Raw genomic sequence first — 139,408 nt, 5'->3', positions numbered from 1 at the left:
GAGAGGAGAGCACACGGCGCATTCGGCAAGTGGGCCTGGGCCTGGCCCTTGGGAAACTGCGATAAAGACAGGTGTGCGACGCAAACCCCGACGGGAAGCGGCCAGGACTCCCCGTGCTCCTGGACACCAAGGGAGGGACAACGTTGGAGGCCACGGCCACCTGTCCACACCTGGCGCTGTCTCCCGATGGCTAAGCTTTGTCCTCACAGGCCTCTGTTGAAGTGCCGTCAGTCCCCATCCCCGGCTGGACGACCTGAGGCAAGTCGCTCACCTGCTCTGGGCCACAGCCGCTTCTTTATTGAAAAGGATGGTGGGCATCGCCCTCATTCCGGTGCTGGAAGGGTTAAACTGGGGAGCGGATGTGAAGCTCCTGGGCCCCCTAGCTCAGCACACAGGACCGTGTGGTAAGTGTTAGCTCCGTGTTAGCTCCGAGGAAGGAGGGGAGGGGAAGGATGTGGAGGGGGGGGAGGGGTCAGCTGGTCCCAGCAGATGGGGGAACGTGAGCTGGGGAGTGCAAGTGGAGGGCAGAGGGGGGAGGGGAGAGGCGCGGAGGCAGAAAGAACAGCAGAGGTTTGCAGAGAGGCCTCAGCCCCCTGGGGGGGGGGGGGTGGCCTGGCGTTTCCATTGTCGTGTTTAGCCACATCCCATAGTCTTTATGGGGCCCTGACCCAGGCCCTGGTGCCATGCCCCGGGCTGGGACACAGCTCCCGTGGGCTGGAAAGCTGGTGTTTTACAGAGGGAGGCAGCGGGGGCTCGGTGCCCCCCTGCACCCGGGTGCACACTCTGTCCATGACACCTGGTGGCCTCCGCCTGAGGTCTCACACTTGTCTGCTGGGCCCCTTGCCCTCCTTCCCACCTCTTGGCTTTGCTCCTGTTTGTGTGGCCATGGGGCAGAGGTGGCCTGGAGTGGGTGTGCCCATGGAGTGGGTGTGGCCAGGAGAAGCTTTACAGGTCGCAGGGGCTTTGCAGGGGGACACCAGCAGGCCCTTCTTCTACACGCCCCACATCCTGGACTCGTGCCCTGACCGGGAATCGAACCCATGACCTTTCGGTTCACAGGGTGACGCTCCAGCCACCCGAGCCCACACCAGCAAGGGCTGGGCTCACTTTCCCATGCTTCCTTCTGGTACTTGGTCTCTTGCACGGAGGACTTCTTCCCTGGTATCACGGTGTAGGTGCAACTGTGTATTTGGTTTTTTCCACTTAAGTGTGATTTTATAAACAGCAAATACACAGGCAGGCTATGGAGGATACATTCTTTTTCAACTATTTAAATTGGAGTAAGTAGTAGATCATCGCAGGTCAAAGTTCCCATAGCACCAATTAGAAAAATCTGGATAAAATGCAAAAGAAAAAAAAAACACATTTTTTCAGGCCTCAGAGAGCTATGGAAGCAATGAGGCGTAGATTGGCTTGAACTCGAGCATTGGGAGACCTTGAGGTGACCCGATACCCTCCAGCCGTTGCTCGTTGCTCGTTCTCAGGAGTGGGGACCGTGCTGCCGCTGGCCGTGAGCCTCCGTGAGGGAAGAGAGGGGGCAGGGGCTTGCCCGGTCCCTTGGAGGTGTGGCAAGGAGGCCTGCCGGCGTTTGGAAACAGAGCCCACCTCTCCTGGCAGCACATGTGCCGGTTCCAGCACTGTGCAGGCACCCGGGGAGGGTGTCTGAAAGGCAGAGAGGGGCTTAGGGCCCAGAAGACCCGCCCGGGAGGCGACCTGCCTCCAATACGGGGACCGTCTCCTCCGGCCACACATTCACCAGATGTTGAAGCTGCCTGGACAGGTGGTGGGGGAGCCGGGTTGGGACCCCCAGCAGGCAGAGCTGGCTCCCCTGTGGTCTTTCAGGCCTGAGGAGACCAAGTCCCCCCAAGTCCTCCATAAAGAGTTCAGGGGGCACTACCTGGGAGCTGGGACACCCGAAACAGACAAGTGTGCCTGGAGCTACACCCCAGGCCCTTCCCGCTCAGTCTCTGGCTGGACGGGAGTAGAAGCCCCTCACACTGTTTACTCAGTGGGGACAGTTTTGTGTCTCGTTTTTTCACCCAATCAGGCATGGCTTCACGGGGCGGGGGGGTGGGGGGGGCGGAGAGTGACCGACAGAGGAGAAGGAAGCTGCCCAGAGCCTCCTTGCTCTCCACACGCCGTGTCCAGCATTCAGTGAAAATCACGAGGCAGAGAGTGAGGAGAAAGGCAGGCGGGATGCGTGAGCACAGCCGGCCCGGGCACTGGAGTCGGCTAAGACTCCAAAGTGATCGCGGCTCAGATGTCAAAGAAAATAAAGGAAAGCATAAGTGAAGGAATGAAAGGTAGATTTTCAATAGAAAATCGGAATCTTTAGAGAGAGAAAAACCAATACGCAAATCAACATTCTGGAATTGAAAAATGTAGAACTCATCCGAAAGGCTTAACAACAGACGAAGACCCAGCAGAACACAAGAAAAATGAACTCAAAGAGAAGCCAATGAAAAAGATGTACATTGAAACATAGAAAAAAACAAAAACTGGATTTAAGAAGAGAGGATAAAAGACCTGCAGGGCGTAATCAGAAGGTCTAACTAACACACATGCCATGGTAGCCTCGGGAGAAAAGGTGGGGGAGCAGAAAGCAAGGCTCAGATTACCGCCAAGAATTTCCCCCAAACAACTTGGGAGAGGCCAACCCACAGATGCAAGAAGCGCAACTGACCCCAAACAGGATAAACACAAAGAAAACCACGCTTCCAGCGTAACAGACTAACCGACTGTTGAAAAACAAACACGAAGAAAAGTCTTCAAAGCCGCTGAGGGCGGCCCTGGGAGCAGGGAGAATGCATGATCTCCGAGAGAGCCGTGACAAATTGGGGTGCGCAGAGGGAGGAGTGTGGGGGTGGGGACGCAGGAGCACCCCGCGCTGTCACAGAGACACGAAGATGCGTCGGACGCGGTCCCTCCCAGCGGAGCTCACGGGAGGGGAACGAAACCGGATTGCAGCTCTGCGTCATTCGTTTACGCCGGACAGACACGGTGGGGGGGGGGGGCGTGGGGACCCAGAGGAGAGGGGACAGGTCCCCCCGACGGGGGTGCAGGGTGGTCCTCCCAGAGGGAGCCCCTCGGGGGTCCTGGGGAACAGGCGAGAACCGCCTGGAGGGGTGAGAGAGGGATGTTCCGGATGGACACGACCTCTGGCCTCCAGGAGCCTGGGGCCCCCAGCAGTGGGAGGCCTCTTTCCTTAAGGGTTCCCCAGAACTTTTCCTGGGAATCCATCCCCCCACAAAAAAGTTCTGGGGGGAATGGCGCAGGCCCAGGCCCCACCCGGGAGGCCGCATCCCCGGAGCTCTCTGTCCCCCACGCTGGGCTCTCTCCCCAAGCAAGGCAGCTGCTGGGATTTCAAGGTGCGGGCCCTGCTCAGAGGTCCAGACACTGGTTGTTCCGGAAGTGAGGGCGGTGTAGCGCCCCTTGCCTCCGGGCGTGGGTCCCCCTCCTGGGGGTGCGCCCACGGAGCACCACTCAGTGGCAAACGTTTCCCAAGAACCCACTCGGCTGGGATCCGTGAGCATCGAATGCCGCTGTCAGACACGAGCGGGGGCTGAGAATGAAGGAACGAACGGGTCCCAGGCCACCCAAGGGGCAGCTCCCTCGTGGGAAACCTGTGGGGCCAGCCTCGGGGTAAACGCTTTAGGGGTGCTCCTCCCTCGCCCCCTCCCCCGCGGTGGGCTTGAGAAGGCGTTTGTCCCGTGACCTTCCCCACCCGCCCTGCTCCCAGCCCGTGTCTGTCACCGGCGTGAACGGACACGGGAACCGAGACCCCCCAAAGCGCACGACACGAAATCAGGGGCGCAGCAGCGTCTCGGCACTTTGTGCCCCGTCTCAAGGGGTGCCGGCTGTTCCTGGGCGAAGTCTCGGCAACTCGGAGTCGCGGCTGGGGGTGCAGGCCACACCAGCAAAAAAAAACAAGCCCACACCAAAAAGGAAAGAAGTGTGTGTGTGCAGGGCTGTCGTCACGTGGGCAGAGCCGCCTCCGAAATCGAGGCCGCGGCCCCCCCCCCCAGGAGAGTGCGTGCACCTCTGACCGCGGGCTGCGTGCGGGCCCGGCCTGCCCCGCGCGTGGAAGTCGCTTTGAGAAAACTCCCCCACACGCCCGTGTTCCAGCCGGAGAGCAGCATCTGTTGGCAATTCTGAGGTCTTATGACTTCACTCTGAAGCCAGGGAAAAGTCAAGATACATTTTTTAAACTTTCATGGAAAAATGAAACAGCCCATAAAGATAATGAGATCTACTCGAGAGAGACAAGTGAGAGTTTGTTCATGGTTATACAAACTCCGTGAGGCTTTAGAACCGGTCCAAGGAAAACTCGTATAAACACTGAGGTCACCACCGAGCCCGAGCGCGAGGGGCCAGGCTGCCCGCAGGACCCCCCGAGCTGTCGGCGAGCCGGGCGACGCCCCTCGGAGAGCGGCACACACAGAGCAGCCGTGTTTGGAAACGACCCAGTTCAGCGCGATTCGTTTCCCCGGTCCTGAGCCTTCTCCCCGCAGGCCACAGGCCTTGGTTCTCTTACGCTGACGACTTGGAGTGGAAAGACTTCCAAAGCGCAGAAGGCATTCCCGTGCCTTTAGAAAGAGCGTGAGCTCGCGTCGTCACGCTTCCCTCTGACGGTTTCCGGTGGCCGCGTGGACGGTGCGCTGCGCCCGGGGCCGTACACGGCTCCTCCCGGGGCACGCGGCGTCCAGCCCAGCTCAGGGCGGACGTGCAGAGGAGGCTGGCTGGTTGACTCTGTCCACGGGGGAGACTCAGAAGACGAAGCCACAGGGAGAGGGGCTCCAGCAGTCCAGCATGGACGAGGACAAGTACTGAGACCTCTTCTCTTTAAAAAAAAAACCATTCATTCCATTTTATTTATTTTCAGAGACAGGGGGAAGGGAGGGAGAAAGATAGGAAGAGAGACATCGATTGGTTGCCTGTGGTGCATGCCCTGACCAGGGACCAAACCCACGACCCAGGTACCTGCCCCGACCGGGAGTCGAGCCAGTGACCTTGCACTTTGCGGGATGACGCCCAGCCCACTGAGCCACACGGGTCGAGGCTGTGGCCTCATCTCAATGAGTCTGCTCCCCAGGCCCCGGGGGTACAGGCGGGGGCATCAAGACAGCCCGGAGAGAGAACCCCTGCTTGTGCACCCGGTGGCTGGTCCCCCGCACCGCCGGCAAGCACCCTGACTGGCACAGACGGGCCGGTGACGGTGACACCAGGCATTACCACTACCCACCTGCCTGTACCTTTGGATGAGTTACCCGCCTCTCGGCCGGGCGAGGGCTGCCCATGCCATCACACTGCCCTCTTTTTTTTTTTAACGTGCTGATGTGTTCCGGAAGCTTGTGGTGTTGGGTGCTAAGAGTGAGAGAAAAAGCGAGACCCGGGAGGGGCTGACTCAGGGCAAAGAGAGCATCAGACAGAGCCACACGCATACGCCTGTCCTCTCTGAACACCCCAGGGTCCGCGAGGCGTCCTCTGTGCTCGTCCCCCGAGTCCTGAGCACACGGGGGATTAGACTGGCTCCCGGGGCTTGCGAACCACAGGGCTGCGAATAACACCCGCCCCCAGTTGTTGAAAGTTTGGGATTGACTTTCGTCAAGGACTTTTTCTGCATCAGTTGACACGACTCCGTGATTTTTCTTCTGCAGCCCCTCAGTAGGTAGATTGACTGATTTTCAAGTACGGAACCAGATTTTCACCCCTAGAATAAATTCCACGTGATCATAGTGTGTAATTGTTTTCATAAGTGGCTCAATTTTATACTAGTATTTTGTTAAGGATTTTTGCATCTACCATCATGAGGGATATTGGTCTGCAGTTTTCTCGTTTCATTTTTGTAAAAAAAATCATTTTACTATCTTTATTTAATGTTGATATCAGGATAATAGTAGCTTCGTAAAAAGAATTGGAAACTGTTCCATCTTCCCTTTTCCAGAAGAGAATGTGTAATATTATTAACGTTCATTCTTCTTTAAACCGTTGATAGGACTTTTTCAGTAAAACCATCTGGGTCTAAAAGCGTCCTTTGGGGGAGTTTCACGTTTTTGAATTCAATATTCTAAGTGGCCACAGGGCTGTTCCCGAGGCCTGTTCCGCGCCGGCGAGCCGAGACGCCACGTGGGGAATTCTAAGGGGACGGCCCGTCTCCTCCAGCACATGAGCTGACCTGTGTCAAGCTGCTCCCAGGACCCCGGGACCCTCTGCCAGACTCGCACCGGGTCTGCAGTGGTATCTGTCTCGGTCCAGATTTGGTCATTTGTGTATTTTCTCCCTGTTTTAAAAACGGCGTCCGTCTCGCTGCAGGGACGTCCGTTTCCCGGGTCCTGCCCGTCTCCAGCCTCACCGAGCCGTCCGCTCCTCATCCCTTCCCCCGCTGGGCCGGCGCTGGGTTCAGCCTGCCCTTCCGTTCCCGGATTCTCTGAGGGGAAGCTTCGCTTTTGTGATCTGAGGCCTTTCCTCCTTCCAAACATGTGCGCTCGGGGCCGTAAATTCCCCTGTCAGAACGGCTTTAGCAGCGTTTCACAGATTGCGCTGTACTGTGTTTTCATCTGAACTCAGGCCGCCGTGTGCTTTCTGTGTTATTTCCCTCGAGACCCCTTCCCGGACTCGCCGGCGGCTGAGCCGAGCGCGGGTGCGCGTCCAAGTGTCTGGACACTTTCCTGTTGTCTCCGTGCTGCGAGCGTCTCTTGGCTTCCGCCGCGCGATGCGGGTGACCTCACGCACCCTCCGTGCGATCCCACTCCCTTGAACATGCCTGAGGTCTGTGTCGGGGCCCAGCGTGGGGCCTGTCTCGGGGTGCGTCCCCTGGCAGTTGACAGAACGTGGGCTCTGCTGTTGCCAGGTGGGGCGCCCGGGAATATTCTTTAGGCTCTGTTGGTGGACGGTGGCGTCGGGGTCTCCTAGTCTTTGTGGCTATTCCGTCCGGTCTCTCGGTCACGTGTTGAGATCTGCTGCACGGTGAAGTCTCCACAGACGACTGTGGGTTTATCTATTTCTCCTTTCAATCCCGCCTCACCCCTTTCGCAGCTCTCTGCTGTCTGTCCACACGGGTGAGACGGGTGTATCTTTTTGGAGGGCTTGCCCTTGGATTGCTAGATAATCTCTCTCCATCTCAGGTCGTTTGCTTCGCTGGGACGTCTACCGCATCTGATACTAAAAAAGCCACCTGCTGTCCTTTTAAAATACTTGCACAGTGTATCTTTCCTACCGTCTTGATTTTAACTGCCTTCTGTCATTGTGCATTTCCTGTAGGCCGCAGAGTTGGGTCATGTTTCAAATTCATCCTGCTAATTTCTGTCTTTTAATAGTGTGTGCAAGGTAAATGACCACTTACCTTTAAGGTAATTATTCATATGTTTGGGCTTAAGTCTGCCTTGCTGTTTTTTTTTAATTTGTTCTGTTTTCTTGTTTCTCTATTTTCTTTTTCCTGTCATCTTTGGGCTACTTGAGCATTTTTTAGAATTCCTGTTTTCAGTTGTACAGTGTTTTGAATATATTGCTTTGTACAAGGACTTCAGTGGTTGACCTAGGTATGTTAAAGGCACATTACTTACCACACTCTATTGGTGTCTCCTCACACGCTAGAGTGAAGTAGAGAAATCTCGCTTCTCTTTAGGTCTTCACTGTCCCCTGTTTGTAACGGTCTCAAATATTTCCTCTGCACACACTTAAAACCATATCGGACCGTGCTATAAATTTTTGCTTCAGTGTCGAACATAATTTAGAAAACTCAGGAAGAAAAACATATTTTTCCCTCATATTTTTGCTTACTTCCCTGATATACAAGATTTCTTATTTTATTGTTTCCTTTTTGTTTAGAAAACCTTCCTTTCGTGATGTTTAAGGCTAGGTCGACTGACAAACACATCCCGTAGTTTTGCTTAATGTGATGATGGTTTTCCTTTCATTCTCTGAGCGTAGAATTCTGAGTGCCCCCCAGCCCCTGTTAAATGCGACCCCTTCTCTCTGGCCTCCAAGCTTTCTGACGGGAAATCTGCTCTAATTTGGATTATTTCCCCCAGGGCTAAGGTGTTATTTCTATTTCTCTCTTGCTGCTTTCAATATTTTTTTTGTCTTTCGTTTTCAGAACTCTGACTGCGCTCTGCCTCGGTGTGGGTTTCTCTGGGTTTATTACACGTGGGGTTGGCTCGGCTTCTGCACTCCATAGGTTTATGTATGCCTTTTGCCAAACTTGGCAAGTTTTCGGTTATTATTTCAGCCCCACCCTCGTCCCCTTCCCCTCCCAGAGCCGGACGGAATAACAAACATCGGGTCTTTTGTGGGAGCCCCCGGGTCCCCCAGGCTCTGTTCATTTTCCCCAGGCTGTTGTGTCTTTGGTGTGTTCACATTCAGTGGTTCCTATTGTTCTGGCTTCCAGGGTACACAGTCTTTCTTTCCTTCACGTCTCTCCTGCTTCTGCGCTGGGACGGCCTGTGGTTTCCCTGTGTTCTGAGCGTGTTCCTGAGAGCCGTGGAAGCATCCCGATCGCGGGCGCCTTGAAACCCTCGTCACACAGATCGTTTAACTTCCCCGTCATCTCGGGGCCGATACCCAGGAACTGTCGTATTTCATTCAGTTTGAGATCTTCCCGCTTCCCGCTACACGATGAGTGATTTCCAACCGAAACCAGGACGTTCTCGTATTACAGGCGAGATTCCGGGCCTTATTCAAACCTTCTGTTTCCGCTGGCGTCGTCCCCCGCGGCTCTGGCAGGGGACGCGGGCTGCCTCCCCACTGCCGGAGGGGTGGGGGTGGGGGCAGGCGTCCCGGCTCCCTGCTCAGCCTCCGCCGACACCCAGAAAGGGGTGCTCCTCACTCCGCCCCAGCAGGGGTGGCATCCGGGCTCCCCACAAGGCCTCCACTGAGACCTCCCCAGCCGGGGAGACAGAAGTGCTTTGTAACTTCTCCTCATCCAGAGCCCCAAGGCCAGGGATGGGTGACCTTGTTTCAGCTGGGCCGTGGTCAAGGTCCCAGCTCTACTGGGCCTGCTCTGAAAGACCCCCCCCCCCACTGGGGCAGGAGGGACACCTTGAGATAGGCGAGCTGGGACAGGAGTCTTGACTTCCCACGTGGCTCTGCCGACCCAGGGGAGGGGGCCTCGTGCCCGGCTCTGCTCCCGGCCTTCTCCGATGGCAGGCCAGTGGGGGCGCTGGGCACCCCGTCACACAGCCTGGTGCGGGTGCGGGCGGGCCGCCCTCCCTCCTGCGTGTGCTGAGCTGAAGTAGGGCAGCAATTGTGCAAAAGCTGTCCGGCTTGCTGGCTGCCCCTGCCCAGTCCTTGGCCGGAGAGAGCAGGCTTTTGTGGGGGCTTTGTTCAGTGGTGGCCACTGGCATTCCCAGAAGTCAGCTGCTTCGGCTCCAAGCCTGGGAGGCAGGAGGCCGAAACAAACCCCAGGAACTCCCCACGGTTGGCTCTGGGGGGCCCCAGGCCCCAAGTCAGCCCGCCTGCCTCTCTCGACCTTTAGGAATCTGCTTACATTTGTTTCATGTAAAGTGTTCAGAGTTTCCAGTTGTACTCAGTGGGAGGAAGAGGGAAAAGCCTATGCGCCCCATCTTCTCAGAAGCAGAACAGTGTCTCTGCGCTATTTTTGTGACTTCCTGCAAACCTGGAATTATTTGGAAAGTTAACGTTATAAAGAAGTTCTGACATAGGTGTTTCACCAGTTTGTTCGAGTAGCGGAATCCAGGAAAGATCCGTCCTCTGAGCGAAGAAACCTGCCCACTGACTCCGGACAGTGTGTGATGGATCCCCAGGGCCGGCCGCTCAGGGGCAGGCAGGCGTGGGCAGGGCTGGGGGCCTGGCACGGCCAGGAGGGGGTTCATCCAGGCCAGGGGCCCAGTCCTGGGAAACACCCCGAAGTGCCCAGAGAGACCAGAGACACGGGGCTGGGCCAGCAGGCTGGGACAGATGTCTCTCCTCAAGATCATCAAGCACTTCTCAAACGCAAGCCCCCATTACTGTCACCCCGTGGGGGTCCTCCAATGCCTGACTTTGATTCTGGAGCCTCGCAAACCCGGGAGGCACACTGCACCCCACCCCCACCCCGTGCAGTGTGAGAGCCGGAGGGGCCCACGGGGGCCGTCTGCCCGGCCGCCCTCTGCGGCAGGAGGCGAGGCCACAGCACGCAGCTGCAGCGAGGCGCCTGGAGGCCGGGCCGAGCAAAGCTGCCTGGCCGCGCCGAGGCCGGGCCGAGGGAGAGGCCCACCGCGGGGCCCCGCGCGCCAGCTGGACTCCAGGCTGCAGGAGCGGGAGCATCTGGAAAGCATCAGGCGCTCCACCAATCAGTGTGCGAGGGCCAAACAAAGCCCGGTGAGCCCGGCCAGGCTGGGTTTTTTTTTCCCCCTTTCCAAGTAGAAAGCACGCCTGGCTGTCTCCCTGCCGCTCGCAGCCGCACGGGGCCGCGGGACGGCCGTAGGGAGAGCACCGGCCTCTCCCGTCCAAGGTCACCGCTACCTGGCTTTAGCTCCCAGGAAGTGCGCCGACTCACACCTGGCTGAGAAAAACCGGAAATGAGTATTTCTGTCTTTCAGTTTTTATTCCGTGCCCGAGCCAGGCCCAGGGGTGAGCGCTGAGGGCTGGTACAAAAACACAGCTGAGCCTGTATGCACCCAGGCACCCGCCAGCGTGGTGAACGGGGATGAGCGCCCGGAGATACAGGGCACCGCCCCCTCCGGAGGCCGCCGCACCCAGCGCCCACGCCCTCCGCCTGGAAGCCTTCCCTTCCTTGGGTCCCTTCCGTGCCTCTGCCCTTCCTGGGTCCCCTCCTGTCCCAGAGGCCCCAGCTCCCGCCTGCCCTCCCCACGCCGGGCCCCTGGGTGCTGGGTCCCGGGTGTCCGCTCTCCCCCGCCCCCCACCCCCTCTCCTGGGCCGATTCCTCCTCACCTGCGGGCCCGCTTACCCTCTCTCGGCCGCCCGCGCCCAGATCCCCAGCTCCGGCCGAGCCCTTCCCTGGGCCCAGGCGTGCACTGCCAGCGTCACCCCTGGATGTCCCCAGAGCTCCCGGGACTCCACCGGAGCAGACCGCGTGCAGGCCCTTAGGGGCGGCACTGCGCCCCTCCCCCAAAGCCGTGTGCTGACGTTTTAACCCCAGGACCTCAGCGGGCAACCGTATTTGGGTCTCTCAGGAGGTGGGTAAGTTAAAGGGAGGTCACTGGGATGCACCCTAATAAAATCTGGCTGGGGTCCCTATAAGAAGAGATTAGGACACGCAGAGGGACCACCTGGGAAGACAGCCCCAGGAGAGAGGCCTCAGAAGGAACCAGCCCCGCCCACACCTTGACCTTGGACTTCCGGACTCCAGCCCTGGGGGACAATAGAAGTCTGTGGGGTCAGGCCCGCGGGCTGCGGTCCTGGGCGGTGACAGCCCTTTGTTCGCAGGCCGCACACGAACGCACTTGGCTGGCTTCCCGTGCGTCCCACTGCTGGGAGAGAGGCCACCACAGCCCACCGCCCAGCCGGCAGGGAGCGTGAGGGTCCTTCCGCCTCCCCCATCTCACCGCCCACAGCCGGCCCATCAGCCAGGGGCATGTCTGCGCACTTGGGCCTCATCGGTAGCACTTAAATCGGCTCACTTCTCTCCATTTCCACAGCCTCCACCCTGACCCCAAGGCTGGGTGACCCCAAACAGGCAAATCCAGTGCTTCCCGGGACCCGAAACCTCAGTGAGCACAAGCACATGTGGCCACAGACGGGTCACCATTTCGTGGCTGCGGGGGTGCCACCCAGGCATTGCTGCTGGGACCCACGACCGAGTCCCGAGATGTCACAGGGCTGCAGTTCTGAGAAGCTGCACCAGGGGCTCCGGCATTAGAGCCAGTTGGTACTTTGTGCAGACGCACGAGGCAGTGACGCTGCAAGCTCGGAGGGAAGTGTGTGGGAGTGTGTGCAGTCCCCCCCGTGGCTCCTCCCCACGCAGGGAGAGCCCGCCCTGCACTGACACGGTGCTCACGGTGCTGTCCCCGGGGACCCGCACACGGCTCCCGTGGGGCAGTGGGGACTGAGGATGCTGTTGACCAGGCGCCCCCACCCACCACCGGGCGTCTCCTCGGTGGCTTTCCCCAGAGCATGGCCTCTGGTTTGCTCTGTTTTCGTTTTTGTTTTTGTTTTTTTTAAATGAATGGGGTGTCCACACAGTTTAACTGTCCGCCTGCTTTGTCCCGGGCCTCCGCAGGGTCATTTTGCACGTGCCCAGACGCCAGCACTGCAGGGGCCGCCAACAGGGGTGAGAGAGAGACGGGCGCGGTCACGTCCTCCGGAAGCCTGCAACTGCCACTCCCAGAAAGACGCTGCTTCAGCAGATGTTAGGTTCCTAGCCTCAGTCACCAGTGGGAGCCTCACCTGGAGCCGCGTGGGAACCGGCCGAGGGACCGGAGCCAGGAGGGGGCGCTGGTCGGGCCCGAGGACGAAGGGGGCCAGAGCTCTCCCCAAACGCTCGCTGCCAGGCCCCGCACAGAGAACCGAGGGCACCAGGCTCCCACTGCGGGAGGGGACGGTGGGCGGAGAGAAGATGCAAGATGTTCCACGACAGGCGTACGTGGCAGGAGCCACCGACGGTCAAGGAAGTCTTGAGAGATGAAGAGGAGGTGCTTGCCAGGCAGACCGGTTTGGGAAGGGTGGCCCCGGGGGACGGACAGCCTGTGCAAAGGCCCAGGGGTATGACCAGGTTTCCAGCGTGCAGCTGGAGCAGAGCGGGTGTGGGCCCCTGGGGGACACTGGCCAGAGCGGCAGGCAGGAGCCCGCCCTCGGAGGGCGGTGGGGTCCACACCCGCCTGTTCTGACGTTATATGGAGGGATGTCCCGAAGGCTGAGCAGACTGATGGGTCAGATCTGTGTTTTTAAAGAAGCTTGGGCCCACGATCCCTGTATCCTCAAATGACAGGCTCGGTTTTCCCATCTGTAAGATGGGGATAATAACAGAACCTACCCACAGGGCTATGGGGCAGGTTAAATGAATTAGACCATAGAAGTGCTTACAGTAGTACCCGGCACATAGTAGGTGCTCCATCAACGTGACCTATGTCAGCGTCCTGTCGCTGGTATTACTTGCCGGCCCTGAAGCTACACGGCCGGTTCTAGAAAACATGGCCGGTGCATTCGAGATGGGTGGCCTCCCCGAGGAGGGGGGTCGGGCCACACAGCGTGAAGCCATTTACTGCACACGGGTGCCAGGCTGGGGGTGCAAGGGGAACCTGGTGCCGCCCACCGTGGCCCAGGCCTGTGCCGGGGTGAGGGGCCGTGCCCACCCGGAGAGCAGCAGCTGGTCTCCCTGTGCCAGCCCTGCACTGGGGCCAGGGTGGGGGGGGGGGGCGAGGGGGACTTTCTCAGTTCAAGTCCTGGGGCCCCAGGAGTAAGTAGTGAGGGGGCCTCATTGTCCCCTCCCTTTGGGGACGGGGGCTGGGAGCTAAGCCCACTTTTCTCAGAGTGGCATTGGCTGGGGTGCTGGGGACAAATGGGGAGGGAGGTCCACCCCCCCAGCCCCCTGGTCCAGCTTTCTCAAAGGAGCAGGGAGACGTCAGGCGGACCTCCCCATTCAAGCAAAACTCGCAGAATCCCGGGAGAGGACGACCCACACGTGTGTCCTCCAGCGCTAACGAGCCCGGACTCAGAGCTCAGTGCCCCCGGCGCTTGGCTCTGTCTGTGCTCCTGGCCCGCGTTTTCTCGTCTGGGGCGTGTGGTGATGGTGACAGCACCCACAGCACACGGCAGAAGGAGCCGGGAGGGAACGGCCCGCGGGGGGCGCTAGCGTGGCGCACGCAGACGCCCCAGATGCCAGTCACGCGCTGTCCCTCCAGGGGGGCCGGGGGACACGCACGGTGCTTTCCACGACACCGCAGACACGCTAGGATCACATAACTTGACCAGAGGTGTATTTTAATTAGCGAGCAGCAGGAAAAGTGGATTCAGGAGTGTGAGGGCTTGATGGGTTCCCCAGGTGGTAGGAAAAATATTAAATGACAAAAACAAACCCAGAAACGTTCTGAAGGAAAAAGAGAGAGAGAGAGTCCTGTGAATAGAACTGCCTAAAAATAGCGACGTGTATTTTTGTAGATGGCAAAAATGGTGTCCAAGCCGGGGCAGAAAAGAGCACTTCTTCAAAGTTTCCGTCTACGCTCTTTCTTGAGTCCAGGTGGCCAGCCGCGCCTGGAAGCGGCCAGCTGGCCGAGGGAGGGTCCGCCACACCCGTCCAGGCGCTGGGCACCGTCCGGTGCGGGGGGACAAGGCCTAACAATTTTCCAGCCCACCCCATAAAACCCAGCATAGCGACCCACGGCAGATTTTGCATTTCCTCACCTCCAAGGGACGTTTTTTCAGCCTGCATTTTAAAACATTGTCTTCCTTTCTTTCTTTTTAGGGTGAGGGGAAGGGAGGAAGAAAGAGAGGGAGAGAAACATCGATGGGTCGCCCCTCCGTGCACCGCATCCCAGGACAGAACTGGCAACCAGGGCATGTGCTCTGACGGGGAATCCAATGCGGGGGCGAGGAGGCAGGGGCGCGGGGAGGGGGACCTTTGGCTTTGCAGGAGGACGCTCAGCCCACGGAGCCGAACGGGTCAGGGCTTTAGTCTGTATTTTTAAAGGAAAAGGTGAGAAGGCCTCCACAAAGGAAGAGGCAGAATCTGGTCAAAGCGCTTCGCAAATGAACGGGGCCCTGGGCCCCCGCGAGCCCCTAATTGGGAACAGGTTCGCGGGCGTCCGCGGGGAGCGGGCCGGCCCACCGAATTCTTTCCCCCGGATCCAGACACAGAGCCTCACAGCGCCATGCAGAACCAATTACGCGCGCTCCGCGGAGGAGGCCCAGCTGCAGCTGGGGTGGCGCGCGGGCGCCTCCTCCGCGCGGGGGGCCGCCCCGAGGTCGCCCCTGTGATCCGCCGGTACCCAGGGCCCGCGCCTGCCTTCCCCAAAGAAAACCGCACATCATTTATCATGCGTTCCCCGAAACGTGGCAGCGTTCCGTGGGCGCTCAACAGATGGCTGACCGCGGAGTGGGGGCTGCGGCAGGGTGTCGGCGTTTGGAGAGGGGAGGGCGGGCGGTTCACAGTGAATGAGCGGAGAGTGAGGACTCGCCTTGCCGGATACCAAGGCATAGCTAGCTGCCCAGGGGCCGGCAGTGCCCTGGGGGGCAGGGCAGGGTTCGCTGGGGGCCGCAGCTGTCCGCTGGGGGCGGCTGTCTGGGATCTGAGTGAGCGGTGCGGCCCTGGCTTTCTGCAAACCTCCGCTGCGTGCCCGCGTTGCCCTGACCTTGCCCGGGCTCCGGGAACAGGGTGGCCTCAGTCTCTGTGCCCCAGTTGCTCCCAGGCTGGGCCGGGGCGAGGGGAGGGGCTCAGGTCTGTGCCCTGAAGGACAGGGGAGGAGGCAGCACCAGCCGCCATGGCACTTTCGGCAGCAGGACTGCCTGGCCCCGCCATTGACGAGGCTGAGGAGAGCCTCGATGCCTCATCCGCACGGGGCGCAACACAGTATCCCACAGGGTGTCGGCATGGCGGGGAGTGGTGCACGCGGAGGAGGACATAGCCGGGACTCAGCGAGCTGCTGGCTCAGCACTTTGGGTGCCTCCCGGCAGACTGGTGGGGAGCTGTTTTAGGGAAACGGGGAGTATGCATTTACCCGGCAAATGTTTGTTTCCTGGCTACCTTCTAAGAACAAAGGAAAAAGAAGCAAATGCTCAGCTCTGTGACCCACCAGAGCCCCTCCGGGCGGCTGTGGGCAGGCCCCCCAGCGCCGTGGAGAGACTGGCCAGGGCCCGAGCAGCCACCCAGGATGCCCAAGCACAAAGCCCAAGGGCGAGGCCGCTAAGTTTTGGAAAGGGGGGTCTGGGAGAGCGCGTGGGCTGCCTTCTGGGTCTCACACCGAGCTCTGCCCACCCACCGTCCTGTGGGGCGCCCTGCCCACGTCCCCAGCCTCGGGCTCCGGGCCACCCTTCAGGCTCCTCAGGGCTCAGGGCTCTCCCCAAGCTGCCCCTGCCCCTCTCTGGCCCTTCCTGGTGGACACTGCCCTGTCAGGCATCACTAACTGGCCATCCTCAGAGCCCGTCAGCGGGGCTGCATCCGAGTCACCTCCACGTCCCTGGCCGTGCCTGGCACAGGTGCCAGGACCTGGCCGCCAGGCCGTCAGTTCCTTTGCCAGGACGTGGTGGACGGCAGGGAGGGGCGGAGTCTCACCCAGAGTGTCCCGGCGTCCGGGCAGTTCCCGGGAGACGCCCATTGTACCGAACCCTGGAGAAGAGTTTATATGGTTGTCATTCGTGTTTTTCCAGGAAGGTGGAGTTCGAGGGGAGAAACGGATGGATCTGGGTCCCAGTTCAGCTCCCCCAAAGGGCCACAGCCACGTGGGATCTGGTGTTGTCCAAAGGCCGCCGCGGCTGGAGGGGGAGGGGGACGGGCTGTGGGAGACGGGCGGGAGGAGGCTGACCAGACTCGGAGGAGGGCCCCGAACCGGGACAGCGGTGGGGGGCACAGGGGGGCGGGAACCGAATCAGAGGGAGAAGGGAGTGGGGGGCGGGTGAGGGGGGACCGGGAATGACTCCCGGGGTTCCGGCCCAGGACAGGAGGTGCCTTTCGGCGGGGTGCAATTTGCAGAGAGAAGGGCAGGTTTGGGGGCAACTGTGAGCTCAGCTTGGACACGGTGCATCCGCGATGCCTGAGGGACGGCCAGGTGGAGGCCCCGAGCAGCAGCAGGAAGAGAGGGGGAGCAGAGGAGGGCAGGGGCGGGCAGTGTCGCCAGGCCGTGGGACTCGTGCTACCAGCTGGATGCCTGCCCCCCGACTCTCCACCCCGGGCCTCCCGACGGCCTCGGGAGGAGGAGGAGGAGGAGGAGGCAGGAAGCCCGAGGGTTGCGACATCCCGGGGAGATTTATAGGCAGAATGTCTTGTGTGTTTGTTTCTCAGCCCTGCCTTCCAAGAGGCCATCCAAAACCCCACATTCTCCCCCTGAGTGTAATTTCCAGTCATTTCCACCGGCAACATTTGGTTCTTATTATCGAACGATACTCACCCAGATGCAGCCTTAAAATCTTGGCGTCCTTGCACAAAGAAAACAAGATAATCTGAAGGATTGCAGCAGCCCTCGGACGTTTACGATTCCAAGAAATGGTTGCCGGACCCTCCCCCAGAGATCCGTTTGCCAGGGTGTTTCTGGGTGGAGAGCCAGCCTGGGGCCGATTTCATCCGGGCTTCTCATCAGGACGGTCCCAGGGTCTTCCGATGGTGAACTCCTGGGGGACGAGGGCCTGGGCAGCCCCGCCCCGCCGTGCCCAGACCCCGCACCCCTCCAGGGGCACAGCCGGCACTCGCCAAGGGTCTGGTGACCAAAGAAAACGCAGCTGAGTGTCACGAGGCAGGACAGGCCAAGTTTTCTCACTCGGCCTTTCCTTCCAAGGGTTCCAAGGTTGATTGCAGTGAGAGGGGGCTTCTGAGAGACAGAAACGGAAAAATGTTTACACGGGACGTTTTAACGTTGTGAACCTGAACAGGGAACTTTATCCTTCCCTCGGTCAGATTTTATGTGAGCGGCTTGGAGTCCTTTCAAACCACATCACTGGTGGGGTGCTCCCCACCCGTGAGTCGAGGGCATTCTCAACTGTGTATTTTTTAAATATATTAATAGCCAGCATGTATGAAGATCGTCTCCTATGCCAAGCGCTTTGACAAATTATCTCATTTACTTCTCATAATTCTGGAATGATCACGCACGCGTTACCCCGTTTTATAGGTGTGGAAACACAGCCTTGGGAACCGCCGGCCACTCTCCAAGGGCTCACAGCTGGTGGGAGGCGGCGCAGGGATCTGGGGGTGGGGGGGACGCGGCCCCGCCCACGCAGCCACGGTCCCTGTGTGCTTCTCCGAGCCCTTTTGGTCACCCTGAGAGATAGCTCAGTGTCGTCATCCCATTTTACAGCTGGAGAAACCGAGCTTCACTGGCGCACAGCCGCCTGTCTGAAGCCACGCGGAGAGGCGGAGGCTGAGCCTGGGTCTGAGGTGATGCCAGCGTCCCCCGTCCTCCCACAGGCCCGGACCCCTCGTTCCCCTCTGCAGCCCCCCGCTCCCATCACGTCCCTGACAGTCTGAGCCCCGGGAACCTCCAGGGCCCCCCCCCCGGACGTCGGGGAAAGGGGGGCTGCACCCGGCACGGCTCAGGGACCCTCGAGAGGAGGCAAAAGAGACTGGACCACATGCAGCCAATTCCAGACCCAAACCCCCAAGGCCTTCCTTTCCGCATCTCCCTCCCCACTTGTGGGCACGGTCCCTCCCCACTTGTGGGCACAGTCCCTCCCCACTCGTGGGCACGAGGCCACAAGAAAGGAGTTGAGAGGGACCCAGGTCTGTCCCTCTTCTGGGCCCTCCGGCCTAGTGGGTCTGAGTCGGGGCCAGGGAAGCCTTGGCCGCAGCGAGGGGAGCAGGGATGGGGCTCTCGCCGGTGGACCGCCCGTTTCCGAGAACGACCTGGTCGCATCGGGCTCCCTGGCCGTGGAGTCGGGGCCAGTCGGCAGTGGACCTGGAGCTGAGAGTGCCCATTCGGGGCCACTTACAGGATTGGCAGGACAAGGACAATGTGACTTTGAGGGAGAGACTTAGGGGTGGCCCGCTGGCTCCTGGCCAATCCCAGGAAGGCCCCGGATGGCCGTCGGTCCTGTCCTCAGGCTCTGGGAGGTCCAGCGGCAAAACCTGTCAGCGAAGGTGCCCTTGTTGAGCCCAAGAGCCCCATGGGAACTTGACGGGTGACAGGTTCCATTGGAGGAGACGGCCCCGGCCGATCTTCTCCCATGGGCTTGGGACTATTCGGGCCCCAACCATTGTGCATGACATATTGGGGTCTCTTCTGGCACCGTGAGAGCAAGTGTGGTTGGAAAGCTTTCTAGAAGGTCTGATAACAAGGAAAGACCCACTGAGTCACTGGCATTCCATCTGCCCACATGCAGGCCCATCCGTGTCCACATTCTGGGGCCATGACCAGTGCTGGGGTCATTTGCCAAAAGATAAGGAAGGCAGACCCACAGGACACAAGATGGGCAAGCCTGACTTTGCCAGCTCTGGGCAGAGGGGTGGTGAGGTTCCAAGACAGGGCAGCCGGACCTCGGGGACAGGTGGATAAGCATGGGGGGGGGGCGACACCTGGGCCTTTGCTGGCCGGGGGTAGCACAGGGGAAGTCCCCAGCCTGCAGCTTCCTTCCGGCGGTCCTGTTCCGCCTGGGCCTCCTCCCGCTTCCTTCCATCGTTGTCGTGACACCATGGGACACAGACAGAAGCTCGGGAAGATGCCTTTTCTGGAAAACGCCCTCTGGAGGCTCTGCTCCGTTCTCCCCTCCTCACCCCACATTCCCACCCGTGAGCAGGAGAGCAGTGTGGGGGCCAGCCGCCCTGCTGTGTGAGCACGCGGAGGTGGCTGTCACAGTGGGACGACAGCCTTCACACCAGCCTCCTCTGTCTGCCCAGAGGGACCGGAGGCAGTCGCGTTTACAGGACACCAGGGACTCTGAACTTGCAGAGGCCGATGCGTGTGAAGCAGAAGTGCCACCTGCTGGCGGATGAGGGTACAGGCACGCAGCGACCCAGCAGGGAACAGTCTGGCTGCAAGGGTTCCGGCCTCTCCCTTCCCTGTCTGGACAGAGGTGGGGCGGGGACCTCTCTGGGTTTTTTTCTGCACATTCCTATCAGTCCGTGAGAGTTACCTCATGCTCCCTTGCCGTCAACGCCCACCACCTGGTCCCAGCCAATTCTAAAACTTCACATATGTAGAATCTCATTGTGTACACTGTTGGGTCGGGTACACTGTTTCTTTTCTTTGCTTTTTAGAGATTTCATCCATTTACTTTTAGAGAGAGGGGAAGGGAGGGAGAGGAACATCAATGTGTGAGAGATACAATCGCACATGCCTAACTGGGAACCCGGCCGGCAACCCAGGCTTGTGCCTTGACCAGGGATCAAACCCACAGCCTTTCCGCTTACAGGACGCTGCTCCGGCCAACAGAGCCACGCCCAGCAGAGCGGGTACAATGTTTCTGATTGGTTCCTGCAGTGGAGGCCCTGGCTGGTAGGGAGGGTGGGGGGCTCACTGGAGGGGGCGAGTGTGGCTCTGGGCTCAGGTTATCCGCTTGGAAACCAGTGTCCCTGTCCCCAGCTTCCACAAGCCGGTAACTCCTCCGCTCCGGCCTCCTTGGCTGTGAAACCAGGAGAAACGGCGGCCGCGTTTTTCTGTGCTGCTTGGTTTCAGGAGTCTCGTCCGTAAGCAGCGTGTAACTGGAGCTTTCAAAAGCCAGTCTGTGCAGACGTTGGTAGCGAGGCAAGTGTTAGCCGTAGGATCTAGGTGGCGGGTATATGCACGTAGGCTGTACACTTCCTTCCATTTTTCTGTACGTTTGAAATTTTTGTAATAAAAGGTTGGGGGAGGAAAGGGAAACAAAACAAAACCAACTCCCCTGGGTCATGTGTGCCTGTGTGTAGAATCCATAATGGGCTGCTCAGAGGGGAGTAATGGACAGGGCTCCATGCCTGGGCGCTGGCGCTGCCTCCACGCCAGGGCTCACTCATGAAGCTCGTGCAGCGGTGTGCCCCCCCCGCATTGCTAGAACCTGCCCAGCACTGGGCCCGGGGCGGGTTTCTCCGGGTCATTTTATTCTCTGGGTTTCCTTTCCTGCCAGAGAACCATGGGGAATGTGTTGTGCTGCTGGTCACCAGCAGAGGGCGCACTTATAGCAAGTACGTATGAGCGGTTTTCAAGCGTTCCTTTTGAAATATTTTTGTCCATTTTCTTCCGCCGAGATGGAGGCACAGGTAGACACACTGTGCCTCCTCACAGAACCAAAAGAAGGACATCAACAAATTTAAAAACAAAGTACAACCAGAACTGAGAGAAAATCAAACTGCATGGAAGTCCGACAACCAAGGAGTTGAAGAAGAAACATTCATCCAGACGGGTAGGAGGGGCAGAGACGGGCAGCTGGGCGGATAGGACTCAAGGTGCAGCAGCAGCGGGCAGAGCAGACGGTCCCACATTCTCGCGTGGATAAACCAGGAGGAACAGCTGGGGAGTGAGACAGACCCACAACCCAGGGCTCCAGCAGGGAAATGAAGCCTCAAACCTCTGACTGAAAACACCTGTGGGGGTTGAGGCTGCAGCGGGAGAAACTCCCAGCCTCCCAGGAGAGTTCGTTGGAGAGATCCACAGGGTCCTAGAACATACACAAGCCCACCCACCCGGGAATCAGCACCAGAAGGGGCCATTGTGCTTGTGGGTGGTGGGGAAGTGACTGAAAATGCAGAGAGCCGAGCAAGCTGCCCTGTTCCCTCCCTGGCCCCTCCCCCACGTACAGCGTCACAACTACAGTGATGTGGCTGCCCCACCCTGGTGAGCACCTAAGGCTCCGCCCCTTACTATGTAACAGTGCATCCAGACCAAAAAAAATGGCCCAAATGAAAGAACAGATCAAAACTCCAGAAAAAAATACAACTAAGCAATGAAGAGATAGCCAACCTATCAGATGCACAGTTCAAAACACTGGTGATCAGGATGCTCACAGAATTGGTTGAGTATGGTTGCAAACTAGAGGAAAAAGTGAAGGCTGTGAAAAGTTAAATAAAGGAAAATGTACAGGGAACCAATAGTGACAGGAAGGAAACTGGGACTCAAATCAACAGTCTAGTCCAGAAGGAAGAAAAACATTCAACCAGAACAGAATAAAGAAACAATAATTCAAAAATATGAGGAGAGGCTTAGCAACCTCCAGGACATCTTTAAATGTCCCAACATCTGAATCATAGGGGTGCCAGAAGGAGAAGAGAAATAGCAAGAAATTGAAAACTTATTTGAACAAATAATGAAGGAGAACTTCCCCAATCTGGCAAAGGAAATAGACTCCCAGGAAGTCCAGGAAGCTCAGAGAGTCCCCAAGAAGTTGGACCCAAGGAGGATCACACCAAGGCACATCATAATTACATCACCCAGGATTAAAGACAAGGATAGAATTTTAAAAGCAGCAAAAGAAAAGGAGACAGTTACCTCCAAAGGAGTTCCCATCAGACTATCAGCTGATTTCTCAAAAGAAACCTTGCAGGCAAGAAGGGGCTGGAAAGAAGTATTCCAAGTCATGAAAGGCAAGGACCTACATCCCAGATTGCTCTATCCAGCAAAGCTAGCTCTTAAAATGGGAGGGCAGATAAAGTGCTTCTCAGATAAGGTCAAGTTAAAGCAGTTCATCATCACCCACCCCTTATTATGTGAACTGTTAAAGGGACTTATCTAAGAAAAAGAAGATAAAAAAATTTGAACAGTAAAATGACAACAAACTCACAGTTATTAATAACCAAACCTAAAGCAAAAACAAAAACAAAGCAAACAACTAGAACAGGAAAAGAATCAGGAACAGAAATGGAGATCACGTGGAGGGTTATCAGTGGGGGAGCAGGATGCGGAGAGAGGGGGGAAAAGGCACAGGGAATAAGCAGCATAAACGGTAGGTAGAAAACAGACAGGGGGAGGTTAAGAACAGTATAGGAAATGGAGAAGCCAAAGAACCTACATGTACGACCCATGGACATGAACTAAACGGGCTGGGGGAGGTACGCAGGTGGGAGGGGGTGTGCAGAGCAGAGGGGAATAAAGGGGGGGAAATGGGACAACTGTAATAGCATAATCAATAACATATATTAGAAATATATATATAAGCAATTTTTAACATGTTATGTTTTATTATACAAAACTTAAGAGTTAAAGCAAGCCTCTCCATGTGGGCCCTCCGATTCAGGCTTCTGCACCTGCCTATGTACCCACGTCTCCTGCCAGACGGCGGGAGAGCCTAGCAAAGCACCCGGGGCGGGAGGAGCACCGTGCCCTGGAGGAACCAAGGTGGCCTCCCGCCTCCCACCGCATCGCCCTGCGCCCGCCGACGCCGGAGGGCCAACGATCCGTGGAGGCTGTCGCTGTCCATCACCTGCCCCCCTTTATACGAAGGCGGAATGGGAGCACAGACGCGCACGCAGGGAGACCGCCGTGTGTAACAGGTGGAGGCTGCAAGATCAGGGTGGTGAGTCCGCAAGCCAGGGGGCGCCAGAGGTCCCACAGGCCAGTGCCCAGAGGCTGGGGGGCAGGCCTGGGACCCTTTCCTCCAGCTCTCCGAAGGAGCCAGCCCCGCCCACCGAAATTCAGGCCCCCAGACTGTGAGCAGCTGTAGGTTCTGTCCTTTAAGCCCCGGTGTGTGGCAGTTCACTACAGCAGCCCCAGGGACCTGAGGTGCCCACAACCCGCCTCCTCCAAGGGAGCGTCCCCGCCACCAGCCGTCACTCTAGGAACAGGCGGCCCCTGCTCCGGAAGCAAGGACGTCTGGGAGCCCTCAGCAGCAGTGGCGATGGTGTGATTCGTAGGAGACTATTTGTAATGGGCGGAGGTGGATGTCCCTGCCCTGCAGGCCGGGGAGGTGTCAGAGTGGGTCCGTGGAGCGGTGTGCGTGGCTGCCTAAACGTGGCAGAAACCCACCCAGGGGGCATCTGGGGAACAGCCGGTGTGGTGGGTTAGGGTTAACCCACCCGTGTGTGGGCCACACACGGGCCCAGCGCTGCCCCTGGAAGGAACCTGGGCAGGGCCGCGGCCGCGCTGCCCCGCACCCCCGCACCCAAACTGCTCCGGGGACGCCCTCTGGGCCGCCCCACACAGACACGGACGCTCCTCGTGGAAACACGTGGGAGAGTTTCACGGATGTTTTGTCCAGCGTGGAGAAATGAAGTTAAAGGGCACTTGTCGACCATGTAGTGAAAATACTGTTTTAATAAATGGGCCCTTCAAGGTGACTGCATTGTATACAAAACAATTCAGAGGGACGGGAAGTGTCTCTTTCATCATCGACTTCCTGTGTTAAATTGTGTGAAATAATCTTCAGTGGGCTGGTTTGTATAGACTTCCTTCATGTATTTCTTCCTGCAAATAAAACAAGGAGAAACACAATCAGCAAAAGCCTGGCTTCCTAAGCTGTCTACCTTTTAATTTTTTCATCAGTGTATCCCCAGGATGCGTCGCCCTGCGGACCCCAGTGGACGGGGCGGTTCCTCGGCGAGACCCGGGGTGCTTCAGAATTCTGTGTCCGCAGGTGTGACTGTGAAGACACCTGCTCGTCCCATCCCATCTGACTTCTGTCAGCTCGGGTCTCAGTGCTCCTCCTAGGCGTCCAACAGAAGTGACCAGGTGACAATGGGCCCGCTGGCAAAAGGGCTCGGATATCTGGCGAACACGCGGGGGGTCCCTTCTAAGTTCAAGCCCAGAGCTTGATGGATGGACACACGAGTAAATAACGTGAGTTTCAGTGACATATTCGCCCACTGACCTGCACTCGGCACTGCCTGTAGGGGGCGCTGAGCCGCTCTCGGGCCTGTCTGCATTGAGGAAGGGACTCCGGGCTGCGACAGGCACCGGCCTCCTCTACGCCACCGGCTCCCTGGGGCCTCCCCTGACACCGGGCCCTGCGAGTACTGCGTCACCAGCACCCGAGTCTCAGCTACTGGGGTCCCCGGGGCCCAGGTGAGGACCCCCAGGGAGGGGTGTTCAGGGATGTGGCGTGATGGAATCTCTGTCACCTGGTCTGGGATGGTGGTTTCCAAGCCCTTCATTTCTGGCTTCTCAGCTCTGGGCCCCTCTCCCCTTTCTGTCTGCATCTTCCCCAGGAGGCTGTGCCATGGCCCAAGCCACTGCCACCGTGGGTGTCTCTGGGGGACCCCACACCAAGGGTCCTGGGCCCTTTGGGTGGGAAAGATTGGGGGGGCGGGGAGGTGGGAAAGCACAGAGCCTGCTCCAGGGGCCCTGCTGGCCAGCACCCACCACCCCGCTGGCCCCCTGACCCTAACCTGCTCCCAGCCCCCTCGGCCTGCTCTCCCGGGGCCTGGTCTCCCCGGGCCCGCCCAGCCCTCACCCAGCACTCACTGCGAAAGCTGCTCCTCGGCCAGGCTGAGGTTGCTGCGGTCCAGGGCCCTGCGCAGGTCGCGCTGCTGGCGCCGCTGCTGCCGCTCCAACAGCAGAGCCGTGCGGGCATTCTGAACCCTCTGCCGGTCCCAGCCCCTGTCTCGCTGGTACTCTTCTTCCTGCAGCCGCTGGAGAGAGGAGATGTGACCCATCACCACCTGTCCCTATGGAAGAGCGGGGGTGAGGGGGGGGGGGGAGGTGGCTAGGAGGGCCAGCGGGGGAAACTGAGGCTCTGGTCGGTGCGCAACGCCATGCAGGGACTCAGAGGAGTCCCTGCCACCCCTGGCTGAATGCTGGGGTCTCCTGGTTGCTTCTAGAACAAACCCATGTCACAGCCCCACCCAGGACGACGGGCCCATGATCTCGGGGGTGAATTTCTGCATCCCAGCTCATTCCTTGCTGACTGCCTTCCAGGCCCTTCTATAAAAAACCCCGGCTCCTAGAAGAAACCGGATTAACGCAGACGGGAGAGGCCAAGCCCTCCATGCAGGCAGCTCCATCAGCCGTCCCGAGTTGCTCTGTCGGCTCTGCCATTCCTCACAGCAAAAGGGAGCAAAAGTGGGGGGGGGGGGGGCTGGGCCCATACAGGGACACCCCAAAGCGCCTTCCTTGGGCTGCAGGGCAGGGCTTCCCCCACCAGAGGAGGGGGGTGAGCCAGCTGCCGGGGGCCCAGGCCCTCACCCAGAGACCGAAAGGCGGGCTGGTGCCTGGCTTTGCCACCTACAGGCCAAGTGACATGGCCACTCTGAACCTCAGTTTCCTCACCTCTAAAATGAGGCCACTCACAGGTGCCACCCTGCGTGTGACACAGATGCTTTCATCAAGCATACAGACAGTATGGGGACATTCTGGCCCGGACTGAGCAAAGCCAACCTAACTGTTCTTCACCTGGCCTCGTGGGAGAGGAGGTGTGGGGGGCGCGGGGAGGGGTGCTCTGAGCGGCGAGGCTTAATGCGGGGTTTCTGCCCCTTGTGTTTTCCGTCTTCCCGGTTGCTCGCAAAGACTGAAAATCAGAATTGCTGCTTTCAGGACCCAAGACTCTCTCTTCCTCCCCTTCACCGCAGAGGGGTCCTCTGCTGCGCACCCCCAGTGTCCCCCATCTCAGTCACGGGAAAAGCCAAAGTCCTCAGGGGCCTGCCAGGTCCCGGACCCTCCACCTCCCTGGCCTCCTCGGCCCGCCCCTCACGTGCTCCAGCCCCCAGGCCCCTCGCTCGTCCCCCCTGCCTCCCGGCCCCGGCGGTTCACCCTGCCTGGCCACCGTGTCCCCAGATGTCTGCAGGGCTCACTCTGTCCCCCGCTCTGGTCTTTGTGACAATGTCACCTCCCAGTCCCCTGCTGACCCTCCTCTGGCCATCACCCTCCATGTCCTCTCCCCTGCCTTCTTTCCCTCCCCAGCGCTCAGCACCCAAGCTACACCATACAGGACAGGGATTACTTGGCCTGTGTCCTCTCCCCCACTGGCCCGTGAGCCCCTGGAAGGCAGCTGCTTGGCCAGTGTCACAGCAGCTAGGACTGATGCCCTGGAGGGAGGGAGGGAGGGAGGCGGCAGGAGGAGGGTCCGCGGGCCGTGGGGGTGGGGCGGGCACCAGCTTCTCCTGCACTTGCTGCTTCTGAGTCAGACGGATCTGCTCCAGCTGCTCCCGGCTCATGCCCTTCCAGCGGTCGGGGACCACGCGGTGCGCCCCGAAGGAGCTGGCCGCCTGCTGCGGGTTCTCCGAGAGCAGGTCCCCGTGCAGCAGGTTGGAGATCTCTGCCAGGTTGTCCTCGTGTTCTTGGCTTTTCTCTAGAATTTTCCTTTCTGCTGACTCCGTGGCCTAGGTGGGGCAGACATTAGGGAAGAGGCTCCGAGTGACCCCAGGGAGACGTGGGCAAAGGCCACAAATCTCACTGGGGGCGCTCGAAGGAAGAATGCGCTGAGGGGACCAGGGACCAGGGGTGGGGGGACGCGGTAGGCTCAGCAGTGTGGATGTGGGCTGCCCTGCGCCCCCTGCTGGGCGTGTGGCTGGGCTGTGGGAATCGCCACCTGCTGGTGGTGCGCGGAGTTGCTGCAGGTCTCCGCACCGTTTTGCCCAAGCAGGGAGCTGCGGCCTTGCTCGGCCTCACGCACCCCTCGGCAGGGCCCTGTGTCCTCCCCTGTGGCCCTGGTCACCCTTACATGGATGCAGGCCACACAGAACACTCAAGAGTGATTCACAACACGGGGGACTTAAAGTGTGAAAGCATATTGTCACCTCCGTGCCCCAGGTGCCCACCAGCCACCGGCCCCCATACAGGTAAATTCAAATCCCTGCTCCAGTGAACGAGACGAGGGTGGGCCCGGCCCTGGCTGTGGGGCCTGGAGCAAGCCACCTCCCCCTCCCGGCTGCAGTCATTTGCAGGCCAAGTCAGGAGGTGGCTGAAGAGACACTGGTCAGCATTACTGGTTCTCCCGAGTAACGGGCAGACGGGGCACTTTGCAAGGACCGGGCACACCTCGGGGACCCACGAGGCAGCCAGCCCGATGGCACCACATGAGCACATGCTTTACAGCTGGACAGGCGGGATTCAAACACCGGACTTGCGGCGTTTGGAAGCCCAGCATTTGAATTGGCCAAAGCAAATCAATCAGGCCTTGGGGGTCCCTGCGAAAGTCAGCTCCCTTCTCTGAGCCCGTTTATCAGTTAAATGGGGTCGGTCAGGCCCCTCAGGTGAGGCTGTTGCCCGCAGTGACTGAGAGAGCAGCCGATTGCTGCTAGGGGTAAAAATAACGCCGGTCACCGACGAGTCCTGGTAACGTGCCCTGCGTTGCAGCGTGTGGCATGCGCTACCTGCTTTCACCACACAGCCTCGCCGGCAAATGTGGCCGCGTGGGCCACTAAACACGGCCAGGGCTCTTTCTGGGCTCATGGCACAGTGGCACTGCCTGCCTGCTTAGAGACGGTGTGGCCACGTGGCAGAGGAGACACGGGCATTTCCGGAAGGACGCGGTGGGGATATCAGGCGCATGCCTTCTCTGTTGGGCTGCTACAGTCCCCTAGCTGGTGGCTGCTCTGTCTGGGGCCTGGGCTCCAGAGTGAGGACGAGAGGAGTAGCGCCCCTCGGCCAGCTGAGGGGCACAAGGAGCATGACGAACACCACCTTTGCATTTTAAGCCACTGAGACCTGGGAGGGGGTTCTCCTTCTGGCTGGCATGGGTAGGTGCCTTCACTATCCCCATTCTCCCGGCGCTAAAACTGAGGCGCGTGAGCGGCTTTCCCAATGCTACAGAGAGACGCCTGGCCTTGCGCCTGCACGCGGAACCGGGCGCCACAGCCACACCATCTCTCTCCATAACGGAATGCGCGGAGGCTCGCAAGTGTGTGTCTCCACCTGCTGCGTCTGAATGACCTGCCTGGGATTTTCTTCTGAGGACAGTCACCTAGACCCTGTGTGACTGCCCCAGGGTAGCTAACAACGCCCGTTTACAGTCCGGAACGGCACTGCGGACTCCTCCAGCACAGGGGCGTCGCAGCGCCCACCGCACAGTTGCGGGGCCTCGAAGTCCCGGCATCGCAGGGGCTCACTACAAAGTTTACTGGGTGAATGAGTAAATAAATCGACGAATGCAGCAGCGCATTTTAGCAAAAAGCATGCCGGTGCCGCAGGAAGACCCAGTGAGTGCCTGTTGACAGATAACGAGGGAATAAACGAACGGCTGGATGCCCCGGCAACGACGGACTAAGAATCAGCAGCCCCACTGCGCACTGCACTTACGGGGGATCACTGCGCAAGTCACACACACGTGTAACCGCTGCGCCGTGCGCCTGGAACTAGTATAACGTTGACTGTCGACTATCCTTGAGAACAAATGCTGCAGGTGCCTCCGCAGTGTGCCCTTCGGTCACCCCTCCCCGTTCCTGTCCCTGCTGCTGAAAACACGCGTTCCCTCTGGTCTCTGGTCCCGCCTCTCCAGGATCTTTGGTCACATACCCCCATCAGCAGGACGCACGTGACCTTGTGTCTCCAATACATTTAGTCTACAGTGCGGCGCCATTTGGCCGTAAAGATAGCGCGTGCTTCCTAATAAGCACGCATGTGCGCACAGACACACAGGAAGGGAAATCATGAGGTTAGAAATGTAGATCCGTGCAGCTCCGGCGTCGCCTTCCAGCTCTGCGGCGGACCACGCCGCAGGCTCGGCCTCGCAGACCCCTGTCCTGGTCCACCAGCTGGTCCAATAAGTGAATCCAGGCCAAACTCCCGCCCCACCCAGGGCACATAATTGCACGTGAAAAGAAAACCCGGGGAAGGAGTCTAATTTCCGAAAGGAACAGAGAACTTGAAACACGGCGGCATGGAACGGGCGTGGGGAGAGGAACGTCGGTGAGGGGCTGGGCGGAGCTTCGGGAGGAGGGAGCTGTCAGGAGACCCCCAGAGTTGGCGCAGACCATCATCGCAGTTACCCCAGCACTGGGCACTGTGGGCCGGCTCTTGGCGAGGAGGAACTTCCAGAGGTGGTGGCTGGGGGCGGGGAGAATGGGTGTAAAAAGGACCGAAAACGAGGCCAGGCGTCAGGGCAGTGCTGGCTGGTATCGGGCTGGGGAGTCGTCACCGTCCTCATACCCGAGAACCTGAGGTTCGGAAAGGGGGACTTACCCCCCTCCCCAGCTCGCACAGCCAGTTTTCGGTTTCACGCCCAGATTCGGAGCTCTGGGGCTGGGGCCGGGGCTCATCTGCTTCTGTGCCAGGGGAGCCTGGCTTCCCCTCCCCCCACTGCCACGCAGGGCCCCTTCGGGTGCGGGTCATGATGTGGCCCAATAAATCAGCTGAGCCTGGGGCCTAGGGGCGCCAGGGCACCCAGGGTAAGCGGCTGGGTGCTTGTCCTCCCGTCCTCCCCCCCTCCCCCCCCCCCGCCCCAGCCTGTGCAGTACCTGGTTCTTGTTGAATTCCTTCACAGCCGCACACACCGCCCTCCGGGTGGCGGTCCCCAGGTCCTGCATGTGCTTGGCGGTCTCATCCCACTGCAGCCTGGTCTGCCTGTAGAGGTCCTCTGGAAGGAAGCGACACGCAAGCAAACCTTGGCACCCACCTAGAGCACCCTCCCAAGCATGCAGGGCACCCCGAGAGCGTCCGTTCCCGCCTGTTTCTTATCTGGCTCTCATCTACAGCCTGCAGGTGCCCCAGAGGCGGCTGGGAGACCTCCATGAGCTCATTCAGGTAGAGCTCTGGGATGGGTGATGCCCGCTGGGGTCTCGGCCGGCCGCAGTGTGCTCCTTGCCCTCCCTCCCTGACCTCTCAGGCCTCTGCATCCTCAGCACCAGCCAGGAGGGCACGGTGGGAGCCCAGAAAGGGGGAGCTCTGCCATGGGAACCAGATGGGCTCCCCAGAGGAAGGGGTGCCAGGAACAGACACCCTGGAGAGCAGCGGCACTTTGCCAGGAAGAGGAGGAGAAGGGGTCGGAAGTCCAGCGTCCAAACTGCGTGCGGAACGGAAGGATTTGGAGACACAGAGTCTCTGGGTCCAGCCCAGACGCATCCCAGCCCCGTTCACCCGGCCCGTGCATCACCCGGCCTTTCCGGGCCACCCTCCCCCGTGCGGCAGGACTATGCCCACTTCGCAGGGTTGTGGCAGAAGAAAGAAGTCAGTAATCAGAAGGTCCTTCCTTTGGTGTTTGTGCCCGCGGGTCTGCACTTCGTGTCGCAAAGCAGAGGCCGACACCCAGACGATGTGTTACAGAAGGACTGTGCCCCTGAAACCTGCATAATTGTGTTAACCAAGGTCGCCCCGACACATTCAACTAAAAGAGGCAAGAAAAAAAACCTAACTCTTTGGCAGTGAATTCTGGCCTCTGCTCACCTCGGCTCCCCCCTCACCTTTCATGAGTCTGTCTGTTCGTGTATCAGAGCTATCGAGAACCTTCCATGGGCTGGCCGCACACTCTGCTGGGAGCCCAGGGCGTGGTGGGGCCTCCCTGGGTCTCACCGGCCAGGGGATGAGACAGGTAACAATCCAACGTTTAAAGAGACAGAGTACGACAGACTGCAGCAGCACCACAGAGGGAAAGGATGCTAAGAGGGAAAATTTGGGGGGGGATGCCTGAGTAGGCAGTTGGAGGCTGGGACGGGAGAGGCCCGCCAGGAGGAGGTGACGTTTCAGCTCAGTCCTGAAGGACATAGGAGCTGGGTGGAGAGCAGGTGCGGAGGTTCTCAAGTGGGGAGATTTCATCAGGACCCAGAAGGGAAAGCTGGCCAGAGTGCCCGGGACACGGTGAGTAGGGTGGGGGGTGTGAGGTGCTGTGGGAGGGTGGGGCAGTGGGCCGGCGCACAGGGCCCTGCAGGCCACAGGCAGCCTCTGCACTGCATCCCACGAGGAATGGGGAGCCCCTGGAGGGTGTTAGGCCGGGGTGGAGGGAGTCAGGAGGCATTGTCACCTGGGCATTGTTTAGAAAGCGGCGCTCACACTGCTGTGTTGAGAATGGAAGGAGAGGGATAAGAAAGAAAGCGGAAGACAACAGGAAGGCCCTTGGTGCGGTCCGTGCGGGTGAAAAAGGCGGCGCCGTGGTGGCAGGAGGGATGGGAGTCAGAAGTGTGTTCAGCGATCAGAAGGGACAGGAACTGGGGATGGCCTGGAGAGCGGGTCAGGAGCACCTGCAGCTTTCTGGCCTAAGAGAAGGAGGTGTTAGTAAGGGAGGGGGCTGGGGTGGGCGGGGCCCAGGAGAAGTGCGGGGTTAGTTTCCAGGGTGCTGGGCGATGCCTAAGACGACTTCCAGAGGCAGCTCAGGGACCAAGTCCAAGGCTGAGACGCGGCTCTCAGCCAGAGGCGGGCAAGTGGGGCACCTGGGAGACGGAGGAGATTTCCAAAGCCCCGTGAGGGGTTATTTCAACAAACACTTATCAGCGTGCCAGGGACTCAGGAGAGCGCAGTGAATGAAACAAAGTCTCCCAGCTCCGTGGGGCTTAGGGGACGCTGCCGGGGAGAGGGACGACACACACACACACACACACAACCGTGCAGTGTGCCACGGAGCATCGCTATGGGGGGACATTAAGCAAGGGAAGGGGTAGGGAATGTGGGGCAGGGGAGACCACAACTTGTAGTAGTGGTCAGCGGAGGCCTCACTGGTACGGCGACATTTTAGCAAAGACCCGAAGAAGGGGAGGGGGCGGCCACGCAAAGACCTGGGGGAGTATATTCCTCGGCGGAGGGCACCATAGGTGCAAAGGTCCTGGGGCGGAAGCGAGCCTGACGCAGCCACACTCTAGGAACGGCAAGGACGCCGGGGTGGCGAGGACGGGAAGGACGAAGGGCAGCATCGCGGGAGGTGAGGTCAGGCTGAGGGCTTCGCTGGAATCAATGTGGCTTTTACTGAGTGGGATAGGAAGCTACTGGAAGATTCTGAGCAAAGGAGCTAGCTAGCTTAACCTTTCCCAGCATCGCTCTGGCTGCTGGGCCGAGCAGAGGCGAGGTCAGAGGGGGCAAGGGCAGAAGCAGGGAGACCAGCAGGGGCTACGGCAGCCGTCCTGAGGAGAGACGAGCGTGACTGAGTCCAGGGTGGTGATGGCAGGGGCGGTGCAAGGTGGTTGAGATGTGGGTGACTTCCTGTTGGACTCGATGCAGCGTTTGAGGGAAGCGACAGGGTCACGGTGACTCGGTGCTGGGCACCCGGAAGAAGGGAGTTCCCGTCGACGGAGGTGGGAGGCCAGGTGTGGGGGCGTCTCACCGGACTCCTCCTGACACACGCTGGCCCCAGGTGGCTCCCCGCATCTCTGCAGCAGACCGTAAGCACCCCGGGGGCAGGGCCTGCGTCTGAGGTATGCGGGCCTCCAGCCCCCGCTAGGGCCCAGACGGAGCACAAGCTCAGCAAGTGTCCCTACAGGGCGCGGGACTGGAGACGTTCAGGTGCCGACACAAACACAGGTGCCGATGCCCCCCCTCCACGGCCACAGCAGCACACTAACAGGACTCAGAAAAACAAAACAAAACAAAACGAAAACAGGAGTCCATTTGTTCCGGAAAGCACGGAAACCAACGTGTTTTTGTCTCCTCACCTGCACACTGTTGGCCGGCCTGAGCATCCCTGCGCTCCCGCTGCTGCTGCAAGGCCCACTCCCTGTTCTGCTCCTGTTGGAACCTCCTCCTCTCCCGGGAGTTCAGGTCCTCTCCCATGAACCTCTGCATTCCCGAAATCGTGTTCCGCACATCGTTATCTGACTGCCGGGCGGGCAGGTCTTTCCTGAGGGCTAGGGGGTCGGAGAGGTCAAATTCTCGGCGAGTTTCTGGCGCCTGAAAGCTCTGCTGGAAGTCGTTGATGGCTTTGCAGAGGTTTTTCCTGTCTCTCCTTTGTCGGTCTTCTAGCAGGCATGCGATTTTGTCATTGCGCCTCATTTCAGCAGCTGGAAGGGACAGAGGTTATTCCTAAACTTAAGATGCAGAGGAAAAAATAAATTTGATTTTACTTTAAGAAAATTATTTTCAGCCCTGGCTGGTGTAGCTCAGCGGATTGAGCGTGGGCTGGGAACCAAAGTGTCCCAGGTTTGATTCCCAGCCAGGGTAGATTCCTGGGTTGCAGGCCATAACCCCCAGCAACCGCACATTGATGTTTCTCTCTCTCTCTCCCCCTCCCTCCCTTCCCTCTCTAAAAATAAATAAATAAAATCTTTTAAAAAAATAAAGAAAAGAAAATTATTTTCAGGGATTCTAAAAGTAATACAGCCCTCCAAAAAGGTAACATAACCATTAAAAGATTAGAATTCTGATTGTACAAAGCACACCTATACATCAATGAAGAAAACAAATAATCCAACCAAAAAATGGGCAAAGGATGGATGGGAACAGGCAAACAGAGAAATCTGAATAACTGATATACTTGAGAGAAGATGAGCAACCTTCCGAGATGGTTAGAAACATCCCATAGATTGGCAAGACATTAAAGATGCTAATGATAGCATGTACTCAGGTGTGGGGACACGAGACTCCTCACGCCCTGCTTGTGGGAGTGTAACTGGCACACTCACAGCGTTGGAAAGCAGTCTTCCAACATCCCGTGAAACTGAAAACACACATATCCTCTGACCTAGTAATGTGACCTCTACGCATCCCTCCCTCATGTACACCGGGACATAGTGCAGGCTAGTCATTACAGCACTGTTTGCAATTATTTAAAAAAATGGAAAATCTAAACAAGCCATCCATGGAGGAATGGATAAATAAACTATATTTAGTTCATATAACAAAATATCAGAAAGTAATTAAAATGAATATTCTATGTGCATACCATTGATTAAATTTAAATATACAACAGTGAATTTTTTTAAAACTTACAAAGAATCAATTCACTATTATACCACGTATGTAAAATTTCAAAACACACCACAAAACTGCATGAGATGGTCATGGATACACACATCCATGGTGCGAGCACAGAAACAGGCATGGGAAGGGTGCACGCCTCGGAAGAGGGAGGAAGAGGAAAATGATGAGGTGGGAAATATGTACATATTTTCAAAAAGCATTCTTAAAATATATCTAAAGCCAATTTGGCAAATGTTAACTTCTGATCTAGTGGTGGGTAGGTATATATCTCATATCATTTTTGTAAGTTTTATTTATTTTAAACTAAAAATTAAAAGGGTAAAACATTTAGAAAACACAGAACAGTATAAAGAAGAAAGCAAACATCACTCATAGTTTCATCACGACAGCATTACCACCGCTAAGGATGGGCCATATTTCCTTTCCTCTCCTAAGAGCATCTTTCCTATGTTTTAAAATCTAATTAATAGCCCACTGTGTATAAAATTTTGTACCCTCCCTGGCTGGTGTAGCTCAGTGGACTGAGTACAGGCTGCAAACCAAAGCATCGCAGGTTCGATTCCCAATCAGGGCACATGCCTGGGTTGCAGGCCACGGCCCCCAGCAACCGCACATTGATGTTTTTCTCTCTCTCTCTCTCTCTCTTCCCTCTCTAAAATTAAATAAATAAAATCTTTAAAAAATGTGTTCCCTGCTTTTCTCTATTATTTCTAGACAGAAGAAAATAACCACATTCGTTATGTATGTATATGTGGGGGTCCCGTAAGAATGTGGGGCCCCTGTTCTTTTCCGTTTTAAAAATCCTTCTAGTGCTTTAACAGAATAAGCTGAAATTGTTGCACATGCTGTGGGAAAATGAATCTATACGAAAAGTGTGTCTAAGAGCTGGAACACTATTATCTGAACTGCACCCAGTTCCGAGCCAGCTCCAGGGTGTGAGCTGGGAGTCCGAGTGTGCCATCTGGTGTAGAAGGCTGCCCCAATAGGAGGTCTTAAACTTTTGCACAGAGAATGTGCGTGTGCAAGGTTTTTCATAACCAGGTTTTTTTTTTTCCAAAGACATACATTTATCCTCAAAATATATTTCTTAGAACTCACATAGAAGAGCTGTTTTTCTTTTAACGAAGGAAGGATGAGCACATTAAGTTGGCCAAGCACAAGGAATGGTGAAACTTTAAAAGGAGAAAGAGAGTGAAAATGGCAAGTTTGTACATATGTGAAGAAATCAGGGTGGAAGAAATAAAGGCACACGGCCCCAAACCGCTCGGACAGGCATTCAGGAAAATCGAATGTCACGGATGCACTCAGCTCACCAAATGTTTCATGTTTGGCTTTTTCAGTTGCTTCTTTTATCTTTTGGTCATGAACCTGAAGATCCCAGGCTTCTGCATCTCCCTGGAACAGAAAACAAGGGGAGAGGAGTCAGAGCCAGATGACTGTATTCCATTGTTAACAGTCCTACTTCTCTTTTTATCCTCGCCCCACTGTCAGTGTATTGTCTTAGGTTCACATCCGGTCTGTTCATAACTGAATGCCTTTGCTTATAGTTGGTTCCTCAACCTGTCCTCTTCACAGTCCTCAGAGCCTCCTTCCCCTTTACCTTAGTTACCCATCCTCATAACACTGCTTAGACATCACCACCTCTGGGAAGCCCTCTCTGATTTCCTCTTCTAGCCCCAGTCTGTGCTCCTCCCCTTCCCTGCATTTTAATGTCTGCCTCCTCCAGTGGGCCATAAACCTTGAAGGTCAAGAATTGCCTTATCCCTCATCTCCTGGGCACCAGCTCGGGGGCCCCCACAAACTAGGAATTTTGTCAAATGAATGGATTGGAAGGAACCGCTGGCAATGTAGAAAATCTGGCTCAGAGAGAGAACCCATTCTAGTCTCTCTTGGGCCACAGACTCCAGGACAACTCCCTCCCCGCTGCAGGACTCCATTTGCCCGAGAGGGAGTATAATTCTTCTGTTAAGGCCTCTCTTATGTTCAGTAAAGTCAGTATATCCAGCCAGTTTTCTCCGTAAACGCCTGGTGCCGTCTGCAGCTGAGCCTAGATCAACAGTTTCACTCGAGGAGCCCATCTCCTCTTCTCTCCCGCACCCAGCTGTCGCTCCCCACCTGCCCCTCCACTTCCCCCAGCCCCCCGCCCCCGCGTCCCTTTCCCTGTTAGGCTGAGGGTCTCACCCCGATGATCCTGTTCCTGGCGTCGAAGACCCGTTTCTGCCTGCACAGCTCCGCATGCCTTCTCCTGGCCAAAGCGAAGTCCTGTTGCAGGTCCTTGGGCTGCGCTACCTCCATGGCTGGGAATCCTCAAGGAATTCTAAGAGGTTTTAAAACACACGAGATATCTCCCCCTGGGAGGTAGACGGGTCAGGGACCAGCAGGCTCCCGCTCCTCCGCAGGCTTTCAGCGCAGCCCTCTCCCACCGCGCGGAGCCAGAGGAGATCGGGTTTCCCCGGAGACGTAAACAGCCCGGTTGCCAAGGAACGGTGCGGCGCTCCTCGTGTGGCCCCCCCCTCCTCTCGCGAGACGTCGCGAGGCCCTTCCCGCGCTTTTCCCTCCTGCGCGTGAGGACGCCCCTGAGGCGCGGGGGGCGCAGCCATGGGCCACCTGGAGCTGCTGCTCGTGGAGAACTTCAAGTCGTGGCGGGGCCGCCAGGTCATCGGCCCCTTCAAGAGGTTCACCTGCATCATCGGCCCCAACGGCTCCGGTAACTGGAACCCAGAGCGCCCCAGCGGCCGGGCGTCCTTTTGCCCGAGGGGACGAGAGGGCGGCCGCGGGGCCTGGACTCCGTCCGGCACCTGCCGCCGGGCCCGGGAGCGGACCCTGGCCCTCCGCCCCGGGGTTCCGCCGGGCCTGCCCTTTGACCCTGCCGCCCCCTCCCTTTCTCCCCCCGAGACGGCGTGGGAGCGGGCCGGAGGCAGCCGTGGCGCCTCGCGGGGGCCTGGCGCGAAGGACGCCGTTGGCCGGGCTCCCGGAGTGCCCTCGCCCTCGCCCATGGGTGCTGTCGCCATTTTGTCGCGGAGGTCGGGCCGACCCTCCAGGAGGCCCCAGGGAGCGGCGGACGGCACCCCGGGCCTTCCCGCGCGAGCTCAGGAGCCACGTGGGGGCCGGCCGCTGGCCGCCACCTCGGCGAGGGGACGCGCGGACGGCGGGGACCGGGCCGGCTGCAGGGGACGGCGGTGGGCGTCCCTGCGGGGAACCCTCGTTCCCTCGTTCCTCCTGCACTTCCGGCCCGACAGTGACTGTCACCTTCTGACGGGTGACAGAGGGTGACAGGGTCGCCCGGGCCGCCTCGCTCTGCGCCCCGCCGACCTTTCAGGGTCCGGGGAGAGGCTGCTCCGCCCGTTTTACACCAGCTGCAAAACAGCCTCGTTCTGCTAGTTCGGGAACACGAGTGGCGCCCTCGGGACGTGTCCCTGCGAGGTTATTGTGACCACACCGCCCCGAGTTCCTGCCCGTCCCCTTCCGAGCGCCACGTGCAGCCACCAGCCCGCCGCCGTGCTTCGCCCCCTTTCCCAGAGCCGCGGGCGCGGCCCCGCCCCGCCCCGCCCGGTCCGTGTCTGTCTGGGCGCGGGGCGGCCTCGTGCGCGCGAGGTCGGGGAGATGCTCCCCAAGATCCCTGTCCCTGGGCGCCAGGGAGCGCCGCCCGCCGCCCCCGGGGCTGTTCCCGCGGCCGGTTTCATGTGGGGCTGGGGTCTGGGGCTCCATCTTTGCACGCTTTGCAGCTTCGTGCTCTGGGTGGCCGCGTGCGAGCGACGGGTCAGCCGCGGAGCTGGCGGGTCGCGCGCCCTGGCGTGCAGACGCGGCCGTGTGTGTAGACACGTGCTTCGGCTGCGTTTCGCCTCCACCAGCGTCCCCGGGGTTCCTCTGGCTCCCCGCAAGGCTCGCTTGCTTTTTGTTTGTCATTGAGAATGAATAACTCCTCCCCTCCCCTCCTCTCGTCCCCAGGGAAATCCAATGTAATGGATGCACTTAGTTTCGTAATGGCAGAGAAAATAGCTAACTTAAGAGTGAAGCACATTCAAGAGCTCATTCATGGCGCGCATGTCGGAAAGCCCGTGGCCGCTTCCGCCAGCGTGAAAATCGTGTACGTGGAGGACAGCGGAGAAGAGAAAACGTTCGCGAGGATTATCCGAGGTATGCCTCCGTGGGCGTTTCCAGAGCGGAGTCGGCTTGCCTGCGCCGCTGGCGCAGGGGCTGGCGCCCGGGCTGGCGCCGGGGCTGGCGCGGCTGCCTTTCCTCCGGGAGAGCGGTTCCCGGAAGCCTGTGATAGACGCCCCGCACCCCCGGACCCGCTGTGACCGTCCCCCGGACCCTCCTTGAGGCAGACCCGGTAATCTGTCCGAACTCCTCCGCTGTCGAGCAGCGTCCTTCTGCCCGGTTGCTGAGTGAAGACGGAGCAGGGGGCGCACCCGAAAGACGGGGAAGTCGCGCGGTCCTCCCTGAGGTTCTTCGTGGGTGTTTGCCTGGTCCTGTTAGTGGCGAACTGCTTGTGTGCATAGTTTTGGTTTGTATGGAAGGCTTCTTCTGCCATCAAAAAGCAACTTGAGTGAAGCATTAGAATTTGCATTTTGGGATTTATTCCTGAAATCCCTATTTTCTGAGTAAACAAGATTGGGGGTGTATTTTTTTTCAATATGCTAGGAGTTTACAGAGCCTCATAAAATAGGTGTTTCATTTCTTACAGTATTTTGATTTATGTCACTAACAAGAAATCATAAATATATACTTCTTGTGAGTGAACTATACAGAACAATAATGAATCTTTCCTGATAAATCAGTTAAGATGAATTTTACTTTAATACAGTACTACTCTCAATAATACTAAATATTGCTATGCTTAGTAACATGTACACCCCCAGTCCCTCAGATTTTCATAATTTGTAAACATTAAAGGCTTTTACATTCTTTATTCTTTTTTAATTTTATTTTAATCATTGTTCAAATAAGTTTTAATATTCTAATATATAGATGCTGTTTCATTAATTTCCCCCAAATTCAATCACAGCTATTTTAGAAATACTTATATACTTGTACGTCCATGTCTAGTTTCAGTATTTCACTCCACTGCCTAGATACCTTCACTGGTTTTCTCACTTTCTTCCAGCTCTTACTCAAAAGTCTCCGTCTCACTAAGGATTCCTTAGCCTACTGTATTTATTTAATAAACCATCATAATTTTTCTCTTTATTGTATAATTGACAAAATTTGTACATAGTTAAGGTATTCAACTTAATGTTTTAGCATACATTGTGAAATAAGTGACATAATGAACCTAATTAACACATGTATCATATGTATCACTTTATCCAGTTACCATTTGTGTGTGTGCATGCACGTGTGTGTGCGTGGTGAGAACATGTACCCTCTTAGCAAATCCAGGCTGTACAGTGCGGCACTGTTAACCACGTCACGCTGCCCTGCCTCATCTCCAGAACGTTACACCCCGAGTAACTGAAACTCTGCACCACTGGACCCTGTCCCCATTCCCTCTCCCCCGGCCCCTGGCAGCCACCGTTGCACTAAATGTTCTGTGGGTGTCACCTGCGTTCAGTTCCACACACAAGCGAGGTCATGCAGATCCGTCGTTCTGTGCAGGGCTCATCTCACTTGGCATAGCATCCTCCAGCTTCATCCGTGACATTGCAAATGGCAGGATTTCTTTCCTTTTTAGGTTGAATGACATTCCCATGTTTTCTTTACTTATTTATCCATTGACAGACATTTAGATTATTCCTTAGCTATTGTTAATCATGCTTCAGTGAACGTGGGGAGTACAGATACCTCTTCAAGATAGAGACTGGGTTTCCTTTGAACATGTGCTCATAAGGGATTGCTGGGTAGATCGCAAGGTGGTTCTGTTTTTAATCTTGAAGAGCCTTCATGCTTTCCATAATGCCTGTACCAATTTTATGTTCCAGCCAACAATACACAGGGTTTCCCTTCCCTTCATTCACATCCTTCCCAACATTTGCCTTTCGTCCTTCTGATTCTAACAGATGTGCGGTAACTCCTCACGGTGGTTTTGATATGCATTTCCCTGGCGTTTTCTAATACTGAGCACCTTTTCATATACTTCTTGGCCATTTACATGTTATCTTTTGAGAAATGTCTATTCAGGTTATTTTCCCATATTATGTATTTGGTCTTTTCCTATTGAGTTGTATGAGTTCCTTATATATTTTGGACATTGACCCCTTGTCAGGTACGTGGTTCCATCACCATGACCTAATCACCTCCTAAAGGTCCTGCCTACTAACTCCATCACCTTGGGGAGTTAGGATTTCAGTATGAATTGGGGGGGGACACATCCAGATCACCATCCTATTGAAAACTGCAATGCCTATTCCCGCTCCACAGAAACTTTCATATCCCCTTTCCCCATTCTATTTTGCTTACTCCTTAACACTTAACATTTTCTCACGTGATACTGATTTTACTTACATATGTTGTTTTTCATCTGTCTCCATTACTGGGACATAAACTCCTTGAAATCAGACTTTCGTCTCTTTTGTTTACCGCTGTAGAACACTCCTTGGTGTACAGTGTGTTTGTTGATTGACTACATGCATTTGTTAACATGCATACTATTGCATAACTGGCCATTTCAATAAGAGAAATAATCTTATAAAACTTTTAGTAGTTGTTGAAATATGTCTGGTATTTACACTCCCTATGACAGTCTTCGTTTTATCTTTAGGGGGATGCTCGGAATTCCGTTTTGATGATAGTCCCGTGAGCCGTTCCGCTTATGTAGCAGAGCTGGAAAAGATAGGTATAATAGTCAAAGCCCGGAACTGTCTAGTTTTCCAGGTAAGTAGCTGCGAAGGTTATTTGGTTTATGATTTTGAAAAAGACCACTGTAACTTACATGTTGGTTGCTTCCCTCTTTTTAAAAGGGAACCGTAGAGTCAATTTCTATGAAAAAACCCAGAGAAAGAACCCAGTTTTTTGAGGAAATCAGCTCTTCCAGAGAGCTTATAGGAGAATATGAGGAAAAGAAAAGGAAGTTACAGAGAGCCGAAGAGGACGCCCAGTTCAATTTCAATAAGAAGAGAAACGTGGCCGCGGAGCGCAAGCAGGCCAAGTTAGAGAAGGAGGAGGTAAGGTGTCGCGAAGGCGTAACCAGTCACCCGTTGCATACAAGAGCTGTCAACATTGCTCGATGTTGGCTTGGGGTCACTGATAAGGTTCTTTCAATGATGTAAGACAAATAAAGCCCCAAATTCATTAATGATAAACTTTTTGATATGTTTTTCACCGTTTGGGCTTTTTTTCCCCCCAAATAGGTAGGACAACCTGAACTACAAAAATGATTCTTCTCCCACCTAAAAATAAGCCTAAAGGGTATATGCCTGCCTTATATGGCAGAGGCGCTCAGAATTCTGTTTCTTATCCTCTTATGCTCTTAAAAACTACTGGGGACCACAAACAGTTTTTGTTCATGTGGGTTATGTGTACCAATATTTATTGTATTTGAAATTACAATTTGGAAATTTTTAAAATATATTTTAATGATCAGTGTAAAAATAACAATAATAAACTCATTACATGTTAACATAACATTTTTATGAAAAAACTGAATAATTCTAAATTATTCAGTTTTCTAAACTAAATAAGAAATATAACATTGTTTTACATTTTTGTAATCTTAATATCTAGCTTAATAAAAGACAGATGAATTCTCACATCTGGTTCTGTATTAAATGTTATTTGTGTCAAGGCCCAGCCACTTGCCTCACCGTTGGCCCTTGTACCATCACTGCAGATATCCACACAATGAAAAAACCAAAGTCTTAGTATTATTATGAAAATAGTTCTGACCTCAGGGACTCCCTAATACAGGGTTGGGGACTCCTCAGGAGGCCATGGCCATACTTTGCAAATGCTGTTCTGTGCTAATTTCTTGGTACCTTTCACATTGCCCAACAGAGTGCTGTGTGTAATGGTTGATGAATTATTTGTGTTTAGAGTGATCTCTTTAAAATGCAAATCAGATTCTGTCTTTCTGTTGTCTAAAACCTCTCCCGGTGCAGTGCTTCCCACTGCACCGAGAATCTGCTGTCCTGTCCGGCCTTCTGATTTGGCCCCTGTTCACCCCTCAAGCCTTAACTTCCTCTGCTCTAAGACCGCACCGACCTTGACTATTTACCGAGCACCCCACACTCCATGCTAGCCTGGAGCTTTCGCTGTTTCCTCTGTCTACATAGCTGTACGCCTGATCTTTACGTGGCTAATTCTCTCATTCAGCTTTTCATTAAAAAGCCATTTTCTTGGGCCAGCATTTGCCATCCATGTCTTTAGTCTAAATTAGCACCTTCTCCCTACCCCCTCCCAGGTACTACTGCATTATCCTATTTTGTTTCTTTTGTAGCGCATATTGCTATAGGAGATCTCGTTTATTTGTTCGCTTAATTACCCTCTGAGTTCTCTTCATTCCTCCCCACCCCACTAGAATGACTAGATTATAAGTATACAAGAGTGGAGACTGTTTCTGTCTTGCTCTTCACTGTATTCCCAAGAACGGGGCCTGGCACATAGTAGGCAGTCAAAAAATATTTGAAGAAATAAATGAGAGGTAGATGTGTTCCTGATTTGTGATTTTTTTTTTGTTTCTTCGTGTTTGTACATGTGTGTATATGTCCTCAGTTTTGTCAGTGAGAGTCAGACCATAGCACTTACACTGAAACAGCTCATGGAAATGAAGGATTGTAGAACTTTAAACATTGTAAGAACAATTAGAATAGTCCAGCTCCCTAATTGTTTACAACATCCTGGCAGATGGCCGCTTACCTGCTCTGTGGAATACTCCATTGATGAGGAGCCTTCCTCTCAAGGCAGCCCATCCTTTCATTGATAGTACAGATGCCGTTTCTTCACATGTAGTTTAGACTTGTAATAGTCCTATTAGTTCTCTTAGTAGAAAAATCACACCCTGTAGCATTGAATTTAAAGATGCTGGGGGTCTTACAAGTCACATAACTGCCTTCAGTTTTCAAGTGCAGCTGATGTCAGAAATGGTAATGGACTTGCCACACTCCGAAGTGAGGGCTGAAATGGGACGAGGACACAGGTTTGTGGGCATCACTCCATTGTTCTCACCCCCACACCACTGAGTGAGTGGATCTAAAGATCACTTACTGTTTTACTGGTTGACTGTAAAAGTGTATCCAGAAACCTTCTCCAAATAATGCTACTTTTAGTGAGAATACTGTCTCATAATATTCATTAGAGATCATTTCTTAGCACTATAGTTGAGTTTATGAAAGGTCATTTTAAATATACTTCCATCTAACTATTGTTGACTTGTACTGTTTTATAGGCAGAACGCTATCAGAGTCTCCTTGAAGAACTGAAAATAAACAAGATTCAACTGCAGCTTTTCAAACTGTATCATAATGAGAAAAAGATTCATTCTCTGAACAGCGAGTTAGAACATGCAAATGCAAATCTAAGTGTCACGAAAGAGTCTCTTTCTCGTCATGAAGCCATTGTGAAAGCCAAGAAAAGGGAACACGGAGTGCTAACTAGACAGCTGCAACAGACAGAAAAAGAATTAAAGTGAGTTTTTAAAAATGGTTATTAATAGTTGGATTTTATGTAGATCAACAGAGAAAAAAAAGTGATGTTTTGAAAGTTGATTTTTTAAAATAAACTTTTGCTTTGGAATACTTTTCAATAACAGAAAAATTCTAGGGAACAGAGTTCCCATATTGCCCACACTCAGTTTCTCCTGCTTACAACATCTTACATCATCAGTATGTTACATTTGTCAGAATTAATGACCCAGTGTGGATACATTACTGCTAACTGAAGTCCATAGTTTATTTTTATTTTCTTAGCTTTTACCTATTGTCTTTTGTCGGACCCAGAACACCGTTTTTCTTTTAGTCACCACAGCTCCATAGACTCCTCTTGCTGTGACAGTTTCTCAGGCTTTCCTTGCTTTTGATGGCCTTGACAGTTTCCAGGAGTGCTGGTTAGGTGATTTTATTGAATGTTCCTCCTTTGGGATTTGTTACTTTTCTCATAATTACACAGGGTTTGTGTAGTTGGGAGAGGAAGATCACAGTGGTAGAAAAATGCCATTCTCATCCCACTAGATCAGAGATGTTCACATATCATAGGTGTCATGTGACGTATCTCTCTCTAAGGTATCGTAATATTAGCCTGCCATCACTGTCGGCGTTGACCTACCCTTGCTTACCTACAACCTCCCACTCCAAGAGTAAGAAACCCGCCTTCCACAAAGTGCCATTCATTTGCTTAATTGTTCAGTTCCAGTAATCACGTATGGCAGTATCAGAATTGGTAATCCATACCCTCCTAGGAAGCAGCTTTATCAACTAGCCTATGATGCTCATGTACAATTCCTTCTCCTTTTACTTTTACAGCCTCCACTCATCTCTAAAGTTACCTAGGTTAGCACCTTTATCCACCTCAGGAAGGTAGTTTCATACACATGTAATAGAGTGTTTTGTCACTTCCTATGTTCCATCTAGGATGCCTTGGGCTCCTCTAAGTGATTTTTTTTTTGGATTTGCATACATAAAGTGTACTCTTGGTGCTGTAAAGTTCTGTAGGTTTTGACAAATGTGTGATGTTATATTCTGTCTGCCATTATAGTATCATATGGATTATTTTACCACTCTTAAAAAATCCCCCTGTGTTGCTCGGGTTGGTGTGGCTCAGTGCATTGAGTCCCAGCCTGTGGACCACAGGGTCGCTGGTAGGATTCCCAGTCAGGGCACAGGCCTGGGTTGTGGGCCAGGTCCCCAGTGGGGGGCGTGCTAGAGGCAACCACACAGTGATGTTTCTCTCCCTCTCTTCTTCCCTTGCCCTCTCTCGAAAAATAAATCAATAAAATCTTTAAAAAATTCCCCTGTGCTTCAACTATTCAATCCTCCCCCTCACTTCTGTCAACCACTGATGTGCTTATGGTCTCTGAAAGTCGGTTTTTAGAGTTTATTTTTAAATGTATGATTTGATCAAAAGAACTACACTTTATATATCATAAATTTAATTTCCTTTAAAGCAAACTTTATATTTATTTTTAGATCTCTTGAAGCACTTTTAAATCAGAAGAGGCCTCAATACATTAAAGCCAAAGAAAACACTTCTCACCACCTCAAGAAATTAGAAGTGGCCAAAAAATCAATGAAGGACAGTGAAAAACAATGTTCTAAACAGGAAGATGACATAAAAGCCCTAGAGACAGAGCTGGTTGATTTAGATGTTGCATGGAAAAGCTTTGAAAAGCAGATTGAGGAAGAAGTCCTACGGAAAGTGCGGGACATTGAATTAGAAGCCAGTCAGGTGAAAAAGTCAACATAAGGGGAATCTTTGTTTCTGTGGTTTTCGGCTTCTCCTTTTAATTAGAAAAAATTTGAAGAACGACCTCTCTTTATGATAATTTAAGAGAGTGTCCTCAGAATCTACATTATGGGGATTTAAATTTTTTAACTTGCGTATGAAATCTAAACTTAATATTTAGACTATTTTTTCTTTATAAGGTTAAATGGCATTAACACTTGAATTTATTCAAGTCAGGAAATACTTCAAGAAGATTACGTGATATCTTGTACTAAAAGGAAACTATATTTTATTTTAAAAGTAATACTTGTTTTCTTTCCTGAATATTATAAAAACTTAAAAGCCAGATACGCATGGCTTTGAAAAGCCATGAGCACTTAATTGACAGAAGGGAAATTGATTGCTTAAGGTGATGTAAAATGTTAAGTGATGAATTAATGTCTAATTCAGTATATAAGATTTAATTACAAGTTGATACTTGATACACAAAAATTGGTAATTCACATTTTCTAGACAATCTAAATTGTCTAAAATTACCAATCTAAATTGGTAATTTAGGTTTTCAACTAAATTTTTATCATCTTTCATTAACTTGATAACAATCTTATATTACAATATACATATTAAAATATTTGTGACTACATAGATTTAAAAATACATAATTTTCTCTGAGCTCCTCTTCCTTTGAACTACTAGTTTTAATCTCCTTTGTCTTTTAAGAATTTCTTTGACCTTATAGAGTTGATTTTGAATACCTTATTGTTGTATCTAAACAGTTTTAGGTATAACATTCATTTTTTGTTCACATTATCTTATCTGGAGAAGATGGCCAATTCCAATCTAATTTATATAAAACACACTTCAGGTAAGGTTATCTGTTAGTAAAGAATGTCATATAAAGAATGTCCCCTCCTCCTGGCCAAGTTGCTCAGTTGGTCAGAGTGTCATCCTGTACACTGAAAGGCTGGGCACGTACCTAGGTCTCAGGTTTGATCCCTGGTCAGGCCACGTGCAGGAGGCAACTGGTTGATGCCTCTCTGTCTCTCTCTCTCTCTCTCACTCTCACTCTCTCTCTCACTCTGTCTCCCCCTTCTCTAATATCAATAAGCATATCCTCAGGTGAGGATTTTAAAAGAGGGTTTGAGTTAGCCATTTTTGTTTGCTCCTCATACAGCTGAACCGTTACAAAGAGCTCAAGGAACAAGTAAGAAAGAAGGTGGCCATCATGAACCAGCAGCGCGAAAAGCTGCAGTGGGAGCAGAAGGCCGACACGGAAAGGCTGGCGTTTGAGAGGAGGCGGCACGGGGAAGCTCAGGTACCTGCGCGTGTGCGGCCACTGTTTAGAACTGTTTTCAGGGAACTTTTACTACCTTTTTGTATTAGCTTTTCAGTAGATAAGTGGATTTGCACCAGACATAAGTGATTAATTAAAAAGTTCTGGGTTACCTCTTAATGCTGATCAGTATCGTGTAGATACTCTTATGGTCTGCGATATGGATAGTGCCCTTGTTCGTACAGTCAGCAAGCATTTGCTGTGCGTCTGCATAGTGATAGACGTTAGCTGATGATGCAGCCTCTGTTTTTACATGTAGTATAGGCCAGTGAGGTTAGGAGGAGGATAGATGAAGGAAAAAACAATTAGGTGTCATCATAGAGGTGAATGCAAAGTTATTTGGAAACAGTATGGACGTAGCCCAAGAGGAGCGTAATAGTCTACATGAGAATTAACCATCAAGATAGCATTATAGCCCTGGCTGGTGGGGCTCAGCGGATTCAGTGCCAGCCTGCAAACCAAAAGGTCACTGGTTCGGTCCCCAGTCAGGCAACGTGCCCGTGTTTCAGGTCAGGTCCCCCACTGGAGGCGTGCAGAGGCAACTGATGGATGTATCTCGCACAGTGATGTTTCTCTCCCTCACTTTCTTCCTCCCTCCCCCCCCCTTAGAAATAAATAAGTAAATAATTTTTTTTTAAATGACAGCATTATAATGGTTTGCCTTAAAGTAAGACAGACCTGGCTTCCAGTCAGGCTTGTTCTTTACTGACCTATGTAATCGTGGTAAATAACTGAGTTAACTTCTCCGAACTTTGATTTCTTCATTTGCACAGTGAGGATAAGTGTGTCTACCTCATAGTGATGGGCAGGTTGAATAAGAGGAAAGTGCGTGTGATATTACACCAAGCATCTGGTATTTCCCTCTGATGCCTCATGGTGTATTATAGGATAATCATATGCATAGAAGAAAGGATAGTTTGTGGAGGAAAAAACAAATGTAGTAACATAGCAGACATTCGTTGTAAAACACTTGTGTAATTTGTATTGTATTATAAAATTGCACACTGATTCCTGCAAATTCTCATTGTATAGTTTTGCCTTTGCACATGCTAATTTTGGAAAAACTTACGTATTTGTACATGTTGAACTCCATGGTTACCCACACTACAAAGCCTTACCTAGCTTGCCTTTTCTCCCCACTCCACCCCCCCAAAAGAAATACCTGAAAATAATTTCTTCTGCACATAGTCACTCGTTACCCTTAATCTATCTCTAGGGGATTTTATCACATTGGAAGAAAGTGCAGTTAATTAGTACAGCTCTGCTAGACTGGAAGCTTCTGAAGGCAGGATTCATAGTAATGTCCATTGTCAACCTCGTGCTTAGTAGGTACCAGTAAGTGTTGGTTGGATTGCTGTTGTCCTTTGAATACGGAAACACTGATAGGAGAAGAACTGCACCCAGGCAGAGAGAGATGGAGAAGTCTGTGCCCCCGTTCAGTTTCCCACAGGACTGCTGACTCCGTTTCCGGACAGGAGGGGCTACAGCTGCCCACAGGTGCCGAGATGGCAGTGCTGGGCGATGGCTGGCTTTCCCAGACGATGAGCATCCTCAGCTGGCGCCTCAAATGCCAAGTGCCTGGTACCAAGGCGGTCTGATTTTCCCCCACTATGTGTCCAGTGGAGCGCCCAGTCCCTGGCACACCTCCCCGCAGGCTGGTGCCCCTGGCCTTGCACGTTTCCTCCGGCAGAGCCTGTTCTCCAGCCTGAGCCATGTCTGAAGTGTGTCCCAGGCTCTATGCATAACAGCTGGTTGTCCCTCGGAGACCCACCTGGCATGTGGAGTAGCGAGCACAGAGGAGCCCTGCCGGCATCACACGGGCCTCGGGAGAGGCGGAGGACAGAAGGCAGGCTTTCCACTCGACTAAATTTTGTGTTCTTTATTAACTGACCATGGTTTGTCCCCCTTTGCATGGAATTCTTAAGAGAGAGACTAAAATTTCAATATGAGGGCTCTGATTTCAAAAGTGTGTGAGTTCCTAGAGGAAAGTAACTGCGCCTCGCTCATCTGCAGAGCTCTGCACCTCGCACAGGTGCCTGTTCAGTGAATCTGTGTGGTGCGTGAGCACAGCGAGATGAGTACCTGCGTGGGATAAGGACACTCGGAAACTTCGGTGCTTCAGTTCCTGCCAAGATGGGGGTGTGGGTAGAAACGCTTTGCGTCCTCGCACAACTGAGAGAAGGATAACCACCAATTTAAAAACAATATGCAACCAGAACTGCCAGAAGATCAAACTGTGTGTAACTCTGACAACCAGGGAGTTACACATTCACCCAGACTGGTAGAATGGGTGAAGACGACACGCGGCAAGGTGGCAGACCACACGGGCGAGGCAGGGCTGGCTGACTGGGAAACTTAAGACTTAAAACCTCTAGCTGTAAGACGCTGTGGGGGTTGTGAAGGTCGAACAAACTCCCAGACTCACCAGAGAGTTGGTTGGAAAGTGGGGCTAGGGCCCTGGTGAATACCTAAGGCTCTGCTTCTTGCAACATAAGGGGTGCAGCGAGACAAAGAAATAGGGCCCAAATGAAAGAACAGATCAAAATTCCAGAAAAAGCTAAGTGATGAGAACACAGACAACCTATCTGATGCAGAGTTTGAAACACTGGTAATCAGGATGCTCACAGAATTGATTGAGCTCGGTTGCAAAATGAAGGCTTTACAGAGTGAAATAAAGGAAAATGTACAGGGAACCAACAGTGAAGGAAAGGAAATCAGGACTCAGATCAATGATTTGGAACACAAGGAAGAAATAAACATCCAACCAGGACAGAATGAAGAAATAATTAAAAAAAAAATGAGGAGAGGCTTGGGAACCTCTGGGACAACTTTAAGCACTCCAACATCCAAGACACATGGATGCCAGATGGCGAAGAGGAAGAGCAAGGAATTGAAAAATCATTTGAACAAACACTGAAGGAAAACTTTCCCAATCTGCCAAAGGAGATATACTTCCAGGAAGTTCTGGAAGCCCAGAGAGTCTCAAAGAAATTGGACCCCAGGAGGAACACACCAAGATACATCATAATTAAATTACCCAGGATTAAAAATAAGCAGCAAGAGGAAAGGAGATAGTTACCTGCAAGGGAGTGCCCATAAAACTAGCAACTGATTTCTCAAAAGAAACCTTATGGGCATGAAGGGGCTGGAAAGAAGTATTTGCAGTCATGAAAGGCAAGCACCTACATCCAAGATGATTCTATCCAGCAAAGCTATCATTTAGGATGGAAGGGCAGATAAAGTGCTTCCTAGATAAGGTCAACTTAAAGGAGTTCATCATCACCAAGCCCTTATTACATGAAATGTTAAAGGGACTTATCTAAGAACAGAAGAAGATAAAAAACTAGGAACAGTAAAACAACAAACTCATAACTATCAGCAACTGAACCTAGAAAACAAAAACTAAGTAAACAATTAGAACAGGAACAGAAGCACAGAAATGGAACTCACAAGGAGGGTCATCAGTGGGGAGGGGGAGTATGGGGGGGAATGTACAGGGAATAAGGAGCGTAATTGGTAGGCACAAAATAGACAGGGGGAGGTTAAAAATAGTATAGGAAATAGAGAAGCCACAGAACTCATATGTACAACTCGTGGACATGAACTAAGGCGGGATTCTGGAGGGAGGGAGGTGGAAGACAGAAGGAGGATAAAGGGGAGAAAAAAATCGGAACAACTATAATAGCATAGTCAATAAGATATACTTTAAAAAAAACTTCAGTATTCTGTTTCCTAGTGTGGTATACTGAAAAAGAATTGTATTTTTTACTTTTGTATACTCCTGGTTTTAAATTACTTAGTAACGGAATAAAGCAGATTGATCTCGCTGTGGTGCATAGGATGAATGAGACAGGGGAGAGGTTAAAGGTGCGAATACAAATTGTATTTGGACTCAGTGATCATGTTTAACGGAGCAAGACTTTTGTGAAGTCCTCCTGCCCCCAGCCCATAGTTACCTTGTGTGTCCTGTGTACACTAACCCACTCTACCAGACTTACTTATTTAACTTTCTGTCTCCCACCAGACCTGAGTCCTCGAGAGCAGAGCCACGCTCCTGTTCTTTATTGTATGTCTGGTTCCTGGCACGTGGTAGCCAGGGGATAAACACTCACTGCATGAATTAGTTTGCAGTGTAGGGAATATAGTCGCCAGTACTGGGATGAGTCAGTCTGGGGCCAGGCTGGTACTTGAAGCAGCCAGGAGAACTACTCTGTAGAGTACGTGATTTTCTAACGCCTTTGCTGTACACCTGAAACTAATATGGAATGGTATTGAATGTAAACTGTAATTGAAAAATAAACGCTTAAAAAGATTCATCATATATAAAAAAGCACAGATAGATTTATAATAACACAAAGCAGAAGTCCCAGAGGAAATGATTGATATTCTTATAAAATATGCAGTTTTACTATATCATTTTCAAACCACATCTTTTCATTTATGAACTAATTTTATAATGCAAGATGCTATTTTTCTTAACTGCTATTAGTCAGAAAAGGGAGTCCTTGTTTTTATTTTCTGAGATTTATTTTCTTTTAATTGTTAATTAAAAGGCACATTCAAAGTTAGTTTATATTGTTATTCCATTGTTTTTTATTTCTCTGTGGATGACCTGTTTACTCCATCTCAATTTGGTACAAATTTAAAATTTTTTAATTAAAAAGTTCCAGATATGTGAGAAAAAAGAACTGTGTATAGATATTTGAAAATAATTCTGTTGGTGTTTGAGTTTACCAGAGTAAACTTCGTGATCAGATAATAATAAGTGGTAGAGCTAGGGTTTGAACCCTGATTCCTGTAACCTGAAAGCTCTGTACCATCCTGCCTTTTCAAAATTAAAATTCGCTCTTATGAGTGTTTTTGTGTGGTTAAATTTTATATATTTCCAATTCAGAACAACTAAGGTTATTACAGTAAGTTCTAAGCATATAGTGAAAATTAATTGATTTTATTTATTTGGAGTTGCTGTAATTGATTTTAGGTTTCATTTCTAATTTAGGAAAATCTAAAACAAATAAAAGAACAAATAGAAGATTATAAAAAGCGAATAGAGAAGCTGGAAGAGTACACAAAAACATGCATGTGGGTATTGTTTAAAGAGGAAGTTCCTCGCAGCTGTCTTGCATTTCTAGGGTCTGGTTTATTTGTATTCTGTCAAGTGAATGCTTTCATTGTATCATTGTTTTTGCTCCTCCGTTACTTTTATTTCATCGTGTACAATTAAAAATTACACTTAAGCACATGAATGAAATATTTACATTTTGAAAATATAAATGTTTATCAGTGGTGAAACTTAGAACTCCTTTTTGGTATTGATATTTTATAATAAAAGTTATGTCATGAAAGCTAGCACAACCTAAGTATTCTGCCATTGAGAATTTTTTAAAGTGGTATTTACTTATTATTAAGCTCATGATGACTGCTGCAGTTAAGATGATCCATACTTGCTTTTTCAGTATCCAGAAGTACATTATCTTTTGAATCAATGAAGAATGATCAAAATCTCTTTGTCCAGATTTGGTGCTAGGTTTATTTTATTGCAGCGTTTTCATCCACTAGAACTGTTAGAGCACCCCCATTATTCCATTCCCCTGCAGGGTCAGACGTGAGTATGTCGTACCCTGTCATTCCTAAATTTTAGGTTTTCTTTTTGCTGTATAATTGATTGTTGTTCTTATTATGTAGGGATTGCTTAAAAGAGAAAAAACAGCAAGAGGAAACCCTAGTGGATGAAATTGCAAAAACAAAGTCAAGAATTTCTGAAGTCAATGAAGAGATGAGCCTTGTCAGAAGTGAACTGCAGAATGCGGGGATCGATTACCATGAGGGGAAACGCCAGCAGAAGAGGGCAGAGGTCATGGAGCGCCTGAAAAGGCTTTACCCAGACTCCGTGGTAATTAGAACGAATCGTTCATTTGAACACACAGCCTAAGCTTTCTTAGTTGGGATTTAAAATGTTATCATTATTTGGAGGCAAAATTATTTTAGAAATCGTTTTAAGTTTTGTGCTTGATAGTTTATATTTAAATGTAATAGTAAATAATTGGGATAAAATGTAACTTTTAGCAGGACCTGTAGATAAGTAATTACTGGGAGAAACATCAATGCAAACACATTACCCAGAAAGTCCACGTTATGGCCGGTACCCCCAGAGGACTTGGATACCATGAACTAGTCTCCCCGAAAAAGTCACACAGCCTCAAGCTCACATTTTTCATGCTTTCAGTTTTTTAAATTATATTTGCAGTAGGTATCATTGGAATTCTTTTGTAACAATGAGCTTTTAGTCTCTAAATCTGACCGTGCATCTAGTTTTGCTAGTATAGTTCATGGCCCCAAAACAGCAGTATCTAACCTGTAGCTTATGGCATCAGCTTCAGAAAATTACCTCCTCTGGTGTTGGGGTCTGGCGTCCCACCCTCGTGTCCCGGTGCCAGTGTACACTTCGCAGTCCTTACCTCATGGTGGCCTGTTTCAGCACGTGACCGTGTTAACCACTTCCTGCTTTGAAGCGCCTTGCCATTGGCTCCTGTGGTTCCCCAGCCTCATGGTTCTCCTCCCGTCTCTCTGGCCACCGTGTCTTCTCCTTTGTAGCGTCCTTTTTGACTTTCCGACTCTTAAATGTTGGTCTCGACTTCTAGATAGTGATGGAGGAGGTGTAAGTCTTGGTCACAAAATCCCTCCCCCAGTACCAAACAAAATGACTAAAACTAGTTTTAAAAAAAGTAATTCACTCTGGCTGGTGTGGCTCAGTGGATTGAGCACCGGCCTGTGAACCAAATGGTCACTAGTTCGATTCCCAGTCAGGGCACGTGCCTGGGTTGCAGGGCAGGTCCCCAGTTGGGAGTGTGTGAGAGGCAACCAATCAATGTTTCTCTCCCTCTCTCCTGCCCTTCCCCTCTCTCTAAAAATAAATAAATAAAATCTTTTAAAAATTAGTTCAACAATCAAACAAGGAAAGGGACCCACACATCTAATGCCATAAACTTCAGAAAATGGTAATAGTCCAGGATTTAAAAGATTGAAGGTTAGCATTTTAAACCATTTATTTTTAATTGAAATTATTGGGGTTACATTGGTAAATAAAATTATGTAGGTTTCACGTGTACAGTTCCACAACCCTTGTCTGCACAATGCGCTGTGCGCTCACCATCCAAAGTCTAGTCTTCTTCCATCGCCCTTTACCCCCTTACACTTTCTCCCACCCGCCCCCGCCCCCTTTCCCTCTTGCTGTCAAATCACCATGCTGTTGTCTGTGTCTGGGAGTTTTTTTTTCTCTTTTTGCTTAATCCTTTCGCCTCTCTCACCCAGCCCCGAGCCTCCCCCCTCTGACAGCTGTCCATCTGCTCTCTGTGTCGTGGGGTCTGTTTCTGTTTTGTTTGGTTATTTTGTTCATTAGATTCCACATACAAGTGAAAGCATATGGTATTTGTCTTTCTTTGGCTTATCTCACTTAGTATAATACCCTCTAGGGCCATCCATGCTGTCACAAAAGCTAAAGTTCCCTTCTTTTTAATTGCCGAGTAGTAGTTCATTCTGGAAATGTACCACAGCTTTTTTTACCCACTTGGCTGCTGGTGGACACTTGGGCTGCTTCCAGATCTTGGCCACTGTAAATAGTGCTTCAGTGAACGTGGGGCTGCATGTGTTCTTTGGAATCAGTGTTTTGGGTGTGTTTAGATATATTTCCAAAAGTGGAATTGCTGGGTCATAAGGGAATTCCATTTTCTACTTTTTGAGGAAACTCTATACTCTTTTCCACAATGACTGTGCCGATCTGTGTTCCCACCAGCAGTGCTCCAAGGTTCCCCTTTCTCCACATCCTTGCCAGCACTTATTTGTGGGTTTATCAATGATAGCCATTTAAAGCATTTATAAGCTTATTTTTATCTCTGCAAAAAGCAAACTGATAAATTTATTAATTCCTGAGAAATCCCACCTAGTATGCCTTAATGTAGCAAGAAGGAATTTCATATGTATTGTTGCATTGCTTAAAAAACGATTGAGTCAGGTAATGTGAACCCCCGATGATCTTAGATAGAAGGGATGGCTCTAGGACTCCTCATTAAGGTGAGAGGCCAGTTCAAAGCCTTCCCCCCAAACGGGACTTGTCCTCTTCCCCAGGGTAGAGGAACCTCAGTATGGAACACTGATTAAAACTCAGAGGAAAGAGCCGAACTCCAGAATTCGAGCAAAGCGTGTGCACAGCCCAGGCGCAGCTCTCACTTGCCCCTGCCCTCCGAGCCCGTAGGTGACAAATAGGTCAGCAAATACTTAGAGGATAAACAGGAAGTACTTAGTTCACCAGCTGTTGTTCAGAGGAAATAACCATCTCAGTTCTAGGCGAGGCAATCAAAATGTGTCCGTCACAGCAAATAAAAGGTCTGAACAGAGATGCCCACATTAAATGTAAGCATGGTGAAAAGCACAGATATGGCAGCTGTAGGTACATATAATAATAAAGAAAAAGAATGATTTTTTTAAAAGATTTTATTTATTTTTAGAGAGAGGGAAAGGGAAGGAGAAAGAGAGGGAGAGAAACATCTATGTGTGGTTGCCTCTTGCACGCCCCCTACTGGGGACCTGGCCTGCAACCTAGGCATGTGCCCTGACTAGGAATCGAACCAGTGACCCTTTCGTTCAGAAGCCAGCGCACAATCCACTGAGCTATACCAGCCAGCACAAGAAAGAATGATTTTTAAAAACCCACATTCCAAGATAAGTTTATTAATTTTAGAGAGAGAGAACCATCGAAGCTGCATCCCATACGGGGGATGGAACCCACAACCTTTTGGTGTACTGGACAACACTCCAACCAACTGATGCACCCTGCCAGGGCATGAGAGAGAATGATTTTAAAAGCATTAAAAGTCAAAGAGCCTCATCTGGAAGGTTACAGAACAAAATCCCCCATAAAAGCAAAATGTAGAGCCAAGAAAACACATCAGGGTAAACACTGCTGAACTGATAAATTGCAAGTAGCAAGAGCGGGGCACCACAGCCCCAAATCGAAGGGCTGACCTGGCGGTGAGACTGGAGTTACGGCGGCGCCCCTTGTCCGCGGGGTCCGTTCCCGTGTGCCGGCGGGCGGCTGGGACTGCAGACGGTGCTGAGCCCTGTGCGTGTGCAGGGGCATGCGTGCGTATGTATGTATATATGTATGGGACGTGTTTTTTCAGTTCGTGTATTTCATTTTCAAGTTGGGTGCCTTTTCCTTCTTTATCAAGTCCTTGTGCACTGTGGCTGGAACTTGGGTGGTGTGGCAGTAACACTAGCATGATTGTATTTTCTCCTGCACAGTTTCACCTGGAGGAGATTTGTTCTTACTCTGGATCTTAGCAGTTTCGGCATGCGGTTTTCGCCTTTCCTTATTGAGTCCGGACTTCTTGCCTTTTCACCTAAAGGAGCACTGTCCAGCTTCTCGGGCACATCTGAGCTGCCAGCGCCACTGCTCTTGTGCTGGGGGGGCTGTTGTTAAGCGAAATAAGGGTGACCCGAAGACAAGCACGACACCCCGCCACCGTCCCTCCGAAAGCCACGGTGGCTGTTGGGTGACTAATGGGGAGCATGTGCAGTGCGAGGCCGCGGGACAAAGGGGCGGTTCGTGTCCCCGAAGGGATGGAATGAAGTTCGTCACCACACTCAGGGCACAATGTGAAACTTGGGACTTGTCTGTTGAGTCATTTATTTCTGGAACTTTCCATTTAATATTTTTAGACCATGGTTGACCACAGTGACTGACACCACGGAAAGCCACACCACAGATAATGGGGGCCCCTACAATTGCAGGTGAACGGAGAAGAAAAGACAAAGCAGGATAATAAATATTAACAAAAATGATCGATCACTTTAAAAATGGTATTCCCGAAGTAGAACAGAGCAAATGAAAAAAAGTCTGAAATGTAAAGCTGAATCTTCAGACCGCCTAGGGAGCATTGATGCGGGACTGTGGACATTCTGACACTTTTAAGGAAACTTCTTGAATTTCCGTCTGATGAACTCGAGACGGTTCGTCAGACCTCAGATAGCACGTGTTTGTGGGAGGCCCTCCCTGACGTCTCAGCTCGTCCTGGTCCCGCACGCACGCTTGCAGAGCTCGCTGCTCCCCAGCACTGTCCGGGGTCCTTCAGTTTCGCACGTGTGTGTGTGTGTGTGTGTGTGTGTGTGATCAGCTGACTGTCCCTCCCTAGACTGACAGCTCCGTGAGACGAGAACGCATCTGTGACGCTCACCCAGTGTCTAGCTCAGGGTCCGCATGCGGTGGTGGAACGGGGTCCTCATGGATTCTCACTTAGTAATTAAGGGAATGGATGAATTTAGTGATTGTAGCTTTGTAAAAATATTTTAATACCTTGGCAAGGCTAATCCCCCCCATTACTCTTTTCTTAAACGAAGTGTGACCACCTGAATGGACATTTCATAGTAAAACCTATATCCAATCGAGTGAGACTGTTACATTCTGATGTTTATAATTTTATAAAAGTAGTTTATAGTTTGTGCTGTTTTGTTATACTAGAGGACAATGAACGAACTGTATGTTCTTCACGAATGTGTTTGCTGTTCTCTCCTTTCCTGAAACCTGCCAAGTTTGGAAGACTGCTTGACCTGTGTCACCCTATTCATAAGAAGTACCAGCTGGCTGTCACGAAGCTCTTTGGCCAGTACATGGTCGCCATCGTTGTAACCTCTGAGAAGGTGGCAAGAGATTGTATCCGATTTCTGAAGGAGGAAAGAGCTGAACCTGAGACATTCCTTGCTCTAGATTACCTTGATGTAAGGAACTTATGTTTAGTACTTAGTGATAAAATCTTGTCTTTTAAAGGATGTCTTTATTGCCTAAAACTGTGGTTCAGGGGTTGAGAAGTACCGCAGCGCGGATGCCGGTCTGTCTGTCCGTCATGCAGATGGCCGGTGTTAATGTGCCGGCAGGCTGGGAATAGTACCGAGCGTGCGCCATCTTTTTTGTCTTCGTATCATTTCTCCCATGTCTGCTTTTGCCGTAATCCTCCCTTAATGACGTTGAGGGCGTTGCTCTAGCCTACTGGCCAGCCATACTCTCATCCAGTAGCAAAGTGTGGAGATGGTCCGTTGGTGAAACGCCAACCCAGAGTCTCACTTGTAACTGTGTGATCCAGCAACTGCTCTTGGCGGAGCAGGCTGCTGCGGAGCCCCGGAGTGTGCATTGAGAGGCCTCCGGATCCTAAATTCCCAAGGCAGGAACCGGATCGGTATCGAGATTGCTGTCCCTCAGCGATTTTTTTCTTGGCTACTGAAGAAATTGTTCTGCTGGCCCTGCCCTCGGGCCCTGCCCTGAAGGCCATGTGCATAGCGGTCAAGGGCACGTGCCCTGGACTCGGCCCGACCCGAGTACGAATCTCAGCCCTGCTTCTAGTGCGTTCTCCCTAATTCGTCTTAATTTTTCTTGAGCTGCACGTTCTGCATCTGTGGAGGAAGCAGCCCGTGCCCTGCCTGTACGATTATCGCAGGGAGCCACTACACGGAGAGCGCCTAGCGCAGTGCCGGCACGGGGGCGCGCTCAGCCGACGCTAGCTGGGCACCGGCGGTCCGGACTGACCTTTGTGCTTCCGCATCATTGCCTATACGCCCTGCCGCTGAAACTGCTTGACCTAATTCATCTGCCTGTCAAAATCCTGCTTTACGTATTTCATGCTTAAGATGTTTTTCAAGGCGCCCTCATTTTCTAGACATCTGATACAGAAAGTTATAAAACGTAAAGGAACTGTCCCCATCCCTTCTCAATGCCCAATTCCTTAGTTGTAACATACAAATTTATAAATATATATTCCCAGGTGTATTGTATATGTACACATTTGGGGTGTATACAAGGGGCAGCCCCCCACAAAAATGGAATTATCTTTTGGAGGGCAGGCCCCTTGTAGTACAGGCCTCCCCACTGGGGGAGGGTTCTGGGAACCCGTCTGTATCGGTGCACCAAGTGGCATTGTGAGAGGCTGCGTTCGGCTTCAGTGATTTTTTTTTAAGACTTTTTCGGTACATTTGCCCATTTCATGATGGGGGGTTTGCCAGCGCACCTGCCCACACCCTGCTGAGTGTTCAGCAGTTTTTGACCAGAAATGGCATGACCTCTATGCCCTACTGTCCCAGTCTTGCCATGAGCAACTTTTTTTTTTGTTTCCCTGGATGGAAAAAGTCCTGAAAGGGAAATGTTTTGCTGATGTGGAAGAGGTGAAACAAAAAGTGGCAGAAGCACTAAAAGGCATCAAAATCGATGAGTTAAAAAAAACGTTCTGAGCAGAGGAAAATGTCTCCATAGGCGTACTACACCAAATATAGAGTACTTGGAAGGTCACTGAAGTTGAAACATGTAAGAATAAACACAATTTTTTATAAAGAAATTCCAGTTTTTTGGGTCCCCCCTCGTATAGGGTTTCTGCTTTGTTTTGTTTTACAAAAAGGAGATCATACTTACTGGTTTTTGGTAATGCATTGGTGATACTTTTTTGATCTAGTTATGGATACAACTTGAAAGTCCCGGCAAAGGAGACGTGAAGGCTTTCCTTGTCAGTCAAGCCCGCAGCAAGCTTCCGAGCGCCCAGGGCTGTGCCCCTCCCCTGGCGCGTGGAAACGGCATCCCCTCTGACTAGACTATGGCTTGGAGAGTGCGGGGCACTTCTTGTGCATCGCTTTGTCCCGGGTAGTTAGTGACGGAGTCGAATCTGGAAATGCGGTCTTCTGGCTTTTGGTGAAATGTATTTTTAAAGAACAGTACACAAGCCAGTGGTGGGATATGGTTCATCAGGTTCTTGTCACACCTTTATTGTATATAAGTGTATGCTATTAATTAGTCTCTTGCTGTCATGTTTATGTGTATTTTTTGAGAAAGAATGTACTATTTGGTTTTTTATTTCAGTGTATCTAATATATTAAGTATTTTTTAAACCTTTAGGTCAAGCCAATTAATGAAAGGTTACGGGAGATTAAAGGCTGTAAAATGGTGATTGACGTCATAAAGACTCAGTTTCCTCAGCTGAAGAAAGTGATCCAGTTTGTGTGTGGCAACGGCCTTGTCTGCGAGACCGTGGAGGAGGCGCGGCATATTGCGTTCGGCGGGCCCGAGAGACGGAAGGTGAGACGCTGGGGTGGTGCTCTTGGATAATCTGAAGCAGTCTGTGTAAGACTAACATATTATACATGCAGACATTTATACAAGAGGTTATATGACTCTCTTTAGTAAGGAAAACTCATATACAACCTAAGATGGCTATGGTTTCAGTACTTTTTATAATATTCAGTTGGGTTTTTAAAAAATTAACTCCTGTAGTATTTTCTAATATCGTACATTATATTTTGAAAATTAGATTTATTGTAATGATACCCTCAAAGCAGTTAACTTATTTTTTATTTACATGCATGAAACGTTCTTCTGAATCTCAATATGCCCTGCATTTAAATATATAGTACATATGTTTTCTGAATATCAGGAAAGATTTTAGGTGCTTACTTTACGTTCTGGGTTAATTCTTCCATGGCTTCATAGAGATCCCACCTCTCCTTCTACACATTCACGGTTTTAACACATTTGAAGTGACAGAAATGGCATAATTGAAAGTGAGGTTACTAACTATTAATCTCTCAAGAAAATTACTGCACCTGTGATGAAGTTCAGATAGCGCCCAGGGCATAAGCTGTGACGTAAGGTCAGTGATGCTACTTAGTAAGTTTCTAAGCCTCTAATTTTACTTTTTCCTCCAAAATTTGGAGAAATAGTAGTGCCTATTCATAGAATTGTACAGGCTAAATTAAATAATAACATTCAGAATACTATTCCAGTGCCTCGCAAAAAAACTCAAAAAGTGGTGGTCGGTTTTTTATTTATTAGTGAATTAAAATATTTGATCTGGAATGTACAGAATTGCAAGTTAACACAAAACAGGCTATTAGTATGAAAGATAGTAGTTTTTAGTTTTAAATGTATTGACTGTCTAACATGATTAACTTCTCACATATTTTAGTACTTCAGTCAGAAATGACCTTAATGACAGTGTGATCACAGTCTTAGTAATCACTGTCATTGATTTCTACAGATGAACTTTAAGCAGGTATAATAAGTGAGCTACTAACATATCTTATTTTGCTACCTAATTAACTATTTTAAAATTTATTTATGTATATTTGTAAAATTGATTTTTGAAGATTTGTGGGATCATTTTTAAAAAGCCACATAAAGATAAAATGGTACTTAATCCTTGCTTCATTCAACAAAAATTAATGGTTTATAGCTGCTCATGGTAAGAAGTCTTACCCCCGTAGGCCATATCTTGTTCTTATCATCACTTCAGAATTTTAATCAGCTTTGTCATTTGTGTCTGAAGTATATGACAGGAACTTTATCTTCCTCCCATTACTGCTGTGCCACTGCAGGGGTTTTCTGTGCCCTGGGGCGCATACAGCGGTGGGATAGACGCCACAGTTCCACAGGTGCCTGTCTTCAGTTCGTGCTTTTGGTTTTTCACGGACTTCCTATCTTTTCCTAGACCTGATGTCCCATGTTAGAATTTTCTCTACTCACACACTGCAGGTCACATCACAAAATGATATTTTGGCCAGTTCAGACCTGGGGAGCGAACTCACTGCCGAGCTGACACCTGGGAGGGGAGGGCGCTCCCACGGCCTCACATAAAACAAAACGCCTGCCTCCCTTGAGGAGACGCCCGCATGCTAAGGCCCTTAGACCTGTGCTACACGAGTCTGCGTTACCTGGGGAGCCCGTGCAGACCCCGGAACCTTCCTTCTGAAATCACACGAGAGGAGTAAACCGAGCTTTCTGTTGAATGTCACTGGTTCAGTTCCAGTAGGACACGACGCAAGCCTGCCCTCCCCAGGGAGCCCTCTGTGGCGCTCCGGGCTGCGTTAGACCCTCCCCAGCCTGCGCTCTCCTGGGCGTACTTCTGTCTGCTCGTCACTCACACCGTCACGATATGTTCACGAGTCTCTTTTTCCTGCCGGCACAGGTCCCTGGGGGCCAGTGCCGTGTTTCACTCTCTGTCACTGCAGTGAAGAATGTCTCAGTCGTGGCAGTCACACAGGGGATGTTGGTCTGAATGAAGGAATCGAGGATTCAATGAGACTCCTATTTGTTGGCTTTTTAAAAAATGAGCTCATATTACATGGTTCTGGTTCTCCAAAAGTGGTGTCCATCTGCTTTAACTAGAAGCATTTGCAAAACATTGAGAATTGCTTTTATTTATTCCATAAAGTATATGTTACTTAGGACTATAACTTCAAACTATTTTTTAAATATATCTCATTTTTATTATTTAAGATAACATACTTATTACACATTCTTTTTATTTTATACCTTTGACTCCATTTAAATTTTTGTCCTTGGTCCCAGTTCATGTCCACCTTGGAGAACATGATGTTTTGGGTATCCTGGAGTTGCTAGGGCTGTTTTCATAGTAGGTCATAGACATGGGGTATCAAATTCTTCAAAATATAAGATTATATAATGCAAAGTATTTCATGTTAAATACAACGATTCTCAGTTTTTTCTTCTCAATATTGAATATGTGTGGAACTAATACACAATTTATTTTGAGCCTTTTTAATTTCTAAGTTGGTGCCTAGGATTGCTTTGGGCCTTAGCAAAACAGGGTTTGTGTTTGTGGTTTATTGGTTTGTGTCTTTTCATATGCTAGACATTTTATTAAATATGGTGTGGTGTTTCTCATCTACAAATTCTCAGCTGTAAAACTGCCTTATTATGTTCTAGTTTATCTTCTTTGTGTACATTTCCCCAAGGTAAAATACTTTTGATTTTCCAGACAGTAGCTCTTGATGGAACATTATTTTTAAAATCGGGGGTGATTTCTGGAGGTTCAAGTGACTTAAAATACAAGGCTCGATGCTGGGATGAGAAAGAGTTAAAGAATTTGAGAGAGAGAAGAACCCGACTAATGCAAGAATTAAAGGTAAATCCATGTTGTAAAAGTTGTAGAATAATTGTTTTTTAAACTAATTTTTTGTGATGTACCATGCCTATAGTTTTTTAAGAACTTAAATAATGCAAAGTGGAATAAAGTAAAAAATAAAAATACCTTACCCATGCTACATCTCAGCGATATTTACTAAGCAATCTGATGCTTAACCTTTGGAAGTTTTCTCTGTACATGCAACTATATGTGTTACGTTACCTGTTTGCTTTATAAAAGACTTTTGACATAGTGTCTGCAACAAGCTTTTTCACTGGTGTCATAATATGGACATGTTTTTATGTTGCCATACAGAAAAGCACTTTATTTGTAATGAATCCTGCCTGGTATTTCATTGTGTAGATTTTTAAAATTTAATTAATCTTCAATAATTTTGTCATTTCAGTTTTTGCTACTACAAATGATGCAACATTAAACATTATTTAGAGAGGGAAAATAACAATGTAGCTAAGAATGTAAATTTGGTAGCAGCACTACCTGAGCTCGAATGCTGGTTCTGCCACATACTAACAGTGTAAACTCAGGCAAGCAGTTAAAGATAGAGAGTTAAAAGCAGCAAGGGAAAAGCGGATAGTTACCTACAAGGGAATTACCGTAAGACTGTCAGCTGCTTTCTCAAAAGCAACTCTGCAGGTTAGAAGGGACTGGCCAGAAATATTCAAATTCATGAAGCATAGGAACTTACGGCCAAGAGTGACCCACCCAGCAAAGCTGTCATTTACCATCGCAGGGCAGAGAAAGAGCTTCCCAGACAAGGAAAAACTGAAGGAGCTCATCATCACCAAACCACTATTATATGAAATGTTAAAGGGATTTATTTAACAAAAAGATCAAAACTACGAACAATAAATTGGCAATAAATACATATCTATCAACAGCACAATCTAAAACAAACTAAGCAAACAAGAAGAGAATGATGGGCAGGAAGAGCATTTCGATGGTTGCCAGATGGAAGGGGGGTGTGGGGAAATGGGTGAAGAGACGAGGGGACTGAGAAGTACAGATGGGTCGTTACAGAGTAGCCACGGGGATGTGGAGCGCAGTACAGGAAGTGGAGTATCCAGAGAACTTACACGTGACCCATGGACATGAACAATGATATGGGGATTGCCTGAGGGAGCCAGGAGTGCTGGGTAGGGGAGTAATGGCGGGGCGGGGGGGGGGGGGGTGGGACAACTGTAATAACATAACCAATAAAATATAATTTTTAGCCCTGGCTGGTGTGGCTCAGTGGATTGAGTGCCGGCCTGAGAACTAAAGGGTCATTGGTTCAATTCCCAGTCAGGGCACATGCCGGGGTTGCAGGCCAGGTCCCCAGTAGGGGCATGTGAAAGGCAATCACACATTGATGTTTCTTACCTTCTCTTTGTCCTTCCCTTCCCCTCTGTCTAAACTAAACAAAAAAAATCTTTAAAAATACAATTTTTAAAACAAAAGAAGACATGGAGACACATCTGAGCAAAGGATAGAACTAGGCAGTTCAAAAAAAGAAGAAATCTGTAAGGCCTAGTAAACATGAAAAAATGCTCAAAATAGAATATAGTACTCAGGGAAATACTAATTAAATTAAAATTACTTCATTCAGCCTTGGCTAGTGTAGCTCAGTGGACTGAGCTCAGGCTTCCAACCAAAGGGTCACTGGTTCGATTCCCAGTCAGGGCACATGCCTGGGTTGCAGGCCAGGTCCCTAGTAGGGGCCACGTGAGAGGCAACCACACATTGATGTTTCTCTCCCTCTCTTTCTCCTTCCCTTCCCCTCTCTAAAAATAAATAAATAAAATTTAATAAGTAAATAACATAAAAATAAAATAAAATTACTTCATTCCTAACGAAAGACTTGGAAAAAATGCATATGCTCGTGAAGATGTAAAAAGCATGAGCTCATACATTATTTATAGAAATGTGAATTGTTACAGCATCGGGGAAAGCAATCAGCCCCAGCCACTAAAAATATGAATAACTTTGACCCATCCGTCGTACCGCGGGGAATGTATCGCATGGAAATGAAAACACCAGTACTTCAGGGCATACATACAAGCATGTTGTTGCAGCATTGTTTGCGGTGGCAAAAACCCGGAAACAAAGTAAATGCCTATCATGTAGGGCATACTTGAGTAATTTTGGTACGGTCTCACTCAGATAATAGGCAGCTATTCAAGAGTGAATTTAGAGCTTTATCAGTTGACTTTTGTAACTGAAGGAAAGAAAAAAGGCAGAAAAGTATGTTCAGTGTGATTCTGAATTTGCAAAACAAGACTGAAAAGATATCTATAGGTGGGTATGTTTGTGTGTGTATTTGCGTAAAGACTTGGAGTAAAAATACAGAAGCACACACGCTAGGGAGCTAATTGGGTTGAGTGGGTGAAGGGACAGGGTGTGGACAAGGCGAGCAGAAAGGCGAGGGTGCACGAAAAACCAGGCGCCCAGCATCATATGGTCCCATGTATGTGCTTGGTTGGAACACACACGCCCCGTTCCCCCATTCTCATGCCTGTTTCCTGTTAGGGAGTGTGTTGGGTTTTGCGGCTGCTGTACGGCACCTCGGTTGCCCCAGACGGCCTGTGTGCTTAACTGCCCGGAAGAAGGGAAGATGGAGTGTGGATGTGGCCCTATGCAAAAAGTCAGTGAATTATGGCTTACGAAAGTGCTTTTCTACTGTAAAGTGTTCTCATCATATTTCTCTTTTGCTTTAGGATTTATTGAAGATGCTTCGCAAGGAAGCAGATCTGAAACAAATACAGACCCTTGTGCACGGAACTCATACGCGGCTCAAATACTCGCAGAGCGAGCTGGAGACGATCAGAAAGAAGCACCTTGCTGCTGCTTCCCGGGTAATGTCCTGCACGAAACACTATGGGAACTAGAGCCGGGACAGAGAGTTTCAGGAGTTACATTTGTGCAGCACCGTGTAGTTTTTTCACTTTCCTCCATGACCGAGACTGCATTGTAGTCCTTAATTACTTTATTTGTATGGTTGTTAGCCTTATTATGCAATTGTACCTGAGTTCACCTTAACTCACAGATTCCCTTTTGGGCTAAAAGATGCCTCTCGTGTTTTGGCTTCACTCCGTAAAGCTGACATAGCCGTGCTAAAAAAGAAGTTTTTCTCTTTGAAACTAGGAACAATCGCGGCTGCAGAGCGACCTCCTGAACATCGACTCCCAGTGTTCCATGCTGGATGAAGCGATCCACGCGCGGCAGCAAAGGATGGAAGACTTCCAAGGGAGGATAGATAAGGTCCTGAACGATACATTTACCATTAATCGGCATGTAGCATACAGTTCTAGACCAGCCGCCAGATCTAGGGCTTCTTGAATGTGTGCTAACGTTTAATGGTTTGCAAATTCATTTTCTTGGGTCTTTTAAGAACCACCGTTGCCCAGCTCAGGAGACAGCGGGCCGTGAGTGGCGGCGCTCCTCTGCCCCCGGACCCTTCCTTACTCCTTGTACAGGTCACAGCCTCCTGCTTTCTCCCGCTGCCCCGACACCAGGGAAAAAGAACTTTGTCGTTTGGGTCATTTTTTAAGATTAATTATTCACTCAATAATTATTTCTAGAACGTTTATCGTATTTGCCAGGCATAGTGCTTGAACTTGGGGAAATAAAGAGTTGGTCTTTTAACCTCAGCTTTTATATAAAGTGACAAGAACTTTCTAGTTTAGTTCATTCCACTGTTGCTTATCTTTAATCATTAGAAAGTTGTCACACCATGGCTCAGTAACTATTTTTAGTTCTACCTTCTATCACATGGTTTGAAACCATACTTATGTAGCTCCTTAATTATCTCTTTTCCAGGCTAAATATCCTTAATTCTTTAATCATTTATATTTGTCATGGACTTCAGACCACTTCTGGCAACTGTCCTGTGGGCATCCTGTTAGCGCCCAGAACAAAGCGCACTGTCGAAGCGCTGTCTAACCCGGACAGAGCGCCGCAGGGCGTGGCCCACGGGGCTGAGACTTCTATGATTTGGATTATCTGCTTATGCAAATGATAGTTTATGATTGAGTCAGTCATATATTTAATTTAAATTCAAGTAAAACCTAGAAGTTTTTAACATGCCCTGCTATTAAAATAGGTCTGTTTATCTTATAATTGAACACAAATGCAGTGCTTTAAAAATATTGAGGTTAAATGTTATTTTGTTGGATTTGGATCATTCTTGTTTTTCTAAATCTTTTTGAGTCTTAATTCTCTGCTATAATCCCTTTGGCTTTATATGGCCTAAGAAACTATAGTATTACTCATATAAAGACTATTTTGTTATTTATACTTTTTAAAGTTTTTAAAATTTAATCAGTATTGTACTTCTTTCTCCACTCCCACTGAGCCCCCATACACCCGCCTCCCCCTACCAGTCACCACAGTGTGGTCCAGTGTACATCCGTGAGTCCTGTTTCCTTTCCACTCGGCCCCACCACCCCCAGGTCTCCGCCCCGGCCGTCATCCTGCCCTCCCTCTATTAGTCTGTCCTGAGGAATATTTTATTTATGTGAAATAGTGTATTTGGTGTGTCTGATGTAATTTAAATGTTTTCTATTTTAAACAGTCCATGAAGCCAAAACTCTTAGTAAAAATAGTTTTGCACTTTATTATTTAATTTTTAGAATAAGAAATTTCAAAATAGATGGGCATAGTTTGTGGAGCTAAAGAACAAGAATGCACTAGCTCCTCAGAGAACCATAATGCTTGTTGGCATTAGTGTTTGGCCTGATCCAGGAAAACCTTGGAGGGGAAAACTTAGATTTAATCATTATCTATATATTTTCTTAAAACTAATTATTAAATCAGTTGTTTTGAAATCATTTAAAAGGTTGAAGATGATATTTTCCAACACTTCTGTGAAGAAATTGGTGTGGAAAATATTCGTGAATTTGAGAAAAAACATGTTAAACAGCAACAAGAAATTGATCAAAAAAGGTATTTTTATTTTAAAATATTGGTAAGCAATCTATATATAAATGTAACTGTTATTGCATAATTTAAGGGAATTATGTCTGAGGTAGACTTTATTTCAACTTATCAAGAAATAGCTAGTAAACATGCATAGTCTTATAAAGAGTTCTCTTATTTTTTTAAAGAAAGAAAATACAAATATACAAAATAAGAGAATGGGTACAGTGGCTATTAAAAGAATAATAAGACACTAATTTATTTACTTGTCTGTAAATATATATACATAGATAAAATTGGTAATTTTCAAGAAATAATTATTACCAAGATAGAAAAATCTAAGGAGGCCAGTTACCACAGGAAAAGAAAGTAGAAAAGCTTCTACCCACTGCCATCCCCAAATTTAACAGGACGTATGGTTTCACAGTGGAATCAATCATCCCAGTAAACTTTAAAGGCAGAAGAAATACATTTAGTATTTCAGAAAACCTTCAGTATTTAACTTCTTCATAGTTAGAAGAGGGAGAAATACATCTTTTTATGAAACGAACGTAATATCAATGCCAAAATCCAAAAAGGTATATGCACATACAATAAGAAACTATAAATCAATCTCACCCATAAATAACAAAATAAAGTTACATAGAAACACATTGCAGCGACATCAGCAATACAATATACCATTATCTAGTGAACCTCATACCAGAAATAAAAGAATGGCTCAGGATCGGGAATGACTGCTGTAGTTTGCATATTAATAGTCAAAGGAGAGAAATCACATAATCAATTCTACAGATGATAAAAAAGGCACTTGACAAAATTTGCCATCAATTCTTGATGAGAAATTCTTAAAATATGAGTAGGTACCTGTGATATGAGAAAATATGTCTTACTCTAAATCAGCATTGAAGTTTAATGGATCGGCACCAGAAATGTTCCTGGTCAGGTTAGTGAGGAGGGTGTCGGTGTCCCCACTGTTGTCTAACATTCTTCCGGAGACACTAGTCAGTAGAGTGGGACAAGAAATGTAAATAAGGTATAAATATTGCAAAGTGGGGAGGCAAATTTCTCCCTCTTTGTAGGGTATACGACATGCATCCAGAAATTCCTAGAGTACAAATGAAAACTATTGGAAACAAAAAAAGAGAATTCAGTAATATAGCTGAATACAAATATTAATGCAAATTTTTATTCAAAATTAATATAGAAATTAATTTAAAATTTGTAGCCTTTTTTATATACAAACTGCCAGGGAGACAATATATTGGGAAGGAGATATTCCAATTATATTAGCAAGGGAAAAAGAAAAAATACGTAGTACTTAGAATAAACTTACTAAATGTAAAAGCAATATATAAAGAAAACTTTAATCAAGATTGAGAGACATAAACAGCATCTTGAATAAAAAGGACAGGCACACTAGTTCTTTCATAAGAAGACTCAATATTGTAAAGAAGTTGGTTCTCCCTAATTTAATGTATAACTAAAATATTATCTCAATATATGTATGGACAGATTTGTTTTTAGTTAGATAAACTGATTCTAGAGTTCACATATTCAGAGCTAGCCAAGAAAAATTTGAAAATGGTAATGAGAAACAACTAGAACTCCTAAACTTAAACATAGTGTAAAGCTACATAATTAAAATCCTGAGGTATTGGCTCACGAAAAGAGTCCAGAAATACACTTACTCAGATTTATAAGAAAATTTGACTTAAGAGAAAGGTGGCATTTTATATCATTGGAGAAAATACACACTGTTCAATAAGTCACATTGGGATACCTGTGTTAGCAACTAGGAAAAATGCATTTGGAAAAATGCCTCTGTCTCATTCATTGGATTCAGATTAATTTCAGCTGATCAAAGATGTTAATTTAAGTAAAATGAAAGAATAAAAATATTAGAATAAATCATAAGAGAACTTTTAAAATAATCTCAGATTAAGGAAGGTTTTTCAGTATGACATAAAAACCAGATACCATCAAAGATTTATAAAATGCAAATATAGAGAAATAAAAAAACTTTCGCATAGCAAAAGTACCATGAAGAAAACAAGAAGACAAATGACAATTTTGAGGAAAATATACATACATGTATATGTTTAGAAATTGTCAGAGCTGTTGCTTCTAGAGAGACTGGGAGGGTGCAAAAGAGAGGTTTCACTTTTTGTATGTTCTTACACCTTTTTTTTTCTTCACCCAGTTCCCTAACCACCCTCCCCTCTGCACACGGTCTTTTTTGGTCTCAAATAAATACAACTCAGCCCTCTGAACACCTACAGCAGCAGTTTATCTGCACCTTTCTGTTTTCTAAATTACTGTTGAATCATTTCTCATTTTCCAGTTAGAGTTGACATTACGTTATCATATTAGTTTCCGGTGTACACCCCAGTGATTAGACGTCATATAACTTATAAATGGTCATCCCAATGAACTTCATACTCATCAGACACTAGGGACAGTTACTAGAACATTAGGGGTTGTATTCCCTGTGCTGTACTCTGCTTCCCCATGGCTGCTCTGTAACGACCGATCCTTAACCCCCCCAGCTTTTCACTCATTCCCCAGCCGCCTCCCATCCGGCCACAGCCAGAGTAGCCTCTGTATCTGTGAACTGGTTTTATTCTGCTTGTTTGTTACTTTGTGTCTTAGGTTGAAGTGCTGATAGTTTTACACCTTTTAAATTTCGTACCGTATTCTAATATAATTTTCTGCCTTGCTGACGACAAATTCTGACTCAGACGTGCAGTGGTGATGAGGACGAGGAGGACTGGACATCGAGGGCTCTTCCTTTCCCGGGCTGTTGTCACTGCACACAGGGCGTGGCAAAAGTGGGCTTACAGTTCTGATGCAAATAATACAATAATTAGTAAATAATAATACAAGAGTAAACTTTGTTTCATGTATGTACAACTGTAAACCTCCTTTTTTTCACCCCTGTACTTAAAAGGAGTTAAGGCCACGCAAAAAAACAGTAAACTCAAAGCATTCACGACCGCAGATTATTTAGGATCTAGACTTCACTGGGTTATACTTACCTAGATGACTGATTTATTTTGTAGTTAGCATTTCCGTGTATAGTTTTACTGACATATAATTGATAATACCTCACTGTGTAAGTTTAAGCTGTACAGCATATATTATGAAATGATTATTACAGTAAGTTTAGCTAGCATCTGTCACCTCATATAGAAAGAATAGTTAAATATAATTTTTTAAATCCAAAAGTAATAATGTGCCTCTTGGAGAAAACAGAGAAAATATTTTTAAAAAACTGGTCATTGTCTCATTGTCCAGAAATAAATTCAACATTTGGCTCATTCCCTGTTTTTATAAATCTCTCATAGTCTGTTCATTTATTCAGCAGTGGTCAGGGAAGGTCAAGCCCCTTTGCACTTCCATTACCTTTTTAGGATCAGCTTTTCAACTGCTATAAGGAAGTTTACTAAAATTTTTATTGGGATTATGTTGAATCTATAGATCACTTTGTGATCACAAAGTGATCTATAGTATTGTTAAGAATTGACATCTTAACAATACTAATCCATGAACGTGGTGTCTGTCTTCCCTTAATTAGGCCTTCCTTAATTCCTCTCATTAATCTTCGTTTTCACCGACAGGTTTTACATGAGTTTGTTCAGTTTATTCCTAAGTACTTCATCTCTTTACGCTATTATAAATAGAATTGTTTTTAGTGATCAGTTTCAAATTGATTAGTGGTGGTATATTGAAATAAAATTGTTTTTTGTAAATTGACTTTATATTTTGCAGCTTTGTTGCATTTATTAGTTCTAGTTCTAGTTCTTTTATAGATTATTGAGGATTTTCTACATGAGATGGTCATGTTGTCAGTGAATAAAAATTTTTATTTTTTTCCTTTCCAATTAGTATGGCATGTTTCTTTTTCTTGTCTCATTGCACTGGCTAGAACTTCCAGTACAATGTGGAATAAACAGAAATGGTGGGAGGAGGCATCCTGCCTTAAACCCAGTCTTGGGTGCAAAGCAGTCTTTCACAGTGACGCATGTTAACTGTAGGGTGCCCTTTAGCAGGCTAACTTCCCCTCTATTTCTTGTTTGCTTAAATTTTTTTATCATGAATGAGTGTTGAATTTTGTCAAATACTTTTTCCGTCCCCTATTGAGAGGATTGTATGATTGGGTTTTGGGGGTATGGTAATTAATATGGTAAATTAGATTGGTTAAATTCAGAATGTTAAGCCAACTTTGCATAACTACAGTGAACCCACGTGGTCTTATTCTTCGCAAATGTTTTTGGATTTGATTCGCTAACATTTTTGTAAGGATTTTTTTTATTTACATTTATGAGCATATTGGCCTGTAGTTTTTTCCTTTCAATGTCTTTGTCACATTTTTATGTCAGGGCAATGCCAGACTCATAAAATCAGTCAAAAATTGTTTTGTTTTGTTTTTTGTGAAAGAGTTCCTGTAGAATCGTATTATTTCTTACCTAAATGTTTAGTAAAATTTGTGAGGGAAACCACCGGGCCACCCACCTTTCTTTGTGGAAGGTTTTCAATTACAAGTTCAGTTTCCTTAATATAGATAGGGTTGTTCTTTGGTGGTTTGTGTCTTTTAGGGAATTTGTGTATTTCATACAAGTTGTCTAATTTATCAACATAAAGTTATTAATACTCTCTGTTATCCTTTTTAATGTCTATAGGATCTGTACTAATGGCTCCTCTTTAATTTCTGACATTGATGATTTGTCTCCTTTTCTTCTTAATGTCCAGCTAGTGATGTTTTAATTTTATTCATCTTTTCTAAGATCAGTTCTTGGCATCATTGATTTTCTCTATGGTTTGCCTTTTTATAGTGTTGACTTCTGCTCTTTATTATTTTCTTCTATTTATTTTGGGCTTAACTTACTCTTCTTTTTCTGTGTTTTAGAATAGAAGCTTACATTATGTATTGTAGACTTTTCTTCTTTTATAATATAAGCATTGTACGCTCTATATGAGGTCTGTCCAGAAAAAGTCTAGCCATTGTTAATATAACAAGAATGGTTTGCATGACATGGGTGTCACCTGGCAGCCAAAGAGAGTGGGCTGGAATGTGCGTGTGTGAACAATGATGACTTCACTGTACTAGTCAGTGGGGGCGGTAGACGCCATTGAATGAGCATGTGTACTGTGTGGCCGTCACATTCAAAATGAGCAAGTAAAGCAACGAATCCGCAACAAATTTTGCCTTAAGCTTGAGCATTCCTCCACAAAACTATTTGGACATTCAGGACGCTGCAGCCGTGGGCAACTGGTGATTGGCAGCGTCAGCACGACAGCGCGCCTGTTCTGCACACATCTTGTCTCGTGCGGAACTTTTCGGCAGAACATCACATCACCACCCAGGTGACCCCGCCCCCTCAAAGCCCAGAACTGGCGCACTGTGACTTCTTCCTTTTCCCGAAACTAATAGCACCTTTGAAAGGGAGGAGATTTCACCATTGGTGACATTCAAGAAAATACAGCAGGGTAGCTGACATGTGAGGTCTCACAGTGCGTACTTGAAGGGGACTGAGGCGCCATTGTTCTATGTACGGTGTTCCTTGTATCTTCTTCCATAAATGTCTCTGCTTTTCATACGACATGACTGGATACTTTCTGGACAGACTTTGTATTTCCCTGTAAGTATTGCCTAAGCTGCATCTCACTACTTCTGGTATGTTGTATTCTCATTTTTATTCTATTCAGAATGTTTTCTAACATTCCTTGTGATTTCTTTCTATGACTGATAGGGTATTTAGAAGCATGTTATTTAATGGGAGGGATTCAGGTATCTTCCTGTTACTGATTTTTAATTTTGTTGTGCTAAGGAATATATTCTGCATTGTTTCAGTCCTTTTACATTCATTGGGGCTTATCTGATGTATTCTTTCTTAGTAAATGTCCCATGTACACTTGGAAAAGTGCGTCTGGTGTTAGGTGGGGTGTCCTCCGAGTGGCAGTTGAGTTGCTCGGTATTCCTCACGTCCTCCGTGCGCTTGCTGACCCTGTCCAGTTCTCCCCGCGGTCACTGGAGAGGAGTGCTGACACCTCCAGGTGTGCTCCTGGGTCCGTCAGCTCCTGCATCCGGGTTCTGTCCATTTTCACCTCCTGTAGTTTAAAGCCTTGGGATTAGGTGCATGCGTGTTTGGGATTGTTGTCTTTTTGCTGGAAGAATTCTTTTATCATGATAAAATATCCCTTTTTATCCCTGTCATACTTCTTATTCTGAAGTCTACTTGAACTTCAACAGATTTTCTTCGTAAAGAATTCTGCCTATCACTTTTTATTGAGCTTCTCATATAATGAAACTGGAATTCTGACTGAGATTGCATTGGATTTATAGATTTATTTGGGGAGAACATCTTCAAAATATTAAGTCCTCTCAATAAGAACATTGAATGTCTTTTATTCTAATCATCCTATTCTTTATTATAATTTTAAAGTTTTTTCCTAGAAATGTGTAGTGTGGTGTCCCAAAGCCAAGTGAAGAAATGTCTCACTCACGCACAGCCCGTGGGTCTGCCTCCTGTAGCAGAAATAACCCCTCGAGTTTGTTCCTACCCGCTCCTACAGGCAGAGGGGTTGGTGGTCAGGAGCAGGGGTTCTGTCGCCCCTACGTGCTATGTCGCACTGGCTCCATCACCTCCTGAGTGGGCAGCCGTGGGCAAGATGCTCACCTCTCTGTGCCTTGGTCTCTTTGTTAAATGAGGACTGCGGGCCCTGACTGGCATGGCTCAGTCAGTTGGGCATCATCCTGCAAAGCAAAGAGTCAGCAGTTCAATTCCCGGTCAGGGCACATGCCTGGGTGGTGTGTATAAGAGGCAACCAATAGATGTTTCTCTCTCCATCGATGTTTCTATTACTGTCTTTCTCCTCTCCCTTCTTTCTAAAAATAAATAAATAAATCTTGTAAAAATTAGGGACAGTGGTATTACCTGCATGAGAATCAAACAACTTGAGTTAATCTATGTAAAAGCATTTATAACAGTGCCAGGCACAATAGTAAGCTGTCATTAAATAGTATTCTCTGTTTTTATCACTACTGTTGTTTTTGTTGTCTTTGTATCAACAGTATCTAGCACAATATCTTATATAATTAGTGTTTAAAGTGTTTCTCAAACAAATGACTGTTAGCAAGATCTGAGGGTGGGAGGGATGAGCTGTGTTGTTACTGGAATCCTCTGGACAACTGTATGAGCTTGCGACACAGGGAAGTGGGTAAGGAAGGAACACGGCCTTAAATTCCCACATTTGGAGTTTGTGAATGAACAGCTATTTCAAATGACTGACTAAATAAATAAAAATAGATACAAAATTATAACTTAAAGAGGAGAGGAAAACTATGGATTATGAAAGATTTAAGAAATATATTCATATGCAATGTATGGCTACTGAGTCAAACAAAGCAGCTTTTTAAAAAAATAATGAGACTCAGGAAATTTGTTAGTGATGGCAATTTGGTATTTAAAAAATTGTCATTTTTATTTGTAATAGTGTGTGGTTATGTATTAAAAGTCACTTCACTTTGAGAGACACACTCAAATACTTACAGATGAGATTACATGGTGTCTGGGATTTGCTTCAGTGATGCAGGGGTGGGAAGGAGGAGTAAGTGGGGTGAGAGGTGAGACAAGATGGACCGTGAGCCGCAAGTTATGAAAGCTGGGCCGTAGTGGCCTGGGAACTCCTTATAGGGTTCCTTCTACTTTTGTGTGTTTGAACCGTTCCGCATAGACAGTAAAGAAAGAATTGAAGGACTGTGTTTACCGCTTGTAATGCTTGACTTTATTATACCAGATTAGAGTTTGAGAAACAAAAAACTCGGCTTAATGTTCAACTTGAATACAGTCGCAATCAGCTGAAGAAGAAACTGAGTAAGATCAGCACGCTAAAGGAAACTCTCCAGAAAGGTGCAGACGATATCAGTAACCTGAAGAAGGTAAATAGTAGTGCCGTGCCTCCTCACTGAAACGACGACTTCCTTCATGGAACACGCCGTTGTGCTCCCGAGTGTTACGGGGGGAGGGGCACGGATGTGAGAAACACGTTGAAGTGAAGTGGGCCCAGTTTCACGAACTACTAGACTTGGGGAGTGGGAGAGGAGGTGCAGGGGCGTGCCACAGAGGGCCGGTCGGAACGTGGGCAGCCGGGAGACGGGAGGAGCGGGTGAAGGAGAGAAGGTTCTGGACCTGCGGGGCTTGAGCTGCCTGTGTGACGTCTGCAGAGCAGTTTCCATCAGGCAGCTCGGAGCGGGTAGGTAACAGGGGGTCTGGACTGGGTCGCGGGGTTAATTTGAAACCGCCTGTGAGTGGCTGAGACCCCCGGCGGGGAGCCAGGCGGTGCGGAGCCGCGGAGCCGCAGAGGGGAGGGTTCTGGGGGAGCATTCACACAGGGGGGCACGAAGGGAACCGGTGGGGGGATGTGGCCCAGAAGCCACAGTTTCCAGGAGGAACTGATGAAACTTGTCAAAAAAGGAAAGTCTGGCAAATGTCTGGCTTGCTGCTGAAGGGGTCGCAGCGGCAAGGACGTTTGCACTGGGCAGCGGGAAGGGAAGGCAGTGGGCAGTGAGCCGAGGACCGAGTCGGAGTGCAGGACGGGCGGGCGGAGTGGCGCCGAGCGGTGCCGAGGCGTGCGCGGTGGGCGGGGCCTGTTCCGGGGGCGGGGTGGGGGGGGGGGCGCTCCCGGGGCGCGCAGGGCGGGGCGCCGAGCGGTGGCCGGCCGGGTTCCCTGGCGAGAAGCAAGCGGAGCTGTTGGCCTCACCGATGCAAACAGCGGTAAGGCTGCGGTGCACGCCTCCTCCTCTCAGGCTGAAGAAAGCTGTCTGCGCGCCGTGGACGAGCTCATCCAGAAGCGGCAGCAGCTGGAGGACACGTTCGCTGCTCAGAACTCCAAGGCGGAGAAAGTCCAAGCTCAAGCCGAAGAGGAGCGGAAGAAGTTTTTGGCTGTTGACAGGTAATTAAGAAGTTCATCAATTTGAAAGGCTATAACCAGAGTTTTACATGAATTTGATATTTATTACAGGAAGTTTTATTATTTGAATACGTGTCCTTTGTTGCTTTTGGTCTCACATCACAGCTTTTAAACATCCTCATTTAGGGGAAAACCAAGAGACTGCTTGGTTGTTTAGAGCGAGTAGTTTTGTTTGTTTGTTTCTATCGTCACCTGAGGACACTTTCCCATTGAGAGAGAGAGAGAGAGAGGAAAGGAGAAAGAGAGGAAAGGAGAAAGAGAAACATTGATGCAAGAGAGAGGGGGCCGTTGATTGGTTGCCTGCCGTTCACCCCCGAACGGGGCATCCACACACGCCCAGATTGGGGATCAAACTCACAACCCCGGTATGCTCCCTGACCAGGAATCGAACCTGAAACCCTTCGATTACGGAATGGTGCTGCTCCAGCCAGCTGACCCACACTGTCCGGGGCAAGAGTGCGTGGTTCTTCTTCACGGGTGAAAACAGGGACCTGTAGAAAGAGTCCCTCACCCGCCCTGACTGGTGTGGCTTGGTTGGGCATCGTTCTGCAAAGTGGAAGGCTGCTGCTTGATTCCCAGTCAGGGCGCGTGCCTGGGTTGCAGGTTCGGATCCCAAGGCCACCAATCGATATTTCTCACATTGATACTTCTCTCCCTCTCTTTCTCCCCTTCCTCCCCCCTCTCTAAAAATAAATAAATAAAATATTTTTAGAAGAGAGCCGCTTACCCTAAATTCCTCTTGATGCTGGTACTTTCCTTCTGCAGAGTCTCCCTCTAGTCTGTGTGACAGAGCATGACAGGTGGGGACCGTGACCATGGCACGGCTGCATGTCCCATCTCCGCTCCCTAAACACCGTGCCCTCCTGCCCTTGTCAGTGGGTGGGGATGGCAGCGCCTACTCGGGGAGCGGTTGTGAGGCTGAACGAGGGGCCGTTCACGTGGCTCTCGGAACAGTGCCTGGTGGGCGTGTGCACTGGCCACGGTGATGACAGTAACTTCCTGGACGGGTTGGCTGTGTGGCACCAGCACGCCGGCGGCTTCCTTACAGCCGACACCACCCTCAGCGACGATGGGGTGAAACGCGCTCTGTCTCTGCTCGGCTCCTCGGCGCTTCACGGCTTTCCTCGCCGTTCAGGGGTTTCAGTGTTCCAGGTGCTGACAAAGGAACACCCAACCTAAGAAAAAGTCTCATGAGCGTTTACCTGAGCCACGCTTTTGACAGTTACCGGGGGGGCAGAATTGCAGTGGATCCAGAAATCCTTTCTCCACCTCTGCAGATCGAGAAGGCTCTGCAGAGCGGCAGTTCTACCGCTCATTTTACACTTTCGAATCTGAGGGGCAGACTAAGAGTCACGTGGAATCCACCGGGTGTAGATTGGGGTGTGGGAGGAAGTAAAGCGGGGAACTCTCTGGGACTGGGTGAAAACTAGAACAGACACATGGGTGGGCCGGGAGAGTTAAGATCTAGCATCACAGCACATGGCTCTCGTTGCCCACAGGCCATGGTTGGTGGCATGGTCTGAGGGCTCTGTGGCCGCCGGCTCCGGCTCTGGCGGGGGCTGCACCGCCCTGAGGGGTCAGGAAAGGGGGTTACGTGGACTCTCCACCATGTGCTGGATGCAGGAGACAGTGGACAGGCTCCCCTAGTGCAGACTGACCTTGGCAGGGCAGCTGCGGGCCTGGGACGCGACTCTCCGTGCCTTGTGTTTAGCGAGGAACGTTCAGACCATCCCGTGAGCCCCCTTCCGTCTCTGAGTTTGGGGGCCACCATGAAGAGCTCCCCGGAGCTCATGAGGGTCCGTGTGCGGCCCCTTTTCCATCTACCCAAGACACAGCCAAAAGCTTTTTGTCTAAGATTCTTGAGTGCGATGAAAGCTTTTTTACTCTTCTTCTTTTTCTTTTTAAGTTTAAACAGAACCACATCTTTTGTTTGCTGTCATATTCTTGAAAACCGTGTAGTTTTATTTTTTGGTTCTGTTTCTGGGTTCTCTTTAAAATCATGTACTGTTTCAGCTGGTAGAATTGCCAAGCCCTCGCCGAAGGCAGAAGGCACGGCGTTAGTGGCGGTGCCAGTGACACAGTGCCTCGGGCTGTGAGGGGGGAAAGAGACTGAAGTGTGGGGTTCCTCCACTGGCCAGGCATCCCTGTCACTCAGAGACGTTCTTGGGTCGCGGGTCTACCGTGCAGAGCGTGTATTGAGGGAGGAATGCTGCTTGGTGGAGCGGTGAGCACACCGCCGTGCGCAGGTGTGCTGCGGGGTTGGACGCCTGAAGCCCGTGTGATTTTATTAACCGGCGTCACCCGTCCGATTCAATCAAATAAGTAAGTAAATATAAAGAAATGCAGCTTGGAAAATTGCATAGATTTAAAATTAAAGTAAGCAAAAAAGAACTGTGTTATCGGTAGCCCGACAGAGGAAGAATGTTCATTGTTGAGTGATTCTCCCTTGGATTAACTCGTTACATCCCGGGGTGTTCAAGTTTCCATTACCAGCATCAGTGAGATGGCTTGAGAACTTACAGTCCTCACAGGAAAAAATAATTTTGGTAAGTTTAACATTTTTCTTCCTTGATGCAACTCTACATAGTAAAATATAATCACTTTTTCATATCTGCATGTTTGCAGGGAGGTGGGGAAATGGCAAAAAGAAGTTGTAACCATTCAGTCTTCCCTGGAGCAGAAACGGCTAGAGAAGCATAACATGCTGCTTGATTGCAAAGTCCAAGACATCGAAATAACCCTTTTGTCGGGGTCGCTGGATGACATCATTGAAGTAGAGGTACTCCCGAGGTGGCTTCAAACGGGCACGGCTGTGTAGAACTTAGTGCAACGCCCTTAGCCGCCCAGTGGCGTCCCCGCTGTGCAGGTCCTTCCCCGGGTGCTAGCGCCCTGCAGGGCAGAGAAGACCCCCCCCGCCCCCCGCCTCCTGGGGCAGGAGAGGACCGATCGGGCGTCTCCAGAGGACCAAGCGGCAGCTCTCTCCTCCCTCTTGCTCACCCAGGGCCTCTTAGCCCACGGACAGACCCGTTTCTTACCTGTGTAGAGACCCGAGAGAAGTCAGAGAGTTAAAGCTTTTGGAGTTGAGAGGGGAAGGGACTCAGACATCTCGGGGACAGCTGCCAGGCAGAGGCCGTGTGCTGGCCCCGGGGGGGACCTGCGCCCGCCTGGTGCAGGTGGGGCAGAATGAGAGCGGGCGGACTGGCACGGAAGGCAGGTAGAGGGCTGGCAGAGCCCCGGCTGGCCGGGGCCAGGCCGCCATGGTCTCACGGGCCAGGCGTGAGCGAGGTGCCAGTCACTGGGAGAGGCGGGGCAGCGGAGAGCACCGCCGTGCCGTGCGGATGGCGAGGGAAGGGCTCCCTGTGTTTTCCAGCTGGGAGCCGAAGTGGGAAGCACCCAGGCGACACTGGAAATGTACGAGAAGGAGGCAGCCATCGAGATAGACTACAGCTCTCTGCGGGAGGACTGGACGGTAACTGGAAGATGTCCGTTGTTTGTGGCTGACTTGCAGCACAGTGAATACTTAAATAATGTAGGATACGTTTTAGACCTTAGAGCATAAATTCAAGGGAAATGTAGATCTTCTAGTGAATAGCTGATAAAATTAACATTTATATCAGCATTTCTCTCACTGCATTTTGCAGTGCACTAGTACCATGAAGTGTCTTGCAGAAGAAGAAAGCTTTTTGTGGTCACCAGTATTTTGATTCCCAATGAATTAAAGCATTTTAAAAGTCCTGCAATAGACACAAGTAGCCAACGTGCTCCAGCATGCTGATTGGCCTTGACTGTGTCCTGGGGTGGGACCTCAGCAGGCTCCAGGGCCTTCCCGGCCGCAGAGCGCAGGCTTGGAACCCAGGTCACGGCCTCGAACTCGGCGTCCCTGGCCCTGTTCTCAGTCATCCCTGCGGGCCGCTGCTCTCCGTGTCTGACCCGGCCCTGCACTGCTTCTCTCGGGAGGGCACAGGACTGCAGCCATCCTCGGCTTTCCAGCCACAGCCGTGACCTTCAGAGAAGAGAGGCTTTTTGCAGTGGGGCTGTTCTTGAGGTTGAAGGAGAGCTTTTCCTACAAAGCTCCAGCAACCGTCCCCTCATTACAGTGCCCCGAATGTGGGTCACATGTTCATTCCACACCAGTCACTGTCGGGGTGGGCGGGACTTAGTCTTGGGCCCAGGAGGCCCGCCACCCCGCCTCCCCCAGGCACAGGGGCTCTGTGAGGGAGAAACGGTCAAACGTGGGCTGTGTGAGGGGGGGGGGGTGCCGCGCAGCAATATCCACCACATCTTTTCATGTGTTCTTAATGTATTTTGTTACATTTGTTGGGCCTTTTCGTTGTGTTTGTGGTATTTTTGGGCAATCGGAAAGAAGCTGACGTCTCTTCTGCAGTCTGTTTAGTGCCTTCACACCTGGAAAGTCCTTCACATACACCTCATTACTGAGCAAATATAAATATTTTTCCTGTTTGTTTTTTTTGTTTTCATTCACTTATGTAATTCATCTGCAGTTTATTTTAGCATATGGTATAAGGTAAGAATCTGTTTTGAAAAAGGTACCTAAGTTAAGCAGTTTACTCAGTGTTTTTCAAATCATTCTTTTCCCGATAAATTAAAAAGTCCCCTTTATCGTGTACCGATGAACCCCCTCTGGGAGGTCAGGACCACTCCTGGCAGGTCACGCCGGCACAGCCCGTTCGTTCCCTCCTCGTTCCAGCTGCTCGGGCTTCGGGCTGCAGCTCCCGCGGTGCCCCAGGCGCGCTGGGTGGGAACAGCGTGTGCTTGCCTGCCGGCGGGTGCCACACTGCTGTGTGTGCGTCTGGCTTCCTGTGAGCTCTTCAAAGGCAAGAATAGGACAGGTGGAGTTTTTTTTTAAGATGTTATTTATTTATTTTCAGAGCAAGGGGAAGAGAGGGAGAAAGAGAGGGAGAGAAACATCAGTGTGCGAGAGATACATCAATCGGTTGCCTCACACGTTCCCAACTGAGGATCTGGCCTGAAACCCCGGCATGTGCCCTGACCGGGAATTGAACCGGCAACCTTTTGGTTTGCAGCTCGGCACTCAATCCACTGAGCCACACCAGCCAGGGCAGGTTTTTTGTTTTTTAGTCATTGAATTCTCCATATCTAATAGTAGATGGTCAGTAGTGTTAATGGATGAGTAAATGAAGGAAATACATGAATTGTTGGTTTTTAGGCAGATTAAGAAATATGGAGGTGAAGCACGTTCCAAGACAGCGGCATCTGTAACAATAACTAAAGCTGTGGAACCACAGCCCACGTGGGAAGCCACACACGGCGCACCTGATGCGTCAGACGGGGACAGGGCGGTGAGAAGGGCGGGCGGACCCTGCGGGGCCCTGTGCCCAGTCCCTTAGCAGTTCGGGTCTAAAAGGCATGCTAATCCTTGCTGTTCTTTGCCAACAACAGTCTCTGCAGGCTGATAAAGAGGTGGAGGCCCACCTGAGGCTCCTCCTGCAGCAAGCAGCAGCGCAAGAAGACGTCCTGTTGAAGACGGCGGCCCCAAACCTGAAAGCCCTGGAGAACCTGAAGACCATCCGAGACAAGTTCCAGGAGTCCGCGGACGGTGAGAGGGGGCTCTGGTCGTTGGCAGGGTCGTGCTCTGGGGGTTGGGTTGGTTTCTCTAGCAGTTACCAGCCACTCCCCCTGGATTGTGCATGTGTTTTTGTTATATTTTTTTTCTTTGTTGTCTTATATTAATGTGTACTTTTAATATTGAATCACTTTTAATTGCTTCCCTTTTGAAAAGTGTTCTGCTTTAATTTACAAACAAGTTCACTGTTTTTGAACAGATAATACATTTTTTATATCAGCATAATAGGCATATTAGATACTTGATTAGAACTAGTCATTGTTACTTGAAAATTCACCCCAGCAGAAAAAGGGCTCATCAATTGCAAGAGGCATGTTTGTGGAGTTAACAATAATTTATGTTTTCAATGTAGATTTTATTCAAGACATCCAACCTCAAAATCCAGTTTTAAAATAACTTATGCCGTAAAATCAAAGAGAAGCTCCCCAGTGGTCTCTAAAATAAAGAACATTGACTCCCTCTTAGCTTTTGAGGCCAGCAGAAGGGAAGCCAGAGTGTGCAGGCAAGAGTTCGAGCAGGTGAAGAAACGGAGGTACGACCTTTTCAGCCAGTGCTTCGAGCACGTCTCCGTCTCCATTGACCAAATCTACAAGAAGCTCTGCAGAAACAGCAGTGCCCAAGTATGTCTTTCCCGCCCCGAGACGTTGTGGGGGCTCTGTGTCGCTGGTGGTGCTTTCTTCCGGTGGGGGATGAATACCCACCACGTTGCCTGAGTGGCCCGCTGACGGGGCAGGCCCGGCGGGTGAAGGCTGGTTACCCAGTGGCCCGTCCTAGACCCCACGTGTCTGACCTCGGCCGGCCGGGACACGTCCGGGAATCCCGTCCTGTCCCTTCGTCTGCAGAACGAGTGGGTTCACGCACCTGGTTGCCCAGTTCCCTTTAGTTCGGGACTTACGTTGCCTGGTACTAACTCGGTCCTGCTGAACCGCCAGTGGTCTCTGTGGGGAGGGGGTTGTGGAGAGGGTCTCGGGGTGGTTGGGCTGGGGTCTGTGGAGTTGGCCTGAGTAGCAGAGGGGAGGGAAGAACTCAGGGCCCGGTCCAGACCCGCACGGGTGGACCGTAGAGGCGGTCCCTGCGGCGAGCGCTCCCCCTGCCATCGTCAGCACCCACAGCGGGTGCTGTGGGCCTGAACGTGGGGCAAAGACACGGAGGTCGGGTCTTACGTGTCTGCTCCTGCTCTTTCTCGTGGTGCCCTTCATGGCTGGGAGCTGCCCTGGAGCAGACGTAATTCCCGCAGTTTCAGTGAAGTGGGACCGAAAAGACCCACTAACTCGTTGAGGGCAGGACTCACCTCTGTGCCTACTGCACACGGCCCGAACGGGCGCTCAGTAGCAGTTGGCAGATGGACCGAGGCGCGAACGCGTGCAGACCTTTCCAAGACCCACACGGGCTGCTGCGGTGTGAGTGGCAGCCGCCCGGGAGGCCCGGCCCTTCCTGTGTGTGAGAGAGAATGCCGCCCTCCTCCCAGGCCGGCAGCCCCGCGTCTGACGACACCTGGGGCTGAGTCGTCACTCACGGCATCGGGCTTTTCCATCAGACGGGGGCGGGGACCTAACCGATAAAATACTTCGCAATTAGCCCTCTTGCAAATCCAGGTTAAAGTCTGCTGATTGCTTCCCTGGTTTCGCCAAATAAACACGTGTGTTTCAGGCATTTCTTAGCCCAGAGAACCCTGAAGAGCCTTACTTGGAGGGAATTGGCTATAACTGTGTGGCCCCCGGCAAGCGGTTCATGCCGATGGACAATTTGTCAGGGGGCGAGAAGTGCGTGGCCGCTCTGGCTCTCCTGTTCGCCGTGCACAGGTAAGGTCGCCGTGGGCCCGGGACTCCACAGCAGGGCGGCCGCCAGGGGAAACCCCCCCCCCCCACCCGCCCCCGGATCCTGCTGACTGCGTGTCTTTGCTCGGGTTTATTTAGCAGCACGTGACACAAAGCTGCTTTCCCCAGCCAGACAATTCAGGCGCTGTTTTATGTCTAGAGCAATTTAAACAGAAAATCTTAGAATTTGATCTTTGACAGATTTTTACTAAATTTCTGTTACTAATATTTCAGCTTTATACAAAAGCAAGTAGGAAAATAAATACTTGGAATGGCCAAATGTGAGGGACATCAGAACTGACAAAAAAAAAAAAGTAGCAACAAACCCAGGTAAAACAAAAACACCCAGCGTGTACAGTGTTTCCTAGTCCATATTCAGAGATCTGCCGTTTAGTAAGAACATTAAGCAAAGTATTTCTTCTGAAAAAAAAAAGTTTCTCCCCCTCATTTCCACCGATGATGGCAGCACTGTTTATAAGGTCAGTCAAGAAAACGTTAGCTAATTAAGGCAGTTAAACTGCAGCGCCCAAAGCATCGCGTGAAGGTCCCGGGTGCAGGCGCTGCGGCTGGTTGCCTCCGGTCTGGAGCAGGAAGGGAGCAGACCCTGCAGGAAGAGGGGAAGGACAGTCACGCGGGGCGCTGAGGGGGGCCGGGCGGGGGTCCAACAGGCGCCTGCGCTGAGTAAGTCTCCCGGAGTGAGATGAGTTCCCATCCGCCGTCACCCCGTCCGTTGCCGCAACGGCTACTCACCCGGGGTGCACTGTGCGGCCAGTGGTGGCTGTGCGCTGGGGAGACGGCCGTGCGCAGAACGAGATCCGAGCCTCGGAGACACCTGGTTGTAGGCGGGGAGACGGGTGGTAAATCGGGGGCACTAACAAATGGAATCCCTCACGTGGGGGCTCGGAGAAAATGCCCAATGCTGCAGAGGGACAGCTGTTGCGGACACGCAGATCCGCAAGTGCAAGGCCCTGAGGCCAGGGAGACACTGTGCGGCCGCGGCAGGCACCGGGCCGGGACACCGCTGTGGGACAGGGTGCGCGCAGAAGGGGCGGAGGCGGGCGTGGGTGTGGCAGAGGGGAGGGGTCAGGGAGGGCGGCTCCTTGCCTTTTGGTAAATCAGTCCGCCCATAAGAGCTGCCAGCAGCTGAGGAGGGGAAGGCCACAGGAGGGAATAGGGTGCGGGGGACAGGTGAAGAGTTTGATTTTGGGTGAGTTTGAGTTATTTATTAGACACCCACCAGGCATTGCTGAGTAAGCTGTTGGATGTTTGAGGTGAGATCAGGGGAGAAATCAGAACCTTCGGCAGAAGCGCGGAGCCATCCACGGGTGGATGTTGTTTACGACCTCGGGAGCAGGGCAAATGGGCAAGGGAGCCAGTGAGAGGGGTGCTGGGAGCCTGAGCCCCGGGGGCGCTGCAGTGCTGAATGGGGAGGCAGGGGCTGGCGGACTGCACTGGGCAGGGGCGCTGAGTAGGAGTGGTGGGGAGTAGACCCTGTCGTCTGGACATCGGAGGGACAGGCGAGAGGACCGCCCCAGGCTCCACCACCTGCGAAGGTCACGTGGGATGTGGACGAGAATCGAGCATTAGGTCCGGTGATGTACAGCTCATCGGTGACCTAGACGAGAGCATCCAGAGCACGTATCTCATTTATCGGAAGGTGGCGAACCCTCTCCTCCCGGCCCTTTGTAAAACAGAAGTTGTGGCTTGTCCTTTTCCTAGTTTTCGGCCCGCTCCGTTCTTCGTGCTGGACGAGGTGGACGCGGCCCTGGACAACACCAACGTCGGCAAAGTGAGTGTCCTCCCGCTTCTCGCTCCCAGCGGGTGCCCGTCGTTCAGGGGTCATGCTCTGGTTCAGGGGTCAGGCGGCAGTGTGCCCTGAGCAAAAACAGTTTGGTAATTGTTGATGAAAGTCAAATGTAAGTTAAATATCTAAACACAGAATGGTCTGGACAGTTTCACTCAAAGCTTAGGGGACCGTCAGAGTTGAGGGTCCTACACGGAGCCATGTGAAGACGGTGCCAGACCCCCAGCACTGCCCCGAGTAACCAGCTGCCTTCTGAGTCAGATGTTGGGGTGTCCGAGTCACTAACAGGCCCCGGGGCAAACAGGGCCAAGTTAGTTGTTTAATAAAGTCCAAAAACAACATCTCTAAATAAAATTCCAAAGCAATTAAAGTTCAGAGTCGTGCCCCTCTGTGTTATTTATGAAAATGTATCCAGTTACTGCACGTGTGTGTGGCCCCGTTTCCAGTACCGGAGACAGGGAGGGGCCGAGGAAGCAGTAACCACCCCGAGAGCTCAGTTTCAGGTCAGCCGTGGAGGTCGGTGCGCAGACGCCCGGGCCGCCTGGAGGCGGCGCTCGGGCCGCACGTCTGACTTCTGACGCGAGGAGGGGCCGGCCACGGAAGCCTGACCCGAGGACAGAGGCCCACACCGGCAGGACCCATCACTGCCCACCGGGGGCGGGGGGGCGGGGGGGATACCCTGTGGCCTGCAGACTCCTGGCGCCACGACCCTCCTCCTGCCCGCGCACATCCGCGTTGAGAGCCGGGTGAACTGGAGTGCTGGTTCCGATTTGAGGCGCGTGCGCCTTCCACAGACCACTGGGCTGTGTGTCACAGCCGCCAACCAGGAGACTGCTCCGGTCGTGCTGACAGTGTGTTCTCACTAGTAACTTGTAAAGGGGCATTCTGGTTCACACCTTAGTCTCGCGAGCTTAGTTGGGGTCCCCCTCCCTGAGACGTGCATTTGCTCTCGGGGTGCCATGCAGGCCCCGAGTCTGAAGCTGACCTCCCTGATTTCTTTGAGTCTCACGCGACGGGCCTGGGAGAGAGAGGACTCGCGGGAGCTGCAGCCCCAGGCAGCTTCTGAGGGCGCGCAGACGGCCTCTCGGCGTCTCCCAGGACGCGTGCGTCTCACCCCGGCCTCTCTGGGAGCCCGCTTTCTGGGCGTGTTTCAGTGCGAATGAGAACAGCACAACTCCCGCCCCCCAGCACTCAGCCCCCCGAACCCTGTAGGGGCCAGGCACGGGCCACGTTCTGTGACCCCCCAGACTTTAGGGGCACTGGGAGAGGAACACGGGCACAAAAGACACCTTGTCTCTTGAATGCCAACCAGTCTGCATCAGGGACCTGGACTCCAAGGCCTGGCTCCCTCGGGAGAAATCACCCCTTTGATTAGTTGGGCACTGCGTGTCCTCTGTCCTGTGTGTCACAGAGCAGTGGGCGTGTGACTTGGTAGACGGCGTCTTTTCTCAGTGGCATTTAAGATGCCCGTATCTTCTAGCAAAACGCAGATGTTTGTGTTAATGGCGTCTCCAGGAACTAGGTCTTACTTACGACTCTCCTCTGTTACTCTCCATCCTGCGTGTTACAAGCTTCTTCACTTCCAGTTTCCTTTGAGATGTGCGTTCCGGGCGGTCCGTTGCCGTACTGAGTCTCGGCAGTTACTCAGCACGAGCAACGGTGACATAGCTCCTCTCCCGCTCAGGACCAGGGCGCCCAGCATCCGTCCTAGGTCACCCTCCAGCAGAATGCAGGCCTTCCGTCACTACGTCCTGTCTCCTCTTCCTCCCGGATCAGTGTCCCAAGACTTTTCCCGTCCTGCAGCACAGTGGCTCCCGCAGCCACAGTGCGGGGGTGGTTCTGTCCGTTCAACCTCTTAGCCAGAAGCCGTCCCCCTCTCCTCACCTTTCAGCTCCGCTAGTGACTCGTGCTCACCGGAAGCTTGCCGTTCCTGCTTCCGGCGCTGCGTCCTTAGTGTCTCGGGTGCAGTCGGGACTGAAACACACGGGGAAGACCCATTCTGGGCACAGGGAGAGCCGGGGAGCCGGCATGTGTCTCGTTAAACTATGGTTTAGGTCCAAGTTCATCATCGTTCTCCAAGTTCTGAGCGGTTTGTTACTAAGGCCCGTTTCTAGCCGAACTGTTCTGTTCTTACTCACGTGCCTTAGAACTGCCCTCCCTGAAGAAACCGAGTTCACCTCGAACCAGATGACCGGATTGTAAACACCACTGTCCTTCACCCTCATCACACGTCCGAGTGGCGGCTTTTGCTTTATCTTGTTACAAAGGCTGATTGCATATTTATAGCACATTGTGGATAAAAAAAAGTTTTACTCTTAAAGATATTCTTGAAGTTTTAGATCCTAGATCTAATGAGGTTTGTGATTTTACTAACCTCTCACGTTAGAGTCTGAGCTCGCACTGTTCCTGCGCTTGTGCCGGGTTTACCAAACCACCCGGAAGGCCTGCGGGAACACTCTCCCCGGAGTCCGGACATGACGGCTTTTCTCGCTGGTGGAAAGTGTGCTTTTTCTCTCCTCCCAGGTATCCAGTTACATCAAAGAGCAGACTCGAGAACAGGTTCAGATGATAATCATTTCCCTAAAGGAGGAGTTCTATTCCAAGGCCGACGCTCTGATTGGCATCTACCCAGAGGTAAAGATGGGGTGGGGGGGTAAGACCACCTTCCAGGGTCCTGACGCACAACCGCAGGCTCCTCATGGAGACTGCAGATACTGTTTGGTTTCTGCTGTCGATAACTAGAGGCTTAAATTATTTTTAATCAGATAAGGTTTAAAAGTGCTCAGATGTTTTTCTTCGGCAATACAGAGATTTAAGTATAAAAAGCAAATAGAAAACTGCAGAGCATTTCTTTGAAAATAATATATATTAACTACACAGAGTAAACTTAATATCGTAGTTCGTACTTCTGTAACGTTTGAATGTTTCAGGCAAAGACAGGTGCATTGTGGTAGAACTCACAAGGAACCACGTGCCTTCCGAAAGTACCGGAGGAGAAAAAAACAAATTGGCCGGAAGTTCCAGGTTGCACAGTAACTGGCAGAATTTGAACACGCCTTTCCTAGGCTGTTCAGAGTACTCAAGCCAATGCAATAGAGCAGCTGGGTCTAGTCATTCCACTTCTGACAGCGAGGCTTCCCTTTCTGAGTTTCCTTTAAGCTGAGGTAGAAAATAGTTTCCCTTCCTGTGCCTATAAAACGCTCGGGGGCCATGGGAGCTTTGCCGCAGAGAGAAGTGAGAGCTCTCGCCCACGTGGGGGAGGAAAAGCCTCCTTCTCAGGGCCTCGGCGGGGCCTGCGCGGCAGACGGGCCAGACAGGTTCCCGAGAGGGAAACCGGCCGGGGTTTGTGAACACGAGTGCCCGCGCCTGAGTAGCCAGAGGGGCGGCCGGAGCTCGGGCCCCTCTGCTGCCTTAGGCTGTACCGAGCGGAAGGGCTCCCGGCTTCTGGGGAGGGTGGTGACGGGAAGGTGACCGGGGAGCGCGTGGGAAAGTTGGGTCTGCGCTGCAGACTCCGACGGGCGCCTTGTCCGTTGCTGAGTTGTTCAGAGTGGGGCAGGCATCCTCGTGTACGGGGTGTAAGTCTCCCTCACGGGAGCAGAGCTCGTGCCCGGGTCTCGGAGCTCTTCCCGCACCTGCGGGTTCTCGGGAGCTCCAAACAGCCCGCCTGCCCAGGAACCGTATTCTGGCGTGGAACAGTCTAGTACTCTTTACCGGACAATACACAAAATACATCAGTAAAGCTGATGGAAGTGCAGACAATGGACACCTTCTTCAGTGGCCATAAGGAATTTCCTTTTTAAATGCAAATCCAGATTCACTATTGGCTCTTACTTTACATGCAATAACACCGTTTCCTATGTAGAAGGACTAACTTTCTACTCTCTGCTCTCCATTGCAGCACGATGACCACATGTTCAGCCGAGTCTTGACCCTAGACCTTTCTCAGTACCCGGACACCGAAGGCCAAGAAAGCAGCAGGAGACAGCAGGAGTCTCTTTAGGGTCCACAGTGCCCCTGAGCCACTGCCAGCTCTCAGAGCAGGTCAGACAGCGGTCAGGGTCCTCACTGTTCGGTTCTCACGCGCATGTTCAGACCCAGGCTGGGCTGTTCAGTTGGCCGCAGCATCGTTCCGTGCACCGAAAGTCTGCCGGTTCAATCCCTGGTCAAGGCACATACCTAGGTTGCAGGTTCAATGCCCAGTTGGGAGGCATACAGGAGGCAACTGGTTGATGATGTCTCTCTCTCTCTCTCTCAAAAAAGAAAAATCAATAAAAATAAGTCCTTGGGGTGAGGATTTTTAAAAAGTAAAAGCTTAACCATTTCCAGCCAAAGAGGCTGTTGCTCATTTCCATCAAGGAGTGCTCAGGCCTCCTTCCCACAGGTGGTTTCCTGTGAGTCGGCTTTGAATGATTTGCCGAAAGAGGGTGCACGTTTGCACCCCAGTTTTCACTTCATGTTGAAAGCCAGAAAAATTTTGAATTCTACATCATCTTCACTCTGGTCTTGCCTTGTTCATTTAAGTAACCTTTAAAGGATACTCTTGGTTTCTAAATATTACCAGTTACAGGATGTTGAGCCTGGGTTTCATGAGAAATAATTTCAGAGGAACTGATGTCAGTATGAAAATATCAATTAAAAATATTCTAATTTCAAACGTCTCCAATGTAGTTTTATAAGCAAAAGAAACTTAACGAAAAATTGAATTATGACTGCTCCAACGTAACTAAATTTTTTCTAAATTTGTTAGGGAGGACACGAAAACAGGTGTTCCCAGCCGCCTTCTCCACGCCCTCCATTGTTAGCAGGTGGGGGAGAGAGTTGTGTAACTGTCAACAGTACTGAGCGGACTGAACCACTCCGGGGTGCTGCAGTCTTCTGTTTAAGATTGCTCTGGGCCCCAGAGCTACCATGCGAGGAGTAGCCTCCTGAAGGAACTGAGTTGCTTCTGAACAACACTCGTTGTTCCGTGTGACAAACTGCACCTGTGCCCGAGAACTTAGGTCCCAGGCCGTGCGTCCTGCCCTCGGCAGCTCGTCTCTGGGAACCGCAGAGAGCAGAGGCCACTCCCCGGGTCCTTTGTCCTTGTCCCAGTGCTGGCAGTGCCACCTAAATCCCCGACTCCCTCTGCCTGGAAAGACATCAGCCTGACGCTGTAATGCCCCTGTAGTGCCACCTGAGCTCAGTGCCAGCCCTCCCCTTGTCCTGGGCTGCTCGCGTAACTGGAGTCAGACTCAGCTCTGAAGCGGCGTCCCCACCCACCCCGCCCCTGAAACCACCCCGCTGTGGGAGACAGTCAGAGCCACTGGGCAACGGGAACACGGGGCTGGAGCACCACGTCCCGCCCCCCAAGAGGGAACCTAATGAAACAGTTGGTTTACACCCATTAAATGGTTAAGATCTACTGTAGTAAACGCGGCACTTTATCCTGAAAGTGCCCTGAAGTCAGCCCGTGAGCGGGCGTCCCCAGATTCGGTGGTGGAAGGGGCGAGTCGGTGGGAGCTGGCGGCGGCGGGGCTGGCGCAGGTGCACTCGCTGCGGTCGGCACGCACGTCTCCGTGCAGCTGGGCGAGGTTGTCTTTAAGGGCCCGCGAGTAAGGAGTGCAGGCTTTGGTGAGGCAGCACAGGGTATTACGTCGTTGCTTGTGTGACTTTAAAATGACCTCGTGCTTCCCGTGGACAACACTGTACGTAAGCAAAGCTAGTATGCTCGAGTTGTTTCTCCTTGATCAACCGTGCTGGAGTAAGTCTGCACTTTAAAACAAGTGTCGCAGCAGAACTGCGGACAGATCCACTCGTAACAGGGAGGCCTGCACCCCTCAGCACGGCTCAGAGCAGGTCCTGAACCAGCTCCGTGTGACTTTTCCAGGCTCCCGTCTGTTTCACGTCGTCTCCGTGCTTGTGACCTTGCCGTACCCTGTGTCGGCCAACTTGCAGATTCGCAGAGCCGTCCCTGATTGCACTTGGTGGGTCTTTAAAAAACAATTTAAAGTTGCTTTTTAAAAACCTGAAACATACTTCTGGCCAAGATGGAGGCATCAGTAGACGCACTGTGCCTCCTCGCACAACCAAGATAGGGACAACAACAGAAACAGAAACAATATTTAAAAACAGTGACAACCAGAACTGACAAACTGAACCGTATGGAAGTCAGACAACGAAGGAGTTAAAATAGACACGTTCCTCCAGACCGGTAGGAGGGGCAGAGTCGGGCAGCCGGGTGGAGGTCACAGCTCAGAGAACAGAGAGCATTGGGACCGGGCACAGAAAGCATCCGGGGCGCACAAGACCGCAGTGGGGAGGCCCTGGGCGCACAGGCGGCAACGGGCAGACCCGGCGAGGAGGTGACCGTGAAGCAGGGCACTGCGCACAACCCAGGGTCCCAGCGCTGGGAAACAGCCTCGGGGCACTGATTGAAAACACCTGTGGGGGTGAGGCGCAGGGAGAGACTCCTGGCCTCTCGGGAGAGGTCGTTGGAAAGTCCCACGGGGTGCACAAGCCCACCCACACGGGAATCAGCACCAGAGGGGCCCAGTGTGCTCGGGGGAAGCGGCGGAAGGGACTGAGGTCTGACAGAGAGTGGAGCAAGTGCCACCGTTCCCTCTCGAACCCGCCCCCACACACATCACAACCCTGCGACTGGGGTGCCCCGCCCTGGTGAACACCTAAGGCTCCACCCCTCATACGTAACAGGCGCGACCAGACCAAAGGGCCGGGGGAGGGAGATGGCTCAAACAGAATGGAAGCCCCACAACCAGTTCTTTCAAGCGACCGAGAGATAGCCAACCTATCAGATGCACAGTTCAAAGCACTGGTGATCAGGACACGCACAGAACTGGTTGAATTTGGTCGCAAATTAGATGGAAAAATGAAGGCCACGCTAAGTGCAATGAAGGAAAATGCACAGGGAACCAATAGTGATGGGAAGGAAATGCATAGAAAAGCATATGGGAAGTGCAGAAGCTAAAGAACTCATGACACGTGGACATGAACTAAAGGGGGGAATGTGGGCGGGAGAGGGTGTGCAGGGGGGAGGGGAATGAAGGGGGAGAATGGGACAACTGTAATAGCATAATATAAAAAGTAAAAAGCCACATTCAAGTAATCACCTGATTTCACAACTGAGTGACAACTCACGGTAAAAAGTCTCATTAAATCAATAAAAGCAAGCTTTGTCATAACTGAGGAAAAGTTGAGCACACAGAGTTGAAGTTGAAATTTTATTTATGACCAGAGTAGCATAAAATTTGTTTTTCATGCTTTGAAAAGGAGACAAAGGTCTGACATAGGTCCCCGGCTCATCTCACCCCCTCCACGTCCCCACCTTTCGCTTCCTGTTCTTCCCCCCCGGGGAGCTCCGGTGGCGGCAGCGGGAAGGGGCGGAGTGCTCGACATGAAACGCCTTGTGCCAACAGCCCGACACAGAAAGCAAGCAGGGCCTCTGCCGTTCACAGGGCGACTCCCTGCACGGGCACTGCGGGTGGCAGCCGTCTCTGCCGCCTGCCCGGGGGGCCCTGGGAAACGTACTGTTGGCGTCTCTGGCGCTGCGGTCCCTCCCTTTGCAAGGTCTGCCTGCCACGCCCCGTGTGAATCCGTTCACGGGGCCGTGGGAGGGGGTGTCAGGAGACGTGCACGGAGAGCCTTGATGGACGTGGAAAGCTGGAGTTTATACGCGAACTGAAAGTTAAAAACCGGGTCTGTGCTCCACTTGTAACTTCTCATACACCAGCTGCAAAACGGACCTGCAGAGCATGGACTGCACCTGGGGAAAGGTCCTCCCTGGCTCTTCGTGACTCCGCTTCTCGCGGTAGTCAGACTTGCGCTTCTTCGGAACTGAAGCTACTGAGATTATGGAATTCCAAAGAAGCCCTACTGGTCTAGTCACTCTTTTAAAAGTCATACCACTCTCACTGGGAGACTCAATGCCTCGAATATTCTTACTATATTACAATATAACAAACACACCTGAAAAGTTTTTCTATAGGAATAGAGTTTCTGCATAAAAACTATAAAATTAAGAGTTTAGTTTTTTATTTTCTCTTTGGCAACTACTGTTGCTTGGACAGTCTTCACTCTCTCCCTTTTATTAGAAAACCCACTTTGACAAAGGCGGGGTGTCAAGTGGGAGCCCAGGATACCGGGCACCGTCCTTCCTGCCGATCGGGCCCCTGAGGTAGTTGTCCGCCAGCCCTCACAAAGGGCACCTCGAGTGTGCACGCTTCACCCCCCAGGCAGTCAGACACACACGGGGGACTGTCACCCAGCCTCCTCGGGCCACACCCCCGCAGGGCCCTCTCGGGGAGCATGACAGTTTAGAAGCGAAGATCCGTGTGGAGTTCGGGTGCGGCGCTGCGGTTACCGAAGGCTGGTCTTCAAGTCACAGGTTTTACTGGTTTTAAAAATTTCAAGATGCTCCAGCATCATCTGTTCAAACAGAAAGAGAGGAATACCAAAATGTGAAGATTCAGTTTCAAAAAGTATGTGCCATAGGGTTTCTGTTTTGGAAAAGCCAAGTTTTTTTCTTTTGTGCCAAAGACTCAGAACACACGTCCACAATGGTAGCCACGGTCCAGAAAAGGCCACGGAGCGGTGAATACCATCTGGGGACGTCGTGTTCACAAAGACACGCAGAAATCTCCACACGTGAACATGGGTGCGCTCTCCCTTCTGGGGCCCCGGGGGCGGGGCAGCTTCAGCACGTGTAGTGGAGCCTGTTCAAGTGCGAAGACAAGTGAAGCTCAGCCCACACGGATGGGAGCCCGCCGTGGTCCCCTCCGCTCTCCAGCCCGCGGGAGCGGCCAGCAGCACCCAGAAGGTGGACCTTGGCCTCTCGCCCGCATGCAGCGCAGGACAAGCTTTCTGCAAGAGAGACCGAGCGCTCTGTCTAAACAGACAGTTGCTGGACAGGCAGTGGCACCGGAGAGGCCCGGGGATGGCCGCACAGCAAGGCCCCGGGCAGAAAGCCCTGCCGCCTGGTCCACACACTCCCACTCGGAGCCCCCCCGCGCGGGGGAAGCCGCGTGTCTGCAGCAGCGGCGGACACCACCACGTGGGCCTGCCTTTCCACACACCTGCCGGCCCTGAGGACGCCGGGGGAGGAGAACCGCTCACCTGGAGGAAACGACTCAAAAGCACGAGTCTTGTTTGTTTTTACTCAGTTCCAGTCTCTGCCGGCTGAATTCGCAATCCACATATTTGCTACAAGACTTGGGAGAATTGTATACAAGATGCTATCACAATGGAATTCTCCTAACGACTATACGCTGAAGTTGTACAAAACACACTAAATTCGTGCAAAATCGAGGTGAGAGCCTGTGGGATCTGCTGCAGTCGTGGCTCGGCCGTTTTCCCACAAGGTCCCCAGTGCACGCTCCCCCACCCGCCGAAGCCAGCAGGGGGCCACAGCCTCACCTGTCTCCTGCCTGCGGTGCTGACTCCACCCGCTCTGCAAGCGGCCGTTTTAACAGTTGCTTTGTTTGTTCACTTTCTTTGATTACATGTTATTTGCATTCATTACGAATCTTTTTATCTACAACAGACTATTCCAACAGCACGTGATCCTTGTGTTGTAGAAGGAAATACGTATCATGGTAGGGCTCACACAAATCCACTGAGAAATTAGTTTACATGTGAAATAAGTCACTAGCGGGGAGGTAAATGCTTCACGGCCCCCAAAATTCTTGGATTATTATACAGGTGTTTAAGAGTGTTTTCCTGAGGTTTTCGTATAAAGTAATAAAAAATAAACCCTGGCCCAGGCTGGTGTGGCTTAGTGGATTGAATGCCAGCCTGTGAGCCAGAGGGTCACGGGTTTGATTCCCCGGTCCAGGGCACGTAACTGGATTACAGCCGGGTCCCTGAGGGTGGGGGGTACGTGCAAGGCAACCACACACTGGTGTTTCTCTCCCTCTCTTTCGCCCTCCCTTCTCTCTGGAAATAAATAAAACTTTTAAAAAATAAAATAAACCGTTATCTGAAAATCCTGCACACCAGTGTTTTCCGGAATGAGGGAGAGTCAGGTACCCGAGAAGTCTCTGGTTTGTCTAGAGATTTAAAAATACTAGTCATACAATGACAGGCTATGAGGAAGAATAAGAAAACAGGAGCCCCTAGAAATTAACCCTGACACTGTCGAAATAAAAGTTTAACCCAAAGGCTAGAATATAATTTCAAGAACCTCAGAATTTTGAAAAAATGAAAACACGAGATGAAAATTAAAGCCTCACAGAAACAGCAGACGGGAACTCAGTCTGGGAGACTCCGACTCGGGTGAAGAAGTGGGGGGAGAAAATAGAAAGGGACCATCAGGAAAACCATGGATTATTCCAGAGCTGGAGAAACGAGGGGAAAATGGAGTGACGTGTATAAAAGAACCCACCTAAATACATCTTCACGAAATTTCTAAACACCAAGGAAGAAGATCCTGAAAGCTTCCGGAAAGGAAAGCGACAGGTCGCCTACAAGTCACGAAGAACCGGGCTGGCATCAGGCTCTTCAGTGGGAAACCTGGACACGAGACTAGAGGCTGAGGGGACAGTAGGAACCAAGAAGCTACACGCCAGCGGCCGCAGGGTGTGAAGAGGCCACAGGCACACCGGCCCGGGGCACCTGGCCTGTGCGGGGGGGCCCCCCCAAGGGGCTCCGGGCAGGATGGACAGGAGGCAGGAGAAGGGAGCCCTGACGGCCGTCCAGGACAGGAAGGTGACGGGGAGGCCGGCCGGCCGGCAGCGGAACAGACCAGGGGGTGAGAAGACACCTGGGGACCGGAGGGGCCCCGTGCCAGACAATGCACGCGTTAAAAAGTATTGTGAAATGTAATTTTTGGACAAGAGGGCAAAAGAAATCTAGAAACTCCTGAAAAAGTAAAAAGCACAGGGGACACCGACGTGCAACAACCCAAAGAGGAACACGATCAGCGGAATGCCAGGAGACACCTGGCCTCGATGTGAGGACGTCCTGCCGCTGGCGCAGACACTGGGACGCTGGGCCCAGTGACGCAGCACACAGCTGGCTAACTGGGAAAATACTCCCACGGGGTTTTGTAAGGTTTTATTTTTGAGGGGAAGTGAGGGAGAGAGACACCAACTGGCTGCCTCTCGCTCGCCCCCAGCGGGACCTGGCCTGCAGCCCAGGCGTGCGCCCTGGCCGGGAATCTAACGGCAACCCGGTGGCCCTTTGGTGCACGGGCTAGCACCCAGTCCACTGGGCCACGCCAGCCAGGGCATTCCCTTTGTTCTAGTAACGTGAGTTTCAGTAACGTTCGTTCTCCAGCCTGGAGATCCAGCCGACAACCCGACTGAGGGCCAACCTGCTTCGTCCCCGTGGCGCTGGAGGTCCACGCGGGTGACTCAGGGAAGCGAGAGGAAGGGGCGGGGAGGAGGGCGGGCCCTCACCGGCCAGCCTCACCCGGGGAAGCAGGAGTAAGCACGTCACTTGAGGGACTGGGGGGCGGCCCACTGTAGGCGGCGAGGGAGGGGACAGCACAGGAGGGAAACTGTCTTCCTGGAGCCAACGGAGGTATTTACTGAAATCAACAGTTTAAGTCACTCTCCAGCCATAGAGGCAACATAAAACAAATGATTTCAAGTGGTCTTCTGCGGGGACTACGGCATCATAAGTCGGGACAGTGGTCACCGCTGGGCGGTGGAGAAGTGGCTGAAAAGCTGTGGGGGGGTCCCGACAACATCCTGTGTCTGGAAAGGGGTATGATTACAACGGTGTGTTCACACTGTGAGAATTCACTGGCTGACCTCACACCTGTGCACTTGCTCTGCACTTTTTCAGGGACGTGTGAACCTGAATGGACAGAAGTGAACAGCCCGGGTCCTGCCTCACCCCCCCGGGGACAAGGACGGTAAGCAAGGCGCTGTGGCCACAACGCCCACAGTTGGGCAAACCCGCAGAAGCTCCCGGCACAGGGAGAGAACTCAAAATCTTCGGTACCTGACTGTCGGAGTTGTTTCGAAACTTCAGTTCCGTTCTCTTCCAGCTTCCTCTTCGCACAGCCCTGACACGCACTCCCTGAAAGGTGCAGACGCTCATCAAAAAGCTGCTCGCCCAGGCCCTGGCCGGAAGGCTCGGGTGGTCGGCTAGGGCATCATCCCACTAGGCCAAGGTTGCAGGTTCCATCCCCAGTCGGGGCACACACGAGAAGCAACCAGCAAGCGCATAAATACATGGAACACATCAACGTTTCTCTCTAACATCAATCCGTCAATCATCAATAAATCAAAAGTTCCCCTTGCAGAACCCGCCCCCACGGAGCAGTGCACGAGCCCGGTTTACTCCAGGTGACGTCTACCAGGTTAATGCTCTTCCAGAAGAGGAGGAGGGCCCGGGGGTCACGCCAGCGTGCGTGGGAGCGCGACTGTGACGAGCGTGCCCTTCACGGGGAGGCGGGCAGACGCGGGAAGCTCAGTACAAATGTCGTCATTCCTGAGCCGACGCCCACCGCACTCACAGGACTCGCTGAGCCCTGCAGGGGCCCTGCTCACGGCCAAGCCCCTCCTGACCAACAGACGAGCAGCGTGGGGAAGGCCACTGTCAGGTTTGCCCAAGGAGGCGCTGGTAGCCACCGAGCCCAGCCATGCGTGGTCAACTCAGAAGCGGGCAGAGCTGAGCCGGCAGAGACAGCAGTCACACGTCACACGCACGTCACACAGAACACCGTGTGTGACAGCCTAAGGGCCTCTGCCGTGAGACCTGCAGAAGGGGTGGGCCCCGGTCCGCCGTCTCAGGCCAAATGCCCTCACGACACAGAAGCCTGTCCCGACTGCCCTGGGACTCTCCGCTGTGGGACGGGAATGGTTCTCGGGCCCGTGTTCGCCCAAACCGCGCTGCCTTGCAGAGGGGAGGCGCTCTGCCCCCTGCCCTGCGGCAGGGGCTGCCCTGCCGGCACCGCGGTATGCCGTCTGTGGGCAGGGGTGTCAGGCTAAGTATTTACTTTTTAAATATGTTTTTATTGCTCTTGAGAGAGGAAGGGAACGAGGGCATTGACGTGAGAGAGAAACGCTGATTGTTTGCGCCCCAACCAGGGATCGAGCCTGCAACCTAGGCACGTTCCCTGACCGGGAACCGAACCTCCAACCTTTTGGCGGATGGACAACACTCCAACCAACAACCAACCGCGCCACCCAGCCAGGGCACAGGCTAAGTATTTAACCTGCAGACATTTTTGTGATTTTACAAATAGCGACAAGAAGACAACAGAACGTGCAGGCAAAAACCAGGCCGATGAAACCCAAAATCCGCCTTACCCAGCAGTGTGGTGCTGTCCACTCGGTCAGCGTCTGGGGAGAAAGGAAAACATCAGCAGACCGAGCCTTCGTCGTGGGCCCCAGCCATCGTGGACGGGGTGGACGGGGTGGCGGGGCCGCCCCCAGCTTGAACGCAGCCGGGTGCGGTGCGGGGCTGCAGGCTGGTCACTGCCCTCCTCTCCCCACTCCCACGGGGCGCTGGGCCTGGCACAGCTGTCACTCGTTTCTGCCACCAGCAGTGCGCCACCTTCTCCGGGCACCTCAGGGGTGCAGGTCACGTCCCCGAGGACACACAGACTCACAAGGTCTGGAAAAGGGGCGTCCGGGGGCAGAGAGAGGCGCTCGGCGGCGCGCCCCAGGAGCCTGGGCTCCGGCAGGTCCTGGTGCCCCAGACGCGTGTGCGCACGGATGTGGGAGAGGCGGCAGCTGTGGGCAGAGGTGACGAGAACACTGTCCCTCTCCAGGGCCACCACACAGGCCCGTCCCGGGACACCCTGAACAGGACGGTCCCCCTGCGCAGTCCAGGGCCCCACCCCAGCTCAGACACCCCGGCACCAGCCGGGCAAGCCATTCACCTCGAGGCTCAGCTCTGTCCACCCGCCGGCCCTGGGCCGCAGCGGGCGCGGTGACTGAACATGGAACTGGGTCGCGAACGTGAAATCCAGAGGCGCGTGACCGAGCGCGGCCCCCTTCCCCGCTCTCAGCGGGACACCGCCCACCGCCCCCCCGCACGTCCGCCCGCCGGGGAAACGCTGCTCACACGGGCCCCCCTGACGAACCACTTATGGACAGGGCTGAAGGGAGAAACTGAGGTGCTGGGTCGTCTGTGCATGTGTCACCCATGACCTCAGTGTCTCCAGTCTCCTCGGTCACGGCTGGCCAGGCCCAGCTGTCTGTCTGTCTGTCCCGTGCTGAAGCCACTGCCCTGCGTGCGTGAGCTCCGGTCACCGTTCACCGGCAGTCCGCCCAGGCGTCTCCAAGTCCGCCTCACCCGCCAGCCGCCCGCCTGTCGAGCCGGCGACTTAAGAGTGACTCGGTGATCCTGGTCGCTCCCGACGCGTGGACCACCCCCGACAGAGGGCCCAGGACAGCGGCCCCGACGGCGGGCTGCACGCGGCCGCACGCGGAGAGGGCGTGACGTAAGAAGCGTCCCTGCGGCTCGGGACGGGGTCGAGGTGGGAAGCACTCGCAGGACCCAGCCCCGTCTCGGCCGGCTCGCCCGCGGCGTGCGTGGCGCCTGGCGCAGCCTCGTGTGCGGGGGGGCCCCCCGTGGGCACCGCCCTCGGCTCGCAGACCCCGCGGTCCCAGCGGCCTTCCGGTGTTAAGGCACACAGAGGCGTTTCTGGAGAATAACTGAAGGACCGGTGGGCTTCACGGTTGAGTACACTGAGACCTCACTTGTCTCTGTGGCAGGTGAACCACATCTCAGCAAGGGGGGCGCGGGAAGGAGCCCCTCTCCGGCGGCGCGCAGGGGAGCCAACAGGCGCCCGTACCTGGACTCCGCTGCCGGCAGATCCGCGAGGCCAGGTCTTGCACGTAGCCCGGGAAGTGGTCGAAGCTGGCGCCGTAGGACACAACCTTGATCCCGTGCAGCAGCATGTCGGCCTGGTGCTTGAAGAACTGGTCCTCGCCCTCCTTGAGCACCACCATGTAGTGCTCCAGGTCCACCTTGTTGGGCACCGAGTACAGGAAGAGCGCCTGGAAGATCTGGTCCCGCAGCGTCTCCCCGCAGCCCACGAACAGGAAGGACTTGGTGCGGTACAGGCTCTGGAGCACCTCCTGGGGGGGCCACCGGGAGACACTGCTCGCTGGGGGGGCACCTCCCGGGGGGCCACCGGGAGACACTGCTCGCTGGGGGGCCCCCTCCCGGGGGGCCACCGGGAGACACTGCTCGCTGGGGGGGCACCTCCCGGGGGGCCACCGGGAGACTGGCTGCCCGCTGGGGGGCAATGGGGCCGGCCGGCCCACCAGCCACGACACGGTGCTTCCGAGCCCTCGCCGCCCCAGCGGCCCTTCCCAGAGCCACACTGACCAACGGTCAGAGAGGCCTCCCCCCCTCCGGCCGGGACGCCAGGCCGGGCTGGACCCGAGTCAGCGGCCGGGGCACGTGAGCCCACGGTGGGGACGGCCGACGGCCCGCCCTGCCCGCCAGGCCCGAGCGGAGCGCGCTCCCCCTGCCCCGTCACGCACGAGTCTAAAGCACACGGTGAAGGACACCAGCTGTCTGGGTTCACGGCTGCCGGGCCACGCCCTGAATCAACCGTCCTGGGTGGGGGGGTCACGGGCAGGAACCTCTGGGGAGTGGGGGCTGGGGTCAGGGGAAGAGGGTTTGGGGAGTGAGAGAGCTGAGGCAGGTCCAGCGACAGTGACCCAGGGGAGTGGGCACGGGGGGGGGGGGTCACTCGGGCCCGCAGTGGAGACCCACCAATTCGGGCACCCCGAGTCTCAGAGGGCATCGGCTCACATGTCTCTTGACCCAGGACAGGAGCCTCGGCTGCCCATCCACGCGCCACACCTGGCCACGCCCCACGGGTGACCCGGGGCCAGCACCCAGGGGCCAGCGCCCGCCGTGGGCTCGCAGGGACTCGGCGGAGACCCTGGGGTTGCTCAGCGCTGTAGCGGGGAGTCTATAGAGCGTGGGGAAGCAGGCTTCTGCTTTGTCTCTGGTGCCAGGACCACCTCCCCGAGAGAGGAGTTCAAAACCAGGCTCTGACAGCCAGAGCGCGCCGGGGAGAGAGAGGGGAGAACCGCAGGCAGCGGGGCGCATGAACAGGCAGAGACGACGGGGGGAGGGGAGCGGCGAGCGGCATCACGGGCCCTGTGGGCCCGCCCGTCACTCTGAGAAACACAGCTGTCCCCGGGCAGCTGAGTCACGAGTGGCCGGTGTCCAGGTGAGTCGGGTGGGACTGAGGCCGCACATGACAGGCGCACAGGCCGGCGGCTGTGCGGGCCCCACGGGCAGCACCGCCGGGGGCCGGGGAGCCGCTCGGACCGCCGCCCGGCGCCCCCAGGGGCACGGGCAATGCCGGCCGGGCGCCCTACCATCACTTCCGGGTCCTGAGTGACGTCCTTGTACCCCGAGGGGTCCAGCACCATCCCGCAGGGGTCCGTGTACAAGCCGTGGATGTGCAGGACTCCGTACTTCACGTGGCCTCTTGCCCACTGGAGGACCTGTCCGGAATCGGGCCCAGGAGAAAGGAGCCTGTTGTTACTGGGGGCAGAGGCCAGAGGCAGCCGTCTGAACGGGGTGCACGGTTCCCGGCGCCCCCTCGGAGGCAGTAAGGGGGGTCTGCGTCAGTGATCGCACCCTTGAGACCCGAGAGGAACTCCGCTGCTTCGTCAGCGCTGCCGACGCCCGTCACGTCGCGTCGGGAGGACTGTGAGACCGGGACGGGGACGCAGAAGACACCCCGAACCCCGAGAGTCCAGCAGGGCGGTGAGACCGGCCGCCCCAGAGGGGCTGTGAGGAAGCACCTCCCCGTCTCAGCCGCCGGCCGGTCGCAGTCACCACTGTGCACGCGGCCCTGCACCCGAGGAGGTCTGTGAAAGACCCGACTATCGACTGCCCCGCACTGACTTCCACCCGACATCCAGGACAAGGGTCCTTAAACGACACACGGGGTGGACGTCCCTTTTCACAGCGGGGCTGTTGCCTCAGCGGGCAGTGCCGACACACCGGGCAGACAGACGGACACCCTCAGCTCCGGCACAGGACGAGCGCCGGGCAGCTCGAGTCCCGCCACACGCCACCTGCACTTGTTCCAGAGACGCCGTCCGCGGCGGCCAGGCGGCCTCCCAGGCGGGCCGGGCGGCGCGGGCACGGGAGCAGGGGCCCTGCTCGGAGGTGCGGCGGCCCCAGCGCCGCCCGGCCAGGACAGCCTGTGCCCCGGGCGAGTGCCCGCAGCCACCTGGCACACGCCCTCGGCCAAGCTCTGAGAAAGGGGGCCGAGGGGAGCCCTCGGGGTGCGGCCGAGCCCTGCACCGGACGGGGCCTGGGTGAGCCCGCTCACGACGGCCGCCGGCACAGGGAGCCGGGCTGCGGCCTCCCCCCAGGGAGTGCGCCGGGCGACCCGGCAGCGGCGTGCGTGGGTGGTGGCGACACCCAGTCTGTGAGCGCACACGCAAACACGCGGAGACACAGTGAGAGCACGCGGCCGCTACAATAAAACCGCGTTCAACCTCACTCGTAAGGAAAATAAAAGGGTAAAACGTTCACCCATCCTCCGGGTGAACCGTCTTTTGTTTTGCCTTTCAGTGGCACCACGTGTGGCCCCAGGCGACCCCCAGGCGCACTGCGGGTTCGGGCCCAGACCGCCGCACCAGAGCAAGCCCCCCTCGAGCTGGGGAGGGTGTGGGCTGCGCCTGGGGAGGACCGCCAGCCCGAGAAGCGCCAGGGGGCGGGGTCTGCCTGCGCTCTGCACCCAGCCGCTGGGACCGCGGACCTTTCCGGAAAACAACTGGTAATGCACGTCATCCGTCTTTAAAAGTCATTCCCGTGGCCCCTAAACCTCTTCTGGGAACGTAAGCCAAAGGACCAAACGGAGGGAACAGTAGTGCGAGGACTGTCGACGCCGCACTGCCTGTTTATTGTAAGAGCGGAGGCTTGCCGACAACCGGACAGGACTTCCAGTGACGACAGTGACGAGCACACGCACACAAGAAGGCCCTGCAGATCAGCAGGATGGGACATGGGAGACAACAGCAGGCAGCACGACTGTCAGGGCACGTGCGGCGTCCCCTCCACTGGGGCCGCCCGCGGGAGGGGCTGGCACAGGGGCGAGACCAAGTCAGGGCCGAGTTTTGCCGTGGAGAGGAGCGTGGAGAGCGGACGGCCCCTTTCACTGTGACCGACCCACCCCCACCCCACTGCAGAGACCCACGCCTGATCCACACCCACGGCGCTGCTGGGGCCTTCCCCCGACCCCCGCCCACCCCGCCCGCGGGCCCTCGGCCGCACCTTGGTCTTGTCCTTCAAATCCAGGGACTCCATGGGCTTGTTCTGCTGCTGCCCGAAGAGCTCCAGCAGGTTGTCGTAGTTGGTGGTGAGCACCAGCGTGCCCCTCTCCATCAGGCCGAGCACGGCCTGCAGCACCAGCGGGTTCTGGATGTGCCGCTCCAGGTCGTCGAAGACCTCCATCAGGCAGTCCTGGAAGAAGTTGGGCTTGGTGTCGCCCGTCCGCTGCGGGGAGGGGTGGACCGGGAGTGAGCAAAGACGTCGCCTCCCAGCCACGCGAGCACCCCCCAGGTACCGCTCTAGGTGCTGGGGATGGGGGGGGGGGCCTCAGCCGACCCCACAGTGCGCTGAGCTCTGGGGCAGGGAGACGTGAGTGAGACGTTGTCGAGGGTGCTAAATGCTCCGGGGAAGGTGGAGGAGAGAAGGGGGCCCAGGCACAGCAGGGCAAGGGGGGCTGGGGCCCAGGCCCGGAGCTCGGGCTGCGAGGCGAGGCTAGCACGGCGGGCAGACAGCAGCGGGTGCCCAGCACAGCCAGGCCACCGCACTCTCCCAGGGCCGGGGGTCTCTGAACAGCAGCTCAGACAGACTCGCCTTGCCCGCTCCTGTGCCAGCCCCCCGACGCCCACTCCCCAGGGAGGCTGCGCTGCTTCAGCGAGGACAGGCGTGATGGGGGGGGAGCGGCCCCGTGTCGACCACACGGTCTGGGGTCCCATGCCCACCCCAGCGCCCCGTGCCACGACGGCCTGGCTGCGCACCTGGGCAGGACCGGCCCCGCTCCGCACGGCCCCCCGACTCCAGGCCTCGCTGGGCGCTGGTCTCCCGCAGCACCAGTGCTGCCCCCCCACCGGGTGTCCCACCGGCAGACAAAGAAATGACAGCTTCCCCGTCTCCCAGGGCGTCCGGGAGGCGCCTGTCCTCCGGAGACACACGGCTGGCCAGCCCAGACCCGCGGCTCTCACACGGCCCGGTGCCAGGGGGCAGGGCGCTTATCTGGGGAGCCCACCCAGCCCTGCGGCCTAAGGGGACGGTGGTCTGAGGGACCTGAAGGTTCCTGGCTCCTCAGCCCACTCTGCTGGGAAGAGACGCGTAGGTTCCCAGAGAGTAAACGCCGGAGGGATCCATCCACCGGCCTGGCCCAGGGCCCGTCACCCCGCGACCCAGAAGGGCTTGTCGGCGAAAGACTCACAGGGGACATCTTCCGGATCAGGTCGTGGGCCACGACCAGCAGGTCCCGGTCCTTCGTCACCTTCCTGCGGAAGCGAGCCACGTCCCCGGGGTGCAGCACCTCCAGCTGCTCCGCCGCCTCCAGGACGGCCTCCAGGCAGCTCCTCCAGGAGCGCAGGGCGGGGATGCCCGGGGCCACCGCCGCACTGACGCCGGTCCCCATCACCAGGAGCAGCTCCTGCGGCTGTTTCTGGATGAGGCTTTTCAAAAACTTTCTGCTTAAACACACGGGAGGGAGAGAGTGAAAGTCGGCATGGAAACACCTCGACCGGGAAGAAAGTCAAAGCCGGCAGGAAGGCCTGTGCGGCGTCCGGCGGGCGCGGCCGACCCAGAGGCACGGACCCTCACCGCGCTCCTCGGAGAGGAGGCTGCGGTCGTCCGGTTGATTCGACCTGGTCCGGCCGCGCTCCACTGAGGGCCTGGGAATGGCTGCGTCTCGTTCACCGGGAGTCCGTCCCCTGCCTCCGCGTTAACGCTGCTTCTCACTGAACACGCACTCTGCCGTTGTAACGCTCTGAAGCTACAAAGCGCTTGTACACAACCAAGATGCCAGAACCATCCCCGCCCCCCGCGACAGGTGGAGTCCTGGCAGAAGGCTGGTTCTCGGCCACTTCCCAGCCACAGCCCGCTCCAGGAAAGGGGCCTCCCGCCCTGCACGGCTGCACAGCCGGTGGGCCTGGCACCCCGGCACCCCGGCACCCCGGCCTGCACGGGACCCCGGGGCCCTGCTGCGGGGTGAGACCAGGCCGCGGTCCCTTCCGGGGGCAAGACAGCTGCCCTCGGAATGTTGCCGAGGCTGGAGCCAAGGCGATCCCACCGAGCGAGCCCCGACCTAACCAGGGGCCGAGTGGCGGGAGGACACCTGCAGCGGGCGGGCGTCACGAGCCGCACGGAGGCGGAGCACACGCCTCAGTTACCTGGATTTCTGCTCACTGCTGCTCGTCATCTTTTCCAGGGAGTCCATCCGGGCCACCTGACGAGGAAAGCTGGTCAGAAGCGACTTCTGTCTCCCAGGTAGAAGTCCTCAGTGCCCTGGAGGAGAGTCAGGGCTGGGAGTAAAACCAAAGGTCTGGGACGTCCCCTTCCACTGGGACACCCGGAAAACGCCAGCACAGACACCAGACACCCACGTCTCCCAATGCCGGGGCCTGCAGGCCAGCAGAGGGCTCGGCACCCACCACTGCACGCACGATTGGAAGAGTGAACGTGAGGTGCTCACCCGTGTGCTGGCCCCGCGGCCCTCGTCTCTGCCCCCCACATAGTCACACCGCTTTGAGACAGTCACCCCCCCCACGGGAAGTGGCCTTCTAGCTCAGCCTTCTCTGCGCAGCTGCATTTTAGGGCCCTTTCTGAACAGCCAAGGGTCAACGGAAGGCCGAACCGCTGCCCCAAACGGTTTCCGTGGCGCAGACGTGAGAAACCGATCTGCAGCTCTCCCACTGCCGTGTAGCTACGCGGACTCCCCTCCACACGCGCGCAGTTACGGTGACCAGCTGAAAGACCGACGCTGCGTTTGCACGTCTGCAAAAAACACGAACAACTCAGCCTTCACAGCCGGGCTGAGCTCCACGCTAAGTTCAAGGGTTCCCGAAAGAACAAGCCACGGCCCCAGCCACCGAGCACTCCCGGTGCGCGGTGAGCACCCACCTCCCGCGCTCACCCCCCTGGCTGGGCCCGGGCCCCCCTGCACCACTGAAGGCGTGGCGCCTCCGTCACACCAGCTCCCCCCCAACAGGCGGACGGGCCTCGACTTTAACCCTGCTGTCTGCCCTGAAGGGTCCGCGTCTGCCCCGATGTGGGAAGCACCCAATTAGCTTAGAATTCAACACGGCCCAGCTGCCGGGACAGAGACACCCCAGTCCCCTTGTTGCGCACGGTCAGAGACGTCACCTCATCTCCTGTCCCCTCAGCAGCACACGCATCTGCAAAGCACCCCAACTCTCTCCTTGTTGTTAAACCAAGGGCCACTCGGGACACACCCAAAGCAATGCGTCCCGGCCCCCACAAGGTTGGAAATCACAGCAGCGGGGCTCTGCCCCACCCCCACACCACTCCTCCAGGGCAGTCGGGCCCCAGGGGACAGACAGCAACAAAAGCCCCCAGGAGCTCCAGGCAGCTGCATCTTCTGGTTTCCCTGGAGATGAAGTCGTCACCCCGAGGCTTGCAGCCCCCTGGCCGAGCCTTCACGGCCACCCACTTTTTCAGGGACCCGTCAGCGCTGTCTGAAAGCAAACTCAGGCCCAACACAGATTTGTACGAGCAGTTCCTGTCCTTGTTATCAAAAGCCGTGAAAAGAAGTCTCAACAGGGTGTTTTCTGCGTAAAACCTGAGGCCCGGAGTGTTCTGTGTGCTAGCCCCAGAGCAGCCAGAGACAGCCTCACTCTCGGGACCCCCGCCCCAGACACTAAACACCCGCTCATCACACCGGGCCTGATGCCAGAGAATGAGCCTGTCGCCTGCAGCTGCCGAACAACCCCCCCCCCACACACCCCACGGTGCCGGGCAGTGCACAGCCACCCCCGCCCACCCCAGGCCTCCAGGGACCACGCCCCGGCCCGGTCCCTCACCCACCGGCTCTGGGCTTGCTCATGTGACCTCTGTGGCCAGTGAAGTATCCACAAGCAAGCACGAGTTCAACAGGCACTCGGACGCTGCAGCCTGCCCTCCCCTGGGACTGGATCTTGAAAAGCCCCATCTAGCCCCCAGGGGTGGGGGGGTGGGGGGAGTGAACAGCCACGGTGACAAGCCACGGCCCCCGAGCTGACAGCCCAGCGCCACCCACCCAACCTGGGACAGTCAAGCAGCCAGACGGCCACAGTAGCAGGAGCGACCGCAGCAAGGCCGGCCAGAGACCCGCTGAACCGGGCCAAGGCCCTGACCCACAGAACCGACGGGTGTTTGGAGCGCTCGCGACCACTGCCATCCACACAGGCGCGAGGGCGAGAGGGCGAGAGGGCGAGAGGGCGGGAAGGGGAGAAGACAGATGTCAAGAGGGAAAAGGAACCAGCGAGTGACAGAGTTCACGAAGGTCTGAGGCGGAGGGGGAGAAAAAGGCCAGGAACAGCAACTACTGCCCTGGCCGGGTGGCCTGGCTAGTTGGAGTGTCACCCCTTAAACCGGAAGGCTGTGGGTTCGATTCCCGGTCAGGGCACACGCCCAGGCTGCGGGTTTGGTTCTCCGGTCCAGGTGCGTGTCGAAGGCAACAGATCGATGTTTCTCTTTCATACCGATGTTTCTCTCCCTGTTTCTCCTTCCCTTTTCCTCTAAAAGTAAATAAAATCTTTTAAAAAATTATTAAATTAGCACAACAAAAACCTAACACTACTTTCATTACAAACCCCACTTGCACTGTATGCACACAAACCAGGAAGTTTCGAGTCTGTGGGATCCTCAAAAATATCCTTAGGAAAACCTCTTCCCTCCCCTCTGTAAATGACATGCGGGTTCCCGTGCGTGTGCAGGGAGACCCCAGCTGAGCGCGGTGCGGAGGCGGCGCACACACAGGCACGTCCCTGCCTCCTGCACGGCGGGGGACGGACGTCACAAAGGGTCATGGACGTTTGAAACCTCGGCTTGTGAGTCCCCGAGGTCAGTCCGCAGAGGGACGGAACAACACGCCCCAGACGTGCGGGAGCAGCCACACTCGGTGCCGGAAAGCCGGGCCACGCGGCAGGCGGCCGCTCCCAGCATTCCCAGGACCGCTCCGCGCCGGGCCCAGACGCAGCCCCCGTGGGAGACGGTGTGTAAACAAGCTGCTCACAGGGGACCCAAGACTTGCAAATGCCAGTTTCGGGTGCGATCCACGTAACTAAGCAGCGCGACCCAAACCATCCGGGTACTCTGGGGGCAGGCCCCGCCCAGCACCCCAACACCAACAGCCCCAGGTCCCACACGGCAGCGCCCCCATCACTCTGGTTGGAGCCCCAAAAATGGCCTTTCTGTGGCGATCTGGTTCCCGTGGGGATGGGGAGGGGCCGCAAGGCAGAAGTCACTGGGCAACGAGAGTAACTTCTCCAGGTGCACCTGACGAGCACACGCCCAGCCCCCAGCGAGCCCCGGTGGCCTGGCTGACGGGCTGCCTCGGAGTTGGGTCAGGACGACCAGGCTCCCCCGAGCCGGAGACACGGCGCAAGCGGACGAAGAGGGAGCGTCCAGAACCACGAGCAACAGCAGCCCCCCCACCCACCCCACCCACGGCAGCACGGGCCCTCGGGCGCGGAACACGCGGCGTCTGGAGTGGAGGGGACGCCGCCTCCCCTTCGGGAGGCCTCCCGGACCTCAGTTTGCCAATCCGCCCCCCCACCAACGCCGCACGGCTGCACAGACGCGGTGAGTGGAGCGCACAACGAAAGGTTTGCCTGTTACCAGGAACCGCGTCCGCCGCCAGCTCAGCTGCCTCGGCCCCAGCCGGCTGCCACGGCAACTCCCCCGAGGCAGCCGGCGGCAGCACGAACGTGACCGCAGGGCTGGCAAACCCTCGCCCGGGCGCACTGCTGAGGGGTCTCTGGAATGAACTGCTTTCTGTCACCCCGGGACACACGCTGCTGCTGCCCGAAGGGCTCACGGCGGGGGCCACGCTCAGTCTGCAGTGATCAAGACGCGTTCCTTTGGGGCTGGACACCAGCGGCTCCGGACAGAGCTGCCTGGGCACACACCAAGAAAATAACAAAACCCACCACGAACAAAGAACGTGAAGGTCACGGTTCAGTTCAAATACATTCATTACTGACACTCCTTGTGCCCTGATGAGGTTCACAGGAAAGCCCTCGGCACTCCGAGCGGCAGCTCATCCAACCCCGCCGACGGCCGGTGAGGCGGCCACAGTGATGCCCGCCACTGACCCGGCAGAGGCCGACACCAACACCCGCCCGTCCAGGAGGCCAAGGTGCTCGGTGCAGCCCTGGACGCTTCCTCCTCCCGCCGGCGTGGCCCGGGATGGCACACACGCACACGGCGGCTCACAAGGACCCTGCCCCCTGCTGAGTCGTCAGCTGCCTTACAGTCTGTCCATCAACCATGACACGCCACATAGTTCAAACACACGTGTCCCTCGACACTCAGCCCATGACGGTGGACACACCGGCACAAAGGCCACGGGCCAACGGGAAGCCACTTCCCCGGGCCGAGGGGCACAAGAGACGCTCCAGAAAGTGCACGGCCAGTGCGACCCAAGACGAGGTGGCCCGGACCAGAGGGGTCGGGAAGGTGGTAGGGTCATAAAGGTGAGCACGAGGCTCTGAGGGGTGTGACTCGGTCGGGGCCCCCCAGCGCTGGGGGCAAGCTGGAAACTCACAGCCGGCTCCCGTTCCGTCACCTCACCACCACCCACCCCGGGCGTCACCGGGTGCACTGTGACTCCAGCACCTCACCTAGGGCCCCAATCCCTACCTCCTTCCCCACCGAACCTGTCACCACAGTCCCGGCAACACTCGACCTGCTTGGATGACCAGCGGCAGTCCGCTAACCGGCAGGCACCCTGCCGGCTCCCCACGCCCGCAGGCGGATGTCAGACTGCGGGGAGGACAGTTCCCTCTTGGCCTTTGCCGGTGTTATCGCACTGGGTGTTATCGCACTGTCTCCTGAGAGGGCTGGGCAGGGAACAATGCCACCATTCAAGAGGATGTCGTGCTCCCGGCAAGGGGACACCTTGAGCTCCTGTGGGAAGACGAGGGATCTCGCTGAAAGAACCCAGCCTTAGAGGTCAAACATCCGGGCACTCCTCGTACAACTTAGTGCCACGTAAGTTACCATCTCAGAGCCTCCGTTTCCTTTATCTGCACAAAAGGAGTCTCTCGCCACCCCCAGGGCCACGGGAAACACTCCCAGGGGCGACACCTAACGGAACCAAGCCTGCCCCTGTCTCTGCCTCCCGTCGGAACCTGGGCTTCTGCCTGAGTCAGTTCTTTGCGGACAGCTGTCTTCTTTTTATCCCGAATAAATGTGTGTTGTCTCTCGGGGGGCGGGGGGGGGGGGCTGCCTCCCACCAGACCCTCTGCTATCCGTGATTAAACTCGCACTTAGACATTTCGTGAGTGCTGCCCTGTCCCCCACGCACCCGAGTCCAGACCCCAGCCCAAGCCCCTCCGAGTCCTCGTCCTGAGGCCCTAAGCCAAGCCCTCCGTCTCTGCTCCAAGGCCTCGCACGCTGTGGCACTGCCGAGCACCTCCCTCCCAGCACCTGTCATCCGTCCCACACTGTCTCCAGGGTGGCGCTTCAGACACAACACACCTGAACCTGTCTGTCCTTCGAGGGCCTCCCCGTTCTCCGGGAACCACCCGTGTCGTTCCAGGTGTCATTCCCTTTCCGAACACCACCTACTGCTCCTGCCCGGCCCTGCCGGCTGCGCGTGCAGCTCCCGTGCGGGCCGCAGGCACCCTGAGGAAGCCCCACAAGTTCCCAACATCACTCCCCTGGCAGGACACAGCAATCTCACAGAGGAAAAACCTCCAACCAGCCTCCCAGGCCCCTGCCCGAGGAAGCCGAGGTCCCCGCTGCCACCACCCCGTCCAGGGTGCCACCATCTCTCCCCGTGCTCTTGCTTCCCCTGACAATGCTCCTGCAGCCCAGGCAGTGACTGTCCGGAAGCCAAAGCCACCGTCAGTCCCCTCCTGAACCCTCCGGCCGCCTGCGCTGCCCCGCCAGACCCCCTCCCGGCCTCCAGAGGGGCTCCTGCTTCCGTCCTGACGCCCCTCGCCCACCCCCTTTCCTGCCACACCCCAGCTACAGCCTGGCTCGGCCACCCTCCCAGTTTCCCCCACTCTGGTCTCCCCTCCTCCCAGCACCTCCCTCCGTCCCCTCCGCTGGCCAGCTCTCCTCTTCCTCCGGCTCTGCGCCGGGTCCGCACAGACTCGGGCCAACCAACCGCAGGGGCTGTGATTCCAGCGAGGGCCCAGGGCGGGCTGGGCCTCAGGAACAAATCTGGATTCGCCTCACTCAAGAGTCCCTGTAACTCCACCCCGAGAACCTTTCTCCTCACGGGAAGCAATTCCTCTCCAGCCGCCCCGGAGTGAATCTACATCCAGTTACACGTCTTGGTTTCCAAAACTCTGCTGTGCTTCACGGCACGCCTCCCTAGCGAACTCCTCTTCCACCTCAAGGTTCACCTGTTACCTGTCACCTCCTCCCCTCCAGAAGCCCTCCCGAACTCCCCGTCCAGGAATCCACGCCCCACCCCCAGCGGAATTCAAGGTCACTACACTGTTGTTATCACCACGTAAAGCCAACCTTCTCTCTTCCTCACCCCCCCCTCCCGCGCAGGCCCTGAGCGGGAACTGAGCTCTCTCTAGTTCCTCCGCCAACTCCTGGGAACTATCAGGCGCTCAAACAAATGTTAGATCCAGGAGTGGGAAAAAAAAAAATGAAGACAAGGAGACAACCTCCAAGCATCCTTCCTGGCCCTAAGTCCCTCGCCTGCTTAGTTCTACCTCCCTGCGCCCCATCAGCTCTGACCCCGGACTCCCGCGGGCCGCCCGAGCCTCACCGAAGAGCATTAAAAGTTAACCACTGCCCCGGCTCTGGCCTCAATGCAGCAGAAAGCGCACATGCAAATGCGGGCGCTCAGATCGCCGCCCTGCTCGGTTACAGAGTCATCGGGTGACCTGGAACTCGCCTCTCCTTTCGCCCGTACTGTCGCCCAGGACCCACACAGCCCCGGAGTACGTTCACAGACGCCTCGCGGGGCCAGGGGCCCCCGGTGTTACAAACCCGCCCGGGGACCAGCGTGGACAGGGAGCCACACGGGGGCCGAACCTCGGGAAGCGGGTAGAGCGGGGCAGGGGAGAAGCCGAGGGTGGGGAGCGGGTCCAGGGACCCGAGGGGCCAGCGAGAGATGGCACCAAGGGCCTGCGCGGCCCAGCGGGATTCTGAGGCCTGGGGGCGGGGACGGGAGCATCGGGGACGGTCTCGGGGATCCTGAGCGAATCTTTAGGAGGTTCCAGGACCGGGGGTTCTGAGGGGTCTCGGGGCCCTGTAGCGGTGGGAGGTCGTCTGGGGACCTCGGAGTCTCGGGAAAATCCTGAAGGGTTTGGGGGTTCGAAGAGTCCTCAGAGTGGCAGGGGCCAAAGGTAGGCGGGGACCCCGACAGGGCCAGGGGGCGGGGCCGGACCCCGAGGGGTTCTCGGGAGAAGGGGGAGCTGCTGGGAACCGAAGTCTGCTGCCGAGGTCGTCGGGATGGCCGGCTTTCCCGGGAGTGTCAGGGGCCGGGGGGCCCCGAGGGGGCCGGAGCGGACCCAGAAGTTCTCGGGGTCCTGGCTGGCTCTCAACCCGGGCCTCTCCGACCCGCCTCTCACCTGCGGCGCCGCCCAGACGCCGGTCGGAGCTCCGGCTCCCGCCGCCTCCTGCAGCTCCGCGATGCTGCTGGTCTCCCCCGGCTCCCGCGGGCGCACGCCGCGGGCGCTGGGCGGGGTCAGGCGGGAGCCGTCTGCGGGGGCGGGGGGGGGGGGCTGCGCGCGCACCCGGGCGGGAGGCGGCGCGGACGCCCTGCGCCCTGGGCCGCGACTCCCACGCCGGCCGGCCGCGGCGCCGCCGCAATGCCTTCCCCCGCGCGCGCGCCCTCGCCGCACCAAGGTTCCGCCCCGAAAGCAAGGAGCCAGACTCGCGTTCCGCCCCGAGCCGCCGGCCCCGCCCCCACGGAGGCCCCGCCCCCTCGGAGCTTAGGGTGCAGGTGGGTTGTGCTCGCGAAGAGACCACCCGCTTCCAAACCTTTGTCTGAGCCCCAGTCTGTCCCCTGTTCGCCGCGCGTTTCGGGGTTCTCATCTGCAAAGCGGGGTCGGCGCACTTTGCTGGCACGGGGCGAGTATTCGGTGCGATCCGGAGCACCCCTCTACTGCACCCCTGCGCAGTGCCCGAGCACCGAGCACCCGAGCGTCCTCCGGTCCCCGCACGCGCCCGGCTTCCCAAACACCCCGCCCACTGAGACCGCCAGTCCCCTCCCCCAGCCCCGCGTCCTTTCCCTTTAGAGTTCTTACCACTCTCCGAACGACGTGCACTTACTTTCTCTCTCCCTTGAGACAGCCGGACGTGTCCGTCAGGTACACCCCTGCTCCCCAGAAGCAAGAACGGGGCAGGACACACGACTGGTGCCCAAGTGTTTGTTTATGACTGCGTGCGCGTCCTCCTGCTATGCTTCCCTCATCAAGAAATAATCCTCCTAGGAGGCTGACACTGGGGGTCAGCTTGGGTTCGTCCCGTGACCTGTCGGCTACGGGTGCCCAGGTTCCGTGTCTGTACACCGGGGGCGGAGGCTAGGGCGGCCTCCCGGGGTGGCTGAGAGGACTGAATGAGATGGGCTTGGCCCCAGCACACGCAGCCGGGTTAGTGTGCCCTGGGGGCCGTGTTATTCTGGAGGCCTCACCCTTCCCTGCTCTGCCACTGGAAGTCTTTCCCGCCCTGAACCAGCCTTCCTGTTCAGGATCTAAAAAAGCCATTTTTTCTGCCCGCCCTCCAGCCCACACGGAAGCCTCCCGTTTGTGCGGGTCGCAGGCTATGCTGGTGGGTCCCAGCAGCCTGTGAACTTTGGGGGCCTGGAGCCCAGAATGCTGGGAGGGCCAGTGGCTCAGGTGTGAACAGGGCCAACATGGGCTTCCTACATGGTGCCAGGCTCTTGCTTGAGCGTTTGGCACATGTTCCGGCATTTAGTCCTCGGAACAACCAAGCGAGGAAGGTGCCGTCGTCATTCCAATTTGACAGGAGGCCGCTGAGGCCCTGCAAGGTCGCCCAGGCCGCTTCCTGCCCCAGGCCACGCATCTCCCCACCGAAGCAGACAGCTCCCTACCCCTGTCCGCGGGACTGAGATGCAGTGCCCTTCAGTCCCTGCTCAGTCCCTGCGCTCGGGGCGGGCTCCCAAACCTGCAAGAGGCGTGGTCCCAGCACGGGCCTTGATAACCAACAGCCCTGGGGGGTAGGTGCCACAGAGGCAGGCTCAAGATGCCACGGGGCTCCGGATGGTGGGCGCTGGAGCAGCCATCGGTGCAGCCCCGGCACAGGCAGGGGAGCTCAACCCCTCCACCCAAAAACTCAGCGCAGCAGCCTTAGGAGGACAAGGCCAGCAGGAAGGACATGGTAGGAGCAATGGCCCCTCTCCTCTATCTCCGAGCAAGATGCGGCGTCTCACAGGTTGTGGAAAATTACTGAGAGGCACTGCCACCTGGCCGCCCTGAGCATTCTCAGAGGAGATAAGGGGCTGGCGTGACAGGCCGGCCAGCGGCCAGCATGGTGCTGGTGCGTGTCACACATTGCTGAAGGCCAAAGGTGCAGGGGACCCTGTCCGCCCCCACCCAGCTGGCGTGAGCATATCTTTGTCCACCTGTGCTGAGCGAAGGGGTAACTGTCTGTGTGCCGGAAATGGCCAGGCTGCCCAGTGAGACGCTGGTGTGTGTGGAAGGACGTGTGTGTGTTTATATACACCCCTCTTTTTTAGGATTTTATTTATTTATTTCTAGAGAGGGAAGGGAGGGAGAAAGAGAGAGAGAGAAACATCAATATGCGGTTGCTGGGGGCCATGGCCTGCAACCCAGGCATGTACCCTGACCAGGAATCGAACCTGTGACACTTTGGTTTGCAGCCCGTGCTCAATCCACTGAGCTATGCCAGCCAGGGCTATATACACCCCTCTTTATTGAGCACCTACTGTGCGCCAGGTGCTATGCTACACTCTTCGCACACACACATCTTCCTTCCTCCCCACAGTCCCCTTCAGCACTAGGTATTGTTAGTCCCCTGTAACAGACTGAAAAACGGAGAGGGTCTGCGGTAACTAGGCCGAGCTGGAAGGTGGGCCATCCGCTCGGAACTGCTGGCAGGGACTGTGCGGCGACAGAAGGGGATTCACACCGTGAGACGAGACAGAGGGACAGAGTCACAGGCAGGGCCCCAGGAGGGAGGCTCCGAAGAGTGAGCAGAGAGACACCAGGGACCCGCAGACAGCTCTTCCATCCTGGCGAGGGCCCGTGGCTCTGTTGCGAGGAGAGACCCACATCATGATACGTGGACGCCCTGCCCTGGTGTGAGGGCCAGACGTCTGCACACGGGAGAGCCCCGGACCGCGCATCCTCCACACATAACACGCCACACACCCTCCCACTGTGCGCATGTCCCCTCCTTACACACACGTGCTGTGGACACTCTCGGCAGGAGGGAGGGGGGCAGCCTGGCCAGCACAGCTCGGAAAAGTCTCTCTGGCCCTCCTTCTCTGACGTTGGGTGGGCCTGCGCCCCAGCCCCACCCAGCCCACCCATGCTCCGGCTCAGGCCCCTCCCCACTGGCCTGGAAGTTGGCAACAGGGTGCTGTGAGGTCGCCACTCACCAGTCCATGTCCGTTCCCCCCACAGCACCCCCGGCCGTGCTCCGGCCAGGGGCCAGGCAGCAGCATGCCCTGTGCTGGCAGTGGAGGCCACAGTGGGAACAGGAACTCCTGCCCCATGGAGCCCACTGTGTAGACAGGGAATCTGACAGTCAACACGGGTCAGGGCGTGGTGAGACCGAAGAGGGAAGAGACTTGGGGGAGGGACAGACACCTGTGAAAGTAAAAGAGCAAGACGTGCCAGGGACAGATTTGCAAAACCTGTATCTGACTGGGAACCGAATCTAGAAGACAGAAAGAAGTCGTATCTCCATAATAAGACAAGCAACCCAATTTTCAAAAACTGGCCAAAAGATCCGTATGCATATTCCTCAAAGGAGATACATGGTGGGAAGTGAGACGCCACTGCAGACCACCGGGGCGGCCAACACTGAAGAGACTGCCCACCCCAGTGCCGCCGTGGATGGGGACGAACTGACCGCTCACACGCTGCTGGCGGGGATGCGGAGTGGGCCAACCCCCCACCCCCCACCACCAGGAAGGGCCAAACTAGGAAGCGGGGGTAACACCCGATGCTGGTGAGGATGCAGAAAACCTGGATCGCCCACAAGAATGTACAGTGACTTCCAGCCAGGACAAACAGCCTGGCGATTTCTTTTCAAAGCAGACAAGCTTCCTGTGCAAGCCAGCAGTAGCACTCTTGAATAATTCTCCCAGAAAAAAAATGAAAACTGTGTTCATGTAAAAACCTTACACAACTGTTTGTAGCAACTGTACTCGTAATAGCCAGAAACAGGAAGCAACCTCATTGTCCTCCCGCAGCCGAGCAGGCAAACAATCCGCAGGGCGTTTGTATCCTGGGCTCCTCCTACGCACCAATAAAGGAGAAAGGGCTACTGATATTTGCAACAACTCCAGCGGACCTCAGCGAAATTGTGCAAAGGTTACAAACTGGATGTTTTCATTCCTGTAACATTTTTGAGAACGCAATTGTGGAGACGGGTGGGAGATCAGTGATTGTAAGGGGATGGGGGGTGTGGCTGTAAAGGGACAGTGGGGACAAGCTTTGTGACGATGGACCAGTTGTGTACATGGATTGTGGTGGTGGGGACACAAATCCAGACGCACAGCAGCACACAGACGCGGAGCCCGAAGCACAGGGAAATCGCCACAAGCTCCGTGGAGGGTGCCAGCGTGAGCCTCCTGCTTCTGACATCATTCAGCTGCAGTCCTAGGAGATGTTAGCACTCAGGGGACGGGGTGAAGGCTACCGGAACCTCCCTGGACATTTTTTGCAACTTCCTGCAAATCTATCATTATTTCAAAATAAAGCTTTTTTTTTTTTGTAATGGTACAAGCACTTTGGGAAACAATGTGGCAGTCTCTTTAAGAATGAGTCACACGCCTGCTACACAATGCAGTCGTCCCACCCCCACGGGCTCACCCACAAGAAGTGAAAGCCATGCCCGTGCAGGGACACGAATGTTCATAACGTTCATAACGCTCTGTTTGGAACAGCTGCAGCCTGGACACGCCCCCTGCTGCACACAAGAGGTCAGGGGAGCCCAGAGAGGTTACTTCCTGGCCCAGAGTCACACAGCATGTCTACAGGGATCAGCGGATGGCCCCTGACGGGGGCGGGAGGGAAGGAAGGCAGCCCCGAAGGCCCCACCCTCTCAGCCACACAGGGGAAGGGTCCCTCAGGTCTGAGCAGGGAGCTGGAGAAATGGCTTCTGGGGGTATTTATAACTAGAAGTTTCTGCAAAGCCTGAGTCCAGCCCAGAGCTCACGAGCCAGCCCAGCGTCTCCCGCCCACCGCCGCCCACCAGCCCGGCTCAGTCTGCGGGAACCGGATCGCTCTGGCTGGAAGGTAACAAAGGCTCCCGCCCCCACGCCCGGAATCCAGTCGCCCACTGACAGATGACAGCGTACCTGTCCCAGCGCTGCACCGAGTGGGAGCCGCTTCTGACAGGGAGCACGGAAGCAGGAAGGGCTGTGCGGGGCGGGGCGGGTTTAGGGGACACCGAGTAGCACTGTCACCCTCTCAGTGACGGCGGGGTTCTGGGACTGAGGGCGAGAGCAGGTGCCTCCCGGGCTGCCCCTCCTTCGGGGCCCCAAAGAGGAGAGGACTCTGCCCTTTGCCTGCTCTGTATCTCGCTGGGGCTCCCAACACCGTCCTGCCCCAGCGGATCAGAACGCCTCGTGGGGGTGTGCGGCCCCGGGACCGCCCGGGCCAGGCGGACGCAGTCGGCTGGTCACACACACGCACACGCACACATGCACACACACACCCAGAGTCCTCGGGAGACGGCCACAGCGACAGCAAAACAAAGAACCGAGGTGCCAGCCTTCCTCGTCCCACGGCCGGCACTGGCACCGGCACCAGCAATGGCTGCTGCTGAGCTGTAGGCTGCCGCGGAGGAGGGCCCCTGCGGCTGCTGAGCTGCAGGGAGCGACGGCCTGGGAGCAGCGGGTCCCAGACCCCCTGAGCTCCGAGCCAAGACCAGAGCAGCTGCAGGGGAGCTGCGCCCCAGTGGCCGACATGGCCCGTGCGAGGTCGCTGGGGGGGAGCTGCTCCCCTCCAGTGACGACCAGCCCTACAGGCGCGGCGTCGCAACAGAGGGTTTATCTCCCGTCTGTGGTCTGGGTCGGCCGGGGCTCTGCTCTACTCGGTGTCTTCACGCCGGGCCCCAGGCGGACAGAGCAGCGCCCAGCGGGGTGTGTCCTCGGGCCGGAGGGATACGGGCAACAGGCAACCACCGATGGCTCCCGCAGAGCCGCTCGGAAGTGAGCAGGGCGAGTGGGGGGCAGTGCATCGCTGGGGGAGCACTGTGCCCTCCCCACTCTGATCCCTCCAAGTCACACACCTGCAGGCTGGCCTGGGGACCAGGAGGCAGCCGACCCCCAGCGACTCCCACGAGGGGTAGCTGCTGCTAGCAGAGAGGGGCTCTGGTCACCTGAAGTTCTTGCTTTTCAAATGGGGGGTGGACCCAGACTAAGGGACCCCCCAAACCCTTAGCTAAGGATGGGGCCTTCACAGTAACCACTGGACTCCAGCACATTCTGCTATTGAAATAAAAACAGTCCTGGCTGGTGTGGCTCAGTGGACTGAGCGCTGGCCTGAGAACCAAAGGGTCCCTGGTTCGATTCCCAGTCAGGGCACAGGCCTGGGTTGCAGGCCAGGTCCCCAGTAGGGGGCGTGCGAGAGGCAACCACACATTGATGTTTCCCTCTCTTCATCCTCCCTTCCCCTTTCTCTAAACATAAATAAATAAAATCTTTAAAAATAATAAATAAAATAAGGACAGGCCACATGGCTGGTGGGAATGCAAAATGGAGCGGTCACTTTGGAAAACAGGTTGGCGGTCCCTCAGAAAGCCCACCGGAGAACGACAGAAGGGCCCGAGACACGGTAGCCCCTGTCCTCGCTGTGGGCCCACGGGAACCGAGCACGTGAGCAAACAGGCACGCACCTGCCCGCCCCCAGCGGCGCCGTTCCCAGTGGCCGCGCGAGGCTCAGTGGCCCGGCGTGAAAACAGCCCGCACGCCCATCCGCCCTGAGTGACGGGCCCGGAACGTGACTCGGCCACAGCAGCGGGGAAGTGCACACGCCGCCTGCTCCCGTGCGGACGGACCGCAAACACGGGATGCGCAGTGAGCGAAGCCCACGCGAGGGTCACGTGCTGCGTGCTTCCACGGGCAGAGAACGTCCCGGGCCGCGGAGTCCGTGGGCTCTGGTGGGGGAGGGGAAGGGGCTCCCCTTCGAGGAGGAAGGCGGTTTGGAGTCAGGGATAGCGGTCGCCCGGCCCTGGGACCATTCTGAGCGCCACCGAGCTGTCCGCTCTCAATGGTCAATTTTGTGTTACGTGAGTCTCGCCTCCACTGAAAGAGTGGAGTAAACACAGGCCTGGTGCACCAGAGAACGCAGGCGGGCCTGAGTTCCCAACGAGGGCAGACCCCCAGGGAGCCTGCCCTCCGTCTGCTGCTGGGGGTCTGCGGAGATGGCCGGCCGGCTGCCCGCTGGGGGGCAGGGCTCTGGGAGGGTGCCCAGGATGGAGGAGGGAAACCCAGTGCCCCCAGACTGCCTGGGGGCCCAGAAGACCGTCTGGGGGATCCAGGAGGGAGCCCCGGGCACACCCAGGCTGGCCTTGCCCCCTCACCAGCAGCGCCCCCACTCCCTCCTCCCGTTTCTACGGCCCGGCACTGGGTCCTCTGGGGGTCCCGCTGTCCGCCTCCTGCCCTCACAGCTGGAGGACCCCTTGTGGATGTGTGCCCCCCTGGGCACCGCCAGCCTGCAGGCTGTGTCCCCGCCTTCGCCACCGCCGCTCTGACAGGCTCTTCTCCTTTCATGACAGGGAGTGGGCCCGAGACTCGTCCACCCCACGGAGGGAAGCCGTCTCGCTCCCTGACTCGGAAGACAGGATCGAGCCATCTGAGCAGAGATGGGGGGACTGGCGAGCCCCTTCGCGTCCTGCAAGTGACCTGGGTGCCCCCCCTCTGTGCCCCCCAGCCTTTTCTGCCCTCCCAGGGGGATGGGAAGGCTGGGGAGGAGCCTAGGCCGGTGGGGCCCTGAAATGAGCCGTAGGCATCAGCCCGTTCCACAGACGGGGAAGCTGAGCCCCGGAGAGAAAGATGACCGCGGGGTGACACGGGGCTGCCGGAGAGCGGCACCCAGTATGCATTTCAGTCTGCGGGTCTCCAGGACCTCACAGGTGGTGCGCCCCAGACCCCACCCCGTAACTGCACACACAGCCCGTCCCGCAGGACCCCTGCCGCTCGGGTGCGGGGTCCTGACCCCCCACCCCACCCAGAGAAACAGTCCCCCCCTCAACATGAGTGGACACGTTCCCCCGAGGAGTCGCTCATCGGTGCACCTTCGCTGAACTCAAGTTCTCGGGAAGGCTTTATTGATTGAAAGTGTTCCTGCAGTTGGACCTCCGGCCCTGTGTCACGTGGGTGGGCTCGGGGGGGGGGGGGGGGGGGGACACCCGCTGCCTCAGAGCCGCTCAGGCCTGGAGCTTGCCGCTGTATGCCTCGGCCCTGTCCAGGGGCAGCCCCCGGGTCACAGCCCCGTACGAGGGCTCCGAGGCCCCCAGGGACTTGGGGACGGCCTCCTGGGTGATCTGGGACTCGTGCGTGGTTTCCCCGTCAGAGCCGCCCACGTCCCTGACCGAGAAAAGGGAGAGGGCCGGGGTCAGGGGCGCGGGCGAGCCGGAACCACCCCAGCCGGCCCAGGACCCTCCTGCGCAGACCGGCTTCCATGGAGGCACTCAGGCCCTCCTCCGGCAGGCCGAACTCCCCAGAGCGCCCACTGCGTGCCGAGTCCCGGGACCAGGAAGGGGTCACTCTTTTGGAACTACGTGTGCGATGTGCAGGTTCGACCTCGAGCTGAACACTTGCAGGCTAAGACCGCACCGGGAGGCAGACCCCAGCAATGACCAGACAGAATGGGCGATTCCAGGTGGGAGCCACAGGAGGGCTTCCTGGAGGAGGGGGCGGTTAGTCTGGCCCTGAAGGAGAAGAGTGTGGGCATACACGGGCATACAAAGGCATTCTGGGCGTTTGACAGGAATGGTGGGGGGGTGCCTGGGGCAGCCGGAGCCAGAAATGACAGGAGGGACAAGGGGAAGAGCCAGGCCCACGTCAGACAGCAGGACACTGGCAGCCAGGTGAGGCGCTGCCCCCTGGGCAGGGAGGGGCAGGTGACCACTGCTGACTGCTCCCGGGCTAACCTCCTCTAGTATTTCTGTAGTTATTGATTTAAGTGTCAGAAGGCGACTTGATTTCCCAGTTCACCAGCCCCCGACCCCTGACCCCCGACGTCTTTTCCCGCCGGGCTGATTTCTACCTGTCCACTGCCTTTCACCTCTGCTGGGGTCCACCTGCTCCCGGCCCGCCCTGGGACAGGCTCCCTCCTGATCTTCCGAGCCCCCCGGGCCCCCTCTCTCGCTGAGGAGCACACTGCGTGTGGCCTTCCCATCCACCCCTGTCTGCCAGGCTCGATGAGACTCTGCTCCTGCCGTTCCGTCCTCAGGAAGCCCACGCTGAGGCCCCAGCCAGGATCCGCCCTGCCCTCCCCCGACTCCCCCGGCACCTGTGGGTGCCTGATTCAGCCGGCTCAGTCCTCCCAGGAATAGGGGCTGCACGCCCGCCCGCCCTCCCCCAGGGAAGCCCCGTTAGCGGCCGGCTCCGGTGGCTCCCGGAGACCCAGTCCAACCCGCACAGACGCCAGTCAGAGCTGTTGGTGAGCTCAGGGCCCCGGGGCCCGGGCCCCACCTCTGTTTTAATTGGTGACCCCGCTCCCTCGGGCCTCGGTTTCCCCCTCTGTGCTGCAGCTGGGGGAGTCAGGGTGACCCCGGAAACAGTCCGTGTTTGGTGCCCGGGCTCCGCCCCGGGGGCTCCACAGGGCTGGTTTGGCTTAACCTGCACAGCTCCGAGGGGGTGACATCCATCAGAGCCTTCACTTTCCGGAGCAGGGGCCTGAGCTGGTTCACCTGGGTCAGACCGGGTTCTGCCCACCAACCCCGCCCTGCCCAGCTGACCGTGACCTTGGCCGCCCCAGGGTTCAGCTCCCCTCCCCCCAACCCCACCCCACCCCACCCAGGGTGGAAGGTGGCTGTCTTGCCTGCCGGGCCGCCCCCGCCTCCGAAGACCCTTCCCGGGGAACGTGCCCGGTGCATCCCCGAGCCCTGCCCTCCGGCTGGCGGGCACTCACACGAGGCTCAGGACGACGGCGCCGGCCAAGCCCAGGAGCAGGAAGAAGGGCAGGGAGCCCAGGATGGACGTGATGACGATCATGCCGCCGCTCCGCCGGCCGGGCCATGTGTCGATCGCCGCGTACGGGGTGGCTGGCAGGGCACAGGCCTGTCACTCCCCAGACCCCGCCCCCCCCGCCCCCCGCCCTCTCCCTGGGACGCCTGGGACTGTCCCAGCCCCCCCCCCCCACGTCCCAGTCCCCAACTGCCTCTGGTGCCTGTCTGCTCTCGTCCCCTTTAACTGTCCTCCTGCACAGCTGTACAAGATAAACTGACCCACGTCTTCTGGAGCGAGGAGTGGGAAGCGGGGTACAAGCCGTCACAACAAACAGCCACGAGGGGGCCTGGGCTGGGGGAGCTGGGCGCCCCGGGGCTCCCCTCTGCTCCGGCCGGTGTCACCCTTCGGGACTACGTGAACAACATCGGGACCTGCTGGGGGTGGCCTCCTTCCAGCCGCGGTGGCACGCTGGTCCCACCGGACCCCCGTTCTGCAGCTGGCTCACCGCAGCCTCAGGAGACGGGTTCCCCTCAAGGTCCCCCCAGACTCCAGACTCAGGCCTGTAGGTCTGTCTGCGCCCCAGGGTCACGCCTCAGGCCCAGGGCTCTCGGCCGGGATCTCCCAAAGGGCCCTGCTGGCGGGGAGGGGGGCTGGGCGAGCGTCCTCCCCAACCCCCGGTTCTCAGACGCTGAGCCTGAGGCTCTCAGACTCGCACAGCAGCGGGGTCCAGAGGCTGGGCCTGCACTCGGGCCCCTGGGGGGTGCTGTCTCGGTGGGACCGAGATGCATGGGCGCCGAGGGGGACCGGCCAGCAGGAGCTCGCGCCCAGGCCCAGCCCCAGCCCTCACTAGCGGTGTGCCCTCTGGCCGCCTTCCAGAGCCGCTGGCTGGCTCACCAGGCATCTGTGGGGCGGCAGGAAGCTGCATGCCGGGCCCGTCTAGGGGACCGAGCATCTCATCCTGGGGTCCGAGGTGTTGCAGGAGGGGAGTTGTAAAGTCAGGGTCACGTGCCATCAAAAGTACCCTCGGGAATCCCTTTTGTTGCCCCTAAGGCTCAGCAGACACGATTCTGTGTGTGGAAGCCTCGGACGGGAGCAGAGGCCTCAGACGGAATCTTCTGGAGGGACAGGCCGCAGGCAGGGGCCCCGGGGCCATGGGGCCTCCTGCAGCTCCCGGGTTCAGGCCCTGCCTCTGAGGGAGCCTGTAGCCCTGGGGCCCGGGGCCGGCGTTTGCCCCTGTGAGGGGTCAACATGGGGCTGCCTGGGCTGTAAATGCAGGATGACCCCCCCCCCACACACACACACGGAAGCACATGCGCCGTGAGGGCTGGGACTGACCCCGCCGCTGAGGGTCCAGCCGTCCCATCACCACCCATTCTGCTCCTCAAGGAAGCTGGGGGAAGGACGGTATTTTGGGGTAAATGATTTTAAAATGCACTTTCCTGATAACCCAGTGGCTGCCTGGGTCTGGGGAGGGGTTTTCCAAGTGACGGCCTGAGTCTGCTTCCCCAGGTTCCCTTGAGGACCACGTCCCCCTCCCCCCACCCACGTGCCCCACCCTAGGTCAGCCCACTCACGCCGGCGGGTGCGGATGGGGTTGGACCACAGGCTCTCGTCCTGCACCGAGCCCGTGGATACGTTGACGAGGACGTACTTGAACCTGGAAGGAGACGGAGCGAGGATGACTTCCGCCCACCCTGTGAGCCCCAGCCGCAGGGTGCTGGGAGGGGAGGGTTAGGGTCGCTGGGCTTGGGGACCGAGTGGGGACTTCTGGACGGAAGTCTAGGCGGCCACAGGGGGGCTCCGAGCACCAGCCGGACAAAGTCCAGGGTGGCGCTGGACTTTGCGTCGGCCCATGTGCCACCCATCACGGCCAGGACCCCTTCCCCGGCTTGGAGGCCACCTCCTCCAGGAAGCCTTCAGCATCGGAGGCCCTCGCTCCGGGGGCCCCTCTGTTTCTCTGTCAGATGCGGGATGCGGGTGGTGCATCCGCTGAGTGTTGACACATTTGTCCTCCCTGCATTCTCGTCCTCCATCTCCCCAGCCCGGGCCCTGGGTCCCCCACAGGGGCCCAAACAACAGCGATAACATGCACCCCCCGCCCACCGCTCCGGGGTCAGGACCGCATCTTGTTGCAGACGGCCCCAGCTGAGCGCGGCGACCCGTACAGGAAGATCGGAGGTGCGGTGCAAAGCACCCGCAGCGGACTGAGGGTCAGTTTAAAACCATGGATTTTCTGAGACTTACCGGCCGATCACTTAACATGTAAAACAATTATAATAATAAGACCCTCAGCATCTCTAATCCCCCTGCTTCTCTAGGTTTAAAGATGAGAACCCCAGAGCCTGGGACACAGTCGTGCCCCCAGAGGGGGAGGGGCCTTGCAATCCAGGAGGATGGAGAGGTTAAGGTCAAGGTCAAAGGGGAGGATTGCAGGCGGAGCAGAGGAGGCTGGAGACTCCTGTCCTGCCTGGTGGCCAGGGCCAAAGCAGGGGCAGCAGAGACAATGGCCGGCAAGTGACCGCCTGGCCACCCCCCAGTGCAGCCCAGAAGGTACAGAGACCCCAACCTAGGCATCTCCATGGCAACGAGAGTGGCTTTGGCGCCAGGTCAGACCCCCTGGCCATGGGTCAGGGCTGAGCCCCCAGCTCTGCACAGTGAAGATGCTCAGCAAATGCCTGTGGACACGAACAAGGGGTGTCCCATCCCTGGGGTGGGACGGGCCACACAGAGGTGTGCCGGAGGGGGGCAGGCACTGGGGAAGCCTCGGCTCGGGCTCCGGGTCACGCTGAGCCCCAGCTTCTCACCGGGTGACACCCTCCCCTCCCTGGACCGCAGCGCCCCTCCCTGTCAGATGGGAGCATGCTGAGTGGGCGGCGGTCGCCTGGGTGACAGGCCAGGACCAGGGCATAACCTGAGGAGTCCGGTGCAACATGAAAATCCAGGCCCCGGCTCAAAAGTTAAGACTTTCAGCGGGGCAGAGCATGAAGCCAAGTGGGGGACCCCGCTGTGTGGGTGGCCCCGTGCATCGTCACTCGCCCCGGAAACCCTTCGGGGGACCTGAGATGCTCTTGGCACACAGCGGGCCCTGGAGACGCGTGGCCTGTCCCACTCGCTGGCTCTGAGGGGGGCTGGGGCACAGCTGCCGGGCTCTCGGGGGCCCTGCACCCACCTGTACTCCGTGGCGGCTGACAGGGGCGGGTTGCAGAGGCCGTGGAAGTTGGGGTCGGACAGGCAGGTCCCGTTGGCGCCCACCCGGAACAGGTAGGCGTCCAGGATCTCCGGGGCCCGGGACACATCCCCCACGGCATCCAGGCTGGGCAGGTCGCTACAGGGGGTCAGGTCAAAGGCCGCAGCCCTGTAGGGGCCTGTCCTCCCTCCGCCCGTCTGCTGGAAGGTGGCGCTCAGCGGGGCATGGGCACTGTCCTGCACGGAGGCGTTCCTGAGGCTGCCTGTAGGGGGCAGTGCAGGGAGGGAGTGAGGCCCCTGGCCACCCCAGCTCAGTCACTCACTCAGTCATTCACCAGACTCCCTTCAACATCCTCTGAGCCAGCGCTGTGCTGGGCCCTGGGTCGCAGGCAGGAGCCAGGCAGCTCAGGCCCTGCCCTCGAGGACTCCCTGGGCAGTGGAGGTGGGGGCAGGGAGCGCCTCCCGGCCTCCATCATCCTCCTGCAGCTCTCACCCTCCTCCTCTGGCCGCCGGCCTGTAGTCCCCCCACCCCAGCGGACCGTTCGCTCCCTGAGCGCCTGGGTTCCGTCCTCTGGAAGGGGGAGGAGGGTCACGGAGCACGGGGAACAGCGTGGAGGCAGGCGACCCCAGGGCAGCCCTGGGTCTCTTCCTCACTAGCTGGGTGACCTTAGACAAGTCACGTCCCCTGTCTGGACGCGGGCCTGTGAAATGGGAGAACACTGCCCCACCGTGCCCACAGCTGGGGCCCGGGCAGGCGGGCAATAGTGTTTGCCGGAAGAATAAAGTGGGGGCCCTACGTGGGCTGTGGCACGTGGCTGGCTGCACATGGCTGTTGCTAAAGACGTAGGAGGTTGTCACTGAGTTCTCCCGGGTGCCCAGGATGGCCACCGGTGACCAGGAGGGCTGGACCGGAGCCTGCAGGTTCCCTCAAAAACACTGATCTTTTTTTTTTAACTTTTAAAAATGTCTTGATTTTGGAGAGAGAGGAAGGAAGGGAGAGAGAGAGAGAGATGGATTTGTTTTTCCACTCGTTTATGCATTCTCTGGTGGATTCTTGTATGTGCCCTGACCAAGGATCAAACCCACAACCTTGGCGTGTCGGGACGACTCTCTAACCAATGGAGCCACCTGGCCAGGGCGAAAACACCGACCTTGAGCTGCCTCGGGAGCAACCTGGGCATGAAGACCAGAGAATCTGGACTTGCCGCCCAGCTGCAGGAGTTACTCCACCTCTCTGAACCTTAATTTTCTTTTCTGCAATGGGCACCCTAATACAGTTGACCCTTGAACAATTTGAGGGTTAGAGGCACAGTTGGAAATCAGCATGTAACTTTCAACCCCCCCCAAATAACTACTAATAGCTTACTGTGCACTGTGCATTAATGCCTTATTAATAACATGAACAGTCAGCCCTGGCTGGCATAGCTCAGTGGATTGAACTCGGGCTACAAACCAAAGCATCACAGGTTCGATTCCCAGCCAGGGCACATGCCAGGATTGCAGGCCACGGCCCCCAGCAACCGCACATTCATGTTTCTCTCTCTGTCTCGCTCTTTCTCCCTCCCTTCCCTCTCTAAAAATAAATAAATAAATCTTTAAAAAATAAAAATAACATGAACAGTCAATTAACACATATTTTGTATGTGATAATGGAGTATATACTATATATATATTCTTATAATACAGTAAGCCAGAGAAAGAAAACGTAAGAAAAAACGCATTTACAGAATTGATTGAAAAAACCAGCACGTGAGTGGGCTTGTGCAGTTCAGACTGTGTTGTTCCAAGGTGCCTTGCGGGCTGGCTGCCAAGGTCAGCTCAAAGGTGTGCGGAGCACCTGGCATGAGGTGCTGGGTGTTGTTGGGATGTCCCCCCAGACGGGGGTCCCTCCAGGGCAAGCCGATGACTGTGGCCGCAGCCCCCGGCCCAGGGCTGGCCCAGAGCAGACACAGGGCGGGCTGGGGAGCTGCAGGGGGGCGGCTGCTCATGGGGGTGGCGCGCCCCTCTCCCTGCCTCCTCCCCTCCTCCCTGCAGACAGGCCAGGCCCCTTCAACGCCCCTCACCCGAGTCGACCAGGCCGTAGAGGTGAATCTCATAGGTGCCGTGGAGGGCCTCGGTGCTGTCGAACATGCAGAGGGGTTTCTCCAAGGCCACCGTGCTGAGGGTGGGGTTGTTGGTGGCAAAGGTCACGCTGGCCAGCTGGGGCTGGAGGCTCACCCCTGGAGGAAGCAGCAAGGACAGGAGCTGGCCCCTGGGGGACCATCCACATCCGTGGGCACGCCCTGCCCTCCCCCAGTGCGTGCACCCACATGTCGGCAGCAGCAGGTATGAGCACCCACTGTGTGCCGGGCCCTGGGTCTCCCCTCCCCACGGGCAGCACCCCGGCCCCCACCCAGCCGCCATGGCCAGGAAGCAGGCACGCAGCTGAACTGCCGCTCTCTCTCCCCCCAACAGCAGGCGGTCAGTCACCAAGAGCCCCATTGCCGCTCCTGAGCGTCCCTCCGCCCCACCCCCTTCACCTGAACCCTAGTTAACAAGCCCTGCCCATCCTCTGCCCTCTGACATGCAAATCCGACCCAGGCACTAAAGCAGTGCAGCCCCTCTGGAGGGGCACAGAGGACCCCACTGTTCTGGGCCTTGCTCCACGGGGTCCCCAGCCTCGCCTCTGTGCACACCGCCCTCACCCCAAGCCCCAGCCCCCCAGATGGACGCTGGAGAGGAGGTTCCCAGGACAGAGCATGCCACCCCCTCTCCTCCCTGAACCTGCCCTTGCTGCTCCTTCACCTGGAATGTCCCTCCACCTCCCCAGTCCAGGCAGCACCGGGAGTCCAGTCCAGTGCCTTCCGGGCTGGCCCACGGCCCCCTGTCGCAGGGCTCTGCCACCCAGGAGCCCTGGAATCCCCACCAGGGGAAGCTTATTAAGAAGTGCGGGCCATCACTGCTATCTGGGCCCCGGAGCCGGCACGGGGTCTGCCACAGAGCAGGCATTCGTCCCTTCTCCTGGAGTGAACCAGTGAAGTGCCCATTTCCAACGCTCCTCTCAGGACTCCTCCGGAGGGTCGGGGTGCAAGGCACGCCCCTGGGCCAGCTGCCCGCCCTCCCTGGGCTTGGCGCCCTCCTCTCAGCAGCCGCTTACCCCAGCACAGCCGCAGGCAGCCGAGGGCCAGCAAAGCACAGAGCCGAGGCATCGCCCTGGACCAGCGCCCCAGCCTCTCCACCGCAGCACACCTGCCAGCCCTGGGCTTTGGGCGCGCCCCGCCCCCGTCCTCTCCGCCAGCCAATCCGCGACCTTCTAGAGAACTATTTGCATACGCCACGCCCCCAGCTCCCCGGCCGACACTCTTGCCGCACGCACCCCGGAGCCTTTACCCAAGCGCCTCCTGAGTGCAGACCTGGGGACAAGCCCCTCCAGCCTGAGCCCCAGTGCGCATACTGGAGCGGGGGCGCTAATTGCAACCGTTTACACAGACACCCTCCTCAGTACCAGAGCTTCCCCGGCTCCTGTGAAGACGAACTGGGTTGAACAGCCACAGTGCTGTCATGGAAACCTTGAAGCCCCGGCCCGGGGCACGTCCGAGACCTGTGGTGTGACCCTATCCGCTCACAGGTGCAAGGACGAGGCCGCGCGTGGACTCCCTGGAAAGTCCCGGGCTGGCCGCACGTGGAGGCCCAGCTCAGGGTCCTTTCAAACGGGAAGGGGCGGGATTTACGGCCCGCTTTCTGGGGAAGCATTTGAAACGAGTGAGGAAGCCTGCCCCTGGATCAGATGGTTCCTTCGAGCACCAGAAATCAGGCACGTCTCCGGGTGCACGTTAAATATGAGATTTTACATTTAAGAAAGAAAAGTCGGTCAACCAGGATGGCGGGGGAGGGCTAAAATCGGAACCGCAACCAACAACGCAGGTGAGCCCCTTGAACACGGAGCCGGGGCTGCCTTCCCAGGGGGCTGCCTTGCCCGACAGGTACCCCGCACCTGAGCTGCTAAAACGGGGCGGAGTAGCCTTTGGACTGGGCGGCAGCAACCTGTTCCCCAAACACCTGTTTGCAACCATAACGAGAAAGCAGTCAGGACCAAGTGTTGGACTGATGGCTACTGGACTGCAAGTTAAAAACAGCGTCTAGAATGAATGAAGGTCCCTGCGTTAGCCGGTCAGCGTGGACAGAAATGCCCGCCTTCTACTGACGTCACGGTCCCCTTCCCTGTCTCAGTAAGCGCCCACAGCCTCTGTCTCCTCTTCGGAACATTATTTGGTTGGGTTTCTGTCTGAAGCAGTGATCCCTGAACAGCTCTTCTGATCGCTCGCAAGAAATGCTGGTGCCCTCTGGCTTTGAAAGGCCCTTTTCTCTGTGGGTGGGCTGAACCCAGCAGAAACTAGCAAATTCGTGGCGTTGATGACAGTCAGGTGCAGGACAGAAAAGAGGGAGAGACTGTGTGGGGGGACGCCGGGCTGAGCTCGTATGCCGGTACTTCCGCGGCAGGGGGGCGCTACTCTCAGGACAGAGGGCGGTCACCGAGCCCTGGGGAGGGCGGAGCGGCTCCGAGGGAACTCCGGATCCTCGGGACAGGGCAGTGGGGCCCGGGTCCTCACGCCCTGCGGGCCGAGGGAGACTGGAATGGAGGAAGAGGAAGAACTCAGTGGTGTCCGTGGTTAGTAGGGTGGCTGTGAAAAATAGCAACGGTACACACCTCGCTCCGGCCAGCGAAAGGGCCGGGAGGCGATGGCCCCCTGCTGGCAGGAGCTCCCTCGGCCCTCTTGGACCCGAAACGCCATTCCCCGGTGAAAGGCACCAGGGCCCCATGGAGAGCCCTGGCCCTCCGGGCTGGCTCAGGAAGAGTCCAGAAGAGCCTGGAAAGGAAGGGAGAGCTGGAAGTGCGATGGGCGGTCCAAGGCACAGGCACCGGGGGCGCTGGAGCGCCTCCCAGTGGTCAGATCGGAGTAAATGTGAGCATAAAATACATAACGGAAGTAGTTCATCTAGCTAGCCCCTTGGATAGTACTCAGACCCACACGTCAAGGCTGATGCTTTAGAAAATGTTTCAAAAGAGAAGAGAGTGTCTTCTTTAAAGATGAACTCAAACTAAGTAAAATGTAGAAAGAATGACAAACTGACACTAAAAATGTTACCATCATCCTAGTAATAACTGATCCACAAAATAGCAATAAAAATATCATCTCAACACATGTTGAGATCATAGGGTAAGAGAATTCTAGGGAACAAGGTATGCAGGGGCCTGGGGACACCAACGTAATAAAGTAAACTTAACGTCACCAATTAAGGGACAGACTGACTTCCTGGGTGCATGGCTCTAAGGAGTTGAATTAAAAGTTGTCCAGAAAGTTTAATTCACTTGGCTGGTGTAGCTCAGTGGATGGAGCGCGGGCTGGGAACCAAAGGGTCACTGGTTCGATTCCCAATCAGGGCGCATGCCTGGGTTGCAGGCCAGGTTCCCTGGTGCAGGGAGCGAGAGAGGCATCCACACATTGATGTTTCTCTCCCTCTCCCCCTCCCTTCCTCTCTCTCTAAAAATAAAATAAATAAAATCTTTAAGAAAAAAGAAAGTTGAATTCGAATCTAGTCAACATGAAACCCTCGGGCACATCCAGACTGAGGAATTCCTGCTGACCCACCGGCCTGGAGGCTTTGAAAATGTCCATGTTGGGAAAGAGAGAGGCAGCGAGAAAAGAAGGGAAGAGCCGAGAACGTCATTGACTAAAGAAGAGTAGGAGACAAAGCCAGCTGCACCCGTAGCCCTGGACCAGCTCTTGGATGAGACAAACAGCCCGCCGCACGCACACTGTCACCGTCAGCACGGCAGCGAGAGACGTTCGGACTATGGAACGTGCGTTGGATAACAATCGTGATCAGATGTGCAACCGTGTGAGTGTGACCACTGTGCTGTGGTTATGAAAGAGACACACGCCGGAGTCTTGGGGGTGAAGTGTTGCAGTATCTGGAACACACTCGCACACTCACACGCACACACACCCACACACACACACGCACATGGAGTGAGGGAGAGGAAGCGGTTAAGCCAACGCGGCACCACGTTAACAATTGGTGAGTGCGAGTGTTCACCGCACGGTTCTACAAATGCCTCTATTGATTTGAAAATTTTCAGGGTTTTATTTATTTATTTATTTATTTTGTAGAGAGAGGGGAGGGGAGAGGGGAAGAGAGGGAGAGAAACATCGATTGGTTGCCTCTCTCGCGTGTCCCGCCGGGGACCTGGCCCGCAACCTTTCTGGTGTCCAGAGCGACGCCCAACCCACTGAGCCACGCCAGTCAGGTTTTTGAAAAATTTTTAAAGTGAAAATGGGGGGAGAAAGCGATTTTTGTGCTTAGCCAGAAATGTGCCCTGTCTCTCTGCGGGCCTCAGTTTCCCCTCTGTGAAGTGGGGAGGGGACTCGGCTCCCACGAGCCCAGAAGAGTAGATCATCAGATCTCTACCTCCGGGGAACAGGAAACCCTGGAGATAAGAGAGTCCTCAGCAGGGGTGAGGCCGCCCTCTGAGAATGTGCATGGACTGGCATTTCTCGCTCGACCGCGGCTTGGGCGCCTGGGGTTCGTCAGAGGCGGCAGAGCTGATCTTGCAGGCTCGGCCGGAGCCCGGGGCCAGGGAGGAGGCCCAGGAAACTGACGCCTCCAGCAGAGCCCAGCCGTCTGCAGGAAGCGCAAACAAAAGTCCCCTGCTCGCTGGTCCTGCCCAAATATGGAGAAAACATTTTGATGGAAAAGTTAAAATAATATTATCTGCTAAGGCCCAAACACGTTCTGCAAAAAAAAGAGAAAAGAGTCTTGGATTTATAAGCAAGTCCCCACTTCCCAGAGGCTGCCTTTTGTCTGGCGTGTTCTGGGGGTGGGGGTGGGACGCGCAGGAGACACGAACCCCGTGGGCCGGTTCGTTCCAGAGACACCCACGCGGGTCTGCAGGGGTGGAGGCCGGTGCAGCGGGGCCCTGATGCCTGCCTGCGTGCCCCCACTGGGGCCCGACCCCCCGCGTGGATGTGCTGAAAGATTTTTGGGAAAAAAAAAAAGTTTCCCCCTTGTTGATCGAGTGGATGCCAGGGTCCCGAGCTTCGGTGTGACTCGGATCTGTCCCGGCATCTCCCGCCGTCCGACCGTCGTTCTGAACCCTGGCCCAGAAGGGCCCGAACCGGGAAGCCCCGCCGTGTGAAAGGCCGTACAAACCCCAGCCCTGCGAGGCCTCCTGTGAATTCGAAACCTGGGGAATTTATGGGTTGGAAATTCTTGACCCAGAAATGTCTCTCCAAGGGTCAGAGAGGCCCAAGCCAGTTCCCCTAACAATTTTCTTTAGAAGTCAGGGAAGTTGTGAGCAAGCCCCCGCCCTGTACCCCCCACCCTGCCTTCCCCATCCCCACCCAACAAGAATTTGCTTTCAGTGTTTTTTTGGTTATTTTTTTTTTTTGTTCCTGGGAGCCAAGCTTTCCTGCCCACAGAGACTGAGTCACTTTAACCAAAACAAAACAAAACTCAGGCAGAAAGACCCAAGCGCAGCCCCAGCTCCCTCCCCTGCCTCCAGCTCCCGGCGGCTCTCACAGCCGCCCCCCCACTCTCTCTCCTGAACCCCAGTAGGGCCCACCTCAGGGTTCCAGAAGGCCCTGGCTCCAGTTCTCTCTGAGGCGGCCCCGCCCCTCTGCACAGCCTTAGCTTTTTTTGGTAACGTAGGGGTGCTCGGGGTGCCCCCTTGCAGAACTGAGGCATGCAGGGTGACCCCCTGGGTGAACGTGTTTCCTGACGGAGCTTAGAGAGGTTGCACCCACAGCCCCCAGGCCGTCACCCTCCACCCAGCCCCGTCAGGCTGGTCCCTCCTTCTCCTGTGGCCACAGTCCCCCCAGTCCCCTCCAGGGCGCAACGCCACCACAAACGTCAGCACGGGCCTCAACCCCGTCTCTTCCTCTCAGGGCCTGTCTGCCAGGCGTGTCTTCCCATCCGTCTCTTTCTAACGGTATCAGTCAGCTCTGGCCGCTGTGACAGACACCCCCAGCTGGGCCTTACGTGCCAGAAACTTCCTTCCTCACACACAGTCCTGGGGGCTGGAAGTCCAAGGTCAGCATGTCCTCGGGGCTGGTCTCTCCTGAGGCCTCTCGCCTGTGTCCTCATGTGGTGGTCCCTGTGTGTGTGTCTGTCTCAGTCACCTCTCCTGCTGAGGACATCAAGTCAAGGTGGATTAAGGTGACACAAGTGACTGCATTCTACCTGAGTCGCCTCTTTAAGGGCCCACCTCCACACACAGGCCCCTGCAGGGGTCCGGGGGTGGGGGGGACGAGGTTTCAACCTACGGATTTGGGGGACGCGATTCCGAGGTCACACATGCGCTTGGCACCCTCCACGCCTTCTTGTCCGGACAGGTAACAAAGTCACCCCCCATCCGTGTCAGGGACTGAGCTAAGCGTCTTACATATGTTACGAGCTCACTCATCCCATCCAGCCTGGGAGGCGGGTAGGATTGTCACCTCCATTCTACAGGTGAGGAAACCGAGGCTCTGAGAGGTCAGGTGACTGCCGGCCAGGACGCAGGCTCCACCTGGGCAGGAACCCTGTCTGTGGCCCCAGCGCCGGGGCAGCGCCAGACACCGTTCGCTGGATCCTTCCGCAGACGGGTCCAGCGCCCTCCAGGCGGGAAGCAGGGGGGCAGATTTTACACCTGGGTCCCAGGACCCCGGGCCCCGGCCTCCATGCCCCGACTGCCCCTTGGTCTCTTCGCCCACCAGCCACCCCTCCTGGGCATCTGTACACGGACGCTGGAGTGGGATTTCTAAAGGACCAACCTGGCTGTCACTGCCCTCGTGTAAAACCTTGCGGGGCCCTGGCTGGCTGGTTCAGGATGAAGCCCACGCTTCTCACCCCCACGTCCAAGGGCACTCGGGGCCGGGGAGCTCCCGCCAGCCTCCCCGCCTCTCCTCCCTGCCCTCACGCCTGGCTCCAGGCCCTGCTAAACACCGGCACATGCCACGCTCTCCATGCTCTCTCTTGGCCTCTGCGGCTCCACGTTCCTCCATGCCGGCTCCAGTCCTCCAAGGCCCAGCCCAGATCCCTCCTCCTCCAGGAAGTCTTCCTTCCATGTCTTTCCAGCTCAGGATCTGTGGGGCTAGGACGACAGCGTGCTGGGGGTGGGTCTTGCTCCCCAAGACCCCAGCATAAGAACCCCGCCTGGGCCGTGATTGGATCTTCTTTATTACAGAGACTCCCGCCCCTGCACAGGGCACACGCCCATCAGTGTTTGATGAATGAAAGGCTGAAAGAACTGTTACATTACTGTAAGCATGAGAGAGGAAGCTCTTTCAAGCTGCCAAGTTCATCTTGGTTCACACCAGACGCCCTTCAGGGAGGAGCCGGGGATGGCGTGGGGCAGGCTGGCATCAGGGGAGGCGGGAGGAATGTTTGTGCCATGGATGAACTTTGAAGGAGGAGCTGCCAGGACCTTGCTGATGGTCTGGGTGCGGGGTGTGGGTATGGGGCAGTCAGGGTGGCCCCCCCCCCCCCCCCTGAACCGAGATGGGGAAGGCTGTGGAAGGATGGGCCTGGAGGGGGAGAGGGCGAGGACATGGGGTTCACACCTTCCTCTTCCCCTTTCGCAGGTGAGGCTGCGCAGCCCAGAGAGGGAGAGCGGCGGGGCCGGGCCACCCAGCACTCTGAGCAGTGGGCAGCCCCCGGTGTGCTCCCCTCCATCCCCCCCCCGGTGGTGCCCACGAGGGACCCGCCCGCCCCTGGGCCTCTGGGAGTTCGTGGAGCCAGTGGCAGCTTCTCCCACCCAGGGACAGCCGGGCAGTGGCAGGAGGTCGGGGGCCGATTCACAGCCTGAGGTTAACAGATGGCCCCTGTGCTGCCCCCTGTGCGGTCCCAGTGCAGGGCACGGGCCTGCAGGGTCCCAGAGAAGCTCTGGGGGGCCCCTATCAAGGCCAGAGGGCAGAGGATGGTGGGGGGCCCGGCCCCGCCTCCTTGCCGCGGGAGAAGCTGAGGCCTGCCAGCTGAGGACAAACTGGTTTGTCCACCTCTGGAATGAAGCTGGGTTAGACATTAACGTCCCCTTATCTGTGTGACCCGAGGCCGTCGGGCACAGGGCGGGGGGGGGGGGGGGGGGGGGGCCCCAGGCTGGTTTCTTCCCTGGGTGTGTCTGGCTCCCCTGCTCGCAGGAGCTGGTCTCCTGCTTCTAGTAGGTTCTCTCCTTGCCACATGTGTGCACAAGGCCTGGGGTAAAAGTCACTGGCAGCTGTGCCCTCTGGGGGGCTGCTCCCCCTCCTGCTGGTCTTAGTGGGGCCTTTCCTGCCCACAGCACTGGCTCTGACCCTCTGCCGGACCACCGTGCCCCTCGGACCCCAGCAGAAGCCCTCCTTCCCGGGGCCACCTTGCCCGCCACTCTGTGAGGAGCCCCAGCCCCAGCTCCGTGCTCCCGGAGCCTCTTCTCACCCTGTGGCAGTTTCACCTGACGAGGTTCCGTGTGGCTGTCAGGTGGGTGGCCCTCCTGTTCCTAGTGGAAGGCATCTTGAGGGCACCGTGTGTACTTCCTCCCATCGTTTTCTGGATAATCGTATTCCCGGCACACAGTAGTACGCACTTAATACACATCACTTCTTTTTTATTATTATTTTTAGAGAGGGAGGAAGGGAGGGAGAAAGAGAGGGAGGGAGGGAGAGAAACGTGGGTGTGAGAAAGACACACGGATCCGTTGCCTCTGGAATGTGCCCCCAACAGGGGACTGGGCCTGCACTCAGGCTTGTGCCCTGCCTGGGAATAGAACGGGCGGGCGACCCTGCTGCCTGCGGGAGGCCGCCAGCCCCATGGAGCCACAGCAGCCGGGGCCAGGCCTGCAGGTGAGCTGCTTGTCTCGCTTCCCGCCACGACCCCCCCAACCCTTCCCGCCGAGTCCCTTTCGGCGGAGTCCCTGTCCACCGCCCACTGGGGCACGCGCTGGTGTCTGGCGCCCCCTGGCGGCGCCCCCTCGCGGGTGGTTCAGACAGGGAGGGGGCGCAGTGGGGATACTGCTGACCACTGGGGGGGACCCTCTGGCCCCACGGCGGACTAAGCTAAGTTCTATTAGGATCAAAAGAAAGAGAATAGACTTTTACGTAGAAAGAATCTTAGTATATAATTCTGACCTATTTGTCTTTATATCAAGGCAGTCTTAAAACCGTTTTAATTTAATTATTTGTTATTAATAGTATTATTATTAACCGAAGGAAGGTCCCACAGAGGCATCAGTGCCCAGGGCCCAGGAAAGCCATACCACCGCGTCGTCTGGGCCCACCCTCTCTGACCTGGGCCCTCCGAGGTCAGAGGGTGTGAGGACTGGCAGAGTTGGGGACGAGGAGAGGACCCAGAACCTCAGTGCATGGCTGGTGGAGGCTGCCCGGCGCCCGGGGGTTCTGCACCCTCCCCGAGTCCCCACGCACCCCGCCCCCCCCCAACTCCAGTCAGACCCGAGGCCCCTTCTCTCTTCAAATTGTGCAGCGAAGAGTCGGGAGCCCCTCCCGTGTGCAGACGTGACATGGAGACAAGGCGGGGGTGGGACAGACGCCGTCAGGGAGCAGAAGGAAGCTTCCTGGGCTGGGGGAGGCGAGTGCGAGGCAGGGGCTGGAGCGGGCGAGGGGCACCCTGAGGGCAGGGCCGCTTTCGCACAGGTGGCCGGGGAAGGCCACGTGCACTGACCCTTGATGGAGGAATGGGGGGAAGCGTGGGGAGCCTGGGAAGAGGGCTCCAGGCAGAGGGAAGTGAGGGAAGTGGGGGGATAGGTGATGAGGTCAGCCAGAGACAGGGGAGCAGGCGGACTTGGGCGCCCCCTGCAGGAGAGGGAAGGAGGGGCTGTGGGAAGGAGGCAGGGCTGCTGCCAGAAAGTTCCCGGTGTGGCTGGACAGTGGAAGCCCCCCCGCCCCCGCCAGTGGTGGGGAGACGTACCCGTCTACCCCCCTCCTCTCTCTCCTGGGTTACCCCCACCCGAAGGTTCTCTGGCTTCCGCCCCCCCCCCCCCCACGGCGGCGGGAAGGACCGGGGCGCGGTCCCCACATCCCCCTGGTTCCTGAGGGCTCCCAGGGAAGGAAGGGAGCCTCTGTGCAGAAAGACCCCCGCCAGGCCCGAAGAGGCACAGGCCTTGGAGCCGCGTGGAGACCAGCGCTCCCCCCACATTGTTGAGGTCTCAAGGCCCCCCAGAGAGGGGTTCGTTGACCCACCAGAGCACAGAGACCCTCTGGGCCTGCGTCTCTGGGTCGCAGGAAGGACTGGCTATGGAGCCTCCAGGGACTCACGTCTCCCAAGGAGCCTGGCAGTTCACAGCTGCAAGGGGAGGAGGTGGAGGGGAGGCGCCCCCTCAGGGAACCCTGGGCTATTACGGCCTGGAAAGCAGCGAGCCTCCCTCCCCCTTAGAGGTGGGGACACCGAGTACCCGCCCCACCCACGCCCACAGACCTCCTGAACTCTGTCTCCGGACCCCGAGACCAGGGCTGGAGCGTGCGCACAGCGAGGCGTGAGTCAGTGCACTCGGTGAGCGGAACAGCACCGGCAGCAGGAAGTAAAACGTCAGTGAGCGGTGGTGGCAGGATCCACGGGGCTGTCACCGAGCCGGACCGACCGGGCTGTGGCGGGAAGACAAGTCCATCTGAGGCAGCCAGGGGCAGCAGGGCGGAGGGCCTGGGCCAGGGTTGAGGGTCACAGGGCCACACTGCCTATGTGACCTGAGACAGGTCTCGCCTCTCTGAGCCTCTGTCCCCGACCTGGGCAATGAGCAGGCTGGACCAGAGGCCTCCCGGGCCCCGCCAAGTGCTCACGCCCTGCTGCCCCGGACTCCCTTCCCCCTCT

General features: G+C 54.6%; 4 protein-coding genes across 6 annotated transcripts; 1 reads left to right on the top strand and 3 right to left on the bottom strand.

Moving 5' to 3' along the window:
* Positions 1-23,716: 23,716 nt before the first annotated feature.
* Positions 23,717-36,668, bottom strand: RIBC2 (RIB43A domain with coiled-coils 2). The gene is made up of 7 exons (XM_028533467.2): positions 36,396-36,668; positions 35,528-35,609; positions 32,951-33,295; positions 29,834-29,952; positions 26,531-26,758; positions 24,906-25,072; positions 23,717-23,909 (listed from the first exon to the last, which is right to left on the bottom strand). Exons 1-7 carry the CDS (start codon positions 36,507-36,509, stop codon positions 23,831-23,833), a joined length of 1,134 nt encoding a protein of 377 aa, XP_028389268.1. The 5' UTR covers positions 36,510-36,668; the 3' UTR covers positions 23,717-23,830.
* A 112-nt stretch (positions 36,669-36,780) lies between these two features.
* Positions 36,781-90,730, top strand: SMC1B (structural maintenance of chromosomes 1B). The gene is made up of 25 exons (XM_036019744.1): positions 36,781-36,921; positions 38,163-38,351; positions 40,915-41,027; positions 41,114-41,317; positions 43,537-43,775; positions 45,272-45,530; positions 46,702-46,842; positions 51,860-51,942; positions 52,546-52,753; positions 57,448-57,633; positions 59,789-59,968; positions 62,667-62,813; positions 65,528-65,665; positions 65,955-66,071; positions 67,648-67,754; positions 75,528-75,669; positions 76,537-76,682; positions 79,326-79,479; positions 80,071-80,169; positions 82,122-82,278; positions 82,771-82,925; positions 83,956-84,107; positions 85,842-85,911; positions 88,450-88,560; positions 89,825-90,730. The coding sequence occupies exons 1-25, from the start codon at positions 36,813-36,815 to the stop codon at positions 89,924-89,926; spliced, it is 3,708 nt and encodes a 1,235-aa protein (XP_035875637.1). The 5' UTR covers positions 36,781-36,812; the 3' UTR covers positions 89,927-90,730.
* Positions 90,731-93,712: 2,982 nt separating this feature from the next.
* On the bottom strand, positions 93,713-113,756 carry FAM118A (family with sequence similarity 118 member A). Of its 3 annotated transcripts, XM_028532504.2 has the most exons (9): positions 113,646-113,756; positions 106,275-106,389; positions 105,320-105,572; positions 104,137-104,358; positions 102,222-102,350; positions 100,673-100,958; positions 99,180-99,212; positions 97,867-97,944; positions 93,713-94,347 (listed from the first exon to the last, which is right to left on the bottom strand). In XM_028532504.2, exons 2-9 carry the CDS (start codon positions 106,319-106,321, stop codon positions 94,328-94,330), a joined length of 1,068 nt encoding a protein of 355 aa, XP_028388305.1. In that variant the 5' UTR covers positions 106,322-106,389; positions 113,646-113,756; the 3' UTR covers positions 93,713-94,327. The 3 variants fall into 3 exon arrangements, with proteins under 3 accessions (XP_028388305.1, XP_035875635.1, XP_035875636.1); XM_036019742.1 differs by lacking the exon at positions 113,646-113,756 and having other exon boundaries at positions 105,320-105,575; positions 106,275-106,373; XM_036019743.1 differs by lacking the exons at positions 99,180-99,212; positions 113,646-113,756 and having other exon boundaries at positions 105,320-105,575; positions 106,275-106,373.
* A 7,906-nt stretch (positions 113,757-121,662) lies between these two features.
* UPK3A (uroplakin 3A) lies at positions 121,663-129,847 on the bottom strand. Its single transcript, XM_028533276.2, has 6 exons — positions 129,732-129,847; positions 128,659-128,814; positions 126,579-126,858; positions 124,984-125,066; positions 123,372-123,504; positions 121,663-121,822 (listed from the first exon to the last, which is right to left on the bottom strand). Exons 1-6 carry the CDS (start codon positions 129,781-129,783, stop codon positions 121,663-121,665), a joined length of 864 nt encoding a protein of 287 aa, XP_028389077.1. The 5' UTR covers positions 129,784-129,847.
* Positions 129,848-139,408: the final 9,561 nt, after the last annotated feature.

The sequence above is a fragment of the Phyllostomus discolor genome, chromosome 2, assembly GCF_004126475.2.
Source record: "Phyllostomus discolor isolate MPI-MPIP mPhyDis1 chromosome 2, mPhyDis1.pri.v3, whole genome shotgun sequence".
NCBI lineage: Eukaryota > Metazoa > Chordata > Mammalia > Chiroptera > Phyllostomidae > Phyllostomus > Phyllostomus discolor.
The sequence above is the reverse complement of the archived record's forward strand: the minus strand, read 5'-3'. Positions and strand labels throughout refer to the sequence as shown.

Excerpts from the sequence above, each read along its gene's own strand:
- RIBC2 (XM_028533467.2), bottom strand. The coding sequence starts at position 36,509 with ATGGAGGTAGCGCAGCCCAAGGACCTGCAACAGGACTTCGCTTTGGCC. Across the intron at positions 29,953-32,950 it reads GGCCGGCCAACAGTGTGCAG|AGGACCTCTACAGGCAGACC; the intron begins GTGAGGAGACAA and ends GCTTCCTTCCAG. Across the intron at positions 25,073-26,530 it reads AGCAAGTGCAGGAGAAGCTG|CGGCTGCAGGAAGAAGAGTA; the intron begins GTGCCCGCCCCA and ends TCCTCTCTCCAG.
- SMC1B (XM_036019744.1), top strand. The coding sequence starts at position 36,813 with ATGGGCCACCTGGAGCTGCTGCTCGTGGAGAACTTCAAGTCGTGGCGG. Across the intron at positions 57,634-59,788 it reads TTGCTCTAGATTACCTTGAT|GTCAAGCCAATTAATGAAAG; the intron begins GTAAGGAACTTA and ends TTAAACCTTTAG. Across the intron at positions 79,480-80,070 it reads ATGACATCATTGAAGTAGAG|CTGGGAGCCGAAGTGGGAAG; the intron begins GTACTCCCGAGG and ends TGTGTTTTCCAG.
- FAM118A (XM_036019742.1), bottom strand. The coding sequence starts at position 106,321 with ATGGACTCCCTGGAAAAGATGACGAGCAGCAGTGAGCAGAAATCCAG. Across the intron at positions 99,213-100,672 it reads CTGCCGGCAGCGGAGTCCAG|ACGCTGACCGAGTGGACAGC; the intron begins GTACGGGCGCCT and ends CTTTCTCCCCAG. Across the intron at positions 97,945-99,179 it reads GGACAGCACCACACTGCTGG|GGAGTGCGTGTCAGGGCTGT; the intron begins GTAAGGCGGATT and ends TGCACCTTTCAG.
- UPK3A (XM_028533276.2), bottom strand. The coding sequence starts at position 129,783 with ATGCCTCGGCTCTGTGCTTTGCTGGCCCTCGGCTGCCTGCGGCTGTGC. Across the intron at positions 126,859-128,658 it reads CTACGGCCTGGTCGACTCGG|GCAGCCTCAGGAACGCCTCC; the intron begins GTGAGGGGCGTT and ends TGCCCCCTACAG. Across the intron at positions 121,823-123,371 it reads GCCGTCGTCCTGAGCCTCGT|GGACGTGGGCGGCTCTGACG; the intron begins GTGAGTGCCCGC and ends TTTCTCGGTCAG.